The following is a 144,179-nucleotide window of genomic DNA, read 5'->3' on the forward strand; positions in this document are numbered from 1 at the left end:
ACTCAGTCCTGGGACTTGTAAAATGGCCTGGTGTTTCTGGAAAATGAACCGTTATACCGAGAGAGGGAATGCCGCCATGTTTCACATGTTAATCCCAAACAGGCAGATTAAGTGACAGCGATATGGTATAACATGAGTTGGTTTGGCCCTGTATTATGAAGATTGGGTGATGGAATAGCCAAGAAACATTGTTTGTCAAAATGGACATTTTATCAATAACCCTTCCATTGTTTGTCATTGGCTTGACGTGTGATAGGAACTTCATGGATTTCTGATACCTGACGAATAACCTGCATGGGGTAGGGAATGCCTAGACAGGAAGGAAAGTGATATCAGAGGTTTGGTCAAACTAAGAGTCAGTAAGGGGGAGCAGGGGAGGAAGTTAGTAATGGGGAGCTGGAAAGAGAGTCACTGTAGGAGAAAACAGGAGACAGAGCAGGAGAGTGTCAGTAAGGGGGGGGCAGGAGAGAGAGAGATAGCGTCAGAGAGAGTATCAGTAAGGGGGGGCAGGAGAGAGAGAGAGAGCGTCAGAGAGAGTATCAGTAAGGGGGGCAGGAGAGAGAGAGAGAGAGAGAGTCAGAGAGAGTGTCAGTAAGGGGGGGCAGGAGAGAGAGAGAGAGAGAGAGTCAGAGAGAGTGTCAGTAAGGGGGGGCAGGAGAGAGAGAGAGAGTCAGAGAGTGTCAGTAAGGGGGGGCTGGAGAGAGAGAGAGAGAGAGAGAGTCAGAGAGAGTGTCAGTAAGGGGGGGCAGGAGAGAGAGAGAGAGAGAGTCAGAGAGAGTGTCAGTAAGGGGGGGGCAGGAGAGAGAGTCAGAGAGTGTGTCAGTAAGGGGGGCAGGAGAGAGAGAGAGAGTCAGAGAGAGTGTCAGTAAGCGGGGGCAGGAGAGAGAGAGAGAGAGTCAGAGAGAGTGTCAGTAAGGGGGGCAGGAGAGAGAGAGAGTCAGAGAGAGTGTCAGTAAGGGGGGGCTGGAGAGAGAGAGAGAGAGAGAGAGTCAGAGAGAGTGTCAGTAAGGGGGGGCAGGAGAGAGAGAGAGAGAGTCAGAGAGAGTGTCAGTAAGGGGGGGGCAGGAGAGAGAGTCAGAGAGTGTGTCAGTAAGGGGGGGCAGGAGAGAGAGAGAGTCAGAGAGAGTGTCAGTAAGGGGGGGCAGGAGAGAGAGAGATAGCGTCAGAGAGAGTATCAGTAAGGGGGGGCAGGAGAGAGAGAGAGAGCGTCAGAGAGAGTATCAGTAAGGGGGGGCAGGAGAGAGAGAGAGAGAGTCAGAGAGAGTGTCAGTAAGGGGGGGCAGGAGAGAGAGAGAGAGAGAGTCAGAGAGAGTGTCAGTAAGGGGGGGCAGGAGAGAGAGAGAGAGAGTCAGAGAGAGTGTCAGTAAGGGGGGGCTGGAGAGAGAGAGAGAGAGAGAGAGAGTCAGAGAGAGTGTCAGTAAGGGGGGGCAGGAGAGAGAGAGAGAGAGTCAGAGAGAGTGTCAGTAAGGGGGGGGCAGGAGAGAGAGTCAGAGAGTGTGTCAGTAAGGGGGGGCAGGAGAGAGAGAGAGTGTCAGTAAGCGGGGGCAGGAGAGAGAGAGAGAGTCAGAGAGAGTGTCAGTAAGGGGGGGCAGGAGAGAGAGAGAGAGAGTCAGAGAGAGTGTCAGTAAGGGGGGGCAGGAGAGAGAGAGAGAGAGAGTCAGAGAGAGTGTCAGTAAGGGGGGGGCAGGAGAGAGAGTCAGAGAGTGTGTCAGTAAGGGGGGGCAGGAGAGAGAGAGAGTCAGAGAGAGTGTCAGTAAGGGGGGGCAGGAGAGAGAGAGAGAGTCAGAGAGAGTGTCAGTAAGCGGGGGCAGGAGATAGAGAGTGTCAGTAAAGGGGAGCAGGGGAGAGAGAGAGTCTGTAAGGGGGCAGGGGAGAGAGTGTCAGTAAAGGGGAGCAGGGGAAAGTGTCAGTAAAGGGGAGCAGGGGAGAGAGAGGGAGTCTGTAAGGGTGGCAGGGGAGAGAGTGTGTCAGCGGCTGCAGGGTTAACCCTAGATGGACCTGGCACCCAGACCACTTAATTGAGCTGAAGTGGTCTGGGTGCCTATAGTGGTCATTTAATAACCCTGGAAGGGTCTCTGATACCCGACTTTACTCCCTAAATCCGTGTCTCTTTTATTTTTTGTTTATTCGGCATTACGATAAATGCCAAGCTTATTTTATGTTGTCATTTCCTTTTGCGTTGTTGTCGTTTATAATTTGCATAGCGGTTGTGAAATACTTTCTGTGTGACTTTCTCTAATTTTAAATAATAAAAATCCCCGTGCACAGAGACAGCCTGAACTCATGTAAAGCACTTCGCAAACAATGCTCATCGCACTCTCTCAGATCTACCTCTGATTGTCTTTCACAAAAAACAAACTATGGTTAATTATAATTATACCCTGTCTGGGATGGGATAATCAGATGGTAATGGAAACACTTAAGACTGAAAAGAAAGCTAAATCTCCACAATAGCTGATGGGGTTTACAAATGCATCTCCTCGAGATTAACACTTTGTTGAAAGCGTAAATAAACACAATGTTTTGATATAAGTTCTAACTATATCTTTATAGCAAGGGGGACACAAGACAGACCCCCAAATAAAACTGCAACTCCCATGGGACTAAAAAGCCATGTTTTAACCAGCCTTATCATGCATTGCGTCAGTATAGTGCAGGCATAGGCAACCTTCGGCTCTGCAGATGTTTTGGACTACACCTCCCATGATGCTTTGCCAGCATTATGTGTGTAAGAGCATTATGGGGGATGTAGTCCACAGCATCTGGAGAGCCGAAGGTTGCCTATCCCTGGTATACTGCATAATAAATAAATGTTTGTAATTTTGGAAAATCTGGTAACGTGATTGAAATGCTGATTGTGTACTGCACTGTTACAGGGCTGTTTAAAATAAAGAAGTTAGTATTTGTTTTCTGTTTATTGTGCGGTCCTCATCAGATATATTACAGAACCAGAGTTTGACTACGGGGTAAGAAAGACTGGAAGACTGGCAGGGACATTCCCTAACCTGTGAATGTTTGACAATCTAGACACAAGCCAAGTGGTCACAATAGCTAATTAGTGAGTAACTCTGTGAGACAGCCCTTGTTATAGTTTATATATCTTGCCAAGTGCTTTAGGGGTTAACAGGAGGTTCCCTTGTCCTAATTTATAAAACGGTCTATTTTTAAGAGAAGTCTGCTCTTTTATGAACCGATTTACGAATGCACCGCGAGCCATCATTCTGACAACCATGAAGGTGTCCTGACTGATCACTGCACTTGACTGATAGTTCAGACAGAAGTGGTGGCTTCCTTAGGGATGCATTAGTTTAACCTACAAATAATATTTGAATGTGCAATCGCTGCATTTGATTGGTGATAATTGCTGCACATGCGTTAATTTCAGCTGGAGAGGAAGGGAGGCACTCTCCTAACGGTTTGTGCAGAGCAGCAGTAAGACAGATCTCCCTGCTGGGGGAAAAGGTAACTAATCTTTTTTTATGGGTGGGTGCATGCATCTAGAGAGGGACAAAGGAACACACCATTAAAACTGTCAGTGACAAATGCACAAACTCATTGACATACAAACATACACACGCTCACTGACACACATTCTGACATAAACATGAACACACTGCCACACAAACATACACACACTCATTGACACACAGACTAACATAAGCATACACACACTCATTGACACACAAACATGCACACGCTCACAGACACACATTCTGACATAAATATGAACACATTGCCACACAAACATACACACGCTCATTGACACACAAACATACACACGCTCATTGACACACAAACATACACATGCTCACAGACACACATTCTGACATAAATATGAACACATTGCCACACAAACATACACACGCTCATTGACACACAAACATACACACGCTCATTGACACACAAACATACACACGCTCATTGACACACAAACATACACACGCTCATTGACACACAAACATACACACGCTCATTGACACACAAACATACACACGCTCACTGACACACAAACATACACACACTCATTGACACACACACTAACATAAGCATACACACACTCATTGACACACGTTTACATAAACATGCACACACTCATACACTGACACACACTCACAGATAAACACTCAACGACGCGCAGACACTGCTCTTGCCGGTAGCCACTTGGATGCTTTCCTGGGCTGGCACTGTGTCTTGTTATGCAGCCTAATTCATGCTGTATAGTAAATCAAATCAACAACAGATCCAAGACCATTTTTAGCAGTTCCTTTCGTCAATAAAAAAATTTCTTGGCTTTATTTTCTACCCTTATACAATATATACTTTGATTACCGCAGTCTTTTGGGATCCCCCATAGACCCAATGTTGCACACACAAGTGACGTCTGAAGAGTACCCCGCCAGGTGAAATTGGTGGCTCCCGCGAGAGACAGTTTCAGGTAACTAAACAACAGCGATGTCACAATCGGGGGACTTTGCGAATTTAGTAAAGTCCTCAAACAGTGACAGTGCCGCTTTAAAGGGGCCCATCACTTTTCTGAAAATTACACCATTTAATTTAAACACTGAAAATCACATATAACTTGTGTCAATCTGTTTTCTTTACATTTTTTTAAAATAGATTTTACCATCTGATATCATGACCCAGTTCATACAAGGCACAGCCAGGGCACACGTTGCAAATGAAGATAAAAAAAATAGAAACATTGTTTCATTAATTCTCCTCTCTGTTGACTGCCAGGTGCAAAGCACAGAGCTTATAACAATGATTGACAGGGAGCTAAGATGGAGGCGCCCAGCTACAGGATAAAGAGCTGTGAATTTCAATATTTAATTTTTCACACCTCGCAGATAAATATTTATTTAATATAGGCCATAAGTAAACATACTCTTTTTTTTCATTCTGGGAAGTGGCAGTGTCCATTTAAATAGGTCTATTTCCTAATGATAGATTTTATTTGCGTATATGTTTATCTGTAATTTGTATTTTCTATGAAGGCACACGTTACATTAAGGTCTACTTTAAAAAAGAGCCAAAAGATAATTCTTCTAAACAGCTGAAAGGCACATAAATTAATCCCCACTCATCCAGATAGTCTCTATCTGTATACCCTCGCTAGATTTAATGGACTAAACTAATAAAATAAGCAGTGACAGCTGCGTTTAATAAATCATAAATATTATACTATAAGTTAGATTTGGTAGTGTTGTCAAGGAAGCGGGCACTGATTATTAGATACAGCTATACTGCGTCTTGTTTGGTACAATCGACTGGAATAAAGCAACTCCTAAATGATGTATGGTAATTAGGACGAACGAAAACACAATCACACAACTTTTCTCTCTGAATACATTCGGGATTGATGATGCACTGAGAACAGCGGAGATCCAGTCAAAGAAGAAAAAAAAAAAAATCTAAATTATTTACCAAAATGTTAATTTCTAATTTCTTAATCAGCCGTTCAATCAGCTGCTCCTGTCACTGTGGAGAAAATACTTTGTGGCTGCTATGCCAAACACAGAAGAAGCAGAATATAGAAGGAAGAGGTGTAGAGGTCAAGGATAGCTATCTGTGTGTGAATACTGCTAAGCCCTTCATCCAGTTGTAGGAAGACAATGTAACTGCCATTATTATATTTTACAGCACGGCCCATTTCACATGTCATTGTCATTAGTACTCTGTGACCCTGGGAGGTTAGACATTTCATAAAGAAATAAGCTCATCTCTATATTAGCCATTGCCAGACATGGTGTGAGCGATGGGGGTAACAGCACGGGTACAACATATTTAACAGACCTGTTGGGGACTACAGATTTGTTTAATCCTTTCATTACAGCTTTGCTGAGGCTCTGCCACCAGGAGCACTCACTGTTTGATCACTAATTTGTATTTGCCCGTGTGCCAAGGGGAGAGAGATACACAAGTAAGCAGCTGTAGCATCAATAAACGTCTTTCTTTCTTTCTCCAGCACACATTGTTAGTAATATCATTTGTGATGTGCTTCATTCACATTTCACAGAGCCATGTGGATGTTTCCATGTTGTAATTATGACAGAATTTACATTGAGATCCATGTGATGCACCAAAGATGGATCAGCACACAGCTTTTTAGAGCTGATTTTGTGTCTGTAAAGACAGGACGTGTCTGTGAGGGGACAGTCTGATTTCTAAGAAAGGCTAAGTGGGACACTACATCTTGACAGTTTGACAGGTGTAATGTCCAATTAAAGAAATCACTACTTGAAGGATTTCTGAAATGCACTTAAAACATAACATTCAATAAGTCATATTTACAAAGTTCCATGTGTGTAACGCCGGCCGGGTAAGGGTGGGTTAGGCAAGGACTGGGGGGCTGCGATTATGGTTATGGGACATTGTGTTTAGAAAACTAGGGTTACGGGAGTAGTGAGTATCCACCTTCAAGATGCTGTCTGGGTATCCTTCATCAACCTGAATGGATTTTAAAAATAGGACTTGATTAAATATTCTGTGGATAAGCTTTTTAAATGATTTCATATTTTTGGACACGATTTTAAAATATATATATTTTTTAACTTTTAAAATATCAAAAAAGACATCACATATAAAAAAGACATCGTAATATAAAAATGATCAAAATATGTATATATATAATATTTGAATGTTGTTATTTAAAAAAAAAAGATACAGTGTTTCAGGAATATCAAAAAGCTGTAAAAGTCTTCTTGTTTTCACAAGGCCTTTAATGCAAGACGCGTCTCGTCTCCCAGTGTAAACACATCAATACTCAGGGCTGTTTATAGGAAGCTTCTACGATTCAGAAATAAGAAATCTATTGGAGTATCGTCTGCGTGCATCTTGCAGTATTTACAGGCATTTTATTTTTCCTTTTGCAAGTGATTTTGCATAGACATTCCCGAGGGAGAATATATGTTCATCTTGTAAATGCCTGTAATTAATTGAAAGAGAACATAACTGAGCTGAGATTGGGATGGAGCACAGGGGAGCCAGATAGGCTATTAGCTAGGTTTTTAGAGACAGGTAAAGGAATGAATTGCGTCTCTCTCTTGAAATAACTTTGCTCAGAACCCCTTGATCAGTCGTCCTCTACCTGAGCGCCTTATCAGCGCAGTGCGATAAATGGGTCCGGAGAATCCTGCTGAGAACAAATTATCGCAGCCAGGATAGAGCAAGTGGAAATTGAGAAGATCTGTCTTTCAGTCAAATTCTGCTCTTGAGGAGATCAGTGTGTGTCACCAGGCCTTTATCACACAGTCACAGGTATAATGCGCAGCACGGGACGCAGGCGCCTGCTGGGTGACATGAAGTGACAGCCGCTTTTCACAGATGGCTCCACTTGGTTAACTTGCAATGTGTCGTAACAAACACACAGAGATTTAATATCATGGTTTATCTACTAAACTGGCAACTATGGGACTGTATGGAACTGCACTTTCACCCTGAGAATGTGGCCATTCATATGAAGACATTGAGAATCTGCCCATTCACCCTGAGCATCTGCCTTTTCTTCACGAGAATCTGCCTATTCATCCTGAGAATCTACTCATTCACCCAGAGAATCTGCATGTTCACTCTGAGAACCTGCCTAGTAACTGAGAATCTACTAATTCACATAAATAACCTGTCCATCACCCTGAGAATTTGTCGCATTCACTATAGGAATCTGCCCATTCACCCCGAGAACCTGTCTATTCACCATAAGAATCTACCTGATTCGCCCTAAGAATCTATCCCATTCAACCTGAGAATCTGTCAATTCATACCAAGAATCTGCCAATTCACCCTGAGAATCTGCTCGTTTAACCAAGATCCTGTCCATTCACCCTGAGAATCTGCCCATTTATACCAATAACCTGCTCATTCACCCTGAGAATCTGCCCATTTATACCAATAACCTGTCCATTTACCCTGAGAATCTGTCAATTCACTCTAACAATCTATCCCATTCACGCTGAGAATCAGTCCATATATACCAAGAATCTGCTCATTCACCCTGAGAATCTGCCCATTTATACCAATAACCTGCTCATTCACCCTGAGAATCTGCCATTTATACCAATAACCTGTCCATTTACCCTGAGAATCTGTCAATTCACTCTAACAATCTATCCCATTCACGCTGAGAATCAGTCCATATATACCAAGAATCTGCTCATTCACCCTGAGAATCTGCCCATTTATACCAAGAACCTGCCCATTCGTCCTGAGAATCTGCCCACTCATTGTGATAATCTCACTCTAAGAATCTGCCCTTTGGATGCTGGTGTAGTTCTGGAGGTCCGTGTGTTGCTGCCAAGCAGGAGCCGCGGAGAGTGACACTGAGTGTGTGTGATTGTGCATTATCCACTTGCCGGGAGTTGTCTCCATCGTATTCCCATTTATTATTAAAGTCTAATGCCAGCAGGTGTTCTGCATTACACTAAACCCTTGCTAACAGCCCCGCATTTCCTTCCTACAACAAGCTGATTCCCAAGGGCCCAATTACTGCAGAGTGTGTTGCAAACATAGTGTTTTAAAGGTTTAGTACGAAAAAGAAACAAATGGACAAAAATGGTTGGACCATCCTAAACTCGGCCCTATATTTAGCAGCAGTCTCTCACATTTGCTACTTAGACAGAACACCGACTGCCGCCCACCGTTCTGCAAATACCAAGCAAAATGTACTGAACGTATTTAATGAAAAATATAAAATATATAGTTTATATGGCTGGGTTTACGTGGTCTATATGGCAGGGTTTACGTGGTTTAAATGGCTGGGTTTACGTGGTTTATATGGCTGGGTCTACGTGGTCTATATGACTGGGTTTACGTGGTTTATATGGCTGGGTTTACGTGGTTTATATGGCTGGGTTACGTGGTTTATATGGCTGGGTTACGTGGATTATATGGCTGGTTACGTGGTTTATATGGCTGGGTTTATGTGGTTTATATGGCTGGGTTACGTGGTTTATATGGCTGGGTTTATGTGGTTTATATGGCTGGGTTTACATGGTTTATATGGCTGGGTTTGCGTGGTTTATATGGCTGGGTTTACGTGGTTTATATGGCTGGGTTACGTGGTTTATATGGCTGGGTTACGTGGTTTATATGGCTGGGTTACGTGGTTTATATGGCTGGGTTTATGTGGTTTATATGGCTGGGTTACGTGGTTTATATGGCTGGGTTTATGTGGTTTATATGGCTGGGTTTACATGGTTTATATGGCTGGGTTTACGTGGTTTATATGGCTGGGTTACGTGGTTTATATGGCTGGGTTTATGTGGTTTATATGGCTGGGTTACATGGTTTATATGGCAAGGTTTACGTGGTTTAAATGGCTGGGTTTACGTGGTTTAAATGGCTGGGTTACGTGGTTTATATGGCTGGGTTTATGTGGTTTATATGGCTGGGTTTACATGGTTTATATGGCTGGGTTTACGTGGTTTATATGGCTGGGTTACGTGGTTTATATGGCTGGGTTTATGTGGTTTATATGGCTGGGTTACATGGTTTATATGGCAAGGTTTACGTGGTTTAAATGGCTGGGTTTACGTGGTTTAAATGGCTGGGTTACGTGGTTTATATGGCTGGGTTTATGTGGTTTATATGGCTGGGTTACCTGGTTTATATGGCTGGGTTTACGTGGTTTATATGGCTGAGTTTACATGGTTTATCTGGCTGGGTTTATGTGGTTTATCTGGCTGGGTTAAATGGTTTATATGGCTGGGTTTACGTGGTTTATATGGCTGGGTTTACATGGTTTATATGGCTGGGTTTACATGGTTTATCTGGCTGGGTTTATGTGGTTTATCTGGCTGGGTTTACATGGTTTATATGGCTGGGTTACATGGTTTATATGGCTGGGGTTACATGGTTTATATGGCTGGGTTACATGGTTTATATGGCTGGGTTACATGGTTTATATGGCTGGGGTTACATGGTTTATATGGCTGAGTTTACGTGGTTTATATGGCTGGGTTTACGTGGTTTATATGGCTGGGTTACATGGTTTATATGGCTGGGTTTACATGGTTTATATGGCTGGGTTACATGGTTTATATGGCTGGGTTTACATGGTTTATATGGCTGGGTTACATGGTTTATATGGCTGGGTTTATGTGGTTTATATGGCTGGGTTTACATGGTTTATCTGGCTGGGTTTATGTGGTTTATCTGGCTGGGTTACATGGTTTATATGGCTGGGTTTATGTGGTTTATATGGCTGGGTTTACATGGTTTATCTGGATTGGTTACATGGTTTATATGGCTGGGTTTACATGGTTTATATGGCTGGGTTTACATGGTTTATCTGGCTGGGTTTATGTGGTTTATCTGGCTGGGTTACATGGTTTATATGGCTGGGTTTATGTGGTTTATATGGCTGGGTTTATGTGGTTTATATGGCTGGGTTTACATGGTTTATCTGGCTGGGTTACATGGTTTATATGGCTGAGTCTACGTGGTCTATATGACTGGGTTTACGTGGTTTATATGGCTGGGTTTACGTGGTTTATATGGCTGGGTTACATGGTTTATATGGCTGGGTTACGTGGTTTATATGGCTGGGTTACATGGTTTATATGGCTGGGTTTACATGGTTTATATGGCTGGGTTACATGGTTTATATGGCTGGGTTACGTGGTTTATATGGCTGGGTTACATGGTTTATATGGCTGGGTTACGTGGTTTATATGGCTGGGTTACGTGGTTTATATGGCTGGGGTTTACATGGTTTATATGGCTGGGTTTATGTGGTTTATATGGCTGGGTTTACATGGTTTATATGGCTGGGTTACGTGGTTTATATGGCTGGGTTACGTGGTTTATATGGCTGGGTCTACGTGGTTTATATGGCTGGGTTTACGTGGTTTATATGGCTGGGGTTACATGGTTTATATGGCTGGGGTTACATGGTTTATATGGCTGGGGTTACATGGTTTATATGGCTGGGTTAACATGGTTTATATGGCTGGGTTTACATGGTTTATATGGCTGGGTTACATGGTTTATATGGCTGGGTTACATGGTTTATATGGCTGGGTTTACGTGGTTTATATGGCTGGGTTTACATGGTTTATATGGCTGGGTTTACGTGGTTTATATGGCTGGGTTTACCTGGTTTATATGGCTGGGTTTATGTGGTTTATATGGCTGGGTTTACATGGTTTATATGGCTGGGGTTACGTGGTTTATATGGCTGGGTTACATGGTTTATATGGCTGGGTTTACGTGGTTTATATGGCTGGGGTTACATGGTTTATATGGCTGGGGTTACGTGGTTTATATGGCTGGGTTACATGGTTTATATGGCTGGGGTTACGTGGTTTATATGGCTGGGGTTACATGGTTTATATGGCTGGGGTTACATGGTTTACATGGCTGGGTTTACATGGTTTATATGGCTGGGTTACATGGTTTATATGGCTGGGTTTACATGGTTTATATGGCTGGGTTACGTGGTTTATATGGCTGGGTTTACATGGTTTATATGGCTGGGTTACGTGGTTTATATGGCTGGGTCACATGGTTTATATGGCTGGGTTTACGTGGTTTATATGGCTGGGTTTATGTGGTTTATATGGCTGGGTTTACATGGTTTATATGGCTGGGTTACATGGTTTATATGGCTGGGTTTACATGGTTTATATGGCTGGGTTTACGTGGTTTATATGGCTGGGTTACATGGTTTATATGGCTGGGTTTATGTGGTTTATATGGCTGGGTTACATGGTTTATATGGCTGGGTTACGTGGTTTATATGGCTGGGTTACATGGTTTATATGGCTGGGTTACATGGTTTATATGGCTGGGTTACATGGTTTATATGGCTGGGTTTACATGGTATATATGGCTGGGTTACATGGTTTATATGGCTGGGTTTACGTGGTTTATATGGCTGGGTTTACATGGTTTATATGGCTGGGTTTATGTGGTTTATATGGCTGGGTTACGTGGTTTATATGGCTGGGTTTACATGGTTTATATGGCTGGGTTTACATGGTTTATATGGCTGGGTTACATGGTTTATATGGCTGGGTTTACATGGTTTATATGGCTGGGTTACATGGTTTATATGGCTGGGTTTACATGGTTTATATGGCTGGGTTTACGTGGTTTATATGGCTGGGTTACATGGTTTATATGGCTGGGTTTATGTGGTTTATATGGCTGGGTTACATGGTTTATATGGCTGGGTTACGTGGTTTATATGGCTGGGTTACATGGTTTATATGGCTGGGTTACATGGTTTATATGGCTGGGTTACATGGTTTATATGGCTGGGTTTACATGGTATATATGGCTGGGTTACATGGTTTATATGGCTGGGTTTACGTGGTTTATATGGCTGGGTTTACATGGTTTATATGGCTGGGTTTACATGGTTTATCTGGCTGGGTTTATGTGGTTTATCTGGCTGGGTTACATGGTTTATATGGCTGGGTTTACGTGGTTTATATGGCTGGGTTTACATTGTTTATATGGCTGGGTTTACATGGTTTATCTGGCTGGGTTTATGTGGTTTATCTGGCTGGGTTACATGGTTTATATGGCTGGGTTTATGTGGTTTATATGGCTGGGTTTACATGGTTTATATGGCTGGGTTACATGGTTTATATGGCTGGGGTTACATGGTTTATATGGCTGGGTTACATGGTTTATATGGCTGGGTTACATGGTTTATATGGCTGGGGTTACATGGTTTATATGGCTGAGTTTACGTGGTTTATATGGCTGGGGTTACATGGTTTATATGGCTGGGTTACGTGGGGTTTATATGGCTGGGTTACGTGGTTTATATGGCTGGGTTACATGGTTTATATGGCTGGGGTTACATGGTTTATATGGCTGGGTTAAATGGTTTATATGGCTGGGTTTACATGGTTTATATGGCTGGGTTACATGGTTTATATGGCTGGGTTACATGGTTTATATGGCTGGGTTTACATGGTTTATATGGCTGGGTTTACATGGTTTATCTGGCTGGGTTTATGTGGTTTATCTGGCTGGGTTACATGGTTTATATGGCTGGGTTTATGTGGTTTATATGGCTGGGTTTACATGGTTTATCTGGCTGGGTTACATGGTTTATATGGCTGGGTTTACATGGTTTATATGGCTGGGTTTACATGGTTTATATGGCTGGGGTTACGTGGTTGATATGGCTGGGTTTACATGGTTTATATGGCTGGGTTACATGGTTTATATGGCTGGGTTTACATGGTTTATATGGCTGGGTTACATGGTTTATATGGCTGGGTTTACATGGTTTATATGGCTGGGTTACATGGTTTATATGGCTGGGTTTACGTGGTTTATATGGCTGGGTTACATGGTTTATATGGCTGGGTTTATGTGGTTTATATGGCTGGGTTTACATGGTTTATCTGGCTGGGTTACATGGTTTATATGGCTGGGTTTACATGGTTTATATGGCTGGGTTTACGTGGTTGATATGGCTGGGTTTACATGGTTTATATGGCTGGGTTACATGGTTTATATGGCTGGGTTTACATGGTTTATATGGCTGGGTTACATGGTTTATATGGCTGGGTTTACATGGTTTATATGGCTGGGTTTACATGGTTTATATGGCTGGGTTACGTGGTTTATATGGCTGGGTTACCTGGTTTATATGGCTGGGTTTACGTGGTTTATATGGCTGGGTTTACGTGGTTTATATGGCTGGGTTACATGGTTTATATGGCTGGGTTTACGTGGTTTATATGGCTGGGTTACATGGTTTATATGGCTGGGTTTACGTGGTTGATATGGCGTGGTTTACATGGTTTATCTGGCTGGGTTTATGTGGTTTATCTGGCTGGGTTACATGGTTTATATGGCTGGGTTTATGTGGTTTATATGGCTGGGTTTATGTGGTTTATATGGCTGGGTTTACATGGTTTATCTGGCTGGGTTACATGGTTTATATGGCTGGGTTTATGTGGTTTATATGGCTGGGTTTACATGGTTTATATGGCTGGGTTTACATGGTTTATATGGCTGGGTTACATGGTTTATATGGCTGGGTTTATGTGGTTGATATGGCTGGGGTTACCTGGTTTATATGGCTGGGTTTACGTGGTTTATATGGCTGGGTTTACGTGGTTTATATGGCTGGGTTTACGTGGTTTATATGGCTGGGTTACCTGGTTTATATGGCTGGGTTTACGTGGTTTATCTGGCTGGGTTACCTGGTTTATATGGCTGGGTTTACGTGGTTTATATGGCTGGGTTACCTGGTTTATATGGCTGGGTTACGTGGGGTTTATATGGCTGGGTTTACGTGGTTTATATGGCTGGGTTACGTGGTTTATATGGCTGGGTTACGTGGGGTTTATATGGCTGGGTTACGTGGTTTATATGGCTGGGTTTATGTGGTTTATATGGCTGGGTTTACCTGGTTTATATGGCTGGGTTTATGTGGTTTATATGGCTGGGTTTACGTGGTTTATATGGCTGGGTTTATGTGGTTTATATGGCTGGGTTTATGTGGTTTATATGGCTGGGTTTACGTGGTTTATATGGCTGGGTTTACGTGGTTTATATGGCTGGGTTTACCTGGTTTATATGGCTGGGTTTATGTGGTTTATATGGCTGGGTTTACGTGGTTTATATGGCTGGGTTACCTGGTTTATATGGCTGGGTTTGCGTGGTTTATATGGCTGGGTTTACGTGGTTTATATGGCTGGGTTTACCTGGTTTATATGGCTGGGTTTATGTGGTTTATATGGCTGGGTTTATGTGGTTTATATGGCTGGGTTTACATGGTTTATATGGCTGGGTTTATGTGGTTTATATGGCAAGGTTTACGTGGTTTATATGGCTGGGTTACCTGGTTTATATGGCTGGGTTTACCTGGTTTATATGGCTGGGTTTACGTGGTTTATATGGCTGGGTTACCTGGTTTATATGGCTGGGTTTATGTGGTTTATATGGCTGGGTTACCTGGTTTATATGGCTGGGTTTACGTGGTTTATATGGCTGGGTTTACCTGGTTTATATGGCTGGGTTTATGTGGTTTATATGGCTGGGTTTACGTGGTTTATATGGCTGGGTTTATGTGGTTTATATGGCTGGGTTTATGTGGTTTATATGGCTGGGTTTACATGGTTTATATGGCTGGGTTACCTGGTTTATATGGCTGGGTTTACGTGGTTTATATGGCTGGGTTACGTGGTTTATATGGCTGGGTTACCTGGTTTATATGGCTGGGTTTACATGGTTTATATGGCTGGGTTACCTGGTTTATATGGCTGGGTTTACGTGGTTTATATGGCTGGGTTACGTGGTTTATATGGCTGGGTTACCTGGTTTATATGGCTGGGTTTACATGGTTTATATGGCTGGGTTACCTGGTTTATATGGCTGGGTTTACGTGGTTTATATGGCTGGGTTACGTGGTTTATATGGCTGGGTTACCTGGTTTATATGGCTGGGTTACCTGGTTTATATGGCTGGGTTTACGTAGTTTATATGGCTGGGTTTATGTGGTTTATATGGCTGGGGTTACATGGTTTATATGGCTGGGTTACATGGTTTATATGGCTGGGTTTACATGGTATATATGGCTGGGTTACATGGTTTATATGGCTGGGTTTACGTGGTTTATATGGCTGGGTTTACATGGTTTATATGGCTGGGTTTACATGGTTTATCTGGCTGGGTTTATGTGGTTTATCTGGCTGGGTTACATGGTTTATATGGCTGGGTTTACGTGGTTTATATGGCTGGGTTTACATTGTTTATATGGCTGGGTTTACATGGTTTATCTGGCTGGGTTTATGTGGTTTATCTGGCTGGGTTACATGGTTTATATGGCTGGGTTTATGTGGTTTATATGGCTGGGTTTACATGGTTTATATGGCTGGGTTACATGGTTTATATGGCTGGGGTTACATGGTTTATATGGCTGGGTTACATGGTTTATATGGCTGGGTTACATGGTTTATATGGCTGGGGTTACATGGTTTATATGGCTGAGTTTACGTGGTTTATATGGCTGGGGTTACATGGTTTATATGGCTGGGTTACGTGGGGTTTATATGGCTGGGTTACGTGGTTTATATGGCTGGGTTACATGGTTTATATGGCTGGGGTTACATGGTTTATATGGCTGGGTTAAATGGTTTATATGGCTGGGTTTACATGGTTTATATGGCTGGGTTACATGGTTTATATGGCTGGGTTACATGGTTTATATGGCTGGGTTTACATGGTTTATATGGCTGGGTTTACATGGTTTATCTGGCTGGGTTTATGTGGTTTATCTGGCTGGGTTACATGGTTTATATGGCTGGGTTTATGTGGTTTATATGGCTGGGTTTACATGGTTTATCTGGCTGGGTTACATGGTTTATATGGCTGGGTTTACATGGTTTATATGGCTGGGTTTACGTGGTTGATATGGCTGGGTTTACATGGTTTATATGGCTGGGTTACATGGTTTATATGGCTGGGTTTACATGGTTTATATGGCTGGGTTACATGGTTTATATGGCTGGGTTTACATGGTTTATATGGCTGGGTTACATGGTTTATATGGCTGGGTTTACGTGGTTTATATGGCTGGGTTACATGGTTTATATGGCTGGGTTTATGTGGTTTATATGGCTGGGTTTACATGGTTTATCTGGCTGGGTTACATGGTTTATATGGCTGGGTTTACATGGTTTATATGGCTGGGTTTACGTGGTTGATATGGCTGGGTTTACATGGTTTATATGGCTGGGTTACATGGTTTATATGGCTGGGTTTACATGGTTTATATGGCTGGGTTACATGGTTTATATGGCTGGGTTTACATGGTTTATATGGCTGGGTTTACATGGTTTATATGGCTGGGTTACGTGGTTTATATGGCTGGGTTACCTGGTTTATATGGCTGGGTTTACGTGGTTTATATGGCTGGGTTTACGTGGTTTATATGGCTGGGTTACATGGTTTATATGGCTGGGTTTACGTGGTTTATATGGCTGGGTTACATGGTTTATATGGCTGGGTTTACGTGGTTGATATGGCGTGGTTTACATGGTTTATCTGGCTGGGTTTATGTGGTTTATCTGGCTGGGTTACATGGTTTATATGGCTGGGTTTATGTGGTTTATATGGCTGGGTTTATGTGGTTTATATGGCTGGGTTTACATGGTTTATCTGGCTGGGTTACATGGTTTATATGGCTGGGTTTATGTGGTTTATATGGCTGGGTTTACATGGTTTATATGGCTGGGTTTACATGGTTTATATGGCTGGGTTACATGGTTTATATGGCTGGGTTTATGTGGTTGATATGGCTGGGGTTACCTGGTTTATATGGCTGGGTTTACGTGGTTTATATGGCTGGGTTTACGTGGTTTATATGGCTGGGTTTACGTGGTTTATATGGCTGGGTTACCTGGTTTATATGGCTGGGTTTACGTGGTTTATCTGGCTGGGTTACCTGGTTTATATGGCTGGGTTTACGTGGTTTATATGGCTGGGTTACCTGGTTTATATGGCTGGGTTACGTGGGGTTTATATGGCTGGGTTTACGTGGTTTATATGGCTGGGTTACCTGGTTTATATGGCTGGGTTACGTGGGGTTTATATGGCTGGGTTACGTGGTTTATATGGCTGGGTTTATGTGGTTTATATGGCTGGCTGGGTTTACCTGGTTTATATGGCTGGGTTTATGTGGTTTATATGGCTGGGTTTACGTGGTTTATATGGCTGGGTTTATGTGGTTTATATGGCTGGGTTTATGTGGTTTATATGGCTGGGTTTACGTGGTTTATATGGCTGGGTTTACGTGGTTTATATGGCTGGGTTTACCTGGTTTATATGGCTGGGTTTATGTGGTTTATATGGCTGGGTTTACGTGGTTTATATGGCTGGGTTACCTGGTTTATATGGCTGGGTTTGCGTGGTTTATATGGCTGGGTTTACGTGGTTTATATGGCTGGGTTTACCTGGTTTATATGGCTGGGTTTATGTGGTTTATATGGCTGGGTTTATGTGGTTTATATGGCTGGGTTTACATGGTTTATATGGCTGGGTTTATGTGGTTTATATGGCAAGGTTTACGTGGTTTATATGGCTGGGTTACCTGGTTTATATGGCTGGGTTTACCTGGTTTATATGGCTGGGTTTACGTGGTTTATATGGCTGGGTTACCTGGTTTATATGGCTGGGTTTATGTGGTTTATATGGCTGGGTTACCTGGTTTATATGGCTGGGTTTACGTGGTTTATATGGCTGGGTTTACCTGGTTTATATGGCTGGGTTTATGTGGTTTATATGGCTGGGTTTACGTGGTTTATATGGCTGGGTTTATGTGGTTTATATGGCTGGGTTTATGTGGTTTATATGGCTGGGTTTACATGGTTTATATGGCTGGGTTACCTGGTTTATATGGCTGGGTTTACGTGGTTTATATGGCTGGGTTACGTGGTTTATATGGCTGGGTTACCTGGTTTATATGGCTGGGTTTACATGGTTTATATGGCTGGGTTACCTGGTTTATATGGCTGGGTTTACGTGGTTTATATGGCTGGGTTACGTGGTTTATATGGCTGGGTTACCTGGTTTATATGGCTGGGTTTACATGGTTTATATGGCTGGGTTACCTGGTTTATATGGCTGGGTTTACGTGGTTTATATGGCTGGGTTACGTGGTTTATATGGCTGGGTTACCTGGTTTATATGGCTGGGTTACCTGGTTTATATGGCTGGGTTTACGTAGTTTATATGGCTGGGTTTATGTGGTTTATATGGCTGGGGTTACATGGTTTATATGGCTGGGTTACATGGTTTATATGGCTGGGTTACCTGGTTTATATGGCTGGGTTACCTGGTTTATATGGCTGGGTTTACGTAGTTTATATGGCTGGGTTTATGTGGTTTATATGGCTGGGTTACATGGTTTATATGGCTGGGTTACGTGGTTTATATGGCTGGGTTACGTGGTTTATATGGCTGGGGTTACGTGGTCTATATGGCTGGGTCTACGTAGTTTATATGTAAAATAATCCATATGGATCCTAGTATGAAATCCAGAGATTTAAGCTAGAACATTTTCAGACATCCTGCTTTTTAACTCTGTAATTGATCGGTTATGATAAAAACCCACCATGTAAAAGAACTATTGGCACCGAAAACGTCTTTCCTTTTGCATCCCAAAACATGACCCCATTTCATGCCCAAAGGGAGTATCTGATGGCAGGTAACGTGTATGCCCCTACCTTGGGCCAGGATTACACAAGAATGGCTTGAATATTGCCAGCCCTGTTGATGTGAACTGCTAGTTTTTTAAGGAGATCAAGAAAATGAGATGAGAACCGAAGCTGTGTGCTTTATATTCTTTTTGAAAAAACATTAATATACTCTACTTACCTAAAAGCTTTTCTTTAAACTACTGTACTGTTTCGATTCCCCGTGATTGTGGAAAATTTCCCTCTCTGCTCATTTGTGTTTCTTTCAAAACACCTCTTTGGTCCGATATAGCGAATTGACTTAAAATTCAAATGATTCGAGTGCCGGGTTTAGCGGTGGCTAAGTGCCGACTGTGTACCTCTTAAACTGCAGGGACAGGAAGAATAACAGAGAATGTTCTTTTTGAAATGTGGGATAATTTGCAAGAAAATGATAAAAAAGAACCTGTCGAATTTGGTATTGTTTAAGGATTCTCGTGAAAGGACTTTGTATCTACAAAGCAAAGGCATATTGTCACACTGTGTATTTACCTCTTGTCTTCTGAACCCTTCCCCTACAGAATCATAATACAAATATGGAGTGGTTTTAGGTTAACCCATTCAGGAAATGTTATCATTTTTTTTTTTTATTGAATTTTTTTTTTCTATCTCCCTGTTCCTGCAGGAAGACTTTCCTTTTTTTTTTTACATTTCAAAATCAAAAAACAAAGGAACCTCCATAGTCTTAAATTAATCATGAAGGAAGGGAGGGTTGAAAGGCTGGAGGAGAACTGGGTGCAGCATTGTTCAGGAATAGGGTGCTGCATAATGAGAACTGGGCCATACGTTATCATTAATGTACTGAGCTGTATACCTCGCCATGCAGGCATGGCCCCAGGATACAAATAATTCCAGTATGCACTGGGTATTAGAATTTTTAGTCAATAATAAGGCAGTAATGATGAGAAAATAACTGAATGAGGCACCGCCGTGTTGACCTGATTTTCACCCTTGAATAATCTGACATCTGATGTACTCCTTTGTCTCAAAGCATGCTGGAGGGAGACCAGTCTATAAGACGCAATATGCCATTTAGCTGCAAGACGTCCACAGAATCGCGGCCAGCCACAGGGCACGTAACTCTTATACAATGCCTCACTATATGCCTGCATGCATCGTGTCTGGGGAAAACACTTCTATCATGGCACATTTGTGCATCAACAGCCACATATATGCATTTGGTGTGTTACACACCTGTGTTCCCAAGTCTCACGGATACCATGTACATGGCCTCTCTTTGTGTCTTGACAGATGCAGTCATTGAGGGTACTGAGGGCATATACAGTGGTGTATTTTGAATTTGTGCTGCCCTAGGCACGACTAAATTCGGGCACCCCCAAAATCTAAATTTGACCCCTCAAATTTGACAAGGCAAGCAATGCATTTGTCTGGGAGCTTGGGGTGGCATCTTCTGAAAGTGCCGCCCTAGGCAAATGCCTTGTTTGCCTTGTGGTAAATACATCTCTGGGCATATAGGGACAGTGGTGGGCTGCATGGTGTGTGGAATAGATGCTGTGCACAGATCACAGTCACTATGCCAGAACATGTGGAGGAATACACAGACAGCAATATCAGTCCAGGCAGCGGAGTGGATAGCTTTGATAATGAGCGAGACTTTGAAGATTACTTTTTCCTTGATGAGAAGCCAAGTGATCGGAGCAGGCGGTGAGACAGCGAGCTTAGCACAGCAGCAGCTGGTAGAGTGGATTGGAACCTCAAGGACCATAAACGAGAGATGGTAATGGCTGAGGAGACTACAATCGGTTCACAATTCAGGTACCCTGAGTATCACTACTAAAAAAGACACACATCTGTTTTAAAAAAAAAAAAATGCTACAAAGGGAAAAAGTTACCTTTATCCAAATTATACACGCATTCAAGAATAAAGTTACAGTTTAATTTACACTTTTCAATCAGCTGAATTGAGGCAACCTCCTGGAGAACCTTTCCAATTTAGATGTTTTGGCATCAAATTTTAAATTTACTATAAATTTGCAGTAATTTAAAGAGCTCATTATGCTTTATGAAAAGTGTGGGTCGTTAACATGCTCTGCAAGAAAAAATATACCGGTATATGTAACAAAAAAATAAAGCAAAGCCCCTCCTATCTTTTCGATCAATTAGGTTAAAGAATTGCAAGGTAGAGCATTTTTTATCGGAGTAATGATGCGGAGGAGCCCAGGTCAGCGATATGGCCAGGCTATCAATAGGAACTGTATCAATAAATTCATTATTGGATTCCTATCAATCTCCCTGTATGACTGCTCGCAGAATATCAATTACCATAACTCTCGGAATCCTTCCTGGGTCTGTAATGAGCGTTACTCTTATTTACTGTTACCTTTTACAGCTTAATGTCAGTATTTAATGAGGTCCATAATTAGGTTATCAGGCTCCCAATACAATACAAAGGTTAACATCTCCCATTTTTAGCTGGGCCATGGACACGCTCAGTTTGTCAATTAGAGGCACATTCGTTTTAACAGTTTTCTTCTATCAACAGACCTTTTCGGGTGAAAGAATGGCCCGGGCCCCTAGGTAATTGGCAGGGTCTAATATTGTACTGTTCGCCCTTCCACACAGATAAAGGATGTTATAATTTGCAGTTTCATGGAAGAGATCAATTAATAACGTACACAATGTGAGATTCATCCTAAATATAGGAACAGATTACATTAATTTGCTGCTTTTCAGCCTCCTTCCCTTCATATAACAGTTTATTCTCTATCCATATATCAAATGATTATCTTTATAGATATTCTACCTCTACAAAAGGTTATTCTTTGTGGTTTCCTGTACATGACTTTCTTCTATTCCCTCCTCCAGACAGTGCCGGTCTATACCTTTTCTTCTATTCCCTCCTCCAGACAGTGCCGGTGTACATCTTTTCCTCTATTCCCTCTTCCAGACAGTGCCGGTGTACACCTTTTCCTCTATTCCCTCTTCCAGACAGTGCCGGTGTACACCTTTTCCTCTATTCCCTCTTCCAGACAGTGCAGGTGTACACCTTTTCCTCTATTCCCTCTTCCAGACAGTGCAGGTGTACATCTTTTCCTCTATTCCCTCTTCCAGACAGTGCCGGTGTACACCTTTTCCTCTATTCCCTCTTCCAGACAGTGCCGGTGTACATCTTTTCCTCTATTCCCTCTTCCAGACAGTGCCGGTGTACACCTTTTCCTCTATTCCCTCTTCCAGACAGTGCCGGTGTACACCTTTTCCTCTATTCCATCCTCCAGACAGTGCCGGTCTACACCTTTTCCTCTATTCCCTCCTCCAGACAGTGCCGGTCTACACCTTTTCTTCTATTCCCTCCTCCAGACAGTGCCGGTCTACACCTTTTCCTCTATTACGTCCTCCAGACAGTGCCGGTGTACACCTTTTCCTCTATTCCCTCTTCCAGACAGTGCCGGTGAACACCTTTTCCACTATTCCATCCTCTAGACAGTGCAGGTGTACACCTTTCCCTCTATTCCATCCTCCAGACAGTGCCACTGGACACCTTTTCCTCTATTCCATCCTCCAGACAGTGCCGGTGTACACCTTTTCCTCTATTCCATCCTCCAGACAGTGCCGGTGTACACCTTTTCCTCTATTCCATCCTCCAGACAGTGCCGGTGTACACCTTTTCCTCTATTCCCTCTTCCAGACAGTGCCGGTGTACATCTTTTCCTCTATTCCCTCTTCCAGACAGTGCCGGTGTACACCTTTTCCTCTATTCCCTCTTCCAGACAGTGCCGGTGTACACCTTTTCCTCTATTCCATCCTCCAGACAGTGCCGGTCTACACCTTTTCCTCTATTCCCTCCTCCAGACAGTGCCGGTCTACACCTTTTCTTCTATTCCCTCCTCCAGACAGTGCCGGTCTACACCTTTTCCTCTATTACGTCCTCCAGACAGTGCCGGTGTACACCTTTTCCTCTATTCCCTCTTCCAGACAGTGCCGGTGAACACCTTTTCCTCTATTCCGTCCTCCAGACAGTGCCGGTGTACACCTTTTCCTCTATTCCCTCTTCCAGACAGTGCCGGTGTACACCTTTTCCTCTATTCCCTCTTCCAGACAGTGCCGGTGTACACCTTTTCCTCTATTCCATCCTCCAGACAGTGCCGGTCTACACCTTTTCCTCTATTCCCTCCTCCAGACAGTGCCGGTCTACACCTTTTCCTCTATTCCCTCCTCCAGACAGTGCCGGTCTACACCTTTTCTTCTATTCCCTCCTCCAGACAGTGCCGGTCTACACCTTTCCCTCTATTCCATCCTCCAGACAGTGCCGGTGTAACCTTTTCCTCTATTCCCTCTTCCAGACAGTGCCGGTGTACACCTTTTCCTCTATTCTATCCTCCAGACAGTGCCGGTGTACACCTTTTCCTCTATTCCCTCTTCCAGACAGTGCCGGTGTACACCTTTTCCTCTATTCCCTCCTCCAGACAGTGCCGGTTGTAACGGATCGCCTGGCACCCCGACTGGGTACCTCCATTAATGGATGCTCCTAGCGCTTCCTGAGGCCTCCAAGCACTCTAGCCGACACCACAATCACCGAATCAGAGAAGCATATGAATCCTCTCAAGCCTCTGAATGCTGTAGACAGTTGAATAGGAACCATACGAATAGGTTTTCACTCCTAGCAGTCAAACTGGAACAGCATGCAATAAATCCTCCCCCAATAATGAGACGACACTTCACTTTGAGGGTTAAACAGGAACTCTGGACTGGCACATCCAGCCTGGCTTTTATTACAGGAGTACACATACAGGCCACACCCAGGGGGAGGCATAAAATAACCAATAGTATCATGGGTGCAACCCACACATCCCCTCCCCTTAGTGTGACACATAATCCCATTATTCATACAGTTTAAAATATACTTTTTACACAACTTTCATAACTCTAAAACCATACATCACATTCACCTAAAAATACATATCCACAATCAATCCATTCAGGGGAACAACATATTAAAAAATGGCATGAATCCGACCAGGGGTTCAAAAGTTACTAAAAGTATCTTTTGTCCCTTACTAGCCGCATGGCAAACCGGTTTAGACAGGTTTTACATAGGCCTCTATCCTGGAGACAAAGAGGGAAGTAATCCAATTATCCAGGGCTAGAAGCAGACTCCATTAACCACATGGTTACAGAAAGACATAAAACACTTTAAAATACAGAAAGTTACTTTTTATCCATAACACACAGACATTTCACATATCCCCAGATAGCTGGGATCTGAGCGCACAAAACTACCGAATAGCGCGCAGATCCTACTCACACAGTACAATTGCCATGGAGCTAAAGTCTTTCCCATAGTCTTTCATTATATGAATAGGCTCCATGGCATAGCTATCTGGGTTAACACATTCACATAAAGTCTGGTCCATAGTCCAAAGGCAAGAGGCGGGCAAGCAGCCCCCTCCAAGGACACGTGGTGAGGTCGGTTTCACAACACCGGTCTACACCTTTTCTTCTATTCCCTCCTCCAGACAGTGCCGGTCTACACCTTTCCCTCTATTCCATCCTCCAGACAGTGCCGGTCTACACCTTTTCCCTCTATTCCCTCCTCCAGACAGTGCCGGTGTACACCTTTTCCTCTATTCCCTCCTCCAGACAGTGCCGGTGTACACCTTTTCCTCTATCCCCTCTTCCAGACAGTGCCGGTGAACACCTTTTCCTCTATTACGTCCTCCAGACAGTGCCGGTGTACACCTTTTCCTCTATTCCCTCTTCCAGACAGTGCCGGTGAACACCTTTTCCACTATTCCATCCTCTAGACAGTGCAGGTGTACACCTTTCCCTCTATTCCATCCTCCAGACAGTGCCACTGGACACCTTTTCCTCTATTCCATCCTCCAGACAGTGCCGGTGTACACCTTTTCCTCTATTCCATCCTCCAGACAGTGCCGGTGTACACCTTTTCCTCTATTCCATCCTCCAGACAGTGCAGGTGTACACCTTTTCCTCTATTCCATCATCCAGACAGTGCCGGTGTACACCTTTTCCTCTATTCCCTCTTCCAGACAGTGCCGGTGAACACCTTTTCCTCTATTCCGTCCTCCAGACAGTGCTTGTGTACACCTTTTCCTCTATTCCCTCTTCCAGACAGTGCCGGTGTACACCTTTTCCTCTATTCCCTCTTCCAGACAGTGCCGGTGAACACCTTTTCCTCTATTCCATCCTCTAGACAGTGCAGGTGTACACCTTTCCCTCTATTCCATCCTCCAGACAGTGCCACTGGACACCTTTTCCTCTATTCCCGCCTCCAGACAGTGCCAGTGAACAACATTTCCTCTATTCCCTCCTCCAGACAGTGCCGGTGAACACCTTTTCCTCTATTCCCTCTTCCAGACAGTGCCAGTCTACACCTTTTCCTCTATTTCATCCTCCAGACAGTGCAGGTGTACACCTTTCCCTCTATTCCCTCCTCCAGACAGTGCCACTAGACACCTTTTCCTCGATTACATCCTCCAGACAGTGCAGGTGTGCACCTTTTCCTCTATTCTCTCTTCCAGACAGTGCCAGTGTACACCTTTTCCTCTATTCCATCCTTCAGACACTGCCGGTCTACACCTTTTCCTCTATTCCATCCTCCAGACAGTGCCACTGGACACCTTTTCCTCTATTCCATCCTCCAGACAGTGCCGGTGTACACCTTTTCCTCTATTTCATCCTCCAGACAGTGCCGGTTGTAACAGATCACCTGGCACCCCGACTGGGTACCTCCGTTGAAGGATGCTCCTAGCGCTTCTTGAGGACTCCAAGCACTGCAGCAGACACCACAACCACCGAACCGGAGAAGCATACGAATGCTCTCAAGCATATGAATGCTGTAAACAGCTGAACAGGAAAAGCATACAATCAGCTTACACTCCTGGCAATCAGCATACAATCCAATTCCCCCAACGAGACGACACTTAATTTTGAGGTCAAGCAGAACTGACTGTACTGGCACATACAGCCTCTTTTATTCACAATCCACATACATAGTACTGCCCACAGGGTTTTGAAATACAACCAATCAATCCGTACAATACACACAGACACTCCCACACAAAATCCTCCCCTCTGCCTGTGATATGATTACTGAACACAATGGGTAATATAATTATCACAGGCAGAGAAATACAGTTTTATAAAACATATCACAGGGACCCCAAAACATGCAATAACCCCATAAAAATCCTCTATCCTCGGAACCGGGGGATCTGGGTGAATCACATATCCAAAATTCACCCAGATCCGTTCAGTAGTTTGGAAGATACAGTTTCATGCAGATTCCGCAGAACATATACAGGCTATATGAAAAATAATTACTGTGTAATGTGTCCCCTGTTGTATAGTTTAAAACTACTGCATGATGTCTTTGTGCACCAAATACCGGCGAGATGGCACTGTGTAGAAAAGTCCAAACATTGTCTGTGAGTTAAAATGGCCGCCATCCATTGTTCTCACCATGTGCCTCTGATACATGAAATGGTGGCCACCCAGTAACTCCACAGTATGTCCCCAGATGGTTCTTAAAGGGCCAGCAGCAGCATAATAAAATACAATATGCCCAAATCAGTTCCTAGAAGGGCAATACATCCCAGGGCCATAGTCGCAGGGCAGGTGGCTGGCAAACAGGCCCCTCCAAAAACCAGTGGCGAGGTCTCTTTCGCCACACCAGTGTACACCTTTTCCTCTATTCCATCCTCCAGACAGTGCCGGTGTACACCTTTTCCTCTATTCCATCCTCCAGACAGTGCCGGTGTACACCTTTTCCTCTATTGAAGGTGGAGAATCACAGTGCCGTGTAACCTGATAATGCCTTGTTATGCACGCTATCCAGTCATTACAGTAAAGATGACATAATGATAATTTGGTAACATGTTACAGTGACATGTTTATTGCATACAGTGACATTAAAGCATTTATTCACCTAATAGTTTAGAGAAATTACATATTTTAGCCTTAATTTGTAGGCTACTTCAGCCGATATTCAGAAGACTTCAAGTACGGTTAACGAAAATTCGTTCTTCAGGGTTTCATTTCCAGTGTCAAAATCTGCAGAGGCAAACGCAGGAAAAATCATTCCATTTGGAGACTTTTGGAAATTTTAGAGAAAATGTAATAATAATAATAAGTTGCGATTTTTATAGCACTTTTCTAACCGAGACTCAAAGCACTTTACAAATATACAAAATATAAAGACATAAAAGTTAGGAATTTCTGAAGGTCAGATGAGCGGACTGAATGCCTGATGGAAGAGGCATTTTTAAAAAGTCTGTAAGGACGGTGCCTCTCTGATTGTCAGTGTGGGCGCTTGTTCGGCTTTCCACCTGTGGGCTATTGCAGTTTTGGTCGCCATTAGGCAGTGAATCAATAAATAAATCTCGTCTACGGGAAGAGAGTTTGGGAAAATATGTAGTATGAAGCATTCTGGTCTCATTGGTACCTTGATCCCCAAACTGTTACTTAGAAGCTTCGCTATAGCTTGCCACAATACAACAATCTTTGGGCACGTCCAAAATATATGATAGAGGGTCCCTTCTTGCCTGTGACATCTCCAGCATAAGTTATTCGTCCATGGGTAGATATGGGCTAGCCTGGAAGGGACCAGATACCAACGCATGGTATACCACAGCTTTTTAATTTAAAGGATCTGTGAAGTCTCCAGTTTTTAGTGAACACTGCACTATTTTTGTGAGGGCTGGTGCAAGTGTTTCAATGCATGTAGATATAAGCTGAGTTGAAGCAGGGTCTAAGTCACATGTATTAGGGTGTAACTTTTGCATGGTTCTTTTAACTCTTTTTTTAACCTTTATATCCACATTTGTAAAACTGGACCATAAACTGTGGCAATCTGGCATTCCATTGTAGTGGTTCTGGTGTGTAATTGTTTGGCCTGCTGTGATAGAGGCTTCGTTCGAGGAAATCTTGTCTCTGAAGAAGATCACAAATGCGTCACACTTATCCTGAGAAAAGTTGTTGGGGATATGCAGTGGTGTATCCTGGTTTTGTGCTGCCCTAGGCAGGACAAAACTCAGGCGCCCCTCTCCCAACTCCCCCCCCCCCCCGCGACACCCCCACCCAACCCTTCCCCCCTCGTCCCGCCTTCTAAATACACACAAACAAACACATATTCACTGACAGATACGCATACACTAGCTAACAGACACACACACACAGTCAGACACACACACTCACTAGCAGACACACACACACTCACTAGCAGACACACACACTCACTAGCAGACACACACACTCACTAGCAGACACACACACACTCACTAACAGACACACACCTCACTAACAGACACACACACTCACTGTCAGACACACACACTCTCTGATATATAATATATTATAATATAATATATAATAAAATATATAATATAATGTAATATAATATATATAATATAATAATATAATAATATATAATACAATATATATAATATAATGTAATATAATATAATAATATATAATATAATAATATATAATATAATAATATATAATATAATATATATAATATAATAATATATAATATATAATATAATATATAATATAATAATATATTATAATATAATAATATATTATAATATATAATATAATAATATATAATATATTATAATATATAATATAATAATATATAATATATTATAATATATAATAATATATAATTATAATATAATATATAATATATATAATATAATAATATATAATATATAATATAATAATTATAATATAATATATAATATAATAATATATAATATATATAATATAATAATTATATATATTATATATTATATATATTATTATATTATATTATATATTATTATATTATATTATATATTATTATATATAATATAATAATATATATAATATAATAATATATATATATTTTATATATATATATATTTTATATATATATATATAATTAATTTAACCTACCCCCCAGCCTCCTTACCTTTGGGAATGCTGGGGGGGGGGTTTCTCTATCTCCCTGGGGTCTAGTGGGGCTGCCGGTCGGGCTGCTGGGCTGGTTGCTGGGCGGGCGGCTGGCGGGGGAGCTCTTCCTCTGAGCTCTCTGCTCAGCTCCCTCGCGCGCCGCAGAGTGAGTCTGGGAGCCGGAAGATGACGTCATATTCCGGCTTCCAGCCTCACTCTGCGGCGCGCGAGGGAGCTGAGCAGAGAGCTCAGAGGAAGAGCTCCCTCGCCAGCCGCCCGACCAGCCCATCAGCCCGACCGGCAGCCCAGTTAGCCGCAAGGCTAACAAGGCACTTGCCCTGGGCATTTGGGGGCGGCGTTTTTTGCCGCCCCCTGGAAAATGCCGCCCAAGGCAAATGCCTTGTTTGCCTTGCGGCTAAAACGCCCCTGGGGATATGCATGCATGCTGGTTTGCAGAGCCTTTCTACTGTGCGAAACAGTTGCCTGGGTCTAATGTGGGAGAGTGCAATTTTGTGTGATAAAGATTTTTTTCTGAGTTATCTAGAATTGATATTCAATTAGGTGTTTGGTAAGAGTGGCTTTATCCTCTGGATCATGTCCTGCGCCACTTTCTCTCGAGTTTACGGCCTGTTCTCTTAATTTCTCTGATGGTGCTATCAAACCACGGTGCATTGTTGTGGGTTTTGACAGTGCGTATGCGTATTGGTGCAATGCTTTATAGGATGTCTCTCATGGTCGGACTAAGGAGCTGGGGTCTTCACAAGTGCCCATTAGTTCACTTAGATTCATACGTGATATTATATCCATTGGTGTCACCCCCTTTTAATGAGCGGTGTTTGATCAGGTTCTGAGGCTGGTGTCTGGCGGATTGTGATACAATGGAAAAGTACATGGAGTGGTAGTCTGACCAAACTTAACAACATCAAAACCGAACAACTCAAATGTCAAGTTGTACTAAATTAGGAATTCAATGGTGTCAGCTAAGAGGCTGAAAATTTAGAAAGCATTTAGATAGTTTAACAGAAATTTCTTTTGGATGTCAGTTCATCTCTAACTGTGAATGAATGCATTAATTATCATTGTTTGCTTGCTGGCAGCCCATTTCAATACTAGGTATTCTTTTTTCATTCTGGTTTTCAATGACTTGATTGGCTGCTTATTGCCAGTTGACTCATTAAAGCAGTCAAGGAGTAATACGTGGCGGTCAATAAGAGAACACCACCAGTCCGTTTGACATCATTTCGCCAGCTGTTTCAAATAGCTAGGTTAAACCAATCTGATATGGCGCTTATAAGCTAATTTTTCTTTATTCATAAAATGTCTCTACTAACTCTTAAACACCTCACACATTACTGTAGTACTTGGAGCTATTATGTTATGGTCTTCCTGACTTGCAGGAGGTAAGACAGTCACGGGAAAAGTAAGAAGTTGTAAAATTCCGTTTTCCTCTCTACGCTGAAGCTTGTTTTTAATTCCAGGCCATAAGACCCCCAAAAGAAAAGGCTGAGTTTAATGAAGTGAAGCATGTTCCCCTTCGTCATTTAATCAAACGTGATATGACAACTCCCGCAGCGGGATATTCACAGGAAAACACGAGCATGTTAATCTCTGCTAAACGAAGTGTACACAGGTGGATTCCACTCATCCTCCCGCTGACGCAGGAGAAAGCGTTTAATATCTGTGATTATTAGATTGCCGTCCGCAGTGCTTTGCATACAAGTCTGAGCTGAAATTAAAGATGTGGCAATAAATGTGATAAGCACAGAATATTTACTTAAAGAAGCAGAAGAAAACACAATAAGGGGAATAAATCTGATGTGAAAGAAGATCTAGTGACAATAGGACACATCCAGGCCTGGCCGTATTATAGGAATACACTGTCAAATTAGCTTAGAAATAAAGCAGTACTGAGCTGGTATTTTAATCTCCCTAGGGTGCAGAGAGGTACTGAAAATAATAAACACTATCAAGATTACTTACTAAAGTGAGAATTGTAGGGAACTCAAAGTACATTTCAAATTTATGGCTAAAATAGCTAAATTCAGTTTTTAGTGTACCTATAATCTTAATTTTATTGACAGGAGGCGACTATTTGCTTAAGTCTCTCTTTACTAGAACTCCACAGCAGCACATTAACACAGAGAGAATCAACCAATCAGAAAAAAGTTAGATACAAAAAAACTCCCCACAAAGTACTTCCTCTTTCAAGCTGCGAGTAAAACGGAATAACAGGTAGAACCCACACAATGAAGCATAGCAGCAGTATTCGCAAATAACGAATTCAACTGATGTCATTCGGCCGAATGGGAATTTCAAGCATGGCACCAGAGACAAACGTTAAACTGAAACGAGATAAACAGAATCGAAAGAACTGGTTAGCCAACTAAATGTACTCTGAAAAAATATGCAGTCACCCAGGGCAAGAAACAGGCAATATTAATATACAGAGACCCCAACCCTAACATGTAATAAACAGAGTAATAACGAGGTGTGTTTGTATGTATTATTGATGTTTGAATGCAAAGGTGTGTTTTTATGTAATGTTGACGCTTGATTGCAGGGATGTACTTGTGTGTGGTGTTGGCGTTATGTTGAGATGTATGCACATATACACATGCTAACATATGCACACACTGACACACATGCAGATACACAGACACACACACTGACACTCATACAGATACAAACACTGACATACATACAGATAGACAGACACAAACACTGACATACATGCACATACAAACACTAACACAAATATTGATACATAGACACACATACAGATACAAACACTAATACACATATAGCTATGCATACACACACTGACACACATACATACAGATAAACAGACATAAAGATACAAACACTGACATACATGCAGATACAAACACTGCCACAAATATAGATACATAGACACACATACAGATACAAACACTGATACACAAACAGCTATGCATACACACATACTGATACACACACTGACACATACATAGATACACACACTAACACACATACATACAGATACACATGCAGATCAAATATACACATTTTTATCCACCTTCCAATTTCCTACCTTTTAGGTGCAAAGTGGGGCTTCCTGGGGTCCAGATTGCTGGCTGAGGCTGTTGGGAGTTAGCAGCTGGCTCTTCTAATCCATTTCCCCCCCTTCCTCTCTCCCTCCTACATGGCTTGGTGGTAGCTGGGAGGAAGTGACAGGCTCTCGCTCCACCCACCTCCAAGCTGCCATTATAAAAGAGGCCTTGTTTCGCTATTAAAGGGCCACCGCGCACAACTGGGCCCCTGATGACACAAAACCATCATGTGGCCCTAACTGCTGTAGTTCCACCAGCCATAGTTCCGCCGCTGAACTTAGGAAGAGCTCTCTCAGTTCTTTGCTCAGAGACATGAAATGATCTGGAGTTTGTGTAGGATTTAGAATAGATTCCACTAAATGAGCTTCGTTAAACCATTAAGGCACATTACTGTAACAAGTAACAAGAACTAAGACAATGATGGGCTTCATAGAACATCTCCCCATCCTAGGAAAATGGCATCCGCTGACTACAATGAGTTCACTTTATTAATGAGAACACAGGAACACTATCAGAAAACCCTTTCAAACAATAAAATGTCCTTGAACGTCATTAATTCAAAACAGGGCTGTGAACGAAAGTGAATTGTTAATGCCTGCAGTGCTAATTAATGGTTTATTAGCCGATTGAGAAGTCTCTGTGCCCAAAGAGTCATATAAGTGCTGCTGTGATGATGCACTGAGGGATTCTGGGAAGAATCTAACCATGAACCCATCTGTACATTTATTTCACTTGTGTGGTTAAAGGGACACTAATTAGATACAGTATGTGTCATTCTATCACACATAGAGTCTAAATTATACAAATTGATTTCTTAAGTAACAAACATGTTGGATTTCAAGCATTTTGATGTTGTCTCTTTTCAAGCTGTGTGTTTAGATCGCTCTGTCTCCTTCAGAAAAAAAAACAAACATTTTTCAGTGTGTTAGGGGAAAAAGTCAAATTAGATCTGATTTAAGGGATTTTTAATATCTTAAGTATTCTATTCAATAGCACTGTAAAACACGTAAACCCTTTAAAACACTAAATGTTTTGATAATGTAATGGTACATTTCAGGTGAGTAAACTTGAATAAACTGACTATTTAAATTACATTTTTTTTTAACAATTGCATATTGTATTGATTTTAAACAGGGGGAGAGGCTGCAGGAAAAAAAAGGGAGGGGAAGAAGGGGGGATGTGAGATACATGCTACAAGTTTTTTACTATGTACATCAGTGTATCCAGTGCCTTTATCTACTGGTTCAGTGCGCACTATGTCACTCCTTAGGAAGGCATTAAGGCTTTGAAGAAAGCATTGCGCGGGTGGCAGTAGGAATTAGAACACTTTGCCTGGAAAGCAAGATATGACACTCAATCAAATGGTACAAACTGGCTATATAACAAAAAAAAAAACTGGATCAGAACGTTAAGGAGACTTCATATGCTTATACAGAGAATAATTCAATAATGATTTTAAGGAAAGTTACTGTTGCAATTGATAGGTAGACAGACTGATCATGAACGGATGGGTGGATATATAGATAGATTAGATTAAAAAATATACCATTGGAAATAGAGATAGACAGACAGACAGACAGACAGACAGACAGACAGGAGGGCAGGTAAAGCTATTTATACCAGCATTGCAGATGTCTGATTTATCTAGAAGCCTTGAAGTGACTACCCCCCCACCCCTATGCACAGACAGATTGTATTTTACAACACAGATGATCTTCATACAGCAACTGACACAATCATCCACAAACAGAACAAGGAACATCTGGTGAAATGATCAGGATGGGCTTCTAATTCTGTGTCAGAGATACCCACATTTGCAAACACTCTTTAATTATTTAAGGTTATCTATAGAAGACAGCAAGCAATGCAGAGCGACAGCTTGCAGGGAGTGCACAGCGAACTAACTAACTGCCTGAACTCATTCCATCCAGGGGACCAGTAACTGCACTACTGAAAGATAGAGAGACACACACTGATCAGGCACAACATTAAAACCATTAACAGGTCAAGTGAATAACATTGATTATATCGTTAGAATGGCAACTGTCAAGGGGTGGGCTGTATGAGGCAGCTAGTGAACAGTAAGTTGATTTCATGAATTTTATGTGTTGGAAGCAGGAAAAATAAGTGACTTTGACAAAGGCAAATGGTGATAAAGTATCTCCAAATTGACAGGTCTTGCGGGATATTCCCGGTACGCAGTGGTTAAGAAGGAAAACCGATCAATTGGCATCAGGGTCACGGACACGCAAGGCTCATTGATGCACGTAGGGACCGAAGGCTAGTCCGTCTGATCCAATCACACAACAGAGATACTGTAGCTCAAATTGCTGAAAAACGTAATGCTGGCCATGACAGAAAGGTGCATCACTGTTTGCTGCGTATCTGGCTCCATAGTCACAGACCAGTTCAGAGTGCCCATGATGAACCGTCCACTTTGGTTGCTCGCATTCATGTGGTTGCTACTTTGACAGGTACCTAGATATTGTTGCAGACCACGTACCCCCTTCATGGAAATGGTGTTCCCTGATGGCAGCATCAACTTTCCGCAGTATAATGCACCCTGCCACACTGCAACAATTGCTCAGGAATGGTGTGACGAACATGACAAAGAGTTCAAGGTGTTACTTTGGCCTCAAAATTCCCCAGATTGAGCATCTGTGGGATGTGCTGGAACAACAAATACAATCCATGAAGGCGACCCATCTCGCAACTTCCAGTACTTAAAAGGATCTGCTGCTGATATCTTGGTGCAAGATACCACAGGACGTGTTAAAAGGTCTTGTGGAGTTCCATGCCTTGACACATCAGGGCTGTTTTGGCAGAGGGGGGGGGGACCTACTCGATATTAGGCAGGTGGTTTTAATGTTGTGGTTGATAAGTGTGACAACACAGGTCGCAACACAAACAATCAATAACAAACTGCACAAGACAATAACAAAATATATATCACGAGAAATCAATAACAATCAGGAAATAACAAACTGCACAAAACAGTAAGAAAATACATAATACAAGAAATCAATAACAAACTACACAAGCCAGTAACAAAATACACAACTCAAGGCAATCAATAACAAGCTATATACAACATATAAAACACAATGCAATCAGTAATAAAATACACAACACAAGACAATAACAACATGCAAACACAAGGCATTAAGTAACAAAATACACAACAAGAGTCAATAAATAACATACAAAACATAAGGCAATTAAAAACAAAATACACAACACAAGGCCATTAATAACAACATACAGAATGCTAGAAAATCAATAACAAAATACATTACAATAAGCACACAAGCCAGGAGAATCAATACAAATCAGGAAAAATTACGCAACTCCGTTATAGCCTGACAGTCTTAGACTACATTTTGCCATGTAGATATGAATTTGCAAGAGTTCAGAATTTAGTGAAATATCTTTGGCTGTGTGCTTCAATCTTCTCTGATTCTGCTAGATAAACCTATCTAGTATTTATCTTACTGCAAACAGTCCAGCTGTTACTATCACACCTCAGATTGTGCCAGCTTTGCCCAGGAGATTTGTGACAGCTAATCAAGTTTTCATATTGTATTTTAATTTTTAGTGTCTGTTACAATACTTTGCACCACTCTTCCCAATATTGTTTCAAACCAGCGCAGTCTCTGTCTGTACACAGAAATGTTGTTTGTTCTAATCGTACGTGCTAGAACTAAGCTCCTGGTGATGTCTATGTCCTACCATCTCCAACATCCCAGCAAACGTGTCATTCAATCTATCACTTTTTACTAGCAAACAATTTTTTAACAATGAAATGGTACACTAATGCAAGAACCACAATTTTTTACTGAACCCTGGTATAAAATGGAATCCGAAGCTATACACGCTTCTAGCCTTTATTCCTATATCTGGTCAGATACCGGTAAGCTCTCGAGAGTGCTACCGTACTCCCCAATATCGCTGGCCCACACTTTGGAAATATGGACAGAAATTAAGAAAATCTTGGGTTTAACCAATCGAATCCTTAGAACCTGCAAATTAAATATATTAGAAGCTAATGTAGAAGATTTATCATTGAGACACTGGCCTAATAAGGACACTTTAACCATAGCGGATATTATGCAGGGTGATAATATTTTACCCTTTCAACAGTTAGTTAGTAGATAATTTGCATATTCCATCTAAAGAAATATTTACTTACTTTCGTATCAAACACTATATTCAGAAACATGTTGTTCAATCTACATTCCCATGCGTTAAAGAGCTGCAAACTTTATTCTCTTTTCAAACTGTCCCCAAGATTATCTCGGTTGCCAACTCGCTACTTAAAGGCTTAGATCCCTTCCCGCATAGACTGGTTAAAACATGGGAAAAGGAACTTAATCTAGTGATCTCCCCAAACGACTGGTTTTCCTCCTTAATTTGGGTAAACAAATTTGTCCATGGATTGAACCTGACTGAGTGCCACTTTAAGCTTTTATATAGGTGGTACTATACTCCAACAAGGTTGGCTAAAATGTATACTTCTCAACACTCAACTTGCTGGAGATGTGGCACCTATTCAGGCACATATATCCATATTTGGTGGTATTGCCCAGCACTTAAGCCATTATGGGCCTGGACCTTCAATATCTTTTCGGAAATATCACTGAATGAGGCTTCGTTTAATGATACAAACAAAAATCCAGCCTCGGCCCTCCTTCATCTGAATTGGCCTTTCAAATCAAGTAAATATAGATGTTTAGCTACTCACTGCTTTATTGCAGCCAAAGTTACCATTGCAAGACAATGGAAATCTTCCGAGCCTTTTCAGAAGGCCTCTCTAATTAAACAAGTTAAACTTCAATTAACAATGGAAAATGATATTCTTAATACCTGGTCACTGGCCAAAAAAAAAAAGAGACTGGTATTTACTTTGGTTAAACACCTGTTCCCTACTATATGGCAATTTATAAATCTTTCATGTGATGGGGGAGGGGACGGGGGTCTGATCATTCAGTAGATATACCTCTATGGACAATAGCTTTCTTAGTTTGTGGTTATCTTCTAGGGATATACTCCCTATCATATTTCCACAGACTCTGGGTATATAATATAATAATGACTTCCTCAGTTAATTTTTTTTTTTCTTTTTTCTTCTCTTATTGGCTTGTTTTCTCTTTGGGTTTGCATGGGGGATGGCCTGTTGCACCTTAATTAACGCATTCTCTCTATATAGTAGGAACTATTTATATCATTTGGTGTAATATGCAATATGTATGTTTGTAATGTATGTATTTTTCGAATTGTACTGTAATATAAAATATGAAAAAAATTTTGAATAAAGAAGTATTAAAAAAAAAAAAAAGAAATGGTACACTAATGCACCAACCGACACATTTGCTCAACCATTTGATGAGACAGCTCGGTATCCGAGATTTCCAATAAGTATTGCATTTAATTATGGCCTCATATATTTACTTTTATTTTAAATCTTATTAATTAATGTTTTTATTTCAATAAACGAAAGGTTTAACATGATAATAATATTAATAACATAAGTTAGTTTTACATTTAATGGTAGGGCTTGGATTGGATGTTGTGCATTGTACGGCCGCTCAAGTCGGTGCAGTTCTGGCTTCACGGAGTATTATATGAGTTGAGATACTTCTTTGACTCCCAAAGTCTCTGAATTGAATCCAATCCTAAACTATGCAGTTTTCAATGAGACTCCCAAGGTAATTAATATGGGACATTAGCGGCAAGGGTGCTCTGCATGGCACAGTTATCATGCTCTACAGATGGTGCCAATTTGGTATTTTGATTTGGAAATGCTAAAAGGAAATAAAATACTCAATGTGAGTATTATTCATTTATTCTTACTCCTGGTTTTATACAGAGAGCACTAGTCTTGCATCCCTTGCTTTTATTTTCATATTACATGCCGACAATAAACGTACCGGCCAACACCTTCAACCATATCCCTGAAGTGGGGTAATAAATCCACTGCAAGCGCTTCACACTAGAGTTGGTTTTAGCTCTACCGCATGTGAGTAGGCCCTTTTGGATTTCCTTTTATTGAAGTTTTTATTATATTTTATACATATTGCACTATTGGTACTCTTTTTTTTTCTCTTTCAGGACCCTGGACTTCGATTACCTGGAAGACATATTTACCTGAAGATACAGGCAAACTTTTATAGACTTTCTCACACTTTTAGATCTCATCCTGGACTTTTTGCTTGTCTTTTTTACATATGTATGATTTATATCATCTTACGGAGAGTGTATTATCTGTTTATCATTTGTCTTATTGAGTAACACCTTGATCCCTAACCCCCTGGTGCACCCGGGTTCTCTGTATTTTTGTTTGTTCTTTTGGGTTTTTAGGAGACTTACACATTTCTCCAATAAACAGGACAGGTATAGAGGGATCTGGCAATAAACAGGATAGTTATGGAGGAAGTGGACAATAAACAGGACAGGTATGGAGGGATCTGGCTATAAACAGGATAGTTATGGAAGGATGGGGCAATAAACAGGATAGGTATGGAGGGATCGGGCAATAAACAGGATAGGTATGGAGGGATCGGGCAATAAACAGGATAGGTATGGAGGGATCGGACAATAAACAGGTCAGCTATGAAGGAAGGGGTCATGAACAAGGCAGGCTTGGAGGAAAAGTCAATAAACAGTGCAGTATGGAGAAAGGGGCAACACACAGGGCATGGAGGGAGTGCCAAAAACAAGATAGGGGTAAAGGTAAGGGACAATAAACAATAGAGGTACAGAGGAAGGGAGCAAAAAACAGACATGGAAAGAGGAGGAATAAGCAATATGGCCATGGTTAGCTGGTTTATCAGTTTAGTTACGGCAGTGGTTTGGGCAGATACAGTATATTGTAGAATGTGTAGATAAATATATTATTTCCTATTGAGATGACAATATCACACGACATCTGGGAATCAAATGAGAACCTCTGTAATTTCAGGATTTCTGTCTGTGTTTGTTCTGCTCAATCTCTGAGCCCCACCTGTTCCCAAATCCCAGAGTTCAATCAGCTCAGTGCAGAGGGTCTAGCGGTAAATAAAGTATTTTTAATCTTTAATGATAGTTTTCTGGGGAGCCTGAGAGCCTTGCTTGGTCCTGTTATCCAGGGCAGTAAAATCGATAGATTATTTCTATAGAATGTCTTCTTGAATCTCGTGTGATTTGCTATCGAAAGGAAGAACCAACAAGTTTATTTTCCTTCCCGCAGATTAATCTCACATTCTCTGTACTTGGAACAGAGTTTGACCTTCCCCTGACATCCATCAGGGGACGGACCTTTCTTGCATAGCTTGGCATCTTTCTGACTGTTTAACCGATAACTTCCACTTTCAGCTAAATTTGGGGAGCACATTGAATCTATCCCATCTATCAGGTTTTTGCCATCTATCAGTGTCTTGCCACAAAAAATTTACTGCATAGTAGTTTAGAAAAATGTACTTTCTTTAAAATTTTCAACACATCTTTGGGACCATAACAAGAAAAACAACATTTAATATGTAGTGGATATATGTGTGTATATTAATATTGAATGCCACGCTCCTGCAATGCCCATCGTCCTTTAGCGTAAAAGATTCTGGGGATTTTATTTGCCCTCCATCCTCTCTACTGTCAGGGTGCGAGTGTCAGTGTCCTTCTCTAGATGTGCATGTCAGGCTGCACCAACTGCTGTCTGTACAACACTTAAAGGAACACTATAGTCACCTAAATTACTTTAGCTAAATAAAGCAGTTTTAGTGTATAGATCACTCCCCTGCAATTTCACTGCTCAATTCACTGTCATTTAGGAGTTTTATAGCGTTTTTGAAAGTTACAGGGTCAAATATATGGGTCAAATATTTTTACATTGAAAATGGCTAGGTTGGTTACGTTGCCTTTGAGAGCGTATGGTAGCCCAGGAATGAGAATTACCCCCATGATGGCATACCATTTGCAAAAGAAGACAACCCAAGGTATTGCAAATGGGGTATGTCCAGTCTTTTTTAGTAACCACTTAGTCACAAACACTGGCCAAAGTTAGCGTTCAATTTAGTTTTTTACTTTTTTCACACACAAACAAATATGAACGCTAACTTTGGCCAGTGTTTGCGACTAAGTGGCTACTAAAAAAGTCTGGACATACCCCATATTGAATACCCTGGGTTGTCTACTTTAAAAAAAATATGTACATGTGGGGTGTTATTCAGCGATTTATGACAGATAATAGTGTTACAATGTCACTATTGATACATTTTAAAAATGTATGTTTTGAAACTGCAATATCCTACTTGTACTTATATCCCTATAACATGCAAAAAAATAGCAAAAAGCATGTAAACACTGGGTATTTTTAAACTCAGGACAACATTTTGAATCTATTTAGCAGTTTTTTTCATTCGCTTTTGTAGATGAGTAAAAGATTTTTCACATAAAAGTAAAAAAAATGTATTTTTTTCAATTTTTCATCATATTTTTTCATTTTTTTAAAATTAAATTACATGAGATTATATAAATAATGGTATGTAAAGAAAGCCCCTTTTGTCCTGAAAAAAACAATATATAATTTGTATGGGAACAGTAAATGAGAGAGCGGAAAATTACAGCTAAACACAAACACCACAAAAGTGTAAAAAGATGCCTGGTCGCAAATGTACAACATCGCAAAAACAGTCCGGTCCTTAAGGGGTTAAATAACTGTATCTCAATCTCTAAATTGAATTTTAATCGCATACAGGAGGCTCTTGCAGGGTCTAGCAAGCTATTAAAATAGCAGGGGATGGGGGCGGGGCCTGACCGCCGACATGAATGGCCGCACGATCTATGCGCTCCGGAGATAAACTCATGATTCAGCCTGATAAATAAGCTAAACAGCCAGAGCCAAACCTAATCCAGCTCGGAGCAGACTTGGGGTCACCCTGAGACCACCCTCGGGAGACATCCGAACACTACTTGAAGCTGGTCCTTACGCGACGCATTGCGGCCTACCGCTGGACGCAGGCGGGAGAGACACGGCCGACTCTCCTGCTGGGCGCTCCACTGGAACCTACTGCAAAGGTTGGGGCCTCCGTTTTCCCCCCCCCACCGGTGAGGGATATCCCGGTTTAAGCGACAGGATAATTCACAAGAATAAAGAGAGCACTCGACACGAGCACTGCATAATTATAACCGACCAAAGATGGCGGCTGCCCAGCAAACCTTGGAAATGCTGGCCCGACTGACAACATTTGAGCAGCGACTGGAGGACCTTCTTAACAGCTTCTGGCTGAAATTGCAGAGCAAAGGGTTCCACACCACAAGGGAGAAACAACCGCGAGCTGAGCAGAGATACCCACCCCCACTCAAACCGCACCATACCCATGGCGGGAACTGGAGGCGGCCTGGGCCATACAACAAGAGGAGAACGAAGAAGAAACAGCCCACTAAGTCCAAGACCCGCTACCGCCTTCCTGGGCCGAGGGCACAAAGGGGAGGCCCCCCGACGCTTATCCCACATATCCGGACGGCCCGACACCACCCTGCGACCGCCCGAGACCTCGCTTACGGAGCTGTCAGCAACCGGAGTGGTGGGAACTGCATAAGAGCCCTCGTGAAGGCCTGGGGCTGGCAGAGCGGCCACACATGTACTACCGGGACACTGTCACTGTCTGCCGCACTCCTCTTCAGCAAGGGTATAGGGTAAATGCCAGGGGGCATCAGGGCAGGAGACCCATGTACCACACCAGCCCCATTGCCATTGGGTCCCCCACTTGTTCTGTTTATGGTTAGATATGTTTGTTGTATACTTGCTACAGGGGTGGCCGCCAGGGGACTTAATCTTTTGTTTTTGTGTCATTTCCCTAACCATATTCTTAAAGCAGGTGCATTGCCACCTTAGTTTTCTTTTCTTCCATCTATGTAGCTACCATGCTTACTGTTTCCTGCATCAGCAACTTAATGTATGTCTCCTCAAAGTGGTCAGTCATTTATGGATACCCCTTAGCCGGTACTGAACAGCGGTATCTTAAGGTTGCTTATTGCTATCACTAGCGTAACTGTTCTATTGTTATTTGTTAGGCCATGGCCCACATACACCTTAGCGCTAAATATCGTCATGTGTTAATATGACTATGGGCTACTCGAGCTACGTCCTTGATAGCGAACTAGCTTGTTAAATTGCTGCTGATGGCTATTTATGCACCCAATTCTAATCTGGCTGACATAGGCTGCCGTTAAATGACATACCATGACTTAGCTACTCCAGACACTAACTTGTGTACTGTACACTGTATTGACCTACCTGTCATTTGTTAGCATTACTAAACAATATAGCTGTCTTAATACCGCTGTACTAGTTTAACTCGCGGCTATCTTGGCCTCCGTCGATCAGCCTTAACGCAAATCACATAACCTAAAGATGCTCCACATGATAATAATCTCTAATGCAACGCTATTATTCGCTGTGCTGCATCGTATTCTAACATGTTTAAAGCTTATCTCCAATCTGCGACTCACAAAATATAAAAACAAGGCATTGCCTTTCTGGAAATGTAACTATGTTTTCAATGTACTAACACCAAGATATGTAATACCTGTACATTTCCCTTTCTTCATTTTGTACCCCTCATATATGCCTTAATAAAAGAAAGATTTACAAAAAAAAAAAAAAAATAGCAGGGGATAAGAAAATCTTAATTAAACAGAACTTGCAATAAAGAAAGCCTAAATAGGGCTCTCTTTACAGGAAGTGTTTATGGAAGGCTGTGCAAGTCACATGCAGGGAGGTGTGACTAGGGTTCATAAACAAAGGGATTTAACTCCTAAATGGCAGAGGATTGAGCAGTGAGGCTGCAGGGGCATGTTCTATACACCAAAACTGCTTCATTAAGCTAAAGTTGTTCAGGTGACTATAGTGTCCCTTTAAAGAATACAGCAGATCACATCAGAGTGGGTAAAAAACCCCAATATAGTTTACACTAAAAAAAAAAATATGGACATTACGATTAAGCTCCTGTCTGTAAAATACTCAGGGAACCCAGCAGCTCACACTGGAGAGGGGCAATTAAACAAAACACCAATATATTTTAAACTAAAGAAACACAGGCCGTACAATTTTGCCTGTATATGCAGTTTATGCTGAAATATAGTGAAAGTTAATGTTGCACTAGGGTTCCTTTAATGAATAAAAGTTATGCTGGGCTTACCATCGGCTGATATGTTCACTCTGTAAGACTGGCTGCTGAGAAGAATCGCTGAATACATTACTGGGGGTTGTGACTTTGGTCAGGAAGCCCTGGGGGGTTCTGTGTAAATGAAGATACAACCTAATGTAACACTGTGCTGTTGGACGCCATGCGTGCTTTTTGGTATAGTTAATGTATCCAATGACTGCTCTATGTTCATGCTGTTTCTTGCTGTCAGTATTTGCAGTAATGGAGACTAATGGTTTTCATGTTTTATCAGTTACTTTCAAGCAGTAACTGGACTTATAGTATGAAAAACAATTTTCTATACTTTTAATAAGAGCTGTGCACATGTTCAGCGCTACAAATTCTAATATGTTGACTAAATAGCTGCCCCCCCAAGACTCACTGCTGACACCAAGTGGTGGTATGTCAGATATCCCACCGTTACCACCAGTCTGGGTAACACGGACTACACATGGCCAGGTTTTGAATGGAAATCACACGATAGTCCCTGTGCATTTCACAGTACCAAAAGGAAATTCAGTTTCCAGTCAACAGAACATTTAGATATGGCAGACAGAGTAGAGATTAAAAATTAAACCTTGCATTCAAAAACACTCCGGATCTGTTGCATTCTATAAACAAGAGCCAAGTTTACATTGTAAATATTACTCATCCTAGACACATACTCGCTAGCTGCTGTTCCTGTTCCCCCTAAGCATCTATTTATAAAGAGTAAGACAGAAAGCATATGTTTGTTTCCACTAATAACTGGATAAAGTTGTTTCTGGTATTCTCGCTTCGAATAAATTTCAGATTTTTAGAGGTTTAACATGCTGACATTCACACTCTGCACTTGTTAAGTGATGACCCGGGTGATATGCAGTGTGATCATTTTTTCGAGTGTCAGGATATCTTTCGAGTTCAATCATGTGGCAGGAATCAGGACACCAGATTGTGATCAGAGTGTGACAAGGCATTTGTAGTATAGGAAACACAATATGAATACAAACTATTCTTGAGCCTGGAGGTGACGCTCCATAAATGAAGGAATGTATCAGTGAGCGGGAAAGGACAGTCACCGATAATAAACTTCATTCTCCATCTCAGCCAGACCCATCCTCACCCCAGGGCAGATGTGGATTGAATGGGCGAGGTGTGACTTTCTGATAAGAGAAATGGATGAGACGTGGGAAAGAGATTAATATAAAGCTGTTGTTCTCCACCGCCTCCCCTTTGTTCTTCTGCAATGGAGAGAAAAAAAAAAGCAGCAGAAATTATCAGTGAAAGTAGACGAAAGTGAGAGGACTCCAGAGTAATATCACGTTCAATATGGCTGTGCACGGGACGCTGCCTTGCGTTGTAATACAAACCCCTATGTGACTAATGATACCTACACACTGTGCTGTGTGCGGCTATTAACTTTTTATAAAATATATTTTATTTTTTAATGAGGAGGATTTTAACAATCCATGTTGAGTTTTTGCCAAGACCCCAAGGACACCCAAGGACACCGGTTCTCAGCTATAAAGAGAGCAGCCAGGATTGGTGTGGGTTTGCAACTGAAAAACACTCTTTTTTTTTCTATAGGGAGAGGTGGCATAATTAACGAATGAGCAGTTTGTAAGGGTTACAGTAAGAATATTGACAGAGAAAATGCATAGTTGTGAATTATCGGATGTTTTTTGTATAATATAAAAGCAGTCCTATTGAGCGCCATGCTAGAGATCTCCTGTGAGTGGCATGATGGGGGCCCTTGTGAGTGTTGTTCTGGGGGTCTCTGTGAATGCAACATTAGAGGGCACTTGTGAGTTTTGTTCTGGGGGTCTCTGTGAATGAAATATTAGGGGGCCCTTCTGAGTGTTGTCCTGGGGAGTCTCTGTGAACGCAGTGCTAGGGGGCCCTTGTGAGGGTTGCTTTAGGTATAGCTCAAACTACCCTGTATCCCTCTATCTTAGTACTGTCCAGCAGAGAAGGTCCAGGAATAACTGTATCATACCTCCCAACATTTCAAATGGACAAAGTAGGACACTTTTATTTTTGCAGGGGTGTGGCCAGGGGGAGGGAATGGAATTATAGGTGACTGATGAATAACAATTCATAAAACTAAAATGTAATTTAGAATAAGAACAATGTATCTTATTTACACAAACTGTTTTTTTGTACAGGCATTCCTCACTTACCTTCAAGTTCCTACAACTAGGTTGTTAAAGGACCACTATAGTGCCAGGAAAACATACTCATTTTCCTGGCACTATAGTGCCCTGAGGGTGCCCCCACCCTCAGGGTCCCCCTCCCACCCAGCTCTGACAAGGGGAAATGGGGTAAAACTTACCTTATTCCAGAGCTGGGCGGGGAGCTCTCTGCCTCCGATCCTCCTCCGTTCCGCCCCGTCGGCTGAATGCGCACGTGTGGCAAGAGCTGCGCGCGCATTCAGCCGGTCGCATAGGAAAGCATTTACAATGCTTTCCTATGGACGCTTGCGTGCTCTCACTGTGATTTTCACAGTGAGAATCACGCAAGCGCCTCTAGCGGCTGTCAATGAGACAGCCACTAGAAGATTTGGGGGAAGGCTTAACCCATTTATAAACATTCTCAGACTGCGCCCTTTTTATCTCTGAGTGAATATTAACACTGTTTAGCAGACCGTGCCCTTTCTATCTCTCTGAGTGAATATTAACACTGTTTAGCAGACTGCGCCCTTTCTATCTCTGAGTGAATATTAACGCTGTTTAGCAGACCGTGCCCTTTCTATCTCTCTGAGTGAATATTAATGCTGTTTAGCAGACTGTGCCCTTTCTATCTCTCTGAGTGAATATTAACACTGTTTAGCAGACCGGGCCCTTTCTATCTCTGAGTGAATATTAACACTGTTTAGCAGACCGTGCCCTTTCTATCTCTGAGTGAATATTAACACTGTTTAGCAGACCGGGCCCTTTCTATCTCTCTGAGTGAATATTAACGCTGTTTAGCAGTCTGCGCCCTTTCTATCTCTGAGTGAATATTAACACTGTTTAGCAGACCGTGCCCTTTCTATCTCTGAGTAAATATTAACACTGTTTAGCAGACTGTGCCCTTTCTATCTCTCTGAGTGAATATTAACACTGTTTAGCAGACCGTGCCCTTTCTATCTCTGAGTGAATATTAACACTGTTTAGCAGACTGTGCGCTTTCTATCTCTGAGTGAATATTATCACTATTTAGCAGACCGTGCCCTTTCTATCTCTGAGTGAATATTAACACTGTTTAGCAGACTGCGCCCTTTCTATCTCTGAGTGAATATTAACACTGTTTAGCAGACTGTGCCCTTTCTATCTCTGAGTGAATATTAACACTGTTTAGCAGACCGTGCCCTTTCTATCTCTCTGAGTGAATATTAACACTGTTTAGCAGACTGTGCCCTTTCTATCTCTCTGAGTGAATATTAACACTGTTTAGCAGACTGCGCCCTTTCTATCTCTCTGAGTGAATATTAACAGTTTAGCAGACCGTGCCCTTTCTATCTCTCTGAGTGAATATTAACACTGTTTAGCAGACTGTGCCCTTTCTATCTCTCTGAGTGAATATTAACACTGTTTAGCAGACCGTGTCCTTTCTATCTCTCTGAGTGAATATTAACACTGTTTAGCAGACTGTGCCCTTTCTATCTCTGAGTGAATATTAACACTGTTTAGCAGACTGTGTCCTTTCTATCTCTCTGAGTGAATATTAACAGTTTAGCAGACCGGGCCCTTTCTATCTCTGAGTGAATATTAACACTGTTTAGCAGACTGTGTCCTTTCTATCTCTCTGAGTGAATATTAACGCTGTTTAGCAGACTGTGTCCTTTCTATCTCTCTGAGTGAATATTAACAGTTTAGCAGACCGTGCCCTTTCTATCTCTGAGTGAATATTAACACTGTTTAGCAGACTGTGCGCTTTCTATCTCTGAGTGAATATTAACACTATTTAGCAGACCGTGCCCTTTCTATCTCTGAGTGAATATTAACACTGTTTAGCAGACTGTGCCCTTTCTATCTCTCTGAGTGAATATTAACACGGTTTAGCAGACCGTGCCCTTTCTATCTCTGAGTGAATATTAACACTGTTTAGCAGACCGTGCCCTTTCTATCTCTGAGTGAATATTAACACTGTTTAGCAGACTGCGCCCTTTCTATCTCTGAGTGAATATTAACACTGTTTAGCAGACTGCACCCTTTCTATCTCTGAGTGAGTATTAACACTGTTTAGCAGACTGTGCCCTTTCTATCTCTGAATGAATATTAACACTGTTTAGCAGACCGTGCCCTTTCTATCTCTCTGAGTGAATATTAACACTGTTTAGCAGACTGTGCCCTTTCTATCTCTCTGAGTGAATATTAACACTGTTTAGCAGACTGTGCCCTTTCTATCTCTGAGTGAATATTAACGCTGTTTAGCAGACTGCGCCCTTTCTATCTCTGAGTGAATATTAACACTATTTAGCAGACCGTGCCCTTTCTATCTCTGAGTGAATATTAACACTGTTTAGCAGACTGCGCCCTTTCTATCTCTGAGTGAATATTAACACTGTTTAGCAGACTGTGCCCTTTCTATCTCTGAGTGAATATTAACACTGTTTAGCAGACCGTGCCCTTTCTATCTCTCTGAGTGAATATTAACACTGTTTAGCAGACTGTGTCCTTTCTATCTCTCTGAGTGAATATTAACACTGTTTAGCAGACCGTGCCCTTTCTATCTCTCTGAGTGAATATTAACACTGTTTAGCAGACTGTGTCCTTTCTATCTCTCTGAGTGAATAATAACGCTGTTTAGCAGACTGCGCCCTTTCTATCTCTGAGTGAATATTAACACTGTTTAGCAGACCGTGTCCTTTCTATCTCTCTGAGTGAATATTAACACTGTTTAGCAGACTGCGCCCTTTCTATCTCTCTGAGTGAATATTAACAGTTTAGCAGACGTGCCCTTTCTATCTCTCTGAGTGAATATTAACACTGTTTAGCAGACTGTGCCCTTTCTATCTCTCTGTGTGAATATTTACACTGTTTAGCAGACCGTGTCCTTTCTATCTCTCTGAGTGAATATTAACACTGTTTAGCAGACTGTGCCCTTTCTATCTCTGAGTGAATATTAACACTGTTTAGCAGACTGTGTCCTTTCTATCTCTCTGAGTGAATATTAACAGTTTAGCAGACCGGGCCCTTTCTATCTCTGAGTGAATATTAACACTGTTTAGCAGACTGTGTCCTTTCTATCTCTCTGAGTGAATATTAACGCTGTTTAGCAGACTGTGTCCTTTCTATCTCTCTGAGTGAATATTAACGCTGTTTAGCAGACTGCGCCCTTTCTATCTCTCTGAGTGAATATTAACGCTGTTTAGCAGACTGCGCCCTTTCTATCTCTCTGAGTGAATATTAACACTGTTTAGCAGACTGCGCCCTTTCTATCTCTGAGTGAATATTAACACTGTTTAGCAGACCGTGCCCTTTCTATCTCTGAGTGAATATTAACACTGTTTAGCAGACTGCGCCCTTTCTATCTCTCTGAGTGAATATTAACGCTGTTTAGCAGACTGCGCCCTTTCTATGTCTCTGAGTGAATATTAACACTGTTTAGCAGACCGTGCCCTTTCTATCTCTCTGAGTGAATATTAACACTGTTTAGCAGACCGTGCCCTTTCTATCTCTCTGAGTGAATATTAACACTGTTTAGCAGACCGTGCCCTTTCTATCTCTGAGTGAATATTAACACTGTTTAGCATACTGCGCCCTTTCTATCTCTCTGAGTGAATATTAACGCTGTTTAGCAGACCGTGCCCTTTCTATCTCTGAGTGAATATTAACACTGTTTAGCAGACCGTGCCCTTTCTATCTCTCTGAGTGAATATTAACACTGTTTAGCAGACCGTGCCCTTTCTATCTCTGAGTGAATATTAACACTGTTTAGCAGACCGTGCCCTTTCTATCTCTGAGTGAATATTAACACTGTTTAGCAGACCGTGCCCTTTCTATCTCTCTGAGTGAATATTAACACTGTTTAGCAGACCGTGCCCTTTCTATCTCTCTGAGTGAATATTAACGCTGTTTAGCAGACCGTGCCCTTTCTATCTCTCTGAGTGAATATTAACGCTGTTTAGCAGACCGTGCCCTTTCTATCTCTCTGAGTGAATATTAACGCTGTTTAGCAGACCGTGTCCTTTCTATCTCTCTGAGTGAATATTAACGCTGTTTAGCAGACCGTGCCCTTTCTATCTCTCTGAGTGAATATTAACGCTGTTTAGCAGACCGTGCCCTTTCTATCTCTCTGAGTGAATATTAACGCTGTTTAGCAGACCGTGCCCTTTCTATCTCTCTGAGTGAATATTAACGCTGTTTAGCAGACCGTGCCCTTTCTATCTCTGAGTGAATATTAACACTGTTTAGCAGACCGTGCCCTTTCTATCTCTCTGAGTGAATATTAACACTGTTTAGCAGACCGTGCCCTTTCTATCTCTCTGAGTGAATATTAACACTGTTTAGCAGACCGTGCCCTTTCTATCTCTCTGAGTGAATATTAACACTGTTTAGCAGACCGGGCCCTTTCTATCTCTCTGAGTGAATATTAACAATGTTTAGCAGACTGTGCCCTTTCTATCTCTGAGTGAATATTAACACTGTTTAGCAGACTGTGCCCTTTCTATCTCTGAGTGAATATTAACACTGTTTAGCAGACTGTGCGCTTTCTATCTCTGAGTGAATATTGACACTGTTTAGCAGACCGTGCCCTTTCTATCTCTCTGAGTGAATATTAACGCTGTTTAGCAGACCGTGCTCTTTCTATCTCTCTGAGTGAATATTAACACTGTTTAGCAGACCGTGCCCTTTCTATCTCTGAGTGAATATTAACGCTGTTTAGCAGACTGTGTCCTTTCTATCTCTCTGAGTGAATATTAACACTATTTAGCAGACCGTGCCCTTTCTATCTCTCTGAGTGAATATTAACACTGTTTAGCAGACTGTGTCCTTTCTATCTCTCTGAGTGAATATTAACACTATTTAGCAGACTGTGTCCTTTCTATCTCTCTGAGTGAATATTAACACTGTTTAGCAGACCGGGCCCTTTCTATCTCTCTGAGTGAATATTAACACTGTTTAGCAGACTGTGTCCTTTCTATCTCTCTGAGTGAATATTAACACTGTTTAGCAGACCGTGTCCTTTCTATCTCTCTGAGTGAATATTAACACTGTTTAGCAGACCGTGTCCTTTCTATCTCTCTGAGTGAATATTAACAGTTTAGCAGACGTGCCCTTTCTATCTCTCTGAGTGAATATTAACACTGTTTAGCAGACCGTGCCCTTTCTATCTCTTAGTGAATATTAACGCTGTTTAGCAGACCGTGCCCTTTCTATCTCTCTGAGTGAATATTAACACTGTTTAGCAGACTGTGCCCTTTCTATCTCTGAGTGAATATTAACGCTGTTTAGCAGACCGTGCCCTTTCTATCTCTCTGAGTGAATATTAACAATGTTTAGCAGACCGTGCCCTTTCTATCTCTCTGAGTGAATATTAACACTGTTTAGCAGACCGTGCCCTTTCTATCTCTCTGAGTGAATATTAACACTGTTTAGCAGACCGTGCCCTTTCTATCTCTCTGAGTGAATATTAACACTGTTTAGCAGACCGGGCCCTTTCTATCTCTCTGAGTGAATATTAACAATGTTTAGCAGACTGTGCCCTTTCTATCTCTGAGTGAATATTAACACTGTTTAGCAGACTGTGCCCTTTCTATCTCTGAGTGAATATTAACACTGTTTAGCAGACTGTGCGCTTTCTATCTCTGAGTGAATATTGACACTGTTTAGCAGACCGTGCCCTTTCTATCTCTCTGAGTGAATATTAACGCTGTTTAGCAGACCGTGCTCTTTCTATCTCTCTGAGTGAATATTAACACTGTTTAGCAGACCGTGCCCTTTCTATCTCTCTGAGTGAATATTAACGCTGTTTAGCAGACCGTGCTCTTTCTATCTCTCTGAGTGAATATTAACACTGTTTAGCAGACCGTGCCCTTTCTATCTCTGAGTGAATATTAACGCTGTTTAGCAGACTGTGTCCTTTCTATCTCTCTGAGTGAATATTAACACTATTTAGCAGACCGTGCCCTTTCTATCTCTCTGAGTGAATATTAACACTGTTTAGCAGACTGTGTCCTTTCTATCTCTCTGAGTGAATATTAACACTATTTAGCAGACTGTGTCCTTTCTATCTCTCTGAGTGAATATTAACACTGTTTAGCAGACCGGGCCCTTTCTATCTCTCTGAGTGAATATTAACACTGTTTAGCAGACTGTGTCCTTTCTATCTCTCTGAGTGAATATTAACACTGTTTAGCAGACCGTGTCCTTTCTATCTCTCTGAGTGAATATTAACACTGTTTAGCAGACCGTGTCCTTTCTATCTCTCTGAGTGAATATTAACAGTTTAGCAGACGTGCCCTTTCTATCTCTCTGAGTGAATATTAACACTGTTTAGCAGACCGTGCCCTTTCTATCTCTTAGTGAATATTAACGCTGTTTAGCAGACCGTGCCCTTTCTATCTCTCTGAGTGAATATTAACACTGTTTAGCAGACTGTGCCCTTTCTATCTCTGAGTGAATATTAACGCTGTTTAGCAGACCGTGCCCTTTCTATCTCTCTGAGTGAATATTAACAATGTTTAGCAGACCGTGCCCTTTCTATCTCTCTGAGTGAATATTAACACTGTTTAGCAGACCGTGCCCTTTCTATCTCTCTGAGTGAATATTAACACTGTTTAGCAGACCGTGCCCTTTCTATCTCTCTGAGTGAATATTAACGCTGTTTAGCAGACTGTGCCCTTTCTATCTCTGAGTGAATATTAACGCTGTTTAGCAGACCGTGCCCTTTCTATCTCTCTGAGTGAATATTAACACTGTTTAGCAGACCGTGCCCTTTCTATCTCTCTGAGTGAATATTAACACTGTTTAGCAGACCGTGTCCTTTCTATCTCTCTGAGTGAATATTAACGCTGTTTAGTAGATCGCGCCCTTTCTAGAAGGTGAAGACTCCTAGAAGAGAAACCGATAAAGAGAGGTTGGGGGTTTGGTGAAAAGAGTCTGCGATGCTCTGAACATGTTTCAATTAATCTGGAAATCGAAGTCTTCCTGGAAGGGTTTGTGAGTTTTAGAAGAAATTTTGCTTCTAACGACATTCTCTAACACGTAACTTTGTTAAGTTGCCATAGTTACCGCTTCCCGAGGTGGGGAATTTTTCTCTATTGTCATGGAGAGAATAAACAGTGATTAGTACAAACGTCAGTCTCCGATCTGAAGCCTCTGCTCCTCGCAGAGCAAGTCGGAGCCTCGTGTGATGCGTAGCTCTCTCCTGGGACCTGACTGTGCTGGAGTCAGTGACTTTTTACATGTGTCTATTGTAAGGGGTGTAAATCGGGCGTGAACGCACCCAAAGCACATTTGCATCTCAAGCTACGTGATCAGAAGGAACATTTACAAATGCCACTTCGGGAAGACTATTTCACATACTCAACGCAGCTTTGCAGTTCTTTTCTCCCTGGTGCTGTATGGGTTAAGCTAATTTATTACAGATATCAAGTATCAGTTCCATACTGTGATAAGATTCCCCTCTCTTTCCCTGTGCACATTCACCGCAATGTCTCACTGTGACCGTATCACAGTCACACAACTCATTGTGCCCCATGGCCCCAGGATCACAGAGAGTCAGGCACCCCAGGATGACAGCAAACTCACTCTGAGAACCTCAGGATCATTTTAAGGGGAAGTCTACTGCGGTGCCTGAATGGTTAATTACATAATGGTCACAATAAGGAGATTAATCAGCACTGTCTCCTATCACCGAGAGATACGAGCAACCCTAATTATTGTGAAAAACACCAAGCACAGAACAAACATTCAGGTGTATATAGCTCATTAACAGTGTACATGCCAACCACTTTACAGCTATTGTAATATTACGGTATTATTACAGCTCATTGAATTATTATTCCGTTTCTCTGAAACGGCTATGTTAACATGTGAAGGGTTAAAACCATTGAGCTGAAGTGTTCTGGGTGTCTATAATTGTCCTTTAATATATTATCACAGCTTACTGTAGTATTACAGCTCAGTATATTATTACACCTTATTGTATTATTACAACTTATTGCATTTCCAATCTGTGTATTATCACAGCGAATTGGATTATTACAGCTCAGTATATTATTACAATTTATTGCATTTCCAATCTGTGTATTATCACAGCGAATTGGATTATTACAGCTGATTGTTACCACATTATTAACACTTTTATTATTACAGTTCAGTAAATGTATCACAGCTTAGTGTGTTACTACAGCTCATGGTATTATCACAGCTTATTGTATTACTACAGTTTATTGCATTATAACCTCTTATATAATTACAGTTCAGTGTATTATTGCAGATGATTGTATTATCACAGCTTAGTGTGTTTTTACAGCTCATTGTATCATTACATATTTTTGTATCATTACATAGTATTGCATTGTTACAGCTCAGTGTATCATTACATATTATTGCATTGTTACAGCTCATTGTATCATTACAGCTCATTGTATAATTACATAGTATTGCATTGTTACAGCTCATTGCATCATTACATATTATTGCATTGTTACAGCTCAGTGTTTTTATTACATATAGCATTGTTACAGCTCTTTGTATCATTACAGCTCATTGTAGCATTACATATTATTGCATTATTACAGCTCAGTGTATCATTACAGCTCATTGTATCATTACATATTATTGCATTGTTACAGCTCATTGTATCATTACAGCTCATTGTATCATTACAGATTATTGCATTGTTACAGCTCATTGTATCATTACATATTATTGCATTGTTACAGCTCATTGTATCATTACAGCTCATTGTATTGTTACATATTATTGCATTGTTACAGCTCATTGTATCATTACATATTATTGCATTATTACAGCTCAGTGTATCATTACAGCTCATTGTATTATTACATATTATTGCATTGTTACAGCTCATTGTATCATTACAGATTATTGCATTATTACAGCGCAGTGTATCATTACAGCTCATTGTATCATTACATATTATTGCATTGTTCCAGCTCATTGTATCATTACAGATTATAGCATTATTACAGCTCAGTGTATCATTACAGCTCATTGTATCATTACATATTATTGCATTGTTACAGCTCAGTGTATCATTACAGCTCATTGTATCATTACATATTATTGCATTGTTACAGCTCATTGTATCATTACAGCTCATTGTATTGTTGCATATTATTGCATTTTTACAGCTCATTGTATCATTACATATTATTGCATTATTACAGCTCATTGTATCATTACAGCTCATTGTATTGTTACATATTATTGCATTGTTACAGCTCATTGTATCATTACATATTATTGCATTGTTACAGCTCATTGTATCATTACAGCTCATTGTATCATTACATATTATTGCATTGTTACAGCTCATTGTATCATTACAGCTCATTGTATCATTACATATTATTGCATTATTACAGCTCATTGTATCATTACAGCTCATTGTACTGTTACATATTATTGCATTGTTACAGCTCATTGTATCATTACATATTATTGCATTGTTACAGCTCATTGTATCATTACAGCTCATTGTATTGTTACATATTATTGCATTGTTACAGCTCATTGTATCATTACATATTATTGCATTATTACAGCTCATTGTATCATTACAGCTCATTGTATTGTTACATATTATTGCATTGTTACAGCTCATTGTATCATTACAGCTCATTGTATCATTACATATTATTGCATTATTACAGCTCATTGTATCATTACATAGTATTGCATTGTTACAGCTCATTGTATCATTACAGCTCATTGTATCATTACATAGTATTGCATTGTTACAGCTCATTGCATCATTACATATTATTGCATTGTTACAGCTCAGTTTTTTAATTACATATTACTGCATTATTACAGCTCAGTGTATCATTACAGCTCATTGTATCATTACATATTATTGCATTGTTACAGCTCATTGTATCATTACAGCTCATTGTATCATTACAGATTATTGCATTGTTACAGCTCATTGTATCATTACAGCTCATTGTATTGTTACATATTATTGCATTGTTACAGCTCATTGTATCATGACAGCTCATTGTATCATTACATATTATTGCATTATTACAGCTCATTGTATCATTACATAGTATTGCATTGTTACAGCTCATTGTATCATTACAGCTCATTGTATCATTACATAGTATTGCATTGTTACAGCTCATTGCATCATTACATATTATTGCATTGTTACAGCTCAGTGTTTTTATTACATATTACTGCATTATTACAGCTCAGTGTATCATTACAGCTCATTGTATCATTACATAGTATTGCATTATTACATATTATTGCATTATTACAGCTCAGTGTATCATTACAGCTAATTGTATCATTACATATTATTGCATTGTTACAGCTCATTGTATCATTACAGCTCATTGTATCATTACAGATTATTGCATTGTTACAGCTCATTGTATCATTACATATTATTGCATTGTTACAGCTCATTGTATCATTACAGCTCATTGTATTGTTACATATTATTGCATTGTTACAGCTCATTGTATCATTACATATTATTGCATTATTACAGCTCAGTGTATCATTACAGCTCATTGTATCATTACATATTATTGCATTATTACAGCTCAGTGTATCATTACAGCTCATTGTATTATTACATATTATTGCATTGTTACAGCTCATTGTATCATTACATATTATTGCATTGTTACAGCTCATTGTATCATGACAGCTCATTGTATCATTACATATTATTGCATTATTACAGCTCATTGTATCATTACATAGTATTGCATTGTTACAGCTCATTGTATCATTACAGCTCATTGTATTGTTACATATTATTGCATTGTTACAGCTCATTGTATCATTACATATTATTGCATTGTTACAGCTCATTGTATCATTACAGCTCATTGTATTGTTACATATTATTGCATTGTTACAGCTCATTGTATCATTACATATTATTGCATTATTACAGCTCATTGTATCATTACAGCTCATTGTATTGTTACATATTATTGCATTGTTACAGCTCATTGTATCATTACAGCTCATTGTATCATTACATATTATTGCATTATTACAGCTCATTGTATCATTACATAGTATTGCATTGTTACAGCTCATTGTATCATTACAGCTCATTGTATCATTACATAGTATTGCATTGTTACAGCTCATTGCATCATTACATATTATTGCATTGTTACAGCTCAGTTTTTTAATTACATATTACTGCATTATTACAGCTCAGTGTATCATTACAGCTCATTGTATCATTACATATTATTGCATTGTTACAGCTCATTGTATCATTACAGCTCATTGTATCATTACAGATTATTGCATTGTTACAGCTCATTGTATCATTACAGCTCATTGTATTGTTACATATTATTGCATTGTTACAGCTCATTGTATCATGACAGCTCATTGTATCATTACATATTATTGCATTATTACAGCTCATTGTATCATTACATAGTATTGCATTGTTACAGCTCATTGTATCATTACAGCTCATTGTATCATTACATAGTATTGCATTGTTACAGCTCATTGCATCATTACATATTATTGCATTGTTACAGCTCAGTGTTTTTATTACATATTACTGCATTATTACAGCTCAGTGTATCATTACAGCTCATTGTATCATTACATAGTATTGCATTATTACATATTATTGCATTATTACAGCTCAGTGTATCATTACAGCTAATTGTATCATTACATATTATTGCATTGTTACAGCTCATTGTATCATTACAGCTCATTGTATCATTACAGATTATTGCATTGTTACAGCTCATTGTATCATTACATATTATTGCATTGTTACAGCTCATTGTATCATTACAGCTCATTGTATTGTTACATATTATTGCATTGTTACAGCTCATTGTATCATTACATATTATTGCATTATTACAGCTCAGTGTATCATTACAGCTCATTGTATCATTACATATTATTGCATTATTACAGCTCAGTGTATCATTACAGCTCATTGTATTATTACATATTATTGCATTGTTACAGCTCATTGTATCATTACATATTATTGCATTGTTACAGCTCATTGTATCATTACAGCTCATTGTATCATTACATATTATTGCATTATTACAGCTCATTGTATCATTACATAGTATTGCATTGTTACAGCTCATTGTATCATTACAGCTCATTGTATCATTACATAGTATTGCATTGTTACAGCTCATTGCATCATTACATATTATTGCATTGTTACAGCTCAGTTTTTTAATTACATATTACTGCATTATTACAGCTCAGTGTATCATTACAGCTCATTGTATCATTACATATTATTGCATTGTTACAGCTCATTGTATCATTACAGCTCATTGTATCATTACAGATTATTGCATTGTTACAGCTCATTGTATCATTACAGCTCATTGTATTGTTACATATTATTGCATTGTTACAGCTCATTGTATCATGACAGCTCATTGTATCATTACATATTATTGCATTATTACAGCTCATTGTATCATTACATAGTATTGCATTGTTACAGCTCATTGTATCATTACAGCTCATTGTATCATTACATAGTATTGCATTGTTACAGCTCATTGCATCATTACATATTATTGCATTGTTACAGCTCAGTGTTTTTATTACATATTACTGCATTATTACAGCTCAGTGTATCATTACAGCTCATTGTATCATTACATATTATTGCATTATTACATATTGTTGCATTATTACAGCTCAGTGTATCATTACAGCTAATTGTATCATTACATATTATTGCATTGTTACAGCTCATTGTATCATTACAGCTCATTGTATCATTACAGATTATTGCATTGTTACAGCTCATTGTATCATTACATATTATTGCATTGTTACAGCTCATTGTATCATTACAGCTCATTGTATTGTTACATATTATTGCATTGTTACAGCTCATTGTATCATTACATATTATTGCATTATTACAGCTCATTGTATCATTACAGCTCATTGTATTGTTACATATTATTGCATTGTTACAGCTCATTGTATCATTACATATTATTGCATTATTACAGCTCAGTGTATCATTACAGCTCATTGTATTGTTACATATTATTGCATTGTTACAGCTCATTGTATCATTACATATTATTGCATTATTACAGCTCAGTGTATCATTACAGCTCATTGTATCATTACATATTATTGCATTATTACAGCTCAGTGTATCATTACAGCTCATTGTATTATTACATATTATTGCATTGTTACAGCTCATTGTATCATTACATATTATTGCATTGTTACAGCTCATTGTATCATTACAGCTCATTGTATCATTACATATTATTGCATTATTACAGCTCAGTGTATCATTACATATTATTGCATTATTACAGCTCATTGTATCATTACATATTATTGCATTATTACAGCTCAGTGTATCATTATAGCTCATTGTATTGTTACATATTATTGCATTGTTACAGCTCATTGTATCATTACATATTATTGCATTATTACAGCTCATTGTATCATTACAGCTCATTGTATTGTTACATATTATTGCATTGTTACAGCTCATTGTATCATTACATATTATTGCATTATTACAGCTCAGTGTATCATTACAGCTCATTGTATTGTTACATATTATTGCATTGTTACAGCTCATTGTATCATTACATATTATTGCATTATTACAGCTCATTGTATTGTTACATATTATTGCATTGTTACAGCTCATTGTATCATTACATATTATTGCATTATTACAGCTCATTGTATTGTTACATATTATTGCATTGTTACAGCTCATTGTATCATTACGTATTATTGCATTATTACAGCTCATTGTATCATTACAGCTCATTGTATTGTTACATATTATTGCATTGTTACAGCTCATTGTATCATTACAGATTATTGCATTATTACAGCTCAGTGTATCATTACAGCTCATTGTATCATTACATATTATTGCATTATTACAGCTCATTGTATTGTTACATATTATTGCATTGTTACAGCTCATTGTATCATTACGTATTATTGCATTATTACAGCTCATTGTATCATTACAGCTCATTGTATTGTTACATATTATTGCATTGTTACAGCTCATTGTATCATTACATATTATTGCATTATTACAGCTCATTGTATCATTACAGCTCATTGTATTGTTACATATTATTGCATTATTACAGCTCATTGTATCATTACAGCTCATTGTATTGTTACATATTATTGCATTGTTACAGCTCATTGTATCATTACATATTATTGCATTATTACAGCTCAGTGTATCATTACAGCTCATTGTATTGTTACATATTATTGCATTGTTACAGCTCATTGTATCATTACATATTATTGCATTATTACAGCTCATTGTATTGTTACATATTATTGCATTGTTACAGCTCATTGTATCATTACATATTATTGCATTATTACAGCTCATTGTATTGTTACATATTATTGCATTGTTACAGCTCATTGTATCATTACGTATTATTGCATTATTACAGCTCATTGTATCATTACAGCTCATTGTATTGTTACATATTATTGCATTGTTACAGCTCATTGTATCATTACAGATTATTGCATTATTACAGCTCAGTGTATCATTACAGCTCATTGTATCATTACATATTATTGCATTATTACAGCTCATTGTATTGTTACATATTATTGCATTGTTACAGCTCATTGTATCATTACGTATTATTGCATTATTACAGCTCATTGTATCATTACAGCTCATTGTATTGTTACATATTATTGCATTGTTACAGCTCAGTGTATCATTACAGCTCATTGTATTGTTACATATTATTGCATTGTTACAGCTAATTATGTTTTATTGGTACAAAGTTGTCCAACGTTGGTTGACAACATCAGGTTAAAATCTCTGGGCCTACAAGCTATAAACTGAAAGAAAGTAAATAATTTCGACCTAGAGGACAACTGTCAGCTGAAAACTATTTTTTAATATAATAATCTTTCCTTCAAGCTTGAAAAGTATTTATTTTTTCTTAATTAAGTTTATATAATAAAGTGAGAAAAATGCATCCCTTCTTTTAGTATATGACAGGATCCTTCAGCCATATACATGCACCTTGGGTCAGACAGTGCTTTAAAACGGATAGTTAGTCTCTATGGTTTTCCCTGCTTCACTTCCTGCACAGAAACAGGGAGACTAACTGTCAGTTCTCATACACTGTTGGACCTAAGGTGCACGTATGTGGCTGAAGAATCCTTTCATGTATTAAAGGTAGAAATCAGTTTTCTCACTTTTTTTGCAATACCTTGGGTTGTCTACTATTGCAAATGGTATGCCATCATAGGGGTAATTTTCATTCCTGGGCGACCATACGGTCTCAAAGGCAACGTAACCAATCTGGCGAATTTCAATGTGAAAAAAAAATTAAAATGTAACATGCTATATTTGACCCTGTAACTTCTCAAAACCCCATAAAACCTGTACATAGGGGGTGCTGTTTTACACTTGGGACATCGCTGATTACAAATATGTGTATTTTATTGCAGTAAAAGCAAACAGTATTATGACATTCACAGTTAAAATGTCACGTAGAACTAAAAAAAAAATGTAAAATTCTTATTTTCTCCAATTTTTTTATATTTTATCCACATTAAATTATGTTTCATACCTAAATATTTGATGTTAAATGAAAGCCCTGTTTCCCCTGAATAAAATGATATATAATAAGTGTGGGTGCACATAATATGAATATTGTTACATAACCCCCCCCTCCGCCCCACACACATCCTGTCACATCACCCACCCCCTACAAATACTCCCCGTCACATCTTCTCTCTCCCACACACTTTCTATGTTACATCACCCCTCTCTCCCACCTACAATCACCCTGTCATATTACCCCTCTCTCCCACACACAATCACCCTGTCACACCACTCCCTCAGTCATCCTATAACATCACCCCCACACACACACACTTAGTCACCATATCACAGTCACCCTCACACACTAACTGTAACAGAGCTCCCTGTACCCCAGCTGGGCACCTCCGCCAAGGGCTGCTTCCTAGCTGGAACAGGAACAAATCTCAGCACTCCTGCCCCCAGTCGCCGTCCTGGAACCACTCCGTCCTGGAGCCGAATGGGGGAACTTGCTCTATCCACTTGGGCACTGGACAACACTCAGTCCTGGGAGCTCTAGTCCTTACAAGGAGTTTCCCAGTTGAATCCTACACACTGGAACAAGCTGGAATAGTGATGAGCCTTTTCCCCTCCCAGTAACCAGACGACACATCGTTCTAGGAGTACAAACTGGAATGCTTTAATCTGGCCGGATGGCCTGCTTTTATACATTTACGGACACAAAAAAACACGCCCATGACGATCCCGAAATATTTAGTCAGGAACTGTACAAAGAAAAACAAGTTACCTGCGCTCTCTCCTTAATCCCTATGTATTTTTAAACAAATGAAGGGATTAAGGAGAGAGCGCAGGTAACTTGTTTTTCTTTGTTTTTTACTATATATTGGGGCTGATGTGTACTGTAGTCATTGCAGCCGTCCAGTGATGGGAGTGAGCGCAGGACTTTTCTTTCTGCAATGGAACTGTACAAACGCAATTATCTCCAGGTACAGAAATACAAACAATTTATAACCCCCCAAAATACACATACAATGCACACAAAAAAGCCCAAAAGTTACATCCCCTGATAGCCCCAATCTGGGTGACCAATATATCCAAAAATCATCCAGATCGGTTCAGGATTTTCATGGGAGTCAAATATTTGATCGACCGTGCACATGGTCCTATGCCCAAAACAGTTCTATGAAATCGTGGCTTGCGGTCGGTGTAGTTCGGTAGTTTAAAAAAATGAACAAACTACCAAACATAGTCAATAGTCTTACCCTGGAGCTTGTTCACCTTGTTCGTCTGAACAGCGCCCTTCTAAGTGGTGTAGAACCGAACGCAGTCGATGCTGGAAGTCAGCAGTGTTCGTGAGTTTCTGTGTCCGATTTCAGTTCCATGAACTCGACGACCAAACACCGCTGCCTGTGTTCATGCGAACAAGATGGCCGCCACCTCGTGGTTTGTGCGCCTGTTTGGTTCCCGAAAGGAATAGAGAAAGGGCACAAACAAAGTCTTTTATGTCTTGAGGCAGGAGGCTGGCAAGCAGGCTCGTCCAGGAGCTTGTGGCAAACTCACGTGACCAGGGGAGTTTGTCACACTAACTAATCACACACAGTCGCCATGTCACAGGCACCCAACTACACTAACTCCTCCTCACAGTAACATTGACATTGCCAAAGTCATACTCACACTGTATAATATGTATATATACACACACACATATATATATACACTGCGTGCAGAATTATTAGGCAAATGAGTATTTTGACCACATCATCCTCTTTATGCATGTTGTCTTACTCCAAGCTGTATAGGCTCGAAAGCCTACTACCAATTAAGCATATTAGGTGATGTGCATCTCTGTAATGAGAAGGGGTGTGGTCTAATGACATCAACACCCTATATCAGGTGTGCATAATTATTAGGCAACTTCCTTTCCTTTGGCAAAATGGGTCAAAAGAAGGACTTGACAGGCTCAGAAAAGTCAAAAATAGTGAGATATCTTGCAGAGGGATGCAGCACTCTTAAAATTGCAAAGCTTCTGAAGCGTGATCATCGAACAATCAAGCGTTTCATTCAAAATAGTCAACAGGGTCGCAAGAAGCGTGTGGAAACACCAAAATAACTGCCCATGAACTGAGAAAAGTCAAGCGTGCAGCTGCCAAGATGCCACTTGCCACCAGTTTGGCCATATTTCAGAGCTGAACATCACTGGAGTGCCCGAAAGCACAAGGTGTGCAATACTCAGAGACATGGCCAAGGTAAGAAAGGCTGAAAGACGACCACCACTGAACAAGACACACAAGCTGAAACGTCAAGACTGGGCCAAGAAATATCTCAAGACTGATTTTTCTAAGGTTTTATGGACTGATGAAATGAGAGTGAGTCTTGATGGGCCAGATGGATGGATTGGTAAAGGGCAGAGAGCTCCAGTCCGACTCAGACGCCAGCAAGGTGGAGGTGGAGTACTGGTTTGGGCTGGTATCATCAAAGATGAGCTTGTGGGGCCTTTTCGGGTTGAGGATGGAGTCAAGCTCAACTCCCAGTTTCTGGAAGACACCTTCTTCAAGCAGTGGTACAGGAAGAAGTCTGCATCCTTCAAGAAAAACATGATTTTCATGCAGGACAATGCTCCATCACACGCGTCCAAGTACTCCACAGCGTGGCTGGCAAGAAAGGGTATAAAAGAAGAAAATCTAATGACATGGCCTCCTTGTTCACCTGATCTGAACCCCATTGAGAACCTGTGGTCCATCATCAAATGTGAGATTTACAAGGAGGGAAAACAGTACACCTCTCTGAACAGTGTCTGGGAGGCTGTGGTTGCTGCTGCACGCAATGTTGATGGTGAACAGATCAAAACACTGACAGAATCCATGGATGGCAGGCTTTTGAGTGTCCTTGCAAAGAAAGGTGGCTATATTGGTCACTGATTTGTTTTTGTTATGTTTTTGAATGTCAGAAATGTATATTTGTGAATGTTGAGATGTTATATTGGTTTCACTGGTAAAAATATATAATTGAAATGGGTATATATTTGTTTTTTGTTAAGTTGCCTAATAATTATGCACAGTAATAGTCACCTGCACACACAGATATCCCCCTAAAATAGCTAAAACTAAAAACAAACTAAAAACTACTTCCAAAAATATTCAGCTTTGATATTAATGAGTTTTTTGGGTTCATTAAGAACATGGTTGTTGTTCAATAATAAAATTAATCCTCAAAAATACAACTTGCCTAATAATTCTGCACTCCCTGTATATGTACAAATGAGAAGTGAGTTCATATTGGACAGTGAGAGGATTACAGCCTATCAGAACAAAACAAAAAAAAACTGTCTATGTTACATATTGAGAAATCTTATTTATTTACAACTCTGTTTTCCTATTTTCATTACATTCCAGGACACCGAAAATGCTCGGATTCTGGGTATAGTTTTTCTGCAAATCGCTTGGTAGAGGAGGGGTTAAGGAAATGAATCGGATTTAACGTAGGGTAGGGCTTCAGTGGCCACTTTATTATAATTTCACATAGCCAGTCTCTTTACATTAACTGAACTGATGATGGCTGGAAGCAATGAAGCTCCAGGCAGGAAATCATTTCTCCAGAGTTTGATTTCGGTGGGACCATCAGCCAAATGGAAAACCCTGCTCTCCTGGGCTCATTATCCAGGCTTGTTATTTCTAGCTCGAATAAAACCCCAAGGCTGTGTCAATAACTGACAAACACAGGCCCCAATTTAATTGTAATGGACACACTTTCCAATAGATTTAATATTTTTGGATAAACTTTTAAAATCATTTAATAGTTTGAGAAATATTTTAATATGTTTTATATTTACATTTTCTGAAAAAATATTATTTGAAAAGCTATAAAAACTATAGTGTTAGGAATGCATTGCCTCCGTGCTTTCCTGTGTGGATTTGCATGCATCTAGCGTCGATTCACGGAGTCAAACTCCGTGAAACTACAGAAAGCGCCTCTAGTGGCTATCTGGTAGACAGCCACTAGAGGCAACCTTAACTCTGCAATGCAAACATTGCAATTTCTCTAAAACGTTAAGGGAGCAGGGACATTGCGCCCAGACCACTTTATTGAGTTGAAATGGTCTGGGTGCCTGTTCCCTTTAAATTAGGGCCATGGCATGAAAAATAAGAGAAGAGTTATTAGTTTATATCTACCCCCCCTCCCCCTCCGAATGCCTGTAAAGAAGTAATGGCCCAAGTTTCTTACAGTTTAGGTGAGCCATATGCTCCTTTTGTTTTGGGCTGTTTGTGACATTTGTGTCTTTGCTGACTATATTACCGGAATAACGTATTATAGGCATTTTTCATTATGTTTAAAATCAGACGATTTGGCTCTAACTGACTTTCTTTGAGATGAATTACAAGACTTCTGTATTTCTAAAAAGGATTAAAAAAAAATACCCAAACAGATATGGAAATAAATAAATAGTCCAAACTGGCCGCCTCTATCTCTCGGTCTTTCAGAGCCACATCCATTAGATTCCTAATTTCAAACTAACATTGATTTCTTTTCCAAACCGAGTTTGCAATATGAAATTCCAGAGTTTAATTAAATTATTTTGCAATTCATTCTCTGACATCTTGAATCCTGCTGGCCCAAGCTCCGTGCACTTATTGCCCAGAGATAAATGAAGAGCGATGATTATGTAATAAAGTAGATAGACTCTGGCTCAGGATCAGTCATTAGTTCAGAGCAAGTGGACCTCGAGGAGATTAATTTGCGTTGGGTCAGAAGTCACATGGTAAAGGAAGAAGTTTAAATCCTTGCTGACCCCATGAATAGGTGCTTCGGAGCCTCTAAGGATGATTAAACCGCAGTTTAAATCCAGCCCTCGAGAGTATTATATCAGGAAAATGTAAAGTATTTTTATGGCTACTAAATCCTTAGCAAGGTGTAGGAGCTCTTTAGGAGTATATAAATATTTCATGAATTTTTCTATAAAAATAGAGCTTACCAAGACAACTTGCAATGCAGTCTGATAGGCGGTGCTTGGTCATGATGCCGGACTAGGATTGTCAGTACAGAGAGCAAGCAACCTGTACAAATCTCATAGTTTTTACTTAATGGATATAAGATGCTGTTTGTTTTGCAGTTTAAAAATCAAAATCAGACTTTATTAGCGTCTTACATTATGTCTTTAGTTTAATGTGCAAAAATGCAATTAGGAAGAAGACGACATGTCATTCCGGAAATGGAGGGAAGAGCCCGACAAAAAGGCTAAAATAAGAGCCTACACACCTGCACTCAATAGATCAATATATCGGCAGAAATATCCAATACTTTCTAACTGCTGCTTTGGGACCATTTCTTTAACTTCATCCCAAAATTATGGACCAAGGAATTTAATCCTACATGTGGCGAAACCAACTTCGCCACTGTGGGCTGGAGAAGCCTGGCTGCTAGCCTCCTGCCCGCTGACTATGGCCCCTGGACATATTGCGCTTTAAAGACTATATTTGGGCATGTAACAATTTGTATTGCTGCTGCTGGCCCTTTAAAAGCAGCGATGGACATATTGGAACTTTTGGGACTACTGTACCTTTAAAGACTGTGGAGCGTAGTACAGTAATCCTGCCTTTAATACTTTCATGTCATGTATGTATTTTTGTATGCAGTTAACCTGGGTTATATATGTGTACAGCATTCATCTGATTGTTCGGTAGAATCACTCCATTCATTGTATGGAGGAAACTACCGAACAACCAGACCACCCAGGACTAAGTGTGCCTCCAATTACCGTTTGCAACAATGTTGCAAACAGGTAATTGGCAATCCATGTAGTGTATTATGTGTCCTCTGGGTGGCCGCCATTCGTGAGACAACCACGTGGCGGCGGCCATCTTTAACTGCCGAACAGCGGTGTTTTGCCGTCGAGTGTCTGGAACTGAAATCGGACACTCGACTAGGCAAACACCGCTGAGACCTCCAGACTTCCAGGATTTCGTATAGAAACTACCGAATGACCCGTCGTTCGGTAGAAAGAAACATACGAACTAGGGGATTCATGCGAATCCCCCTTAGTCTCTATAACCCAAGTAATTCGTCTGTTTGCGTTCCCTTGTTTGTGACCGACCGCAGGGCCAAAATGCATGGAACTGTTTTCGGATACTTTACCCATGCGGTCGGTCAATACTTTAAAGTCCCATAACTCCCGAACCGTTTATCCGAATGGGCTGATTTTAACATATGTTGTCCCTCCAGACTAGGGCTATCTGGAGATATTGGATTTGTGGATGTACCCCAAGTATTTAGGGTACATCCAAAACTTGGGTAAAAATGTGTCCCTGTTAATTATGTTAAGTGCTAATCTAAGGGGAGGAAATGTGTGGGAGGTGATTGGTTAATTTCATCCTCCCCCTGGGAGTGTCCTGTATGTACTTGTTGGTAATAAAAGCCAGACTGGGTGTCCCAGTCTAGAGTTCCTGCTTAACCCTCAAAATGAAGTGTCGTCTCGTTCTTGGGGGGGATTGGATTGTAAGCTGACTGCCAAGAGTGTAAGCCGATTGTATGCTTTTCTTGTTCAGCTGTTCCAGTTCGGAGTGTCATTTCGTATCCAGCTCGTGAGTTCTGATGTTCTGCAGTAGCTGTGCCTGTCTATGGAAAAGGGGATTATCGCCTAAACGCATTTTTCCCCTTTCATGCTGAAACGGTCCGTTACAATTGGTGGCAAGCGGCGGGATCGTTCCTACAACCAGAGGGACAGCTACAGACAACACCATTCCTGGATTACAAAGTGAGGGCAACGCCAGTACCCGTACAGCGCCCCTATCTACAAGGAACCAACTGCAGCAGAGCAAGCATGGCACCCAGCTACACTCAAGAGGCGTATGACAGAGAGGTCACCGCGGTGCTGGCTATATGCGGACCCAACCTCTCAGAGGATCTAATACAGCAGGTGAAGAAAGCAGTGCGAGAGTACTTGCCGCGGGAATCAGAGCGGGCCAGGGGGTTTGCAGACCTCCCTCCCCAGCGTCAATGTGTGGCCCAGGGAGCTGATGGTGTCGTCCATCCTCCCCAGCAGCCGTGTGTGTCCAAGGGAGCCGAAGGTGCAGTCCTTCCTCCCCAGCGGCAGGCTGAGTTACAGGGGGCAGAGGTTGTTGTTCCTGCCCCCCAGCAGCAAAGTGATATGCCAAGAAGGCAGTGTGAAGTGAAGGGAGAGGAGAGCAGCGTCCTCCCTCCCCAGCGGCAATGTGTGCCCCAGGGAGCTGATGGTGTCGTCCATCCTCCCCAGCAGCCGTGTGTGTCCAAGGGAGCCGAAGGTGCAGTCCTTCCTCCCCAGCGGCAGGCTGAGTTACAGGGGGCAGAGGTTGTTGTTCCTGCCCCCCAGCAGCAAAGTGATATGCCAAGAAGGCAGTGTGAAGGGAAGGGAGAGGAGAGCAGCGTCCTCCCTCCCCAGCGGCAATGTGTGCCCCAGGGAGCTGATGGTGTCGTCCATCCTCCCCAGCAGCCGTGTGTGTCCAAGGGAGCCGAAGGTGCAGTCCTTCCTCCCCAGCGGCAGGCTGAGTTACAGGGGGCAGAGGTTGTTGTTCCTGCCCCCCAGCAGCAAAGTGATATGCCAAGAAGGCAGTGTGAAGCGAAGGGAGAGGAGAGCAGCGTCCTCCCTCCCCAGCGGCAGTGTGTGCCCCAGGGAGCTGATGGTGTCGTCCATCCTCCCCAGCAGCCGTGTGTGTCCAAGGGAGCCGAAGGTGCAGTCCTTCCTCCCCAGCGGCAGGCTGAGTTACAGGGGGCAGAGGTTGTTGTTCCTGCCCCCCAGCAGCAAAGTGAGATGCCAAGAAGGCAGTGTGAAGCGAAGGGGGAGGAGAGCAGCGTCCTCCCTCCCCAGCGGCAGTGTGTGCCCCAGGGAGCTGATGGTGTCGTCCATCCTCCCCAGCGGCAGTGTGTGTCCCAGGGAGCAGAAGGTGTCGCCCTTCCTCCCCAGCGGCAGTGTGTATCCCAGGGAGCTGATGGTGTCGTCCATCCTCCCCAGCGGCAGTGTGTCCTGCAGGGAGCAGAGACAGTCAGTCTCGCACCCCAGCAGCCGGACAAGAGAATGAAAGGGGAGACAGCTGGTCCCCCTTTCCACCAGCAGAGAGAGTGGCAGGGAGAGGAGCCTGCTAACCCCCCTCCCCAGCGGCAGTTTACCGTCCAGAGAGAGGAGCTTGTTACACCCTCTCTCCAGCAGCAGCCTAACCCACCCAGGGGAGATGTTAAGCCCCACATCTGTGCAGATGGGACCGTAGTCTCTGCACTTACAGCCCCAGGGGTAGGGACGGTCGGTCCTGTCCCCCAGCCACAGAGCGATATATCTAAAGGGGAGACAGTCGGTCTCCAGCAGCCAGGCTCCCACCAGACTACTCCCGTGGTAGTGCTGGCAACAGGACAGAGTACCGCTGGTCTCTGCCCCCTCAGCAACCCACCAAGGCAGCCTATCAGTCTCTCGCCCAGCCGTGGGGAGACACCTGAACTTGGACAAAATTCTCCCTCACACAGGTGTGGTAACTGTTTATTATGGGTGGGCTGCTCTACTACTTCGGTTCTGTGGGTGGGTTGCTGGACTAACCAGGGCACTGACCGGCAGGAGGTCAGATACCCTGTTAGTCTAATTGGTAAAGGGGAGAATTGTGGCGAAACCAACTTCGCCACTGTGGGCTGGAGAAGCCTGGCTGCTAGCCTCCTGCCCGCTGACTATGGCCCCTGGACATATTGCGCTTTAAAGACTATATTTGGGCATGTAACAATTTGTATTGCTGCTGCTGGCCCTTTAAAAGCAGCGATGGACATATTGGAACTTTTGGGACTACTGTACCTTTAAAGACTGTGGAGCGTAGTACAGTAATCCTGCCTTTAATACTTTCATGTCATGTATGTATTTTTGTATGCAGTTAACCTGGGTTATATATGTGTACAGCATTCATCTGATTGTTCGGTAGAATCACTCCATTCATTGTATGGAGGAAACTACCGAACAACCAGACCACCCAGGACTAAGTGTGCCTCCAATTACCGTTTGCAACAATGTTGCAAACAGGTAATTGGCAATCCATGTAGTGTATTATGTGTCCTCTGGGTGGCCGCCATTCGTGAGACAACCACGTGGCGGCGGCCATCTTTAACTGCCGAACAGCGGTGTTTTGCCGTCGAGTGTCTGGAACTGAAATCGGACACTCGACTAGGCAAACACCGCTGAGACCTCCAGACTTCCAGGATTTCGTATAGAAACTACCGAATGACCCGTCGTTCGGTAGAAAGAAACATACGAACTAGGGGATTCATGCGAATCCCCCTTAGTCTCTATAACCCAAGTAATTCGTCTGTTTGCGTTCCCTTGTTTGTGACCGACCGCAGGGCCAAAATGCATGGAACTGTTTTCGGATACTTTACCCATGCGGTCGGTCAATACTTTAAAGTCCCATAACTCCCGAACCGTTTATCCGAATGGGCTGATTTTAACATATGTTGTCCCTCCAGACTAGGGCTATCTGGAGATATTGGATTTGTGGATGTACCCCAAGTATTTAGGGTACATCCAAAACTTGGGTAAAAATGTGTCCCTGTTAATTATGTTAAGTGCTAATCTAAGGGGAGGAAATGTGTGGGAGGTGATTGGTTAATTTCATCCTCCCCCTGGGAGTGTCCTGTATGTACTTGTTGGTAATAAAAGCCAGACTGGGTGTCCCAGTCTAGAGTTCCTGCTTAACCCTCAAAATGAAGTGTCGTCTCGTTCTTGGGGGGGATTGGATTGTAAGCTGACTGCCAAGAGTGTAAGCCGATTGTATGCTTTTCTTGTTCAGCTGTTCCAGTTCGGAGTGTCATTTCGTATCCAGCTCGTGAGTTCTGATGTTCTGCAGTAGCTGTGCCTGTCTATGGAAAAGGGGATTATCGCCTAAACGCATTTTTCCCCTTTCATGCTGAAACGGTCCGTTACACTACAAATTGTGTTTAATATTGTTCTATCAGAAAACACAAAGTAATCTAGTAGTCAAAAAAATCAAATCAAAAAACCCAAGTATACATATGAATATCCAATATTTAATTTGGAAATATTAAGATAAATTCAAGTTAAAAGAAATGACGATGATGATGTTAAAGAATGATACTAAATCATGTGAACCATTTTGTGAACATAGCTTAAAGGGACACTCAAGGCACCCAGACCACTTCTGCCTATTGGAGTGGTCTGGGTGCCAACTCCCATCACCCTTAACCGTGCAAGTGTAATTATTGCAGTTTTTATAAACTGCAGTAATTACCTTGCAGGGTTAAGTCCTCCTCTAGTGGCTGTCTATCAGACAGCCACTAGGGGGACTTCCGTCTTCTTAAAACCTGAAAAGTCGCCAGATTCCCCAATGTCAGTGGGGGAGGAGCGCGGGCTAAATATTATTCGGCTAAATATTAGTGACAGTTGCAGAAGAGGAATCAGTCAGGAGTAGTGATGTCCCAAACGGTTCGCTGGCGAATAGTTCCCGGCGAACATAGCTTGTTCGCGTTCGCCACGGGCGGCGAACATATGCGATATTCGGTCCGCCCCCTATTCGTCATCATTGAGTAAACTTTGACCCCGTACCTCACAGTCAGCAGACACATTCCAGCCAATCAGCAGCAGACCCTCCCTCCCAGACCCCCCCACCTCCTAGACAGCATACAATTTAGATTAATTCTGAAGCTGCATTCATTTTTTTGTAATTTTTTTTTATTATTTTTTTTCGTTTGTTTATCATACATTATCCTCCATAGCCAGTAACCTGTGTTTATCATACATTATCCCCCCCCCCATAGCCAGTAACCTGTGTTTATCATACATTATCCTCCATAGCCAGTAACCTGTGTTTATTATACATTATCCCCCATAGCCAGTAACCTGTGTTTATTATAAATTATCCCCCCATAGCCAGTAACCTGTGTTTATTATACATTATCCCCCATAGCCAGTAACCTGCGCTTATTATACATTATCCCTCCCATAGCCAGTAACCTGTGCTTATTATACATTATCCCCCCCATAGCCAGTAACCTGTGCTTATTATACATTATCCTCCCATAGCCAGTAACCTGTGTTCAGGGGCGGACTGACCGGTCGGGCACTTCGGACATGGTCCGAGGGCCCGGCCGGGAGGGGGGCCCGCCATCAGGGGGCCCGGCCGCCCCTTTAAATGCTGCAGCCGCCTGAGCGCTCTCCTAAGAGCGCTCAGGCGGCTGCAGCTTCTCACCTCCCCTCCCCTCCCCTGTAGCGTGGCCGAGCGGCTTTCCGGTCCGCGGTGCCCGGCCGGAGTGATAGGAAGGTGCACACTGAGTGTGCACCTTCCTGTCAGTCCGGCCGGGTACAGGAAACAGAAACTCCTGTTCCGCGCGGAACAGAAGTTTCTGTTTCCTGTACCCGGCCGGACTGACAGGAAGGTGCACAGTGTGCACCTTCCTATCACTCCGGCCGGGCACCGCGGACCGGAAAGCTGCTCGGCTACGCTACGGGGGGGGGGGGGGTTAAAAGAGAGGGAGGGGGTTAAAAGAGAGGGGGGGGGTTAAAAGAGAGGGAGGGGGGTTAAAAGAGAGGGAGGGGGGTTAAAAGAGAGGGAGGGGGGGTTAAAAGAGAGGGAGGGGGGTTAAAAGAGAGGGAGGGGGGGTTAAAAGAGAGAGGGGGGTTAAAAGAGAGAGAGGGGGGTTAAAAGAGAGAGAGAGGGTGGGTTAAAAGAGAGAGAGGGTGGGTTAAAAGAGAGAGGGAGGGGGTGTTAAAAGAGAGAGGGAGGGGTTGTTAAAAGAGAGAGGGAGGGGGGGTTAAAAGAGAGAGGGAGGGGGGGTTAAAAGAGAGAGGGAGGGGGGGTTAAAAGAGGGAGGGATGGGGTTAAAAGAGGGAGGGAGGGGGGTTAAAAGAGGGAGGGGGGGTTAAAAGAGGGAGGGAGGGGGGTTAAAAGAGGGAGGGAGGGGGGGTTAAAAGAGAGGGGGGGTTAAAAGAGAGAGGGGGGTTAAAAGAGAGAGGGGGGGTTAAGAGAGAGGGGGGTTAGGAGAGAGGGGGGTTAGAAGAGAGAGGGGGGTTAGAAGAGAGAGGGGGGTTAGAAGAGAGGGGGTAAAAGAGAGGGGCATAGGGGGTAAGAAGAGAGGGGGGTAGGGGGTAAGAAGAGAGAGGGATAGGGGGTAAGAAGAGAGAGGGAGGGGGTATGAAGAGAGGGAGGGGGGTATGAAGAGAGGGGGGAGTAAGAAGGGAGGGGGGAGTAAGAAGGGAGGGGGGAGTAAGAAGAGGGGGAGGGGGGAGGAAGAAGGGGAGGGGGGGTAAGAAGAGAGGGGGATAGGGGGTAAGAAGAGAGAGGGATAGGGGGTAAGAAGAGAGAGGGAGTGGGTAAGAGGGGGGAGGTGGTATGAAGAGAGGGAGGGGGGTATGAAGAGAGGGAGGGGGGTAAGAAGGGAGGGGGGAGGAAGAAGGGAGGGGGGAGGAAGAAGGGGAGGGGGGGTAAGAAGAGGGGGAGGGGGGAGTAAGAGGAGGGCAATTGCCCCCTTCCCTGTCATACACTGCCCACCCATACACACACAGCCCCCCATACTAACATTGCCACACACATACACAGCCCCCTCGTACACACATTGCCCCACACCCCCTCACACACACTACACCCCCTCACACACACTACACCCCCTCACACACACTGAACCTTTCACACACACACTGCACCCCTTACACATTGCACCACTGCTCCTATACCCTACTACAGCCTCATATCCCAGTAGACCCCAGGTAAGTTGTCAAACTGTTCTTAAACGGTTTGACTACTTACTCTAGGAGGGGGGCCCGGCCCTCCTGGCACCATAACGACTACACAGAGCAGTAGTGGTTATTGTGCATGGATTATTTCTTTAAATAATCTACGAGTGCCCCAGTAGCCAGCAAGCCAGCCAGCCCCCAGGCCGGCCAGCCAGCCAGCCCACAGGCTGGCCAGTAGCCAGCCAGCCAGCCCACAGGCCACCAGTTAGTCTTAAAGCCAGCAAGCCACAGCCTGCCAGCCAGCAAGCCACAGCCAGCAAGCCCACAGCCTGCCAGCCGCAGCGAGCAAGCCCACAGCCTGCCGGCAGTAGCCAGCAAGCCCACAGCCTGCCAGCAAGCCCACAGCCTGCCAGCCGCAGCCAGTAAGCCCACAGCCTTCCAGCAAGCCCACAGACTGCCAGCCAGCAACAGTAATTAAGGTAAGAGGAGCCAACTTGGCCTAGGTATCAGCGAGCTATGTTGTGTTGCTATATTGTGAATAGGAACCAGAGTGTTGGAGAGACCCCCCTCCAGGCCCCATTAGACTCCATTGTAGTCTCTAATGGGACCTGGAGGAAATTCTTTCTAACACACTCTCTAAAGGACACTGAGATAGCCTCTGCTAGAATGCTCCCCCCCCCCCCCCGCCCCCCTCCATGGCCCATTAGCCCTCAATTGTAGTCTCTACTGGGGCCTGGAGGCGACTGTTTCCAGCAGGGACACTGAGATGGCCTCTGTTAGAAAGACCCCCTTCCAAGCCTATTAGACTCCATTGTAGTCTCTAATAGGGCCTGGAGGGTATTATTTCTAACACACTCTCTAAAGGACACTGAGATAGCCTCTGCTAGAAAGACCCCCCTCCATGGCCCATTAGCCCTCAATTGTAGTCTCTACTGGGGCCTTGAAGGGATTATTGCACTTTTGTTCCTTGTGTCTAAAGATTGTGTAGGGTGTGGCTGGAGGCGGTGCATGGAGGCGGGACATGGGTGGCGCTTGCTGCGGAGTATGGGTGGGGCCTGTAAGGGGGCCCTTGATTTATTTTGCCCGGGGGCCCTGAGGGTTCTCAGTCCGCCCCTGCCTGTGTTTATTATACATTATCCCTCCCATAGCCAGTAACCTGTGTTTATTATACATTATCCTCCCCATAGCCAGTAACCTGTGTTTATTATACATTACCCTCCCATAGCCAGTAACCTGTGTTTATTATACATTATCCTCCCATAGCCAGTAACCTGTGTTTATTATACATTATCCTCCCCATAGCCAGTAACCTGTGCTTATTATACATTATCCTCCCATAGCCAGTAACCTGTGTTTATTATGCATTATCCTCCCATAGCCAGTAACCTGTGTTTATTATACATTATCCTCCCATAGCCAGTAACCTGTGTTTATTATACATTATCCTCCCCATAGCCAGTAACCTGTGCTTATTATACATTATCCTCCCATAGCCAGTAACCTGTGTTTATTATACATTATCCTCCCCATAGCCAGTAACCTGTGTTTATTATACATTATCCTCCCCATAGCCAGTAACCTGTGCTTATTATACATTATCCTCCCATAGCCAGTAACCTGTGTTTATTATACATTATCCTCCCATAGCCAGTAACCTGTGTTTATTATACATTATCCTCCCATAGCCAGTAACCTGTGTTTATTATACATTATCCTCCCATAGCCAGTAACCTGTGTTTATTATACATTATCCCCCCCATAGCCAGTAACCTGTGTTTATCATACATTATCCTCCATAGCCAGTAACCTGTGTTTATTATACATTATCCCCCATAGCCAGTAACCTGTGTTTATTATAAATTATCCCCCCATAGCCAGTAACCTGTGTTTATTATACATTATCCCCCATAGCCAGTAACCTGTATTTATTATACATTATCCCTCCCATAGCCAGTAACCTGTGCTTATTATACATTATCCCCCCCATAGCCAGTAACCTGTGCTTATTATACATTATCCTCCCATAGCCAGTAACCTGTGTTTATTATACATTATCCCTCCCATAGCCAGTAACCTGTGTTTATTATACATTATCCTCCCATAGCCAGTAACCTGTGCTTATTATACATTATCCTCCCATAGCCAGTAACCTGTGCTTATTATACATTATCCCCCCATAGCCAGTAACCTGTGTTTATTATACATTATCCTCCCCATAGCCAGTAACCTGTGCTTATTATACATTATCCTCCCATAGCCAGTAACCTGTGTTTATTATATATTATCCTCCCATAGCCAGTAACCTGTGTTTATTATACATTATCCTCCCATAGCCAGTAACCTGTGTTTATTATACATTATCCTCCCATAGCCAGTAACCTGTGTTTATTATACATTATCCCCCCATAGCCAGTAACCTGTTTATTATACATTATCCCCCCCATAGCCAGTAACCTGTGTTTATTATACATTATCCTCCCATAGCCAGTAACCTGTGTTTATTATACATTATCCTCCCATAGCCAGTAACCTGTGTTTATTATACATTATCCTCCCATAGCCAGTAACCTGTGTTTATTATACATTATCCCCCCATAGCCAGTAACCTGTTTATTATACATTATCCCCCCCATAGCCAGTAACCTGTGTTTATTATACATTATCCCCCCGATAGCCAGTAACCTGTGTTTATTATACATTATCCTCCCATAGCCAGTAACCTGTGTTTATTATACATTATCCCCCCATAGCCAGTAACCTGTGTTTATTATACATTATCCCTCCCATAGCCAGTAACCTGTGTTTATTATACATTATCCCCCCATAGCCAGTAACCTGTGTTTATTATACATTATCCCCCCCATAGCCAGTAACCTGTGTTTATTATACATTATCCTCCCATAGCCAGTAACCTGTGTTCATGGGCGTAGGAACCGGGGGGGATGGGGGGACGCATCCCCCCCAGCAAATCATGCGGGGGGGACAGGTAATGGGGAAATCCCCCCCAGCTCCGCCGGCCCCCCTTTTGCTGCAGCCGCCCGAGCGCTCTGCAGAGAGCCTCAGGCGGCTGCAGCTCTGCCCGGGCGCAGCCAGAGGAGAGGGGCTGACAGGAGGGAAGCGCTCAGCGCTCCCTCCTGTCACTCCCTCAATGTAGCGTGGCCGAGCGCGGTATAGTCCGCCGGTACAGGGAGCATCTGTCTCCTGTACCCGGCCGGACTAAAAGGAAGTGAACACTGAGTGTGCACTTCCTGTTAGTCCGCCGGATACAGGAAACAAAAGCTCCCTGTACCCGCGGACAGTACACAGCTCGGCCACGCTACAACACAGGTAGGGGAGGGGGGAAGAAAGAAACAGGGAGGGAGGGGGGAAGAAAGAAACAGGGAGGGAGGGGAGAAGAAAGAAACAGGGAGGGAGGGGGGAAGAAAGAAACAGGGAGGGAGGGGGAAAGAAAGAAACAGGGAGGGAGGGGGGATAAAGAAACAGGGAGGGAGGGGGGGATAAAGAAACAGGGAGGGAGGGGGATAAAGAAACAGGGAGGGAGGGGGGATAAAGAAACAGGGAGGGAGGGGGGATAAATAAACAGGGAGGGAGGGGGGATAAAGAAACAGGGGGGGTAAAGAAACGGGGGGGAGGGGGGGATAAAGAAACAGGGAGGGAGGGGGGATAAAGAAACAGGGAGGGAGGGGGGATAAAGAAACAGGGAGGGGGGATAAAGAAACAGGGGGGGATAAAGAAACAGGGAGGGGGATAAAGAAACAGGGGGGGATAAAGAAACAGGGAGGGAGTAGGGGGGAGAAAGAAACAGGGAGGGGGTAGGGGGGAGAAAGAAACAGGGAGGGAGTAGGGGGGAGAAAGAAACAGGGAGGGAGTAGGGGGGAGAAAGAAACAGGGAGGGGGGATAAAGAAACAGGGAGGGGGGATAAAGAAACAGGGAGGGAGGGGGGATAAAGAAAAAGGGAGGGAGGGGGGGATAAAGAAACAGGGCGGGAGGGGGGATAAAGAAACAGGAAGGGAGGGGGGATAAAGAAACAGGGAGGGGGATAAAGAAACAGGGGGGGATAAAGAAACAGGGAGGGGGGATAAAGAAACAGGGGGGGATAAAGAAACAGGGAGGGGGGATAAAGAAACAGGGAGGGGCGGAGAAAGAAACAGGGAGGGAGTAGGGGGGAGAACGAAACAGGGAGGGAGTAGGGGGGAGAAAGAAACAGGGGGGGAGACAGAAACAGGGAGGGGGGAGAAAGAAACAGGGAGGGGGAGAAAGAAACAGGGAGGAGGGGGGGGAAAGAAACAGGGAGGGAGGGGGAGAAAGAAACAGGGAGGGGGACAGGGAGGGAGGGGGGAGAAAGAAAGAAACGGGGGGAGAAAGTGAGTGACAAGGGGGGGACAGAGGGAGAGAGGGGGAGAAAGAAACAGGGAGGGAGATGGGGGAGAAAGAAACAGGGAGGGAGAGGAGGGAGAAAGAAACAGGGAGGGAGAGGGGGGAGAAAGAAACAGGGAGGGGGAGGGGGGAGAAAGAAACAGGGAGGAGGGGGGGAGAAAGAAACAGGGAGGGAGATGGGGGAGAAAGAAACAGGGAGGGAGAGGAGGGAGAAAGAAACAGGGAGGGAGAGGGGGGAGAAAGAAACAGGGAGGGGGAGGGGGGAGAAAGAAACAGGGAGGAGGGGGGGAGAAAGAAACGGAGGGGGGGGAGAAAGAAACGGAGGGAGGGGCGGAGAAAGAAACAGGGAGGGAGGGGCGGAGAAAGAAACAGGGAGGGAGTAGGGGGGAGAAAGAAACAGGGAGGGAGTAGGGGGAGAAAGAAACAGGGAGGGAGTAGGGGGGAGAAAGAAACAGGGAGGGAGTAGGGGGAGAAAGAAACAGGGGGAGACAGAAACAGGGAGGGGGGAGAAAGAAACAGGGAGGGGGGAGAAAGAAACAGGGAGGGAGGGGGGAAGAAAGAAACAGGGAGGGGGAGAAAGAAACAGGGAGGGGGGCAGAAAGAAACAGGGAGGGAGGGGGGAGAAAGAAACAGGGAGGGAGGGGGAGAGAAACAGGGAGGGGGACAGGGAGGGAGGGGGGGAGAAAGAAAGAAACGGGGGGGGAGAAAGTGAGTGACAAGGGGGAGAAAGTGAGTGACAAGGGGGGGACGGAGGGAGAGAGGGGGAGAAAGAGTGACAAGGGAGGGGGAGAGAGAGTGACAAGGGGGGGGGAGAGAGAGTGACAAGGGAGGGGGAGAGAGAGTGACAAGGGGGGGAGAGAGAGTGACAAGGGGGGGAGAGAGAGTGACAAGGGAGGGGGAGAGAGTGACAAGGGAGGGGGAGAGAGAGTGACAAGGGAGGGGGAGAGAGTGACAAGGGAGGGGGGAGAGAGTGACAAGGGAGGGGGAGAGAGAGTGACAAGGGAGGGGGAGAGAGAGAGAGTGACAAGGGAGGGGGAGAAAGAGAGTGACGAGGGAGGGAGGGGAAGAAAGAGAGTGACGAGGGAGGGAGGGGAAGAAAGAGAGTGACGAGGGAGAGAGATTGACATCCATCACACACACACACACACAATCACACAATCATGCCACCCTTACACACACAGAAACACACAATTCATCCTTACACACACTCAATGCACCCCGTGCACACACACACAATCATGCAATCCTTACACACACAGAAACACACAATGCATTCCTTACACACACTCAATGCACCCCGTACACACACTCAATGCACCCCTTACAGACGCACACACTGCATCCCGTACATACACAGAATCACACCTTGCAGCCCTTACACATACAAACACAGATTCACACAATGCATTCCTCACACACATATCAGGACATCCCCTACACACTCCACCCCCTGTGAACAAACTCATTGGTGGAACGTGAAGGTGGACCCTGGGACCCAGACCTTGAGCTGTGTAAAGGGCCCCCAAAAAATGGAGCTGATTCCCGTTCTCACAGAACATTGATTTTTGGGACCACAGTTACAAACAGCCTCCAGAGAGCCTGTTCTACACCAGACCAGTGGAGCCAGACTGCAGCTAGAGCCCATCATCATCCTCATCTGGTTGTAAGTAGGAAATCTAGCATATTATTTGTGGCACTAATCTCTAATTTACCTCACATTAAAGAAACACTATAGTTCCCAGAAGCACTGCAGCTTAATGTAGTGGTTCTGGTGTCTATAGCCTGTCCCTGCAGGCCTTTCAATGTAAACACGGCGGCACTGCAGCACTGGCGTTAGTTAACATGGCAGAAAAATAATTGGAAAGGGTTAGGGGGGCTACTAATAAGGATAGGGGGAGAGGGGTAGGTAGAAAAATAATTGGAAGGGTTTAGGGGGGGCTACTAATATGGATGGGAGGAGGGGGGAGGTAGAAAAATTATTGGAAGGGGTTAGGGGAGTACTAATATGAATGGAAGAGTTAGGGTGGGTTATAATATGCATGGAAGGGGTTAGGGGGTACTAATATGCATGGAAGAGGTAGGGGGTTAAAATGCGTGGAAGGGGTAGGTGGGGTTCTTTTGTGCATGGAAGGGGTATGGGTGGTTCTAATATTCATGGGAAGGGTAGGGGTGGTTCTAATCAGGAGGATCCCGGCGCTGTATACGGGTAAGTAAAACCCCTTCCTTGTAGTGACCCTTTAATGTTATTATTTAATCATTTATATAGCGACTGCAAATTCCGTAGCGCTGTACAATGGGATAAACAACTCCTAGTTTACGGAATAAGAATATACCCGGCGAGTAAAAATGCTATCCCCCCCAGATTTTTTTGGGTTCCTACGCCCATGCCTGTGTTTATTATACATTATCCCCCCCCCATAGCCAGTAACCTGTGTTTATTATACATTATCCTCCCATAGCCAGTAACCTGTGTTTATTATACATTATCCTCCCATAGCCAGTAACCTGTGTTTATTATACATTATCCTCCCATAGCCAGTAACCTGTGTTTATTATACACTATCCTCCCCATAGCCAGTAACCTGTGTTTATTATACATTATCCCCCATAGCCAGTAACCTGTGTTTATTATACATTATCCTCCCCATAGCCAGTAACCTGTGTTTATTATACATTATCCCCCCCATAGCCAGTAACCTGTGTTTATTATACATTATCCCCCATAGTCATTTATCGTTGGACCTAGGCAGCATGATGTCTTAGGCCGGCCCAGAGAGTGAGTGAATGAATAATATAATATATATGTTCAGAAACATATTCGTAATATATGTAAATCGGGTTCATGCAAAGAGGGTGAAAAGGTATTAAAGAAAAACACACTTATTGCATCAAATTTACAAAGCCAAACTTTTAAAAGCTTTCCTCATTTCTTTCTCAGGATGAGGAATATATCGGTTGTAGACTGAGGATTTCCATCTGCTCAATCTTTTAATAATATGCACTGGAGTGTCAGTGTTGAAGGAGACCGAAGCTGCCCCTATTCTAAATGAAAGACCCGAGACATGGATACAACCCAATCTTAGGAGTAGTGTTCTGATGTAGAAGATGAATTTAGCCGTAGTCAGAGGGATTCAGTGAGAGTAGTGGTGAAATGTGTGTAGCATGACTGAGTGTGGGTAAGTAAGAGTCAAGTATTTTAACTGGGCACTAGTTCTAGGTGGGATAAAGTGGTATAGCGGATGGATGAGTAGTTTGGTTCGTTTTAGAGGTTTGTAGAGAAAGTATATAGTGATCATGATTTTTAGCGATATCCAATATTTTTAAGGTGGTCCCAGTGCCACCACTCATATCTGGTGTCACAATAGCTTGCATTTAAAAAAAACAAAACTTTTTTGACTGTAATATAATAGCAGTCAGTTTCCTTCACACGTGTGCGTTTCAGGGCCTGCCAGGGCACAGTGCCACACCAGTGCAACTCATATCTGGTGTAACAGTAGTGTACATTTAAAAAAAAAAAATACAGGGGGCTTGTTGTCACCTTTCGGGGACCCTTGGTGTTGTACGTGGCTGGGTGGAGGAAGAGACCTTCAATGACATCAGTGAGGACAAGGAACGGGACATGGCTAGCTTTGTATCCAACCTTGTGCAAATGGGGAGTTTGCGGTTGTGCAAATGGACTTTTTACGGTTGTTTGCGGTGCGTTAAACGGGGAGTTTGGTCTGTCACTGTGAAGCGGGCGTAACCCTTACACTACCTGATCGATACAACATCATACCTGATGTTTTAAAGCACGTTATTCCAAACAATTTAGGAATGTTAGGTTATTTGTGCCCTTTATGGATTAAAACCAGACTCTGCATCAACTATGTAATTTTCCATGGGAGTTTTGCCATGAATCCCCCTCCGGCATGCCACAGTCCAGGTGTTAATCCCCTTGAAACAACTTTTCCATCACTATTGTGGCCAGAAAAAGTCCCTGTGGGTTTTAAAATTCACCTGCCTATTGAAGTCTATGGCGGTTCGCCCGGTTCGCCCGTTCGCGAACATTTGCGGAAGTTCGCGTTCGCCGTTTGCGAACGGAAAATTTATGTTCGCGACATCACTAGTCAGGAGCTATTAACAGTTTAATTGATACACTTTTATGAAGAAGTGGGTTTTTAATGATTTTTTGAAGGAGTGGAGACTGGGTGAGACTGGGTGAGTTCAACAGCAATGTACCTAATAGGTATTTTTAAAAGTAACACCTCTTTGTATTTACTCCTTGCATTAAATGTAAATCCATATAAATATTAATCACACCGTAATGTGTATTCTTTCTGAAGAAGGGTCAGTGAATACATTTTTCCATGCACAGCAGCATTTAAGAGGTTAAATCGTTAATTCGCTGTTTGTAAATTCTTTGTTACAGCAAAACAAAAAGAAAAAAACGCAGAAAGGTAATTTTTTTTTTTTTTTACCAAAAGAAATTATAGGTTTAACAGAAAACCATTCTAAAACAATCAGGAAAATAATGATAGCTATTTTATTATTAATGCAGTGCTTTAAATTTCCTCTCGAAAAGAAATTGTGCTGTAAATTAGCCAGTGCTGCGTTTGTACTGAGGCTGAATCTTAAACTCATTTTAATATTTAATATACCCCAGGATATGGTTTTAGTTGTGATTATTAAAGGAACATTGATCAAGAATTTGTAAGTGAATTTGTTATGCTAAATGGATCATCTATTAATTGTTTGTCGTCTGATAGAGACAAACAGGTAGCTCTGCTTTTCATTTGCTAAAAAGAAATCCACAGCTTGGTCTCTTGGGGATAGAAACAAAAGAAAAAGAAAGGAGAAGCCACACAAATATTATTCTTAAAACGTTAACAAGTTAAATTACGATAAAACGAGGTTAGAAACAAGATGACACATAGAAAGACTATTGTAGAAAAAGAGGTAATGAGCCCTGCTTGCGAAAGCTTCCAGTTCACAGTTAGGTAAGGTAGAAATCAGATATTATTTAGAGATGGAATTGGTTCAGGATGCCTCGTGTTGGTTTGAAAAGTTACACGGACATTGAGAAGAGCATTCGAAGAGTAACCAGGTACAAGATACCAGAGATCTGTACTGATGGATGGAGGACAGAGGAAATCCTCTTGGTGGCTCAAGTGGGAAAAGCAGAGGTTTTGGTCAGAGACGGACTGAACAGGGACATATTGTATTGGTGGAAGAGATGGGGAGGGGAATGTGTTAGGATGAGCAATAAAGGTCAGTGTTAAAACAATTATATTGTTTGAAAGCAATGAATAGGTGATATTCCCTCCACCGTTAAGGACTAAGTAGAAGGATAAACGGGGATCACATGAAGACACGTAAAAGAAATATTATAGAAAAATACTTGAGAGATTACATGTAAATTGGTCAATATTTTACTAGCTTCCCTAGGGAGGGCAGGGTAAATGTTAAATTTATTTCATGGATAAATGGTTCAGGATCTGGGCTAGTGTTAGAATTGCTGTACACTGAGTAAAAGATTTCTGCTCCCTCGTGTATCAACATCAGTCAATGAATTTTGTTTTTGATTCCCCTGTCCCCACCAGTTTATTTTAACTTCTTTCACTTCTGGGTTCTCCAGTTTTCTGTAACCCAATTTACTTTGTTCTATTTTTTCTGCCAGTCTCTCATTCTACTTGTCTTTTCATCCTAATTCCACCAGTAGGCCTTGGAGGAACCTCTGGTCTTTCAAAGGCAGGACAGATTATAACGAGTATTTTTGAAAGAATGTCACTGACACAAAGAACGATGAGATGATCACTTACCGTGAAGACCTTTATTTTTACTTACAAACTACCCAATAGCCTTGAGTGTTATTTTGGGGTGGATCTATAACACCGGTTAACTAAACCCAAAAGTTGCCCGGCCACCAAAGTGAGCAGTGTATTTCATGTCCAGAGTAAGAACCCATAGTTTATAAGATATGCCCAATGTATAGGTGGCAAATATCATATTCTGTTAATTAAAAAGTAACCCAAAATCCTTGGAAATCCTCCACTTCACAGGACAGTCAGGTATCTGGTCCAACAGATTGTGAGAACCCTTAATGTATGTTTGATTAATAATTTGCCACTTCGAAATCAGCCATGACACGTTGCAGTCCGGTTCATGAAGAAGAAATAACATCAGTGATACGTTCTGCAGAAAAATTAACAAAAAGCGGAGCACAGCAAAACTGACATTATTTTGGGTAAGTTTGATACAAATACTATAGAATGTTGGGATATTTCTCTAAACATCTGCTCTCTGCAGATACCCGGTAACTAGCTGTGACTGGCAATATATCTAAAAATAAAATTATCCTGGGTTAATTGCTATTTCATCCAGTTATGTAGACGGCATTAGGGAAGCGGGAGGTGCAGACAGATGGCTATTAAATAGAGTTTGCATCCTGATGAATCTATTTTCAAGACGGAGAGTTCCGGTCGATGGCACCCATCAGGGTCCAGCAGAGAGATGGGTGAAAGTTTTTCTACAAAAAACATCAGGGAATCTCGTTTGTTTCTAAGAATATAATTAGATTCCAGTCTAGCATTTAAAGTTAGTCAACTGCAAAAAATCTACCACGTAAACAGTTTGTAAAATAAAACCGTTTTATTCATTAAAATCCAATGCATTGATTAGTATTATGAGTACTGATTTTTAATGACGCACATGTTGCTGAGCTAAGCTGAAAACTGAACTGCCAGACAAGGCCAAACAGACAGCTGTTTGATGTAGAGGTATAATGAACGGATTTATTAAAGAACTACTTTTGGAGGGATTCATTGGAAAATGTGTAAGAGGGTGTCATGGCATCATAGGCGTGCGCACGGGGTGTGCCGGGTGTGCCTGGGCACACCCTAATCACACCTCCGTGCTGCACTACCTTTGGGCAGACTAACATGTCGGGTCCTCGGTCTATGACCGAGGACCCGACACAGGAGGGGGCCGGCGGCGTGCACACAATTCCGCCGGGTGAGAGACCCTCCTGTCCGTCTGCCCTGATGGAGATCCAGTCTCAGTCTGCAGCTCCGCCGGGAGTGAGCTGCAGACTGAAGTGTCTCGCGATCTCCAGCCTGTCAGAGCGTTGCCACGGCAACGCTCTGGCTGGAGATCGCGAGACTCACCATGTGGTCTGCAGCTCACTCCCGGCGGAGCTGCAGACTGAAGAGAGAGGGCGCCCACTGGACCACCAGGGAAGGTATTTAAACCCCCCTCTGCCCCCTGTCACTCACTGCCCCCCCACCCTGCCGCTTCCCCCATACCCCCCCTAACCCCTGACACTCACTGCCCCCCCACCCTCCCTAACCCCTGTCCCTACCCCTCTAACCCCTGTCACTACCCCCCAACCCATGTCACTACCCCTCTAACCCCTGTCACTACCCCCTTAACCCCTGTCACTACCCCCTTAACCCCTGTCACTACCCCCCAACCCATGTCACTACCCCTCTAACCCCTGTCACTACCCCCTTAACCCCTGTCACTACCCCCTTAACCCCTGTCACTACCCCCCAACCCATGTCACTACCCCTCTAACCCCTGTCACTACCCCCTTAACCCCTGTCACTACCCCTCTAACCCCCTTTCACTACCCCTAACCCCTTTCACTACCCCTCTACCTCCCTAACCCCTGTCACACCCCCCTAACCCCTGTCACTACCCCCTATCCCCCTAACCCCTGTCACTACCCCTCTAACCCCTGTCACTACCCCTCTAACCCCTGTCCCTACCCCTCTAACCCCTGTCACTACCCCTCTAATCCCTATCCCTACCCCTCTAACCCCTTTCACTACCCCTAACCCCTTTCACTACCCCTCTACCTCCCTAACCCCTGTCACTACCCCCTAACCCCTGTCACTACCCCTCTAACCCCCTAACCCCTATCACTACCCCCTAACCCCTAACCCCTGTCACTACCCCTCTAACCCCCTAACCCCTGTCACTACCCCTCTAACCCCTGTCACTACCCCTCTAACCCCTGTCACTACCCCCTAACCCCTGTCCCTACCCCTCTAACCCCTGTCACTACCCCCCTAACCCCTGTCACTACCCCCCTAACCCCTGTCACTGCCCCTCTACCTCCCTAACCCCTGTCACTACCCCCTAACCCCTGTCACTACCCCTCTAACCCCCTAACCCCTATCACTACCCCCTAACCCCTAACCCCTGTCACTACCCCTCTAACCCCCTAACCCCTGTCACTACCCCTCTAACCCCTGTCACTACCCCTCTAACCCCTGTCACTACCCCCTAACCCCTGTCCCTACCCCTCTAACCCCTGTCACTACCCCCCTAACCCCTGTCACTACCCCCCTAACCCCTGTCACTACCCCCCTAACCCCTTTCACTACCCCTCTACCTCCCTAACCCCTGTCACTACCCCCTAACCCCTGTCACTACCCCTCTAACCCCCTAACCCCTGTCACTACCCCCTAACCCCTAACCCCTGTCACTACCCCTCTAACCCCCTATCCCCTGTCACTACCCCTCAAACCCCTGTCACTACCCCTCTAACCCCTGTCACTACCCCCCTAACCCCTGTCACTACCCCCCTAACCCCTGTCATTGCCCCTCTACCTCCCTAACCCATGTCACTGCCTCTCCACCCCCCTTAACCCCTGTTACTGCTCATCCACTCCCCCACCCCCTGTCACTGCCCCTCTACCCCAACCCCTGCCATTACCCCTCTATCCCAAACCCCTGTCATTACCCCTCTATCCCCCTAACCCGTCACTACCCCTCTACCACCCCTAACCCCTGTTACTACCCCCGCTACCTCCTGTCACTGCCCCTCCACCCCCCCACCTCCTGTCCCTCTACCCCCCTAACTCCTGTTGCTGCCCCTCCACCCTCCTAACCCCTGTCGCCCACACAGTGCACCCCTCGCAATCATACACACTGTACCCCACACACTGAATCCCTCACAATTACACAAACTGTACCCCTTACAATTACATGCACTGTACCCCTCTCAATCACACACACTGCACCCTTCACAACTACACCACACTGTACCCCTCGCAATCACACACACTGCACCCCTTACACGCTGCACCGCTCACAATCACACACACACTGCACAGCTCACAATCACACATACACTGCACCTACGTATACTTGCATTTGTGTGTGTGTGTGTGTGTGTGTATATAAAAATACATATACACGCGGCGTGTGTGTTTGTGCTTTAGGGTGCACACCCTAATGCAACAGGCTGCGCATGCCTATGCATGGCATAAGAACCTCAGAGCCATTTGGAAGCTCCGGACAGATGGTAGGCAAATTGTAAATGCTATGAGACACTCACAGAGTGGGCAGACGTGATATGATTGAGCTGGCTCAGGATAGGAGCAGATATCCATTTAATCTAGCTAGGCCTTGGTTGTATCAGCCTTATTTCCTTAACAATTTAAGACTTGCGAACACTTTAAGGAATATGTGAGAATGAATATAGCAGAAGTTAAAAAGCAAGATTTGGGAATTTTAGACCCTTCCGCCTCCATGCCCTTCTGGCCAACGATCGGTTAAATCCTGTTTTCTAGTTTTAAGGAAATCATGGATAGAGGTTGCATGGTTCAACATTTCAGCAAAGGAGTTTGGTGCGAACACAGTAATGAAAAAATTCCCGAGGCCATCGTGTGAATTAAAACATTTAGCAGAAAAACGAATACGCAAAGTAGATGTGATGATTGTTTTATTTCCCTGGTTATTTCACAAGTCTCTGAAATCACCGTAGCTGTTAAATAAAACTCCAAACATCTCTGAGAATAAACATATTTACTCTCACAATAAAATATGGGAGCAGATTTCTCCTAATCGCTTGTTTATTGGACGGAATAAGAATAAAGGGGCACGCATTACTCACAGGTTATAATACAGAAACGCGGAGCGTGAATGACTTGCAGTAAACATCGGCAACGAGGTCTTGAAAAGCTAGCAGAGGAGAATTGAGTGAATTACGAAAAAAATCTATTTCAAACTCAACAAGTCAACAAAGCCAAGGTGAGAAAATGGAAGCTGCGACTGCACCAATTGTTTAGAGGAGATTTATGTCAGCAGCGGTTTGATAAGCAGCAGAGGAAATATGACAGATAGAATAAAACAGATAGAGCACAAATAAAAGGGTTCACGGGTTCATTCGCTAAGCAGCAAGTTGACTTTAAAACAATGGTGGAGACTATTTCCAATTTGGTTGGTTTAATATATATTTGACTAGATATATTTGACTAGACTAGTGACAACAACTACTGCCAACTCACACTTGCAGGATCTCACGCGGGTGGCTCCTTTCCTTTGGAACATCCTACCGACTCCCATCACACTCTCCCTTAGTCTCCAATTGATTAATAAATCCTTTAAAACCCATCTTTTTAGAAAAGCATATGGCCTCCCAGAGTAACTTCTATTTCACAAACCCGTCTCTTGCTCTCTTTTAAAGGGCCACACTACTCTCACCTAGCAGTTCTGCTACTTTCCTGCCTTGTTGCTTATTTGCTATCCGCGTCGATGGCCTTCCTCTTGTATTTTTATTCCCCACCTCCTCTAGACTGTAAGCTTGTTGGAGCATTGTTCCTTAAAAATTTTGTAATTGTCTCATTTATTGTTAAATTTCCCCCTTTATAATTTTGTCAAGCGCTGTGGAATAAGTTGGCGCTATATAAATGGCAATAACACACCCATGGTGGGTCAGACCATAACTTTCTGTGTGAATAACCCCCCAAAAGATTCACAATGCTTTTATATGCAACATATGCATGTAACAATGATAGAATGTCTTGCTTTTAACATAAAACCAGAATTCTAATTAATGATCAAAGGAAGAGGCTTACCTATTCTTTTGAAATCCAAGCTGTATCTCCCCCTCTCTCTCTCTCTCTCCCTCTCTCTCGCTCTATATATATATATATTTATGATCTTCTGAAATTGCTTTGTTTAATTCAATATAAATAAACATATAAATATATACATATACATACCATAATTAACATATAAATTACACTTATTGACCTACAGCCTCCAACTTAAATAACCGTCCTTGCCAACGAACTTAACCAGGTGCCTATGCACCAAAACTTTACCCACTGGTGTCTCGCCTCCCCCCTCGTCCAAACCAAAAATTCCCATCATCTTAAATGCTCTACCACCAGCCGGCTTTTTGCTCGGTGGGCACGTCCTATTCGGTAACTTAAAAGTTTACCTTACAGAGCAGGGGAGGTTGAGACCCACCATGTCCATCTCCTGACATTCCATCTGGTCCCCAACCCTGTTGGCAAGGACACGCTCCCCGCTAGCTGTGACAAAACAAAAACAGAAAATTAGGGTGGGTGGGAGGGAAGATGTTTGCTGGCCAGAATCCCAAAAGGCACTGAGGTAAGATGATCCCTGCCCCACTACAAACCCATAACCACTCCCCTAAACACATATAGCCAATTACTAGCACCATCCCCACACTCATACATGTGCCCTTGTCCGTTTAGCTGTGCTGACTCCCCAGGGCCTAAACAACTTTAGCGTAATAAAGCAATTTTGGTGTATAGATCATGTCCCTGCAGCCTCACTGCTCAATTCTCTGCCATTTAGGAGTTAAATAACTTTTGTTTCTGTTTATGCAGCCATAGACACACCTCTCCTGGCTGTGAATCACACAGCCTGCATGAAACATTATTTAATTTTAACAGCACTTTGTTTTCATTATGAGTTCTTATCTCCTGCTCTGTTAGATGAACTTTAATCGCACACGGGATGCTGCTACAGTATCTAGCAGGCTATTAACCGTGCAAGGGATAAGAAATTCTAAATTAAACAGACTGTGCAATAAAGGAAGTGTGTAACCAGGCTGTTAATATCAGCCAGGGAAGGTTTGACTAGGACTGCATAAACAAAGTAATCTAACTCTTAAATGGCAGAGAATTGAGCAGTGAGAGGAGGAGTGATGGATGATGTGAATATATCTTTGTGCAGTTTCACTATGAAGGTAGTTTGATAATATATACAGCAGTAATAGGAAATTCATGGCTGTATCGCGCACGAGTGAAGCTGGGAGTTTCAATTATGTTATTGCACGTTATACAATAGAAACCATTCTCAAATCATGTTCTTTTGTCACTTAAGAAAATAGCTTTTTCCATATTGCTGACTGAGGCTGGTGATCTCTTAATTTATACTCCCTTAGTAAGCAAATAAACTAATCCTGCTATATTATTTCAATATCGTAAAACTGTGTTCTGGGATGTGTGGCAGGATAGATAGACTGCGACCGTGTCTCATCACCACATGTACATCATCTGCATCTACAGCTCCGGTGTTCGATTTATAGCATGCATGTTCACGGGAATGCTTATTACAGAAGAAATAATAATAATATAAACTGTGATTTATTTAATTTTTTTTTACTTACGTGAAAATGTGCCTTTTGCAGTTTATAATAAAACATTATTTCTCTTCAGCACCTAATTTTTGAGGGGTCATGTTTAAAAGTGTTTCGCGGCTATAAAATAGTGAAATTAACATTTGCACTTATACATGAAACTAGTCTTGCAGTAACCAGCAAATCAGATGTGATAAAATAAAAGAAATGTGATTATTACTTAAGGATTTTGTTGAAAACTGTGTATAATACACTGAACAAAATTGTAAATGAAACACTTTTGTTTTTGCCCCCTTTTTTCATGAGCTGAACTCAAAGATCTAAGACTTTTTCGATGTACACAAACGGCCTATTTCTCTCAAATATTGTCCACAAATCTGTCTAAATCTGTGTTAGTGAGCACTTCTCCTTTGCCGAGATAATCCATCCACCTCACAGGTGTGGCATATCAAGATGCTGATTAGACAGCATGATTATTGCACAGGTGTGGCATATCAAGATGCTGATTAGACAGCATGATTATTGCACAGGTGTGCTTTAGGCTGGCCACAATAAAAGGCCCCTCTAAAATGTGCAGTTATATCACACAGCACAATGCCACAGATATTGCAAGTTTTGAGGGACCATGTAATTGGCATGCTGACTGCAGGAATGTCCACCAGAGCTGTTGCCCGTGAATTGAATGTTCATTTCTCTACCATAAGCTGTCTCCAAAGACCTTTCAGAGAATTTGGTAGTACATCCAACCGGCCTCACAAGAGGCAGACCACGTGTAACCACACCAGCCCAGGACCTCCACATCCAGCATCTTCACCTCCAAGATCGTCTGAGACCAGCCACCCGGACAGCTGCTGCAACAATCAGTTTGCATAACCAAAGAATTTCTCCACAAACTGTCAGAAACTGTCTCAGGGAAGCTCATCTGCACGCGCGTCGTCCTCAACTTGACTGCAGTCCGTCGTTGTAACTGACTTTGAGTGAGCAAATGCTCACATTCGATGGCGTCTGGTACTTTGGAGAGGTGTTCTCTTTGTAGTTGAATCCCGGTTTTCACTGTACAGGGCAGATGGGAGACAGCGTGTATGGCGTCGTGTGGGTGAATGGTTTGCTGATATCAACGTTGTGGATCGAATGGCCCATGGTTGCGATGGGGTTATGGTATGGGCAGGCGTATGTTATGGACAATGAACACAGGTGCATTTTATTGATGGCATTTTAAATGCACAGAGATACCGTGACGAGATCATGAGGTTTATTGCTGTGCTATTCAACCACGGACCCATGCTAATACACGGACCCTAGTTGCAAGGATCTGTACACAATTCATGGAAGCTGAAAACATCCTAGTTCTTTCATGGCCAGCATACTCACCGGACATGTCACCCATTCAGCATGTTTGGGATGCTCTGGATCAGTGTATACAATAGCTGTAACGGATCACCTGGCACCCCGACTGGGTACCTCCGTTGAAGGATGCTCCTAGCGCTTCCTGAGGACTCCAAGCACTGCAGCAGACACCATAACCACCGTAGACTCCTTCAGAGAGCAAAGACAGGAACAAGCTCTTACAAGAGCTCAGTGATTATAGCAAGGGAATATGCAGATCATAGCAATCCCTTGTAGCAGATTCCCCCAATAAGAGACAGGACTCAGATTGAGGGTGAAGTAGAACTGACTGTACTGGCACATACAGCCTCCTTTATTCACATTCTACAAACATAGTACTGCCCACAGGGTTTTGAAATACAACCAATCAATCCGTACAATACACACAGACACTCCCACATAAAATATAATTACACAGGCAGAGAAATACAGTATTATAAAAAACATATCGCAGGGACCCAAAAACATGAAATTCACCCAGATCCATTCAGTAGTTTGGAAGATATGGTTTAATGCAAATTCCACAGAACATATACAGGCTATATGAAAAATAATTACTGTTAAATGTGTCCCCTGTTGTATAGTTTAAAACTACTGAACGATGTCTTTGTGTACCAAATACCGGCAAGATGGTACCGTGTGGAAAAGTTAAAACAGTGTCTGTGAGTTAAAATGGCCACCATCCATTGTTCTCACCATGTTCTTCATCCATTGTTCTCACCATGTGCCTCTGATACATGAAATGGTGGCCACCCAGTAACTCCACAGTATGTCCCCAGATGGTTCTTAAAGGGCAAGCAGCAGTATAATAAAATACAATATGCCCAAATCAGTTCCTAGAAGGGCAATACATTCCAGGACCATAGTCGCAGGGCAGGAGGCTGGCAAACAGGCCCCTCCAAAAAACCGTGGCGAGGTCACTTTCGCCAAAATAGCGTGTTCCAGGTCCTGCCAATATCCAGCAACTTCGCACAGCCATTGAAGAGGAGTGGACCAACATTCCACAGGCCACAATCAACAACCTGATTAGCTCTATGCAAAGGAGATGTGTCGCACTGCGTGAGGCAAACGGTTCTCACACCAGATACTGACTGGTTTTCGGACCCCCCCAACCTGATCCCTCTAATGCAGTAAAACTGAACATTTTTGAGCGGCCATTTATTGTAGCCAGCCTAAGGCACACCTGTGCAATAATCAGGCTGTCTAATCAGCATCTTGATATGCCACACCTGTGAGGTGGATGGATTATCTCGGCAAAGGAGAAGTGCTCACTAACACAGATTTAGACAGATTTGTGAACAATATTTGAGATAAATAGTATAAATAGAAATCTTTGAGTTCAGCTCATGAAAAATAGGGGCAAAAACAAAAGTGTTGGGTTTATAATTTTGTTCAGTGTATATAATGCACAGTTTAAGTTATCAGTTTTTCATGTATGTACGTAGTGGGGAATCGCGATGCAGCCTAGAACAAAATCTAACCCCATTAAACCCCCCAATAACGACAGACCACTTAGTATGGATGAAACAGGCCACAGCATTTATTATCACAACTAAATTACTGCATAACACATCCATAACTTTATTTATTAAATCTCTTCTTTTCTGTAACCAAAACATTAGACATAAATAAGCATAAATTAACATATATACATATATAACTCCACCCATAGTGTTATACAGTGACCCAACCGTCCTTGCCAATAAAAACATGGAGTGGTTCCTAATCACCACTCCCTCTCACCTCCCCCCTCGTCATAAAAATCCTTCCAATGCCTGCCATCAGCCGACCTTATCCACGCTCGATGGGCACGAGACCTCAGGCAACCTAAAGGTAAACCTTTAGAGCAGGGGAGGTTTGAGACCTTAAAAAACTTGTTCATCTCATTCCATCTACTTAAACGTAACCTCAAACTCAATTGGCAAGGACATACCCCCGCCACAACCCCGCTGCTTTACGCCTAAATCAGCGGGGGACCCCACCACAACCAGCCATGGCCTGTTCCACCACTTCACGCAGCGCTAGAGTAACAGAGGTCAAGTCCGACCTCCAGCAAGCGCACCCCTCCCTTCGAGATACCCAGGCCACCTTTGGCCAAACCCAAAAGGCGAACTGGAAGTGTTCATGTTTTAGTTGTTCATTTTGTCCGTTATACGTTTAGTCATTTTTGTCATGGCCATGACAAACCTAGAAACCCATCTATTCTGTTGACCGACGGCAGCGCACCAGGGCACTCACATTGCGGAGTGCACTGCCAACAGGAAAGGGCGATAGGCGCAGCCTAGCCCCTGGGAACCTCAGGGAAGAAACAGAATGCGTAACATGTCCCGATCGAAGAGCACCCAAGTCCTAAACCACCACCGACCCACGTCATTCCACCCAGGGATGACAAAACCCCTGGTACCCCATGAGGCGGGGCAGCTGACCCCGTATGAGGAGGAGCCACACCCCCTTCACGTAGCCGGAGCCAGACCACCGAACCTCCGCCATTCGAGCCCTCTGAACCAGCGGCGCAGGCACGCCCAGCCTGGCGGTGTCTGTAGCCGCCCCCAACCAAAATAAATGCCCTTTGAATTCCCCACCATCCTTATCCGGGAAGTCGAGCCCCCAAGAGGAACACCCCAACTAGATGGACGCGGGGGTGAAAAACCCATCTCCGAGAAACAAACCGGGGAGGAGGCCGAACAATCCCAGGGACGGAACAGTACTCCCAACGAAAACAGGCAAATTACGGAACCCTGCACCGCCCCCGATCGGAACGGTATATTACAGACCATCCTGGAAACCCATTACAGCTTGCTAGGACAAAATACAAACAGTATATCTACATATGATACCTCCAAATTAGTGACAATGGCATCTAGATATACCCCCACTTATCTGGTGTAGTTACAACAGCCTCTCAAGGTCGTGGCCCAGTTCCTGACCTTTTACAACATATACATAGACACAGAGGGGAATGATATACGGCTGTACATAATCTAAAACAGGAACAGAAAAAAAAAAAATTACATAGTGTAATACCGCAAAAGAAAAGATAATGCGCTGATACAAGATTGCACTCACAAGATCAAAGTGAATAACTCACCAGAACAAGTGCCTGCCCGGATAAGCTTGGGCGGCTGGACGTCTCCACTCTCCACTGGAACTCCAAGCGGACCAAAAATGGAACGAGACTTCAATAGAGGTAGGTAGAGACTTCCACAGCTTGGTAGGAGCCCAACCATAACCCCGTGCATCCCACCTACCCCAGGAGGATGCAGAAAGTCAACCCTGCAACATCCAAGAATTGCACAGATCCTATCGATGAAACAGCCAACCTCAACCAACTTACCCTTCCCAATGACAACAGCCATCGAGCTGCGAAACCTGAAGGAAGTCCATTCCAACGCTTACTCAACGGAACCAAACATGTATATGAGCAGTCAAATCCCGGGACCCAAAAAGAAACGTACCCATCCGTCCTGAACCCTCCAACCTTACTGGAGCGGGCCCCACGCCGCCCCAGAGATTGCCTACAGACCAGCTTCAGCAGACCGCTGGACCAAGTGACCACACCTCCACCGCCATACAAATCGACCCCGTGACACCTCCACCCGAGTACGCTCTATAATGAACAAGACAGAGCATCGGCCATCATATCGGTAACCACCGGACAAACCCTGACCAGCCGCCCCTAGACTCAAACAGCACCGAGCCAGAGTACCAGAGTACCTCCGGGGTATAGGGTACTGTAACATGTGAAAGACAGCCAGCAACACCCCACGATGGTCCCCAAGGAAAACCCACCCCCTTGTTCGTGAGCTGGGTACCACATGCCTACCATGCCACCAGAAAGGGGGACCTCCAAGAACACCAGCGTCCGCCAGAGCCAGCGTATTGGCAAGAGGCAGCACACCCCCGAGAGCCCAAATGGCCCAAAACCCTGCTGCGGTGGCGAAACAGTTGGAAGCCAGCAGAAAAGGACACAGGGGGCCAGATTGCACAAGCCAGCATTAGAGGAGGCCCAGCAGGAACCCCATACAGTCCCAAGGGCAACCCCAACAGGCAAAGCCCAGCGTACCCCGGAGAGCCCACGGGTAGCGCAGCCGAAACCCACGACGCCCCTCCAAGCCCCCGACGCCTCCTGCCTGATGCCCCAAACCGCAGCCAGGGGCACCGGCGTTTCCCTCACAGGAATTGATCCCACTATCCAGGAGACAAGAGCACACATCCCGACCCACGAATAAGGCCTTGGCCACGGAACTCAGAAACTCCAAAACACTATCCCAAGAAAACCACTGCAACAGCAGAGTGCGTACATGCGACACTGACGGCCCCACATAAGCGACATCGGGAGCAACTTACGTGGAGGCACATAGCCACCCAATTCTGACTATCAGAACACAGCCCAGAAACAACAACTCGACGGGCGTACTGGCAGCAGCCGGAAGACCAATTCCACCGCCGCCTTCGTCAGCAAGGCCCCAGGCCCCGCAGCCCCACCCACGCATACCGCTGCGCCGAGCCACCAACTCAAACACAGCCCCCAGAAGGAAACGGGCACCTATAACGATTGGGAAGTAAGCTAATCGAGCGGTCATGGGAAACTGGACCCACACCACCCGAAGGAGCTCTCCCATGGACTGGGGGTCCAGCACCGAGAGCACCCACGTCCCCATCCCGACAGATCGCAGAGAGGACGAAAAACGCACCGTGCTGAGGCACCAGGTGAGACCTAAGCAAAACCAGAGGCCGGAGCCCATCCGGCCCCAGGCCAAGAAGGGTTGCACCGCCAACTAAAGTGCAAAACGTACCTCCACCAACCCAGCTCCTCCCACGGACGATACGCGTCCGGAAAGTGTCCTGACTGCAGAACCACGCAGCGCATGCCCGGGGAGCCCTCTCCCCGACCATGCAAACCAGAACACAGGGTGCATTTGAACATGTGCCATGGGGTGTAACCGACCAGAGCATGCTCCCCACGACCCTCCTGGAGCCCCTAATGTCCCTCTTAGTCAAGGGACCCCCGTGGCAGGAGGGAACGTCCCTGCAATAAAAGCCCCTCCCCACCATCTGCTCCCTAGCATTGCGCGCAAGCCAAGCGGGTGTCAGGATCGGGTCAGGGATCCAACACGCAGAGTACAAAGAGTAGCAGATACGTATACCGGTCCTTAGAATGGCCGGACTTAACGTAAAACTACGATAGAATGGTCAGAGACAAGCCGAGGTCGAGGGAACGAGAAGACAGGTAAGCGAGAGACAAGCCGGGTCAAGGATAACAGAAAGACAGGAGAGTAAATATCAAAGCCGGGTCGGAACCAAAAGACAAGAGAATAACAAAGCACTGTGTGACTAGGCGGACTAGAACCACGACAGGGCAATGAGTGAATGAGATAGCCACTGTTAAGTATGCTGGTTAGGGAGAGAAGACACGCCTCCGGCGAGTCCTGATTCGTCTCCACTGATTTGAGTGACAGGGTGTTCCGGGTTGGCGTCATGACGTCGGCCTCTGAGCCTCCTAGTATAAAAGGAAGTGGCTCCCTCGCGGCCGGCGTTTGCAAGACCGGGTGAACCGCGAGGAACCGAGGAGACATGCCGTCCGGACGGATAAACTTCTAAGTCTCTACCTCTCTTAGAGGTAGAGGCTTCAGGTACCCTGACAGCGGGCCATATAAGCCCAGCAACACCCAGAGTCACGCGAACTCGGGACGCTGCAGGAAAGCGCACTGAAACATACGATGCATACTGAAATTCAAGGGGGAGGGGGAAGCGGCGGCCATGCACCTAAGTACTTGTATTCTTTTTCAGTTGTTTACTTCCGTTTTCGTTCTTTTTTTTTTTTTTTTTATGTTGTTTTGCTTTTCTTTTATATTTGTTTTGTTTTTTATTTCATTTCAGTTTCTCTTTTTCTTTTTATGTGAACGATCAATCTTCTTGTATAAGTCATAGCACTTTTGTCGTATGCACTTTACTTTTCTCTTTTTTTTTTTTTAATAATTTATTCCAGTTGGCAATTTACAGTGCATTCTTTTTTTTTTTTTTTTTTTTAGTTTGCAAGAGGACCAGACTGAATAAAGGAAGGAACAACGTATGCACGCGAAGCGCGAAAAGGAGGGGGGAAGCGTACTCACCGGTCGCAGCCTGGCGATCCAAGCCCGGCACTGCGCTCACAGAAGGCTGAGGCGAAGAAACAGCAGTCCCAGCATCCACAGAAGACCTCAGCTGTGATCCAGGCACCACCTGCTGGACGGTCCATGAACTGCAGCAGTATCCTGAGAAGAAGCAGCAGAGAAGATGAGAGCCCACGCCCCAGAGGAGATGGCCGAGGTAAGTGACCTACACAGGGTGGGGGGGGCAGGCTAGGAAGGGGGGGGGGGACAGAGGGGAGGCCGACAGGGAGAGACAGAGAGGGGGGGGGATAAAGCAGAAAAGGGGGAACAGGAGGGGGAATGAGAGCAGATGGGGGGGGGGAAAGGGGGCCACCGGGGGTGGTGTGGAGAGGAAACCAGGCAAGAGGAGGGGGGGGACCAGCCAAGGGGCCCCCCAGCGGAACGGACAGCCCAACAGGGGAAAGGGGGGGGGGACAGCTGAGACAGCCCTGGGAGCCTTCCTCACTGGCAGAGGAGGCTCCCGACTCACAAGGGGACCCCCCACGCACCCCCAACGGCAGTACCACGGTACCCCGCGCGGCCCGCGAGGGCCTACTCACCACCACACCACCCCGCGAGCCGCGGGGGGACCCAGACTGTTGCCGGGCGGCCGCCTGCCGCCCGGATGGCTTCAACCGCCGCCCACCGCCCCGGACCGCAATCCAGCACAGGCGGCCGGGGCGGATGGTGAAGGAGGGAGAAAAACGTGTAGGCCGCGCGGCAGCCGCACCAGGAGGCCGCGCGGCGATAGCAGGCCGAATCCCCGGCCTTGTAGCAATAGGCCGCGCGGCTGTGGAAGCAGAAGGCCGCGCGGCGGTACCAGGCCGCATCCCCGGCCTGGGAGTACCAGGCTGCGCGCCAATGGAGGCGGCTGGCCGCGCGGCAGTGGCAGGCCTCGTGGCAAAAAGGCCGTGCCACGCGCGCGGCCGCAGAAGGCCGCAAATCACAGCCACTGGAGGTAGGCCGTGTGTCTGGAGCCCCCAGACACGCGGTCCTGTTGATGCCTCGGGCCCGGGCTCCACCTCATCAACCGGGCCCGAGTAGTGGGATCAGGGAAGAGCCTGGCAGGTGGGTGGGAACGCCTGCCAGTGCTGTTGCGGCCCCCAGGGGCAGGGACCGCATGGGAGGCAGCAGGGGAGACCACAGGGGGTGCTCCAGGGGGAGGTAGGCCACGGGGGGGGGCCCACACCGGTAGCCATACCTCAATAATGCTTGCCCATTGTACCCACAGGTGCCGGCCACCATCCACGCTGCAGCAGCCCTGAGGGAAGCCAGAAGCCTCAACCATCAAGCTGTGTAACCTGCAGGCCCAGGCAAACAGGAGCTGGAGACAGAAGCTGTTTGCTGGCCCGAATCCCAAGTGGCACTGAGGTAAGACCTCCCCCACACTGTCTTACACAGAACATAATCACACCCACAGATTCTTCCCAACCAATCCCATGCATCTATCCCCACACTCCTACATGTGCCCTTGTCCGCTTAGCTGCGCTATCTCCCCAGGGCCTTTACATACATATAAGTCCTATATAAAGAACTATTCCAAGATACAGGGACTCGGAGGTTGGAATAGAGAATTGTCCAGCAAACAGGGTCCTCCATTGCTCTCACCAGTATGAGGTACAGCTTTAGATGAGTCTGTTCATAAGTAAATAAGGGGCTGATGGAGGATGAAATAATAAAAAGTAAACAATACCAGATCATTTGACTTCTACATCGCTCTTTTTCACAGAGCCCTCTTAAACTACCCTTCCTGTATGTCAAATGTATTTTGCTAGACTTGCTGTCAGGGTACCTGAGGCCTCTACCTCTGAGAGAGGTAGAGACTTAGAAGTTTATCCATCCGGACGGCATGTCTCCTCGGCCCCTCGCGGTTCACTCGGTCTTGCTAACGCCGGCCGCGAGGGAGTCACTTCCTTTTATAACAGGAGGACCGGAGGTAGACGTCAGGACGCCAACCCGGAACGTCCTGTCACTCAAATCTCGGGATACGAATCAGGACTCGCCGGAGGCGTGTCTTCTCTCCCTAGCCAGGATACTTAACAGTGGCTCTCTCATTCACTCATTGCCCTGTCGTGGTTCTAGTCCGCCTAGTCACACAGTGCTTTGTTATTCTCTTGTCTTTTGGTTCCGACCCGGCTTTGATATTTACTCTCCTGTCTTTCTGTTATCCTTGACCCGGCTTGTCTCTCGCTTACCTGTCTTCTCGTTCCCTCGACCTCGGCTTGTCTCTGACCATTCTATCGTAGTTATACGTTAAGTCCGGCCATTCTAAGGACCGGTATACGTATCTGCTACTCTTTGTCCTCTGCGTGTTGGATCCCTGACCCGATCCTGACATTACGACAGGGCCATGGATCCTGCAGGTACAAATTGTCAGCTTGGTTCTCCTGATCCTAGGTTTGACGCCATGGATCATAGGATGGATCAGATGGCTCTAGCACTACAGGCGCTGCTGTCTCGTCCTATTAATCCACCTGAAGAGATGCGTAATATGTCTGCTTCTTCTGTGGGTTCAGGGCTAGAAGTAGTTACTGTAGGTGCTTCTTCCCGAGTTACCCCACCTGTACGTTATGCTGGTTCCCCTGAAAGGTGTCGTGGCTTTTTGAACCAGATTAGTATTCATTTCGAACTACAGCCTCGTTCATATCCTACTGATAGGGCAAAAGTGGGATTTATTATTACCTTACTCATTGAGAAAGCTCTGAGATGGGCTAATCCGTTGTGGGAGAATGATAATCCATTAGTCTATAACTATAATGCCTTTGTAGCTGCTTTTAAAAGAACTTTTGATCCCCCTGGCAGGAGGGTCAATGCAGCCAGATTACTGTTGCGCCTTAGACAAGACAACCAAACACTTGTGGATTACGCACTAGAGTTCAGGTCTTTGGCGGCAGAGGTAAAATGGAATGAACAGGCCTATATAGACGTATTCTTAAATGGATTATCGGATGTAATACTTGATGAGGTAGCGACAAGAGAGCTTCCCGAGAATCTGGAGGACTTAATTTCCTTTATCTCTCGTATTGACGAACGTCTAAGGGAGAGACAAAATACTCGAGATAGAACCGGTAAATCTTCCTTTTCACTAGCACCATCATTTCAAATTTCTGAAACCAAAAATCCACAGGTTTCAGAACCTATGCAGTTAGGCCTTACTCGTCTATCAGAGGAGGAGAGACAGTACAGGAGAAGGGAGGGACTGTGTATGTATTGTGGGGTCAGAGGTCATGTACGTTTGAGCTGTCCCAGTCGTCCGGGAAACGCTCGCACCTAAGTTTCTCTAGAGGACAGACCTTGGGTGTTTCGATTTTGTCCTCTACTCATAACTACAAAGAACATAGACTCCTATTACCGGTCTCTTTAACTTGGGAGAAGGGAACTTTAGAGACTATGGCATTGATAGACTCCGGCGCTGCTGAGAGTTTTATCGACCAAGAGTTTCTCACCAAACACACTATCCCATCCCAGTTAAGGAAGACACCCTTGGCTGTTGAAGCCATTGATGGTAGACCTTTAGTTGAGCCTGTGATTTTCCGGGAGACCATACCTCTTTACTTAACTATTGGTATTCTACACAAGGAGGAAATATCCCTACTACTCATTTCATCTCCTTCTGTTCCCATAGTCCTGGGATACTCCTGGCTTAAGAGACATAACCCCGTTATAAATTGGAGATCAGGGGAAATAGTTTCGTGGGGTCAGGATTGTCAAGAGAATTGTTTAAAGAAAGTGTCACCTCTTTGTAGTGTCAACTCACTTAATAACGCTACCGACTCTACCAAAGTACAGATACCGTCCCTGTATCAAGATTTAAAGGCAGTATTTGACAAAGGAAAGGCTGATACCTTACCACCACATAGGCCTTTTGATTGCAAAATTAATTTACTTTCTGGTACCATGCCCCCCAGGGGTCATGTATACCCTTTGTCTACGAATGAAAACTTAGTTCTAGAGGAGTATATTCGTGAGAACCTAGACAAGGGGTTCATTAGAAGATCCTCCTCTCCTGCTGGGGCTGGATTTTTTTTTGTTAAAAAGAAGGATGGTTCTTTAAGACCCTGCATTGACTACCGAGGTCTTAACAAGATAACCATCAGAAATGTATATCCGATTCCCTTGATCACCGAGCTTTTTGATCGATTAAAAAGTTCTAAAATTTTCACTAAGTTAGACCTTAGAGGTGCTTATAATTTGGTGAGAATTCACGACGGTGACGAGTGGAAAACTGCATTCAATACTCGATATGGGCACTATGAGTATACTGTAATGCCTTTTGGTCTCTGCAATGCCCCGGCGGTATTTCAGGACCTTATTAATGAGGTTCTTAGGGAGTTTCAAGATGACTGTGTGATTGTATACCTTGATGATATACTTATACATTCCAGGGATATTGAGACTCACCACGGACAAGTCAGAAGGGTTTTACACAAACTCCTTCAGCATGGCTTATACTGCAAACTAGAGAAATGCAGCTTTGACCAATCCCAAACTACCTTCCTTGGTTATGTGATTTCTGGGGAGGGGTTTGAAATGGACCCGGAGAAGCTCCAATCCATATTAGATTGGCCTTTACCTAAGGGTCTCAAGGCTATCCAGAGATTTATTGGTTTCTCCAATTACTACAGACGTTTCATTAAGGGATACTCCTCTATCATTGCTCCCATCACCAATATGACCAAACAAGGGGCTGACACTAAGAATTGGTCTACTGAAGCCCTTCTGGCTTTTAAGACACTCAAGGAGCTGTTTGCTTCCGCACCAATTTTAGTTCACCCTGATACTACACTACCTTTCCTACTCGAAGTTGACGCTTCTGAGACAGGTATAGGTGCTGTTCTGTCCCAAAGGTTGGGTGTAGATAAACCATTACATCCTTGTGGATACTTTTCCAAAAAGTTGTCAGGTACTGAAAGCAGATATGACATTGGTGACAGGGAACTACTAGCGGTTATAATGGCCTTGAAGGAGTGGAGACATTTATTGGAGGGTACTTTGCATCCTGTTACTATTTTGACAGATCATAAAAACTTATCCTATATTGGAGAGGCTAAACGACTATCATCTAGACAGGCTCGTTGGTCCATATTTCTCACTCACTTCAACTACGTACTCACATATAGGCCAGGTTCTAAGAATTCTAAAGCCGACGCCTTATCTCGCCAGTATGAACCTGCTGCCGTATCTGAGCCGGTTTTGTCCTCTATAGTACCCAAGTGTAACATTATTGCTAACACTACTCTCAAAGTCCATTCTCCGCTACTTGATCAGATAAGGAGCTTGCAGCATCTGGCACCTAGACTGACTCCGGCTTCCAGACTTTTCGTTCCTCCTGAACTCCAATTGGAGCTCTTACAGTGTCTTCACGAGAGTAAGGTGGTCGGTCATCCGGGTGTTCGCAAGACGTATTCTTTGATCTCCAAGGATTTCTGGTGGCCTTCGCTACGGAAGGATATTAAGGATTTTATCGGAGTTTGTGTGGTCTGTACTAAAACTAAACTACCGCATTCGCTTCCTTGTGGCCTTCTGCAGCCTCTGAAAATTCCTGGCAAACCTTGGTCCTGTGTGGCAATGGACTTTATTGTGGATTTGCCCGTTTCTAAAAAGCACACTGTTATCCTCACCGTAGTCGATAGGTTTACCAAGATGGCACATTTCGTACCGTTGCCTAAACTCCCGACTTCTCCTGAATTGGCGGAAATCTTTGCTAAAGAGATTTTTCGCTTGCATGGGATTCCCTCGGAGATCACTTCTGATAGAGGCTCCCAATTTGTTTCACGCTTCTGGAGGTCGTTCTGTTCTCAATTAGGCATCAAATTGAATTTTTCGTCCGCCTATCATCCTCAGTCTAACGGAGCTGCCGAACGAACCAACCAGAAGATTGAGCAATACTTACGTTGTTTTGTTTCCGAGCACCAGGACGATTGGGTCGGTTTGATTCCTTGGGCGGAGTTTGCGCACAACAATCTCGTTTGTGACTCTACGCATTCAAGCCCCTTCTTCATGAACTATGGCTTTCATCCATCTATTCTTCCCTCGGTTTCTCCTTCCCAAGGAGTGCCGTCGGTTGATGTCCATGTGGCCAATTTGAGGAAGTTGTGGGATCAGACTCGACAGATTCTTCTACACAATTCTGTACTGGTTAAGAAACATGCTGACAAACGTAGAAGGGCGGCTCCGAATTTTGTTCCAGGCGATAGAGTTTGGTTGAGTACTAGGAATATTCGTCTTAAAGTTCCTTCCATGAAATTCGCTCCTCGTTATATTGGTCCCTACAGGATCTTGACTCGAATTAACCCAGTGGCGTATCGTCTAGCTCTCCCAGCTACTTTACGCGTCCCGAACTCCTTTCACGTGTCATTGCTGAAACCTCTAATCTGCAACAGATTCTCCTCCACAATCGCCCCTCCGCGCCCTGTTCAGGTGGAGGGTCAGGAGGAGTATGAGGTTAACTCCATTATTGATTCTCGTGTCTCCCGGGGGAGAGTACAATATTTAGTTGACTGGAAGGGATATGGTCCTGAGGAGAGGAGTTGGGTACCACAAGAGGATGTTCATGCTCCTCGCCTTCGCAGGGCATTTCACTCCCGCTTTCCATCTCGCCCCGGCTCCTTCCGCCCGGTGGGCGTATCTGAGAGGGGGGGTACTGTCAGGGTACCTGAGGCCTCTACCTCTGAGAGAGGTAGAGACTTAGAAGTTTATCCATCCGGACGGCATGTCTCCTCGGCCCCTCGCGGTTCACTCGGTCTTGCTAACGCCGGCCGCGAGGGAGTCACTTCCTTTTATAACAGGAGGACCGGAGGTAGACGTCAGGACGCCAACCCGGAACGTCCTGTCACTCAAATCTCGGGAGACGAATCAGGACTCGCCGGAGGCGTGTCTTCTCTCCCTAGCCAGGATACTTAACAGTGGCTCTCTCATTCACTCATTGCCCTGTCGTGGTTCTAGTCCGCCTAGTCACACAGTGCTTTGTTATTCTCTTGTCTTTTGGTTCCGACCCGGCTTTGATATTTACTCTCCTGTCTTTCTGTTATCCTTGACCCGGCTTGTCTCTCGCTTACCTGTCTTCTCGTTCCCTCGACCTCGGCTTGTCTCTGACCATTCTATCGTAGTTATACGTTAAGTCCGGCCATTCTAAGGACCGGTATACGTATCTGCTACTCTTTGTCCTCTGCGTGTTGGATCCCTGACCCGATCCTGACACTTGCTCAGCGCCGTGTAATATGTTGGAGCTATATAAAAACATTTTTATTGGTATTGTACTATGAAAAAAGTTTCTGCACAGCATTTCTGGAATCATAAATAACCGTTTGTTTTGGAAATAGTAAAGTGTTAAATGTACACACGTATCACCCTGGGGATGTGTGATAGATAGAGGAGAAGGTTAAATCCAGGTTTTAAAATATTTTTTTAAGTTTAGGAACACAGAGGTGCTTGACTGCTGACCCAAATACCAAACCCGTTGCCCCCAATAACGACATGACACCTGATTGTTGGGTAAGGGCAACGGCCACAGCTTTATTAAACTTTAACACAGCCAGCATTTCCACCTGTCAGCTGTTGGGGTGACTACCCAACAGACAGATACTCCAAGTCTTTATCCAGAATTCGTACAGCCTGCCTTTGGCCATCAGCCCTAGCAGGCTGCGACTCCCCAAATCCTTTCCGTGCATTACGTGCGCTGGCCTGGAACTCCGCCCCCGTGATGCCGGCCCTCCCTCTCCTTTTCCAGCATCGCGCCCCCCGCAGCCAGCGCCTTTTCTATACCCGATTGCAGACCCGCATTAAAAATGTCCAATCGGGGGGGGCGTGGCCAGCTGTGAACCTGAACAGACGTGCTAGTGGAGAGCTCCGACCTCCACCACACTAAATCGACTAAAAGACCACGGAAAAAGTGAAAAACGAGCATAAAACTACACCCACTGCTACCCTAACCCTCCTGGGTCAGCTATGGGACGAAAAAACAGAAAAACAGTGCATGCAGAGTATTCTAATTTACCGGACATCCGACGGTCGTTTGACAGGCCGCAACAACAGGCCCGACCCAAGATGGCGCTGGAAGAAACACAAAGCTCCAGCGAATCCGAGGAATTCCAAGATGAAGGGAGATCTGGGGGGTCGCAGACCACGAGTGGGATACACCGAAAGGCCGACTCAGACTCAGACACCTCGCCTTCCACTAAAGGAGACATCAAAAAGCTCCTACTAGACCTGCGGGCAGTCTGGAAGGCGGACCTCGCGGCCGTGCAGGCCGAGATGGGAAGCATCACCAGGCGAATCGAGGAGGTGGAAACAAGAGAAGTAAATAGAGACGGACGGATAGAAGCCACAAGCTCCCAAGTCGAAGCCCTCTCGCAACAGGTGCAGAGGCTTGCACGCACCGTGGGCTCCCTGGAGGCGCGACACCGCAAACGGAATATACGCATCCGCGGTGCACCAGAGACGGTGGGCCCGGAGGCCTTGCTAAATTACGTGAATAAAGCGGTAGAAGCGCTAGGCATCTCAGGAGCAAACGGAGAACCATCACTGGTCTCAGCATTCAGAATCCGGAAAGCCCCAACAGCGCCTGTAGATGCTCCCAGGGACATAATTGCAATCACCCGAGATGTGTCATTCAAAGGGGCGATACTGACCCAAGCCAGGAAACAACCCACTGTCCAAGTGGAAAACCACCGTATTAGGATTTTTGATGACTTACCTTTCTCGGTTCTATTAGAGCGACGCAAGCTGCAAGCCATTACCAGGCAACTAAGAGAAAATGGAGTAAGATACAGGTGGGGGGTATCCGGTACCCTGGTGGTGACCCGCGGAGACGAAGTGCTCACAGTATCAGCGGGAGAGGACCCCACGAGATTCTTGGCTGCTCTGAGGCTCCCGGACACACATCTGGACGCCCCGGACACACAGGGGACTCCAACAGAGGAGGCAACCCCAAGGATACGCGAGCAACAATCCAAACCCAAGGGAGGCCAGAGAACCCTACATAGGACTCCAACTGATAAACAGTGGGCCCCACAGGGGAAGACCTGAGTCCTACACAAAAAGTGATCAGTACTTTTGCCTGCTTTCATAGTTGCTGTTAAAACTCAAACCAGGGAACAGAACTCCCATTGGCCTAGCAACAGCTAACCCAAGCTACCCTTCACACACAACCAAGTTACCGAGAAAACTTCATGAACTGCAACAAATAATTACAGCTTGCTCCCATGTGCTCTACAGCTTAGCCCCAAGGCTCTTACAATTGTAGATTATACTAGCTTTAGTGTAACTATAATCTTAATTTTATTAATGACAGGAGGCGAATATTTGCTTAAGTCTCTCTTTACTAGAACTCCACAGCAGCACATTAACATAGAGAGATAAACACCAAAGACAAAAACATAAGGTATCTATATAAGGCTCCTCCTAAGCCACCATTTCCTCTTTCACGCTGCGACAAAGTAACGTACACAACAATAACAATAACTAAATAAAGAAAAATTTTCAACATAACAATGAATGCCATCTGGAAAAACTTCGGATAATAGATGAACTTGATCTTCATCCCGCCAAACAGCTGATTCTATGAACTGAAGTCGAACCATTAAACTGAAACGAAATAAACAGAGTCGAAAACCCTGATTAGTGAACGAAATGTACTGATAAAACATAAATCCCACGATCCAGTACTGATAGAAAAAAGACATGAAATCCATCACTAATGACCGTCAATACAATATAACATGCACTTCCCACAACATCACCCCAGACTACCAAACCTAGCCCAGATAATCAGACAAATCAACAGGAATACAGTCAATGCAATCCATCCAAAACAAGGGGGGGAAAAAAACCAAACTGGGTGGGAAATATTCGCCTCCTGTCATGAATAAAATTAAGATTATAGTTACACTAAAGCTAGTATAATCTACAATTTTATAGCATGACAGGAGGCTTCATATTTGCTGTTTTAACGCTCCGACAGCAAAGCAAAATAAACATAGTCCAACGGTCCAAAATAAACGGGCGCAAAACCTCCTCACAGGGCCGGACCGCCACATACAAAAACGTCCCGAGGAGAAACGCCCATCAAGGAAAAACTCGGAAACAGTAGCGCCGCTAACAGAATGCACTCCAAGAGTCACATTCACCCCTGCCAGTGTCAATAACCATCTCATCCATCGAGATTGGACAGGGCGAAGGATCGGACATCAGAAACACGTCTGAACGAAACCAGACACAACAAGAGGGCAAACGCAGAAGAAAAACTGGCGAAGGGAAAAAACAAGAAACTCCGGCCGAAACCCAAAGAAAAACGCTAGAACCATACTTACCTCCCAGAGAATTTAGAGAATTTAGGCGCCGGAGGATGTGCCAGCCTCATCCCACGTAAAAATCTGCAGACCAGCGGGTCCTGACCGATGGGAAAAAACTCCAAATGGAACACGCGCCGCCTAAATAAATGACTAATCACAAGAACCAGACGGCACGACTGTCAAAAATCATCGAGGAGGGACAAGACACTCAGCAAGTTGGTCACGGGCCGGAAAAAAGGGTTCAGCACCCTGTCCTAAACACCAACGACACTCTGAATCCAATGCTGAGAGGTAAACATCACCTCGTCCCGGGAGCTCAGGGATCCCAGAAAAGGTCCCTGGCCGATAGTGACGACGCCTCGACATACCAGGCACTCCCGAAAAAATCCAAGAGGAGTATTCGAGAGGACGGTAAGAGAAGAGGATCCCGACAGGAAAAACCAGAAGCTCCGTGAACCCGACCGATCTCGTCATAGCGGAGTCGACGACGCTAAGGACACACGCCGACCACAACTAGAAGAAACACCCGGGGGATAAAGGCGAACGAAGGAAACACCTATGCTTCCTGAGAAAAACGACCGCACCTGTCGAAACGCGACCACCAACGTGCACGTTGGATCCGGGAGCCAACCAAAGCACGTCCGAATCCGACGGTCGTCCCGGAGGCGAATAGACCCACCATGAACAAAACCTTAGCGACGCACGAGTACGATGAAGATGGGTCGAAAGAGTTCCCAGTCGCTGGCATCCTTCCAAATTCAGGAGAACGAATCCGCCATCGGGTTCGACTCACACGGTAGATACTCTGCCTGTAATACGATGTAGCGCTGGAAGCATAAGCCGGAAATCTCCTTCGTCACCTCCAGTGTGCGAGACCGAGCGCCTCCCAAGCGGTCGGTATATTGTCCCGCTGAGACCTCGACTCTCCGAAGGAGGTCGCAACAGCCCGACAGGTGACCTGCCAGGCTCCGAACTGCCAACGAACCCGCAATCAATCCAGGCAGTTGACGTGGATCTCCGATTCCTTGTCCGACCACGGGCCACCCGCGGACCCAGATGTGTACGTGGCATCCCAACCCCAAGGCTTGCAGTCAGTTCCAGAACGAAATCCGGGGTCGGCCTGAATATTGCCTTGCCGTTCCATGCGGACGTGTGCGGAAGCCACCAGTTCAGACCGGCCTTCACACCCGGGGACAGGGAAACCATCCAGTCTGAAGAGGGCCACCTGCGTAGAACAGGGGTCTTCAGCCGTTGCATGGTCCCGAGGTGTAGTGGGCCCAGGTATATTGTCCATATTGAAGCTGAGAGAAGGCCCACCATGCGAGCAAACATTTGACGGAGAATCCGGACTTGCCGTAATATCCTTCTCATCACCTCCTGGGTGGATGTCATCAGTGTCAAAGGCAGACAGAGAATGCAATCCGTCGCATTGTCCAGAAAATAACAGGAAACGGACGTCCTCTGGCCAGAATCGGGCGACCACTGGCGTCAGCAGCTCGGAGAAGCACTAAGGGGCCGAGCTGAGGTCGAACGGGAGGTATGTGAATTGGCGAGGGACGCCCTTCCAGGCGAAGCGAAGCAAACCGCGACCACTCTTGTCCACCAGGACGGAGAGGTAAGCATCCCCCGGTCCAGTCACATGAACAAGACTCCCGGCCGGGGGAGGTCCCGAAGGAGATGAATGCCCTCCAACTTGAAGTGGGTGCAGACAACAAAGGTGTTCCAGTCCTAAAAACTGACCATCGGTCAGAGCTCCCCCGACGTCATCTTTACTAGAAACGAGCTGTGAAGGCCCCTTAAATCCGGGGCTCGTTGGATAGCGCCAGTGGCGAGCAGAGTCCGAACCTCCGAAGCTATCAAAGAACGTTGAACCCTCGCGATGAAGGAGACACTCGGAGGTCCAACCTGCGTCGGTGGGGAGGGGAAGTCCATGACCTAACCCCGTACCGTCTGACGGATCCATGCATTTGAAGACACTTCCTGCCACCTGTCTCTGCCGGGAAACAATCCGTCTGTATGTACTAGGGGTGAACTGAAAGTGGCAGGAGATGTACTCACCCGTAGGAAATCTCGCCCGTCCTCTTTCACAGTCTCCACGACATCCACCCGCTCTTTGAGTGTAGGGAGGTCTGGGCTGGTAAGGTGGGAAAAAAGGATGGGTCACGGGATCTGTGGGGTCCGAAGACCAGCCGGGATAACAGTGAGCGAAACACCTTCTTTATAGAGGACTGCGCTTTATCCAGGGAAGCAAATACGATGATGCGTTTCTGTAGCTCCCTAATGACAGGAGCCCTGAACAGTAGGTCTTACTGTCAGAGGGGCCCAATTCTTTAGATCCTAGCTCCGATAGTTTGGCGTCCATACGGAACAGAGCCGTTTACCTGCGTACGGTGCAGAACCGCATTAGCATCGCCTAGAAGGCACATGGGGTGTAGTGCCCAATCCCGCATGATGGTCGGGTCCAGGTTCGTACCAACCCTGTAGACCTCGTCCGCCAGGACCAACATCCTGCACAGGGGACCCAGCATATCTCGTTGTCTATCCTGCTCTGAGCGGAGGCTTTCCTGGGGTCCCGACCCAGAGGATTCAAGTATGAGGCCACCAGGGGATCAAAATCCGGGGGCGCTGCCACCTCGTCCGGCAGGACGGGCCTGGGGTAGCTCGCTCGCAGCTCTTCGCGGGCCTCCCCTTAAGGGATCTGCGGATCCAGTAGTGCACTAATTGTGCCGAGTGGGCGGGCAGTGACCATTCCGAGGGTCTGTGGCGTCTGATAGACCAAGGGATAAACAGAGGCTCTCCTGTAGCGTCCAAAAGGCATCGTCCCCCAGCATCGCCGTGGGGGCCTCCGTCGCCGGCGCGTCTTCATCCTCCTCGCGCCAACCGGGACCTTCCCCACGGTCCTCATCCAAACATCTCCCTCATCCGAGGGAGACTGGTCTGCCCGCCACTCCTCCAGCAGGCCAATATGGGGGGGGGGGGGGGGTAAGGAGGCTACCTCCCCTGCGCCTGAAAGACGGCGGCGCCTGGCCGGTGAGGTTCTATAACCTCGAACCATGTCGCTTCGCCGGAGTCTTGTCCTTCCGGGAGCGTGGTTCAGGGCCTTCACCCTTCCAATAGCGCATTAGCGCACTTGCCTGCTCTCGATCCTGAGAGTCTGACTCCGCCGAGTCGTCTGCCAGTTGGGGGGATCCTCTCGCACCCCTGTCCATTCGTGGATGAGGAAGGGCCCTAGGCAGAGCCACAGCCGCATTAAACAGTGCCTGCAAAGTCTGCTCCCGTGCAGAGGCTTCCATAACGTCTGAGATGACGGCACGTGATACCTAACTGAATAGAGAACAGGTATCACTAGCAGGCAGTAGGGGCAGCACCCCTAGTATGGCAGAGGCAAGTATTAAACGCATGCGGGCTCAACAAAACTTGGTCCAGGGTACGGAGCCACCAGGTCAATAGCATGCGTAATATGGCACAGACAAAGCAGGCCAATCATGGGGCACAGACAAAGCAGGCCAATCAAGGGGCACCGACAAAGCGGGCCAATCATAAGGGCACAGACAAAGCAGGCCAATCATAAGGGCACAGACAAAGCAGGCCAGTATATGGGCACGGGTAGGACCGTCCCAGTGGTATATGAGGCAGGAACGTAGGTCCTTATGGTAGATATGCAGGTATTACTTGACATATCGTGCGTGCAGGGTAGAGGTGTAGTCAGGCCTCCAGACCAGTCTCGGTCAATGATAGTGCGGTGATGTTAAGCGGGTCCTACGCAGGAGGCATGCAGTGGAACGCCTAGAGCCACCTAGAGCCCTAGGGCACATGCAATAATGGCATCCACAGAAAAAGCCTGCAAAGCCATACCACACATGCACTGAGAACAAACTGTAGGCAGAGGTAGAGAAAACCCCCCAAAACCTGCCCAGAGAAACACAGCACATGTGTAGTAATGACCCCCTACACAGAGGGAACTAAGCAGCCAGACAGGCAGCCAGTACAATAAAAACGGACACTGCGCCTTTAAGAAATAAACGGTGTGCGCGGCAGTAGACAGAAAAAGAGCCGTGCACCCTGCAAAATTAAAACCTTTATTCAGCAAGAATATGGAAAGAAAGAAAATTGCCAATTTCAACTTGGCGGCTAACTCCCACTAATCTCGGCCAGGCCAGGGCATTGTGGTTACAGGGCTATGCTCAGATAGGAGAATCCTGTGTGACATCATGCAAGTCACTTCGTACAGAGCAAAAACTGGAATCAGAAAGAAAGATGTCCACAGCCCCTCACTGTCCGGCCACGTGGACGCGGGGGAAAGGGCATTCAGGAGCGGAGGCTCCCGCGGTAACAATTCAGCACCCTGTTCCGTCCCCACGCCGCTCGGGAGGCAGCCAACAAGCGACCGGGGCGCGGGCAGGGAGGCAATGAGAGGATTCCCGCTCGGCGGACGAAGCCGGCGGGCGGGAATCAATACAAGGGACACGTGGGACCGCTGGAGTCTTTCTCCGCGGTCCCGACGGTCGGCACGGGGAGCGGTCGGAAGACCGCTTCTCGGCGACCGCAACGGAGAAAGCACGAAATAAAAGAAAGACTAACCAAAACAATAAAAACTATGAAAAAGAAAAAATGTAAAGTGAAACCTCATGCAAAGGAGAGGAAAACAGTGGCAAATATAACAGATTAGAAAGGCAAAGCCCAAATCCCAGAAACAGCCACAGAAATAAATGCAGCAATACTATAAACCCAATACAAGAGCATAAAACCACAAATTACATATAATAGACACACAGCCACCCATATATAACAGGAGGCAGAGGTACTCTGACCTGTACTGTTCTGCGGAGCAGCAAAGAAAGAGGAAATGGTGGCTTAGGAGGAGCCTTATATAGATACCTTATGTTTTTGTCTTTGGTGTTTATCTCTCTATGTTAATGTGCTGCTGTGGAGTTCTAGTAAAGAGAGACTTAAGCAAATATGAAGCCTCCTGTCATGCTATAAAATTCCACATCACTCATCAACATCACGGTAACGTTGCACAAGTTTTCCCCCACTGTGAGAATTTCACACATCTGAACTTTGCACCGAGACTGACCTATTAGTGCTGAGCTGGGTGAACGTTTAAGGACTTTTTCATTTGTACCTTTATGGCTATTATTTCGGCTTACTGTTTATATTTTATGTGCAGGCTCTGAAGAGTTCACGTTAGGATACTTACTATTGTCGTATAACATGTGATACATGTAGTATAGCGCACAGCGGTTAGAGTCATGCTTCCCTGCAATGTGAGTTTAATACTGCTCGCATAGGCCGGGCACGACACAGCCCATGTGGGACCGCGGGGCAGTGCTTAATCACGGCACGGACGGCCGGTAAACTATAGATCACACTGCTTTGGGCGAGACCTGCTGGCCACTTCTTGCTGTTCGCTTTGCCTTGCTGTGGACGTGCTTGCCTCGCAGAATTAACTCGGAGATCGAGGTGCTGCCGGCGGGTATGTCCACAGCGATGTATTTGGGTTCCCCATGCGGAACCAGACCAAGGGCCCCCTCCAGATAGCCACAAGTACACGCCAATGTCCACACATGGGCCAGGGCTGGGCTACAGCGGCTTATGCACCTGACATCTATTGTTATCCTCTCTTACAGGTTTTGGGGAACTGTTAGCAATAGAATTTGTGGTCCATTTAGATATTATCGCTTAAAACGTTTTAATTCTGCAACACCAAAAATCCCTGAGAGGCTGTATATGTAGGAGCCAATTACCGCGAGCATACCAAATGATTACCTTATCTCACCTCAGTGTAGTTATTCACCGGCCTTAGATGATACATTGGCTCGGGAAGATAGGGCTCAACACTACGTCAACCAACCACAGGACCCCACTTGAACGTATGGCCCATTCCGGCTATTGTTTAACTCGAATTAGGCTTCTAATCGTGTTCTTATTGCATGCACCATGTCAAGGCAATGTTTACTGAGCATGTATATTATACTGTGTTTCAACTAGCTGATAAGAAAACATGTGTACTCTCCCACTTCTTTTTAAATTGCGTATAGCTCCATACGGGCCGCCTTAGGTCCGCTTAAGTTCCCGGCAAGTTAACCCTAAATGCTGAAACTACAAGGGGCTGATAACCTAACATACCAAACTGCTCACCCCAAGCCCAGCCTACCAGCGGGTAAGACAGAGCACCTGAGTTAACCCAACACCCCCAAGAGCAGGAAGTAAGCTAAAGGGAAATATATACCTTAGGCCCGATAGAAATGTCACACTGGGGAGCCATACTGAAACCCTATAACCCAAAAGGAAAGACAAAGTGCTACAGCGCTTGGCTCACCCCTAATCCGTACTAGCGGCTGGTGTATTATACAGGATTAGTATTAACACTGTTTGCTTCCCGTACATGCCACCGAAGACACCAGAGGGGCTAGCATGTCAAGCTCAGAGTGAATTATGTTTATTATTGTTTACTGTGTTGATTGAATTGCATTCCTTTTTGATTACTTTTCTCTTTCTGTAACGAACGTTTATAATCTACCATCAAAACCGGTGGGCATTTTCCCACCACAAAAATAAAGAATTAAAAAAAAAAAAAAAATGTCCAATCCTATTTGGTTCAGGTGCACTCCGTCTGCCCTCATCAAATTCCAATTGTCCCCCTCCAGCTCCACATGCCGGACCGCCACACCACCAAGCCGCCGCACAAACCGAGAGATCGGGGAACAATCTCCGACCAAATCAGGGTACAGTCTGTAAATAGAGCCAAACACCGGGCCAAGTCGTGCTTGAAAGAGTGCATCAGATCCACCGATCTAACCCTCCCTAAATAATTACCTCCCGCATGAATCACAATTGTAACAGCCCCCGACCCGAACCTGCTCAGGGCCACACACACCGGATAGGCTTGCCTCCAGGACAGACCCCGAACACCCCTCCAGCGTACCCTTGCTATGTCCGTGGAGATCCCTAGGTTTCGTCCATAGGAGCGAGACTGAGCCCGTCGAGCTGCCCAATATATAAACGAATGCCCCAAGATCCATACATAACGGGGGACACAACCTGAAACAAATTATAACAGATGCGGTCGGACATACAGCTGAAAACTCCTGGAAGACCATCTGCCTAATCGCTGCACCACCGAACCCGCCAAGCCCATACCGCTAGCGGCCCCGATTCTGAAGGAATGAGGCGAGAACCCAGATGGAACTTGCCCGCAGTCCACCAAAGCTCTCCCCAACACTGACGCGAACTGAAAACGCGTAAGCGAGGACCCATCCGCATGCACCAACAACGAGGCCGACGCCGGCCGACTCGCCATATACTATTGGAAGAGCCGGACCGGACAATACTCACCCCCATAGCTCCCCACCCTGAGCCACACACCAGCACCGGCTTGATCTGTCTTGGATCTGCAGATATGCAGGTCCACAAACCCATCTGCCCAACGCACATCTGACAGCAGGAGTGGAGAAACCGACCGGTGATTGGGGGCGACAAACTCCCCCACCCGCAACGCACCAAAGAAACACAGCGCAAAACTAACCTGAAACAGCCGACTCTCTGAGACCGAGTCACAGACTCCCGGTAACGCCCCCATCAACTGCCACAACAGATCCACTGAAATCGCCCGCCGCCGGTCCGGACGCCTCCGACTCCTCCAACCGCGCAGAACCGTTGCAGACAAAACTCCTTCGTTATGTCCCGCTAGCCTAAAAAACAAAACAAAAACGACACAGCCGACAGCGCTCTCTCTGCCGATGCACATGACTGACCTTGCTCCAGGAGCCTACTCATATAGCGTAGCGTTACTATGAACCGGGCTGACCCCGATGACATACGATCAGACCCATCCAAACACGACAGCCAACCTACCCATACCGACCTGTATGCCGTCCACGCAACTGCCGACAATGATTCCGACACCAAGGACCTCAGCCCTCTGAAACCAGGTCCCATAAGTATGCCGAGCAGCGAAGACCCTCCTGTTTTGCTTCCGGGGCCGACTCCCGAAAACGGTCCCACTGAAACCGAGAAAGAGAGTCAGCCACCACATTCAAAACCCCCGTACGTGCCGAGCCTGCAACCACACATTAAACTGTAAGCTCAGCAGCACTAGATGACGCAAGAGGGCCAGCATTGGAGGAGACGCAGACGATGATCGGTTAATCACATGGACCACACTCATGTTATCCGTGTGAAAAACCACCACCCGGTTCCGCAATTCGTCCCCCCACAGTGCTAGCGCCACCACTATGGGGAACAGCTCCAAGAACGTAAGGTTCTGTATCACCTCCAGCTCACGCCATGCCGACGGCCAAGCAGCCGCACACCACTTGCCCTGAAAGAAAGCCCCAAATCCTACCGACCCCGATGCATCCGTATAGAGGTCGAGTTCGGAATTGGGAACCGCTTCCCGCAACCAGCATGATCGGCCGTTATACCTACCCAGGAAGGCACTCCATACCTGCAGGTCAGCCCTAAGCTTGGCCGTCACCCGAATGAAATGGTGAGCCTCCCTGATACCAACCGTCGCCAATGACAAGCGCCGGCAAAAAGTCCGACCCGTGGGCAAAACTCTGCAAGCAAAGGTTAGATGACCCAGCAGTACTTGCATCGTGCGCAACTGGACCTTCCTAGACGATTTGACCAAGTCAATCTGCTTCAGCAGCACCATTAGCTTTTCGTCCGGTAAGCGAAAAACCATGTCCACGGTGTCAATCTCGATGCCCAAAAAAGACAGCCTAGTGGCTGGCCCCTCTGTCTTCTGCTCCGCCACTGGCACGCCAAACCACGCGGACACTGCGCGGAAGGCCGACAACAACCAAGCACATCCGTCACCCTCCCGAGGACTCACAAACAGGAAGTCGTCGAGTGCATAACCGAATCCAAACCCGAATACTAAACCACGGACCATTCCAAAAACGAGGAAAACATTTCAAAATAAGAACACGATATCGAACAACCCATGGGAAGGCACATGTCGTAGAAAAACGACCCCTGGAATCGACAACCCAGCAGGTGATAACATTCTGGGTGAACCGGCAATAACCGAAAGGCAGATTCGATGTCTGATTTAGTCAGGAGTGCCCCCAGGTAGGACGGGTAGGACAGGTGATGAATCAACCGAAAGGAGCCAGGCTCCTTTTTAGGTACCAGCCCCAAGGGCGATACCCGCAAGTTGGGAAATGGGGGGTAAGAAAACGACCCGCCATGCGCCCCCAACGACAACTCTTTTCCCAATTTGGCCCCAAAACTTCCTCCTTACCCTGGACCGACCGAAGATTATCCGCCAACAGTGGCTCCGACGAGAAGACAAAGGGGATCCAGAATCCGACTGAAAACCCTTCCTCCAACACCGCGGTGTCGCAGCGTTTAGGGTAGGCCTCGAGCCAAGGCAACATCCTTGCCACGCTCACTGGGGTCCTCCCCTTTGGAACCATCCTCTCGGGTCCCTGCCTTGGGGATGGACTGCTTCGCCTTCTTAAAGCATCGCATGGCGGGGTGAGCCCCCCCGCAATGCGAGCACTCGTGCTTGAACCTACAGGAGGAGTACCACCTGCAGTGGCTCTCATTGAAGAGCCAGCACACTCCTTTTTTCTGCCCAGCTGACGCATTGGAGGAAGCTCCGGCGCCGGCTGCCCCTGGAAAGGACGCCGGACGACTAGGCGTCATGAGTAACAGCCACAGGCTGACATCCTGCGTGCTGAAGTCCAATCCAGGACACGCCGCCATCTTCTGACGGAACTGCTGGTCGTAACGGAACCAGCTCTGCCCGCCATACACCTTATACGCACCCCAAATCAGACCCAAGTACCCGAACAACGCCGGCGCCCTATCCGGGAACCGACGGGTCAGAATACTTGCAAAAACCGCGAAACCCTGTAACCAATTCCCAAACGTTCGTGGGATTTGCTTACCCTTCTCAGGGTCCTGTGGCTTGCCACGGCGTGGCCGATCCACAGAATCCCTGTCCGGGGAAACCAGGGACAAAAAGTCCACAAATTCCCCTTTATTAATCTTATCCCGTGTCTCCCCTGGGACATGCATGCCCAAGGGGGATAGTTCACAACCAGGTAGAGCGGGACGAAACCCCCCCCCCATGCCTGGGCCCTATCGGCTGGAGCCTCCTCCAGCACCCTGCGCACGTCCCCTGATTGGCTATGCGCAGACCCTGGCAACCTATCTACCACTGACCTGAGCAAGCGCAACAATTCCCTATCCGCAGCCTGCTCCTGCCCTAGCGCGCCCTGCCCCCCAGCTAGGCTACCCCAAGCGCTAGCGCAAGCCAACTCACCGCTTACTGGAGCTGCCATGGTAGCCTGCTCAGGTTGGCGAGGTCTGGGAACCGTCCTCCGGTCCAACTCTTCCTCCTCTTCCTCCTGTGATCCGGATTCCGAGTCCTCCTGCAGCCTCCTCTGGCTGCTGTCTCTCTGCCATGTTGGACTCCTGGCAGTTCCCGAGTCCTGGGCTCTACTTGCTGCAGGGCATCCACCCCCAGCCTTCTCCTGGGCTGTACAGCCCTCCGATCCCAGTCTTGGGCTCCCCCATGGCTCCCCTGGGGCTCCGTCGCCGAATTTGCGCACACTTCCGGGTTCTCCGGTGGGGCCTGTGACGTCTGCACTGTGCGCCGTGCGTCCGTCATGTACGCGCCCCTTGTGACATCCGGCGTCTCCACGCACCACCCGGACGTCGATGCGTCACTTCCTGCCGGACCGGAAAAGATGGAGGACTGCGCGAGTGCTCTTCCCGCGCTCCGCCATCTTGGGCCTGCCTTACCGCAGCTCTCACCACCTGCGGCTGCCTCCTGGAAGCCCGGGATCCGTCATCACCGTCTCCATGCTCCGGCGCCGGCTGCTGCCCGCTGGTCCCGGCCTCCGATCCACCTCCTCTATGCACCGGACTGGGGGAAAGGCGGGAAGGAGGCCTAGAACGCCTCGGCCTCCTCCCGCGGGCCAGAGAAGGGGTCTCCGCCACCGGCTGCTCCACTTCCATCCGGGCCTGGGGAAGGTCAGCCATCAGCTCTGCCAGAGAACTGGATCCATTGGAAGCCAGGTAGGCCTGCAGCACCCCCAGCAAAGCCTCCCTTGACAACTCAGCCATCTTGCAGGGAAGGACTAGCTTGCAACTAACTTAAACCACTGGAGTGAATGTAACTAAATCCTTTTTTCTTCTTTTTTTGAACAGCAGAAGTCTAGAAGCTAAAGGGCTCTGAAACTGTGAAAACTGTTCCAGACTGCTCCTTCTGCACTGGTGAGTCCCTCCCATCTGCTCTCCTTCTTATATCCCACCATATAGGCAACAATGTATCCCTCATACTCCCACCCCCTTACTGCAGGGCAGCAGTCATGCCTCCCCTTCCTTGCAGTCCAGGGGATAACTAGCATTTCCTCATCTTTCCGCGGCACACGGCAGTCTCTGCAGCACGCAGCATTAAGTGGAGATTTCTCACCGTTAATGGCCTTTTCACGGCATATTAAATCGCTTCCAGTACTCAGGTGATTTTAGCTGTGTGATTACACGTATATAGAGCCTGCGTTGGAATAATCCGTAACTCTAACTGCTACCAATATGGATACAAATTCAGAAAGAAAATGGTACTTAAGTTGACTTTAGTTTCTTGTAACATCTGTGACTGAGAATAGAACGAGCAGCAATCTTTTCCGAAACGGTCGTGCACTGCTCTCTATCATAGAGCGCAACATACCCAAGGCAGACGCTGTTGGGTAAAGATGTGAATTTGAGTGACATTTTATCTCCTGGCATGGGACCGTAACTGAGAAAGCTGACATAAAATGTCCCAATTCCTTCACAGCTAGAACTGGGACTTGGTGGACATCGAGCAAAGGTGGCCATTATCATCCTCATAATTTATATATGATATGAGTGAATGTAATAAAGATGTTTACATATAATTATATAAGCTTTTATTACATAACTTGTATGTCTATGTAAACACACACACAGCTTTTGCTAATGTACACATTCTCTTTCAAAACACACACTCACACAATCGCGGAGACGAGTACAAATGCATGCTGGGAGATGTAATATTGAGCCAGTCTGGAAGGGCAGCCATCCAGACAGATAGCGCGCATGTAACATTTTTTTATTAAGTATCCCAAAACGCAGCAGAGAATATTAACATCCATTTTAAAAACTCATTTTTGAAGAAATAAGCTAATAAGACATGATTTCCCAATTCTTGGGAACAATGTTACCGCCATGCATTGTTGGCGGTAGTGGGCACAGGGAAATGCATGTAATATTCCCCATGTGCAAACATCCACGTGGCTGGATCCTTGGAGTCTGGGAAACTAAGTGACCATTTTGATTATGAAACCAAGAACCAGCGGTGACCGATAGATACTCTCATTCCTGTTTCTGCTGCCAATTAAGGGCGTGCAGAATATTGAAGCATTTCAGTTACTAAATGGATATGATATTGGAGGCACTATGCGCTCGTTATTCAATAGCTACTGAAACAGTCAAGTCGATACAAAATAAGGTATTGATCGTCATTCCTAAGACAATAAGCGATGGGGCCCGAGGAATAAGAGAGAGCGCAGTGTGTGAGTTACACAGGACGCTGCTAATCAATACTGACACTGCAAAGCCGAACATTTAACAATCTTATTTCCAAAAGGCGTAAAATGTGTGATTGCGCTACAGCGAAAACAAGGACAATGCTCTCTGTAATGAGCGATTTGGATAGCTTGTCAAGATGCCTATTAAGGTCCATCTAGGGATTACATTACGCAGTGCATGTGGGTCACGGGAAATCCGGTTTCATAACAGACTCTAGAGTAGACATAAAGAACAGCTACTCTGTGTGAGAGTGACAGCATAGCAAGGGTTATTTTCCCAGAATCCCACTGGGATGCTCCACATTGGCTAACTTAGAGCCTTCATTTAAACACGAGTGGGTTGCAACTTTATATTTATATTAGTTCTATTGTTTCTATGTTTTTTTTTTCTTGTCACGGCAGCCAAAAATAGGATATGTTCAAACAGAAGTAATTTGTTTCCAATATTCACGCATTAGATGCTCGCTAGAGAAAGTAGAAATTCCTCCGGTGCATAGACATGGCACTTTGCCAACTGAGGTCCTGTTTTTAAAAAACAGTTGGATAATTTGCTGCTATTTGTACATGGAAACAGTAATATTAAAAGAGCAAAAACAGGGAACACAAAAATAAATCCACAGACTTGGAGAATTCAAAATATGTGTTATTGTTATTAGTGATTATTTTATAATAATAAGAGCTGGATCATATTCGCCCCCGGTATATCTGTGTCCCCAAGCGTTCTGTGTCATGCAGTTTTCTGTACCCCCCCCCCCCCGCTATCAGTGTCCCCCCAGCTTTCTGCCCCCCCCCCACAGGATTTCAGTGTCCCCCAGCTTTCTGCCCCCCCCCACAGGATTTCAGTGTCCCCCAGCTTTCTGCCCCCTCCGAAAGGATTTCAGTGTCCCCCAGCTTTCTGCCCCCTCCCCCCCAGGATTTCAGTGTCCCCCAGCTTTCTGCCCTCGCCCCCCCAGGATTTTAGTGTCCCCCAGCTTTCTGCCCCCCCCCCCCCAGGATTTCAGTGTCCCCAGCTTTCTGCCCTCCCCCCAGGATTTCAGTGTCCCCCAGCTTTCTGCCCCCCCCAGGATTTCAGTGTCCCCCAGCTTTCTGCCCCCCCCAGGATTTCAGTGTCCCCCAGCTTTCTGCCCCCCCCCAGGATTTCAGTGTCCCCAGCTTTCTGCCCTCGCCCCCCCAGGATTTCAGTGTCCCCCAGCTTTCTGCCCTCCCCCAGGATTTCAGTGTCCCCAGCTTTCTGCCCCCCCCCAGGATTTCAGTGTCCCCAGCTTTCTGCCCTCCCCCAGGATTTCAGTGTCCCCCAGCTTTCTGCCCCCCCCCCCAGGATTTCAGTGTCCCCAGCTTTCTGCCCTCCCCCAGGATTTCAGTGTCCCCCAGCTTTCTGCCCCCCCCCCCAGGATTTCAGTGTCCCCCAGCTTTCTGCCCCCCCCCCCAGGATTTCAGTGTCCCCCAGCTTTCTGCCCCCCCCCCCAGGATTTCAGTGTCCCCAGCTTTCTGCCCTCCCCCCAGGATTTCAGTGTCCCCCAGCTTTCTGCCCTCCCCCAGGATTTCAGTGTCCCCCAGCTTTCTGCCCCCCCCCCAGGATTTCAGTGTCCCCAGCTTTCTGCCCTCCCCCAGGATTTTAGTGTCCCCCAGCTTTCTGCCCTCCCTCCCAGGATTTCACTGTCCCCCAGCTTTCTGCCCTCCCTCCCAGGATTTCAGTGTCCCCCAGCTTTCTGCCCTCCCTCCCAGGATTTCAGTGTCCCCAGCTTTCTGCCCCCCCCCCCCCCCCATCATGTGGCATCAGTGTAGCAGCAATGTGCGGGAGAAAAAGAGCAGGAAAAGGCCTTCATGGCCCCGCTCCTAGCCCCAGTGTTCTCACAAGGCAATCATCAGAACTCCTTCTAAATCGGCAATCATCAGAACTCCTCCTAAATCGCCAATCATCAGAACTCCTTCTAAATCGGTAATCATCAGAACTCCTCCTAAATCGTCAATCATCAGAACTCCTTCTAAATCGGCAATCATCAGAACTCCTTCTAAATCGGCAATCATCGGAACTCCTCCTAAATCGGCAATCATCAGAACTCCTTCTAAATCGGCAGTCATCAGAACTCCTCCTAAATCGTCAATCATCAGAACTCCTTCTAAATCGGCAATCATCAGAACTCCTCCTAAATCGGCAGTCATCAGAACTCCTTCTAAATCAACAATCATCAGAACTCCTCCTAAATCGTCAATCATCAGAACTCCTTCTAAATCGGCAATCATCAGAACTCCTTCTAAATCGTCAATCATCAGAACTCCTCCTAAATCGTCAATCATCAGAACTCCTTCTAAATCGGCAATCATCAGAACTCCTCCTAAATCGGCAATCATCAGAACTCCTTCTAAATCGGCAATCATCAGAACTCCTCCTAAATCGTCAATCATCAGAACTCCTTCTAAATTGGCAATCATCAGAACTCCTCCTAAATCGGCAGTCATCAGAACTCCTTCTAAATCAACAATCATCAGAACTCCTCCTAAATCGGCAATCATCAGAACTCCTCCTAAATCGGCAATCATCAGAACTCCTTCAAATTCGGCAATCATCAGAAATCCTCCTAAATCGGTAATCATCGGAACTCCTCCTAAATCGGCAGTCATCGAAACTCTAATTTTGCGGCAATCATCAGAACTCCATCTAAATCGTCAGTCATCGAAACTCCAGTTCATCGGCAATCATCGTAACTCCTCCTACATTGGCAATCATCGGAACTCCTCCTAAATTGGCAATCATCGTAACTCCTCCTAAATCCACAGTCATTGAAACTCCAACTCATCGGCAATTATCGGATCTACATTGACGATCCTCGTAACTCCTCCTACATTGGCAATCATCGGAACTCCTCCTAAATCGTCAATCTTCGAAACTCAAATTCGACAGCAATCATCAGACCTCCTCTTACATCGGCAGTCATCAAAACTCCAATTCATCAGCAATCATCAGACCTCCTCGTACATTGGCAATTATCACATTTCCTCCTACATCAGCAATCATCGGAACTCCTCCTACATCGGCAGTCATTGAAACTCCTCCTACATCGGCAGTCATCTGAAACTCCTATTACGTCGGCAATCATCTGAACTCCTCCTACATCGGCAGTCATCTGAAACTCCTATTACATCGGCAATCATCCGAACTCCACCTACATCGACATTGAGTGAGGTAATTTATTCTCTAACCATGATTGTAGCCCTGGTAAGCGGGATTTTACCTCATTTATAGTGGGAGAAAAAGAGCGGGAAAAGGCCTTTATGGCCCCACCCCTAGTCTCATCTAACCCCACCCCTAGCATCGTCACATGGTTTCAGTGCAGCAGTAATGTGTGGGAGAAAAAGAGCGGGGAAAGACCTTCATGGCCCCGCCCCTAGTCTCATCTAGCCCCGCCCCTAGCATCGTCACATGGTTTCAGTGCAGCAGCAATGTGTGGGAGAAAAAGAGCAGGGAAAGACCTTCATGGCTCCACCCCTAATCCCATCTAGCCCCCTCCCTAGCATCATCTCACGGTTTCAGTGCAGCAGCAATGTGTGCGAGAAAAAGCGGGGAAAGGCCTTCATGGCTCCGCCCCATGTCCCATCTAGCCCCACCCCTAGCATCATCACATGGTTTCAGTGCAGCAGCAATGTGTGGGAGAAAAAGAGCAGGGAAAGGCCTTCATGGCTCCGCCCCTAGTCTCATCTAGCCCCAGGGTTGTGTTGTACTAACCATAGCCCCAGTGTTCTTACCATAGAATTGACGGCCAGTCAAGCAGCTCAGACTGTGTCAGTGCTCTCTGCAGGACCCTAATTCCTGAATGGAGGGCGAACGAGACTAACAATGCGTTCACGCTGTGTTTGGAAGGGACATGACCCAAAAATCAGGCCTGTCCGACAAAATCAGAAGGGATGGGAGACCTTCACTGCGGCAGCAGAGTGTGGGAGGAAGAGAGAGGGAAATGGCCTCCTTCTCTTACACACTCATGGGACGGAGCTTGGCATCAGCGAGATTTTTCGTTTTATGTACATTGTGAAATATGGACAGTTTAGGGTCCAAAAGGTAACTTATTGACCCGGTTAAATCAAAGTAGAAAAATAAATGGTGTATTTTGAGCCACTATTAAACACTTTTTAGGATTTCTAACGCAGGTCTAACAGAACCATTAAAATGCTTAATCCAAGGTCCGATGAATCAGATTAGACACAAATTAAAATGATAATTTGGCCAGAATTTAGCAATTTTGACTTATACATCACTAAAATGGGGTGTAAATATATCCCCAATAAAAATATAAACTGCTGCAGAATATGTTTGTGATATATAAATACCTATAATAATGCAGGCATTCAAATGATTAGACGCTAGCCAGCCTATTCAATAACGTGGCAGCTAATGGGTAACGAGATTTGTTACTATCTCTTACACAACTCCAAAAAATGGGAAATAATAGTGGGGTCAACCCCACCCCCAGCTAAAAGGTGCGCAATGATATCGGATTCCTTTTTTAATTATTTATTTATTCTGTTTTAACCCTATGCCCGCCAACAGTCCAACTTATTTTATTTCTTCAATGCAGGTATACTGTTGAAACTGCTTTTCTCTGAAAAGGCAATGTTTACATAAAAAAGCCCTTAGGGACATGCTATAAACTTTAGAACAGCTATATTAAGCTGTAGTTGTATGGGTGACTACAGTGTCCCTTTAATTCAGACAGATACAAAGTTGAACCTCATTTGGAGTAATTTTGAGGTTGGTTTGCAAAACTCGTATGACAATAAATATAATGAATATACTCTGGATATTCACCATTTTCTGGAATTTCTAAAAAAAAAAAAAAACAATCACCAACCTTTGATCTTAGTTAATAAAAACTATTGGCATTCATCCACCTGGCCTGGGGAGATAAGAATTGTAAGCTCTAAAATAAACCTTTATTGCAAGAAGGTAACACTGAAAACATATTTGTTCCATTTGGGTCTTAAATGAAAATTGCATCTGAAGACTTTGAAATATTTTTTTTTGGCTTCTGATACCATAGAAATGATTCTGTAATTAGTATTTGGCCAAGATATGGGGTCATTCCATTTATTGATATTTATGAACTAGAGAAATCCACGGAGGAGACGAAATCGACGTTTCAAATGAAAGAAGACAATGATGTTATAAATATAATGGGTACACAATACGTCCACGTCTTTCTAATTCAATCATTCAATTACAGTTATGTTAATGTGACCAGATCAGGTTTTATAGGGCAAGCTCCTCTCTCGGTACGGCTGCACAATATGCATTTTTCATAAAAATAATGGTATTTTGATCCTATTACCCTCTGAATGTTCTGACTGCATTTCTCTTAAAGGAGAATCACATTCCGAGTCTTGGTAGGATACACTTGATAAAGAATCCTGTTAACTTCAACGAGGAAGAAGCTTATGCCTATTATTAAGCTGTCCCCATCGTCTCTCATTGTATTTGCCATTATTTCTGGGGTAAGTGAGCAGAAACACAGACTGCTCCATCTTCAAAACCCACGAGGCAGTACTTAGCCGGGAGCTAGAGGAGATCATTTGGATAGATGATGAATTCTCTTAATAAATTTGCCACCCAGCCCTAACCATTAGTCGCTGTGTGATGAGAAGTAATAATGTAAAATAAGGCGATCAGTGGATGATACAAAGTTATCATTCCCATCTATATCTACCCATATTCACCTCGTTAGCCAGAGAAATCAAAAAGACCTTGGATCAAAGCCTCTTATTGCTCCAGTCCGCTCCAGAACCGAACACAATTTTACATCCAAGATCACAGGGATCCTGCAGATTAGTAATAAAAGTAAGAACAAACTAGTTTGCAGGAAAATTTCAAAATGGTGTCATTTGACATACCAAATGCGAGTTAGAAGTAACGAGGAAAGATAAATCATTTTTCCATGGATACATTTTCCTGGGTGCGCCTACGATCTTCTGGGATAGCTTATTGGGAAAGGTTCACTCCTGATTTTGAAGCAGTTGCCATCAGCGGCAGCTAGTGTGAGAATATGTTTGTAGAGGGAAATATGTATATATATATATATATATACACCTCATTTTTATTGAACCCGCCAATCAGGGCTGTATTTACCACAAGGCATTTGCCTAGGGCGGCACTTTTGGGGGGGTAAGGGGGGTGGCAAAAAACGTCAACCCAAGCACCCAGGCAAATGCCTTGTTTGCCTTGTGTCCTGGTGGACCCAAGAGGTGGCTAGCTGGCTACCTTAGGCCCCCCCCCCCCCCCCCCCCCCCCCTGGTGGTAAACTACTAATATTTTATCCGTGAAGGTGTGTGTTGGTTAACTAGTGTCTGTGAAAATGACTGCATATGTGTGCCAATGACTGTATCGGTCATTGAGTGTATGTCAGTTTATGTATCAATAAGGGCGTGTGTCTGTCAGTCAAAAAAGTGTCCCTGGCATTAATTGGTGAGGTAAATTTAGATTAGGGGGATGCCCGAATTTAGTTGTGCCTAGGGCAGCACAATTCCAAAATACACCACTGCCGCTAATATCACTAATCAAAAACTGGCTTAATTGTAGGAAATGGCACATGCGCGTTAGAAAATGGTAAACTGCAAATGTTCACGTCAAAGTGATACTACATATTTTATAAATAGATCTATATCTAGGACAGGCTTCAATTTAATTTGATAAAATGTTTTTTTGGATTCGTTTTCCAAATGATGTAAATCTGTTAGAAAGAATTTGCAAATGGTTTATATACATAGGTCACCACGAAAGTCTATGGAAATATTTGTAGATAAATCTTTTTAAAAGTTTATTTATTTATTTATTTCTAACAAATTTGAATCATTTGAAAAACGTATCTACAAATATTAAGTCGAGGCCATAATTTGGGGTTTTCTGTATAAATTAATATCTCTCACCCTCTCTGTCATTCTACGAGTTACTGCAAGGGTGGGATTTTTAGGGATTTGATCTGTTTTTAAACAAGTCTTACTTTATTCCAACCTTAAAAAGACAAAAAAAAAAAAATAATTAAAAATATTTTTTTACTGTAAATCTCCTAAATACACTTCTCACAAGGTGTGGTGGTGATAAATAAGGTTTTTTTTTAAATAAGATTTTTTCTTTAAGGATTGGGAAAGGAATTAGTGCGGGATCTGATTTCACAATTTATAGGTTAAAAATAAATTTTTCTTTATGGATCACATGTTGATCTTTTCCCTGCTAAGGTATTGAGGGACAGGACAATGCGGCCAAGCCATTTATACCCTGTGGAGTTTGTCATACACCAGAGACTTATCTGATAAAGAACAACAGAAAGGATTTGAAGAAGATCAGGGGCTGTATGAACACCCGCTGCTGAGACAGTTTCCTTGCTGATCACCATCTTCACATCCGTAGAGGAGTCTTTGAAGGCGTAGTAGATACCGTGTCATATCGAAGCCCCTCTCTCTGTCAGCTCAGTCCTTTTAGAGGAAGTTATTTGTTGGCGAGGGAGATAGCACCCTACTGCCTGCTGTGAGTTGGGGGTTCAGGAACGTGTGTTTGGAATGAACGCTCAGATCTCGGGAATGACAGGTCTAAGGACATCAAGACAAAGAAAGAAATCCTTTAGGGCCCACTCTGGCTATTAAGGAGTTGATATTTACAATGTGAAGTGCTATCTAACAGGTAGGTATATTAACCCCAAAATTGCAGCAATGGCTACTAACCCATTGATGAGAGTTTTCATGTATCACCAATGATAATGAGAGTTCGTAAGTAGCAAACCCGAGAACCCCTTTTTCTAAAAGCTTACGGACGCACGTCACTGTGCCTGTGTATTCTGCTCCCTCCCTGTCATTTTAAGTGTGATTGATGTATTTATTTTAATTAGAGTTTATTGCTTCAGGCTTAATAAAAGGAGGAGGCTCCTCTCGTAATCTCATTGTCTTTAAAAATGCAATTAATGCAGTTAAGAAGTTTCGCCTTACACAGCAATGCTTAGGATTTGATATTTTTATTTAAATACATCTCAGAACGTTCCCTTGGGTCTGCACTTTGTAAGCGAAGACCGGGGTGGCTGATTTTTCAACAATATTTCCTTTCTGCTGGGCTGCGACCTTGCACATGGACCTGTTTATTTTGTTGCGCTCGTTGACTGACTTTGTTGCATTGTTGCTGACAACAGAGCCACTAACTGTGAATAGAGAATCCAAACACATTACTGCTTGTTCTCCGACAATTTGAGCTGTGACAGTGAGTGACACGTTCTTGCTCCTCTGCCACTTACATTATATCATCCGCGCGGGAAAACGACATGGCACATAGATAAGGGATTCTCATTCCTGTTAATACCAGGAGCCATGCTTAAAATGCGTCCGAGTGGCTTAAAGTGCCAGCTGCCCATTATTTGACAGGTTATTGGAAGCTGAGATTTCATGAACCATTTCCCTGCTTTATGTGCGTTATGTGTAAAGGCCACTTCATTAAGTTATAAAGTGCCTACCTGCTCAGCAGTGCTGTACAATGAGAAACACAATTAAATGGCAAACAGACTTGAATAAAGTAAATGCTTACTGGCATTTCTGTTCTAAAGGTTACATGCCATGATGTCATCATTTACCAGACAAGGTTAAAGTATAAAGTTTACATGCTGATATTTGACGATAATATGTATAACAAAAGACAGTTAGGGGTTTTATCTATTTTTTGGACACTAATTGCACAAGTATAGCACTTTAAGGGTTATATAGCGCTCCGCTGTTTTTTGGTAATGCTGATATGATGTCACCCATTGCCTGATGATGTTACTGTGTAAAGGTTAAATGACACAGCCACACAGGCCTTGACTTAATTTGTTTAAATTAGAATCAGAAATCATTTCATTCTGTCTGTTAAAATAAGAGGTTATACATGAAGGTTACGTGCTGTGATGTCATAGATTACCAGATATTGTTACAGTGTGATGTCATAGATTACCAAAGGGGTTACAGTGTGATGATTATCTGCTGTGATGTCATAGATTACCTAAGGAGGTTACAGTGTAAATGTTACATACTGTGATGTCAAAGATTACCAAGGCAGGTTACAGTGTGTAGGTTACATGATGTGATGTCATAGATTACCAGATATTGTTACAGTGTGATGTCATAGATTACCAAAGGGGTTACAGTGTGATGATTATCTGCTGTGATGTCATAGATTACCTAAGGAGGTTACAGTGTAAATGTTACATACTGTGATGTCAAAGATTACCAAGGCAGGTTACAGTGTGTAGGTTACATACTGCGATGTCATAGATTACCAGATATTGTTACAGTGTGATGTCATAGATTACCAAAGGAGGTTACAGTGTGATGATTATCTGCTGTGATGTCATAGATTACCTAAGGTGGTTACAGTGTAAATGTTACATACTGTGATGTCAAAGAATACCAAGACAGGTTACAGTGTGTAGGTTACATGATGTGATGTCATAGATTACCAGATATTGTTACAGTGTGATGTCATAGATTACCAAAGGGGGTTACAGTGTGATGATTATCTGCTGTGATGTCATAGATTACCTAAAGAGGTTACAGTGTAAATGTTACATACTGTGATGTCATAGATTACCAAAGCAGTGTGAAGATTACATGCCAGGATGCCGTAGATTACCAGAGATTGTTACAGTGTGATGCCATAGATTACCAAAGGAGGTTACAGTGTGATGATTATCTGCTGTGATGTCATAGATTACCGAATGAGGTTACAGTGTAAATGTTACATACTGTGATGTCAAAGATTACCAAGGCAGGTTACAGTGTGTAGGTTACATACTGCGATGTCATAGATTACCAGATATTGTTACAGTGTGATGTCATAGATTACCAAAGGAGGTTACAGTGTGATGATTATCTGCTGTGATGCCATAGATTACCTAATGAGGTTACAGTGTAAATGTTACATACTGTGATGTCATAGATTACCAAAGCAGTGTGAAGATTACATGCCAGGATGCCGTAGATTACCAGAGATTGTTACAGTGTGATGCCATAGATTACCAAAGGAGGTTACAGTGTGATGATTATCTGCTGTGATGTCATAGATTACCTAATGAGGTTACAGTGTAAATGTTACATACTGTGATGTCAAAGATTACCAAGGCAGGTTACAGTGTGTAGGTTACATACTGCGATGTCATAGATTACCAGATATTGTTACAGTGTGATGTCATAGATTACCAAAGGAGGTTACAGTGTGATGATTATCTGCTGTGATGCCATAGATTACCTAATGAGGTTACAGTGTAAATGTTACATACTGCGATGTCATAGATTACCAGATATTGTTACAGTGTGATGTCATAGATTACCAAAGGAGGTTACAGTGTGATGATTATCTGCTGTGATGTCATAGATTACCTAAGGAGGTTACAGTGTAAATGTTACATACTGTGATGTCATAGATTACCAAAGCAGTGTGAAGATTACATGCCAGGATGCCGTAGATTACCAGAGATTGTTACAGTGTGATGCCATAGATTACCAAAGGAGGTTAACGTGTGAAGATTACATGCCAGTATGCCATAGATGACCAGAGATTGATACAATGTGAAGGATACATGCCATTATGTCATAGATTACCACAGGAGGTTACAGTGTTAAGATTACACACTGTGATGTAATAGGTTACCAAAGGGGGTTACAGTGTGAAGGCTACATGCTGTGATGTAATAACTTACCAGAGATTGATGCAATGTGAAGGTTACATGCTGTGATGTAATAGCATACCAGGTATTGGTACAGGGTGAAGGTTGCATGGTGTGATGTCATAGATTACTAGAGATTAATATAGTGTGAAGATTACATGCCATGATGTCATAGATTACCAGAGGAGGTAATAGTGTGAGGATTACATGCCATGATGTTATATATTATCTGAAGCAGTTTTATTCTAAGTATTTGATGAAAATACAACAGATAATGTGAAAAAACACAGAATATTAAACTTTATTCTGTGGATGACGTTAACAAGAATAATCAGTCTGGAGATGTTTCCATCTAGACAGTTCTGTCTATGGTTCAGAGTCAAGGAACTCACGGAGAAGTTATGGATTTTATCCTGAGTATTTAGTCCTGAGATTAAATGGTATGGTAGAATGACCGGTACGTGATCAATACTCGGGCAGGATTTAGGGCATTCAGGTTGGTTCTGGGTACAATGCACGTGGTTCTACCCTTGGTTGGGTAATAGATATAGGGCCATCGTGAATAATCTGTCTGATGAGGTAACTGAAGAGGTTTTTTAAAACGTTATCCTAAACCCTCTGCACATTAATTAGCAGGATGGCAACTGGATTTAATTTATAAATTATTCCTGTGCGTATCGTGCATGGCTACACCTCGGGGTTATCACATGCCACGTCAACAGCTGGGCTCTGTGTATTTTCTCTTAAACAATCCGTGCGCATCACGATTGCACCTTTACTAACACCAATTCGAAGCAGTAAAAGAAATAGTAGGATTTTATCTAAATAAATAAGTCCCATGGCAATAACTCTGTACAGAAAGATATATAACGTCCCAAGGACTATTTAGACCATTGTATTTGTTCTACTTCATTTTTCATCTCAATCTCCTTGAAAAGACCTTTTTAAGTGACGCCCCAAAACCCTTTTCCTGGGAGAATTGTGCTGGTGATATTTTTTCAGACCTATCATCCAGTAGTGGTATTATAGTTTCCATTAAACAGAGAGTCCTTCAAGAGCCAGAGCGAAGGATACTTGGTATCATTTTTTGAAGACTAATTTTCTGGCGCTTAGTATTTTCCCTCTCATCACATTGATTGAGCCTTTTACGCTTCAATCAGGATCACATTAGAATATAATAAGACTCGAGGTGCTGAAAAAGACAAATTCTTCACTTCCATTCGAGTCACATCCGTTTTCAAATCATAGCAATAAAGTTCTTGATGTTGTATTCATTAGAGACATATCCCGTCTCTGCGGCTCCCGCAATCACCTTTAACGTGATTTACTTCTACACGTTTATGGTTGTTGAAAATGAGGGAGTGGATTTCCTTTCAATTCAATGAGTGTTTATTGAAAACATTTAGGTTGCGAGTGAAAGGTGAATGGCTCGTGGCTTTGGCAAGCCGCGTTTCCATATTCGGTGTGTTAAAAGAGCAAAGGAGTAAAAATTCATATTAATCAGATTCTCATCTTGATAAGGTCCATCCTTGTATCTATTTACTTGGCTCACAGGGTTAGAAAATAATTGAATTTCTGTTTAACTAGAGTGAATATAAGACCAATATTCATTTTTTTTTGGACTCCACAATAATATAATTTGTTTAAAAATTTGCCCCGTGAATGTTAAATAAGAAAATAATTTTGTGGGAAATCTGAAAATTCGCTGCTTTTGACCCACTGATCCAAAATGGCAGGAAGTGAAAGGAAGCATTTAACCCCTTAAGGACCAAACTTCTGGAATAAAAGGGAATCATGACATGTCACACATGTCATGTGTCCTTAAGGGGTTAAATAAGCTTTATCTAGTTATTGGCTAACAGGTAAAGTGATGGCTTCACATATAGAGAATGACTTCCAGACCGGGTAGATGTCATAACGAGAGGAGCTGATAGCAGGGACCGGCATGTTTGAAGGCTAATATAATTATTGTTTTACATAAAAGTCCAAAAGAGCAGGGTTCCCAGCTAAACATAGAAACAGAACTAAATGGATGGAAAATACCTAAATTCACAACTCTTCAAACAAGAAAATTTCAGAAAAAAACTAACAAAGTGTGGGAACTGTGAAGAAAATTGACTTTATCCGACCTTTTCTTCTATTTTTATGTGTTTGTTAAATTTTTTCTGCCTAAAATTGGTTATTAGTTCGGCAGTTTGAAACTACCGAACCCCGACCCCCTCCTGGCTTGTTATGTTCAAAAGCACCGTCAATTAAGTGTTCCCTCGTATAGCCGAACGCCACGTGAAAAAGAAAACGGCGTCCATCTTGTTCGCACGAGGAGAGTCAGCGGGACTTGGTCGTCGAGTGTCTGGAACTAAAATTGGACACTCGACCGCACGAACCACCGCTGAAAACTACCGAACTCCCGCTTCTCCTACTTAGCGAACAGCAAGAAGAGCGGCATTCGGTAGTTATGTTCGTACAGACCAGGGGAACAATCGCTACTATGAGCCAGGAGGATATATTCGGTATTTTGACAGCTTTTCGCCTTTTCCCAATTGACCGAATTCGTGGAACTGTTTTGGGCAGGAGCCTCGTGTGTGGTCGGTAAAACAGGACTTCCACACTTTTCAAGAACCCCTGAACCGATCTGGGTGAAATTTGGATATGTTTGCCTCCCAGATCGGGGCTATCAGGGGATATGCATTTTGTGGGGATACCTTGTGGGGAAAGGGGTGTTCTAACTTTTGGGGAAAATGTGTGCCCTTTGCCTGGAGATATTTGATTTACTCCTTAACTTATCTCAATATCTCCCAGGCAGAGGGAGGGCGTGTATTAGTAAAGTACTGTACAGTGATTGGTGAATGTATTTGTTTGTTCCCGGGACGTCCTCTTGCAGGAGGATCCCCCATAAAAGCCAGCCTGTTTCAATAAAGCTTAGTTCTGTTACACCCTTCATGAAGTCTTGGCTCATGTTTGGGAGGAATATTCTATTCACTGGGAAGGATTGTCTGGGAAGCTGTATTCATCTCTACCCCCTGCTGGAGCTATAATCACTAATGCTCAGCGGTTGGGAAAGGAACAGAAGACCGCAGCACCATCACCACTGCAGGTCTTAACAGGAACATTTACTAACTCATCACAATAAGCAATCACTTTTAACCCATGATGTGCGAGTCATACAGAGATTAACCAATATATTGCGGCACCCATGAGAATCCCTTGGTAGGTAAATCCTGGAATAAATTCTCCGGTCAGTACTTATGTGCTAAACATAAATACTAACAGGTCTGCTAGTCCCGTCCTTCATAACATAATAAAAGTATCAGGGTTCACCAGGAATGTTCATTTTGTGACATTTTACTTTTTGCTGGGAATAAAAATCGTGTAAAAGTGTATTGAGCAATGGTCCACCCACGTGACATGCATACAGTGGATACATACAGTGACTTCTTGTTTGTAGAACATTACTTTTCTCATGAATTGCTGCTAGAGGCACAAGGATTAATTTTTCACATGATTTGAAAACAAAATGTGGAAAATTCCCCAACAAAATTGTTTTTACACAGTTTTGTCAATTTTGTCAAAGTGTGCCAAAAATATGTAGCAAACCTTATGCGATTTTGCAGGAATTCTCGATGGGATTTTTAGAATGTTTGTTTGCACTCCCATCCTAGCACCAAGCCGGGTGCTAAAACAGTATCCGTAGAACATCATCCATAATCTGAATAACTGAATAATTCCACATCTTTATTTATCTTACTGACAAAAATATATTGTTAAAAGATTACCACAGAGTTATTTGTTATGGCCCTGTACATGATTATTCATATCTGTATAAACATTCCAACTAGATTTTCTGATCACTGCCCAGCACTTCATAGTTTTCCTAATCACACCACATGCGGCACAATATTCGTCAGCTCGGAATTTTGCAAACCCTCCGTAAGACAGAGGGTTTTTCACACAACTGAGAATTGTCAGGAATTCAGCAAAGAAATTTCAATGTAAATCACTTTGTTTATGCAGCCCAAGCCACAGCTCCCCCAGTATGTTTATTTTAGAAGTTTTTCTAGGAGGCAATCATCAGGACAGGAAATAACACATTCTAAATTAAACACACTGCAATAAGGAAAGCTAAGCAATTTAGACTCTTTTTCAGGAAGTGTGTACAGAGGCTGAGTGAGATAAAGCTGGGGAGGTGTGGCTAGGGCTACATTAAAACAAACTAATTAACTAGCCAATTTGGCTATTTTGGCCTAACATTTGCAATCCCCTGTTCAAGTTCATCACAGTCACCTCGCTAATTAATTACCCTGTCAGTGTTAGATGTCTGGGGATCTAGTCCTCGGTGCTGTACAATTTTAGTTTATGTTTTTAAAATAATTGTAAAATTAGTGGATTTCTGAAGCAATTATTTGAACATTATAAATGTACTCGTCCGGTTTTAAGTTCTCTTTAAGACAGTGCTGTGGGTACAAGAACACAGTGTGATAAGTATTTAGACTAATAATTTATCTTTGAGCTTGCACTCTAGCCTACGGAGATGTATTCCAGAAATCCTGGTAGTCCCAGACAAAGACTGAATGTTAATGTCATTACTTCCACTGATTGTTTGGTGAAATCAGCAGAATAAACAGCATATTGAGCTCATTGCTATTTTAAATTCTCGCCATTCTTAGTTTTAAATAATCAGCCATTTGTTCGTAACAGCGTCGCAAAGAATCACAAGCGTTTCATTTCACGGCTAATTTAGTTTGTAATTATAGATCTGTTGGTAAACAGTGGCATAATATTCTGTTAATATTCTTTCACTTGTTTATGCATCAAACCAGCAGCGTTCTGAAATGCTTTGCAGACACAGCGTGATAAAAACTGAAATGGGGAGGCAGAGATGGAAATTAAGTTAAATGCCACATTTTGGGGCTTAATGTTTATCCATATGTCACCAGGAGCACAGGCCATATTTCCTCCTAATTAGATCTATGGTGGGGGAATTATTGCAAATATGGCAAATAAAATAAAATCCTGCGCTGCGACCGCGCACCTCCGGCCACGCAGTAACATATTACCAAACAATGTCTTCTGTTCTAGGGGAACGCAGAGGCTGCTGTGTATAGCTGTGTGGAGTATATTCATATACTGCAGCACATAGCTATAATATATATCCTAACACAGAGAGGATGCAGTATATAGCTATAACGAGTATATCCTAACACAGAGAGGATGCAGTATATAGCTATAACGAGTATATCCTAACACAGAGAGGATGCAGTATATAGCTATAACGAGTATATCCTAACACAGAGAGGATGCAGTATGTAGCTATAACGAGTATATCCTAACACAGAGAGGATGCAGTATATAGCTATAACGGGTATATCCTAACACAGAGAGGATGCAGTATGTAGCCATAATGAGTATATCCTAACACAGAGAGGGTGCAGTATATAGCTATAACGAGAATATCCTGACACAGAGAGGATGCAGTATATAGCTATAACGAGTATATCCTAACACAGAGAGGATGCAGTATATAGCTATAACGGGTATATCCAAACACAAAGAGGATGCAGTATATAGCTATAACGAGTGTATCCTGACACAGAGAGGATGCAGTATATAGCTATAACGAGTATATCCTAACACAGAGAGGATGAAGTATGTAGCCATAATGAGTATATCCTAACACAGAGAGGATGCAGTATATAGCTATAACGAGTATATCCTAACACAGAGAGGATGCAGTATATAGCTATAACGAGTATATCCTAACACAGAGAGGATGCAGTATATAGCGATAACGGGTATATCCTAACACAAAGAGGATGCAGTATATAGCTATAACGGGTATATCCTAACACAGAGAGGATGCAGTATATAGCTATAACGGGTATATCCTAACACAGAGAGGGTGCAGTATATAGCGATAACGAGAATATCCTGACACAGAGAGGATGCAGTATATAACTATAACGAGTATATGCTAACACAGAGAAGATGCAGTATATAGCTATAACGGGTATATCCTAACACAGAGAGGATGCAGTATATAGCTATAACGAGTATATCCTAACACTGAGAGGATGCAGTATATAGCTATTACGAGTATATCCTAACACAGAGAAGATGCAGTATATAGCTATAACGAGTATATCCTAACACAGAGAAGGTGCAGTATATAGCTATAACGAGAATATCCTGACACAGAGAGGATGCAGTATATAGCTATAACGGGTATATCCTAACACAGAGAGGGTGCAGTATATAGCGATAACGAGAATATCCTGACACAGAGAGGATGCAGTATATAACTATAACGAGTATATGCTAACACAGAGAAGATGCAGTATATAGCTATAACGGGTATATCCTAACACAGAGAGGATGCAGTATATAGCTATAACGAGTATATCCTAACACTGAGAGGATGCAGTATATAGCTATTACGAGTATATCCTAACACAGAGAGGATGCAGTATATAGCTATAACGAGTATATCCTAACACAGAGAAGGTGCAGTATATAGCTATAACGAGAATATCCTGACACAGAGAGGATGCAGTATATAACTATAACGAGTATATGCTAACACAGAGAAGATGCAGTATATAGCTATAACGAGTATATCCTAACACAGAGAGGATGCAGTATATAGTTATAACGGGTATATCCTAACACAGAGAGGATGCAGTATATAGCTATAACGAGTGTATCCTAACACAGAGAGGATGCAGTATATAGCTATAACGAGTATATCCTAACACAGAGAGGATGCAGTATATAGCTATAATGAGTATATGCTAACACAGAGAGGATGCAGTATATAGCTATAACGAGTATATCCTGACACAGAGAGGATGCCGTATATAGCTATAACGAGTATATCCTAACACAGAGAGGATGCAGTATATAGCTATAACGGGTATATCCTAACACAGAGAGGATGCAGTATATAGCTATAACGAGTGTATCCTAACACAGAGAGGATGCAGTATATAGCTATAACGAGTATATCCTAACACAGAGAGGATGAAGTATGTAGCCATAATGAGTATATCCTAACACAGAGAGGATGAAGTATGTAGCTATAACGAGTATATCCTAACACAGAGAGGGTGCAGTATATAGCTATAACGAGTATATCCTAACACAGAGTGGATGCAGTATATAGCTATAATGAGTATATCCTAACACAGAGAGGATGAAGTATGTAGCTATAACGAGTATATCCTAACACAGAGAGGATGCAGTATATAGCTATAACGAGTATATTCTAACACAGAGAGGATGCAGTATATAGCTATAACGGGTATATCCTAACACAGAGAGGATGCAGTATATAGCTATAACGGGTATATCCTAACACAGAGAGGATGCAGTATATAGCTATAACGGGTATATCCTAACACAGAGAGGATGCAGTATATAGCTATAACGAGTATATCCTAACACAGAGTGGATGCAGTATGTAGCTATAACGAGTATATCCTAACACAGAGAGCATGCAGTATATAGCTATAACGAGTATATCCTAACACAGAGAGGATGCAGTATATAGCTATACGAGTATATCCTAACACAGAGAGGATGCAGTATATAGCTATAACGAGTGTATCCTAACACAGAGAGGATGCAGTATGTAGCTATAACGGGTATATCCTAACACAGAGAGCATGCAGTATATAGCTATAACGAGTATATCCTAACACAGAGAGGATGCAGTATATAGCTATAACGAGTATATCCTAACACAGAGAGGATGCAGTATATAGCTATAACGAGTATATCCTAACACAGAGAGGATGCAGTATATAGCTATAATGAGTATATCCTAACACAGAGAGGATGCAGTATGTAGCTATAACGAGTATATCCTAACACAGAGAGGATGCAGTATATAGCTATAACGGGTATATCCTAACACAGAGAGGATGCAGTATGTAACTATAACGGGTATATCCTAACACAGAGAGGATGCAGTATATAGCTATAACGAGTATATCCTAACACAGAGAGGATGCAGTATATAGTTATAACGGGTATATCCTAACACAGAGAGGATGCAGTATATAGCTATAACGAGTATATCCTAACACAGAGAGAATGCAGTATATAGCTATAACGAGTGTATCCTAACACAGAGAGGATGCAGTATATAGCTATAACGAGTATATCCTAACACAGAGAGGATGCAGTATATAGCTATAACGAGTATATCCTAACACAGAGAGGATGCAGTATATAGCTATAACGGGTATATCCTAACACAGAGAGGATGCAGTATATAGCTATAACGAGTATATCCTAACACTGAGAGGATGCAGTATATAGCTATTACGAGTATATCCTAACACAGAGAAGATGCAGTATATAGCTATAACGAGTATATCCTAACACAGAGAAGGTGCAGTATATAGCTATAACGAGAATATCCTGACACAGAGAGGATGCAGTATATAGCTATAACGGGTATATCCTAACACAGAGAGGGTGCAGTATATAGCGATAACGAGAATATCCTGACACAGAGAGGATGCAGTATATAACTATAACGAGTATATGCTAACACAGAGAAGATGCAGTATATAGCTATAACGGGTATATCCTAACACAGAGAGGATGCAGTATATAGCTATAACGAGTATATCCTAACACTGAGAGGATGCAGTATATAGCTATTACGAGTATATCCTAACACAGAGAGGATGCAGTATATAGCTATAACGAGTATATCCTAACACAGAGAAGGTGCAGTATATAGCTATAACGAGAATATCCTGACACAGAGAGGATGCAGTATATAACTATAACGAGTATATGCTAACACAGAGAAGATGCAGTATATAGCTATAACGAGTATATCCTAACACAGAGAGGATGCAGTATATAGTTATAACGGGTATATCATAACACAGAGAGGATGCAGTATATAGCAATAACGAGTATATCCTAACACAGAGATGATGCAGTATATAGCTATAACGAGTATATCCTAACACAGAGAGGATGCAGTATATAGCTATAATGAGTATATGCTAACACAGAGAGGATGCAGTATATAGCTATAACGAGTATATCCTGACACAGAGAGGATGCCGTATATAGCTATAACGAGTATATCCTAACACAGAGAGGATGCAGTATATAGCTATAACGGGTATATCCTAACACAGAGAGGATGCAGTATATAGCTATAACGAGTGTATCCTAACACAGAGAGGATGCAGTATATAGCTATAACGAGTATATCCTAACACAGAGAGGATGAAGTATGTAGCCATAATGAGTATATCCTAACACAGAGAGGATGAAGTATGTAGCTATAACGAGTATATCCTAACACAGAGAGGGTGCAGTATATAGCTATAACGAGTATATCCTAACACAGAGTGGATGCAGTATATAGCTATAATGAGTATATCCTAACACAGAGAGGATGAAGTATGTAGCTATAACGAGTATATCCTAACACAGAGAGGATGCAGTATATAGCTATAACGAGTATATTCTAACACAGAGAGGATGCAGTATATAGCTATAACGGGTATATCCTAACACAGAGAGGATGCAGTATATAGCTATAACGGGTATATCCTAACACAGAGAGGATGCAGTATATAGCTATAACGGGTATATCCTAACACAGAGAGGATGCAGTATATAGCTATAACGAGTATATCCTAACACAGAGTGGATGCAGTATGTAGCTATAACGAGTATATCCTAACACAGAGAGCATGCAGTATATAGCTATAACGAGTATATCCTAACACAGAGAGGATGCAGTATATAGCTATACGAGTATATCCTAACACAGAGAGGATGCAGTATATAGCTATAACGAGTGTATCCTAACACAGAGAGGATGCAGTATGTAGCTATAACGGGTATATCCTAACACAGAGAGCATGCAGTATATAGCTATAACGAGTATATCCTAACACAGAGAGGATGCAGTATATAGCTATAACGAGTATATCCTAACACAGAGAGGATGCAGTATATAGCTATAACGAGTATATCCTAACACAGAGAGGATGCAGTATATAGCTATAATGAGTATATCCTAACACAGAGAGGATGCAGTATGTAGCTATAACGAGTATATCCTAACACAGAGAGGATGCAGTATATAGCTATAACGGGTATATCCTAACACAGAGAGGATGCAGTATGTAACTATAACGGGTATATCCTAACACAGAGAGGATGCAGTATATAGCTATATCGAGTATATCCTAACACAGAGAGGATGCAGTATATAGTTATAACGGGTATATCCTAACACAGAGAGGATGCAGTATATAGCTATAACGAGAATATCCTAACACAGAGAGGATGCAGTATATAGCTATAACGGGTATATCCTAACACAGAGAGGATGCAGTATATAGCTATAACGAGTATATCCTAACACACAGAGGATGCAGTATATAGCTATAACGGGTATATCCTAACACAGAGAGCATGCAGTATATAGCTATAACGAGTATATCCTAACACAGAGAGGATGCAGTATATAGCTATACGAGTATATCCTAACACAGAGAGGATGCAGTATATAGCTATAACGAGTGTATCCTAACACAGAGAGGATGCAGTATGTAGCTATAACGGGTATATCCTAACACAGAGAGCATGCAGTATATAGCTATAACGAGTATATCCTAACACAGAGAGGATGCAGTATATAGCTATAACGAGTATATCCTAACACAGAGAGGATGCAGTATATAGCTATAACGAGTATATCCTAACACAGAGAGGATGCAGTATATAGCTATAATGAGTATATCCTAACACAGAGAGGATGCAGTATGTAGCTATAACGAGTATATCCTAACACAGAGAGGATGCAGTATATAGCTATAACGGGTATATCCTAACACAGAGAGGATGCAGTATGTAACTATAACGGGTATATCCTAACACAGAGAGGATGCAGTATATAGCTATAACGAGTATATCCTAACACAGAGAGGATGCAGTATATAGTTATAACGGGTATATCCTAACACAGAGAGGATGCAGTATATAGCTATAACGAGTATATCCTAACACAGAGAGAATGCAGTATATAGCTATAACGAGTGTATCCTAACACAGAGAGGATGCAGTATATAGCTATAACGAGTATATCCTAACACAGAGAGGATGCAGTATATAGCTATAACGAGTATATCCTAACACAGAGAGGATGCAGTATATAGCTATAACGGGTATATCCTAACACAGAGAGGATGCAGTATATAGCTATAACGAGTATATCCTAACACTGAGAGGATGCAGTATATAGCTATTACGAGTATATCCTAACACAGAGAAGATGCAGTATATAGCTATAACGAGTATATCCTAACACAGAGAAGGTGCAGTATATAGCTATAACGAGAATATCCTGACACAGAGAGGATGCAGTATATAGCTATAACGGGTATATCCTAACACAGAGAGGGTGCAGTATATAGCGATAACGAGAATATCCTGACACAGAGAGGATGCAGTATATAACTATAACGAGTATATGCTAACACAGAGAAGATGCAGTATATAGCTATAACGGGTATATCCTAACACAGAGAGGATGCAGTATATAGCTATAACGAGTATATCCTAACACTGAGAGGATGCAGTATATAGCTATTACGAGTATATCCTAACACAGAGAGGATGCAGTATATAGCTATAACGAGTATATCCTAACACAGAGAAGGTGCAGTATATAGCTATAACGAGAATATCCTGACACAGAGAGGATGCAGTATATAACTATAACGAGTATATGCTAACACAGAGAAGATGCAGTATATAGCTATAACGAGTATATCCTAACACAGAGAGGATGCAGTATATAGTTATAACGGGTATATCATAACACAGAGAGGATGCAGTATATAGCAATAACGAGTATATCCTAACACAGAGATGATGCAGTATATAGCTATAACGAGTATATCCTAACACAGAGAGGATGCAGTATATAGCTATAATGAGTATATGCTAACACAGAGAGGATGCAGTATATAGCTATAACGAGTATATCCTGACACAGAGAGGATGCCGTATATAGCTATAACGAGTATATCCTAACACAGAGAGGATGCAGTATATAGCTATAACGGGTATATCCTAACACAGAGAGGATGCAGTATATAGCTATAACGAGTGTATCCTAACACAGAGAGGATGCAGTATATAGCTATAACGAGTATATCCTAACACAGAGAGGATGAAGTATGTAGCCATAATGAGTATATCCTAACACAGAGAGGATGAAGTATGTAGCTATAACGAGTATATCCTAACACAGAGAGGGTGCAGTATATAGCTATAACGAGTATATCCTAACACAGAGTGGATGCAGTATATAGCTATAATGAGTATATCCTAACACAGAGAGGATGAAGTATGTAGCTATAACGAGTATATCCTAACACAGAGAGGATGCAGTATATAGCTATAACGGGTATATCCTAACACAGAGAGGATGCAGTATATAGCTATAACGGGTATATCCTAACACAGAGAGGATGCAGTATATAGCTATAACGGGTATATCCTAACACAGAGAGGATGCAGTATATA

Source organism: Pelobates fuscus, chromosome 6, assembly GCF_036172605.1.
Source record: "Pelobates fuscus isolate aPelFus1 chromosome 6, aPelFus1.pri, whole genome shotgun sequence".
NCBI classification, from domain to species: domain Eukaryota; kingdom Metazoa; phylum Chordata; class Amphibia; order Anura; family Pelobatidae; genus Pelobates; species Pelobates fuscus.